Source organism: Diplotaxodon limnothrissa, linkage group LG17 (assembly GCF_057381915.1).
Source record: "Diplotaxodon limnothrissa isolate DT_005_m linkage group LG17, D_limnothrissa_male_GT1.1, whole genome shotgun sequence".
In the NCBI taxonomy this organism is placed as follows: Eukaryota; Metazoa; Chordata; class Actinopteri; order Cichliformes; family Cichlidae; genus Diplotaxodon; species Diplotaxodon limnothrissa.
The window spans coordinates 11,357,566-11,501,744 of record NC_140612.1 but is presented as its reverse complement, the minus strand read 5'-3'; the positions used below and the strand labels follow the sequence as shown (position 1 = coordinate 11,501,744).

The 144,179-nt window shown below is 40.3% G+C and overlaps 4 protein-coding genes across 4 annotated transcripts; 2 read left to right on the top strand and 2 right to left on the bottom strand.

Annotated features, from left to right (window-relative positions):
* The first annotated feature begins 50,228 nt into the window (after positions 1–50,228).
* Positions 50,229–70,003, top strand: LOC146614664 (serine/threonine-protein kinase 32A-like). Its single transcript, XM_085376633.1, has 5 exons — positions 50,229–50,288; positions 52,735–52,929; positions 63,717–63,851; positions 68,882–68,989; positions 69,554–70,003. Exons 1-5 carry the CDS (start codon positions 50,229–50,231, stop codon positions 69,989–69,991), a joined length of 936 nt encoding a protein of 311 aa, XP_085232759.1. The 3' UTR covers positions 69,992–70,003.
* Positions 70,004–70,147: 144 nt separating this feature from the next.
* Positions 70,148–85,281, bottom strand: LOC146614661 (uncharacterized). The gene is made up of 13 exons (XM_085376035.1): positions 85,223–85,281; positions 84,831–84,868; positions 84,445–84,529; positions 84,255–84,345; positions 84,026–84,114; positions 83,818–83,945; positions 83,672–83,723; positions 82,735–82,832; positions 82,497–82,633; positions 82,348–82,413; positions 82,114–82,160; positions 81,800–81,948; positions 70,148–70,538 (listed from the first exon to the last, which is right to left on the bottom strand). The coding sequence occupies exons 2-13, from the start codon at positions 84,853–84,855 to the stop codon at positions 70,216–70,218; spliced, it is 1,290 nt and encodes a 429-aa protein (XP_085232161.1). The 5' UTR covers positions 84,856–84,868; positions 85,223–85,281; the 3' UTR covers positions 70,148–70,215.
* Positions 73,032–77,478, top strand: LOC146614663 (uncharacterized). The gene is made up of 9 exons (XM_085376584.1): positions 73,032–73,054; positions 73,147–73,331; positions 73,821–74,015; positions 74,509–74,595; positions 75,290–75,543; positions 75,622–75,747; positions 76,645–76,785; positions 77,239–77,350; positions 77,474–77,478. Exons 1-9 carry the CDS (start codon positions 73,032–73,034, stop codon positions 77,476–77,478), a joined length of 1,128 nt encoding a protein of 375 aa, XP_085232710.1.
* LOC146614662 (uncharacterized) lies at positions 78,106–80,899 on the bottom strand. The gene is made up of 6 exons (XM_085376583.1): positions 80,865–80,899; positions 79,832–79,965; positions 79,395–79,542; positions 79,031–79,279; positions 78,661–78,931; positions 78,106–78,306 (listed from the first exon to the last, which is right to left on the bottom strand). Exons 1-6 carry the CDS (start codon positions 80,882–80,884, stop codon positions 78,106–78,108), a joined length of 1,023 nt encoding a protein of 340 aa, XP_085232709.1. The 5' UTR covers positions 80,885–80,899.
* Positions 85,282–144,179: the final 58,898 nt, after the last annotated feature.

Here is a 144,179-nt window from a genome sequence, read left to right as displayed (position 1 = left end):
TTTAGGGGACAGTTTTCTTCATCTTTCAGTTTGAGGGTATAATCAAACTGATAACTGAAGATTTTAGAAACTTTATTTTCATCTTGCCACACAGTGGAAATGCTGTAGACATGTTATGGCAATAATGTTTTATCTTTTAATGAGGCAGGTGTTTTGGCTGTAATTAAATGGCTGAACTAAGCCATTGTTTGCTGAAGCCCCAATCGTGATGCCTCAAGGCCATTATTATGGCCTTTGTTATCTTTGTGTTTTGAAATAGATTGTGATAAGTGATATGGGTTGAAGAATGATTGTAACAGATGTGCTATGGAGCCGATGGTCCTAAACTCATAAACTGATGATCATAAAATATAGAGGTAGACAAATTAACCCCATTGGTTGGTGAAGTCCATTGTTGAGCGTAAAGAGGAGCATTTTCGCTTGTCCTTTGAAACTGGACATGCTGATGACTGATAATCCAAGAGACAGAGCAGACTTGGTGTGTTGTGATGTACTTGGTAGGATCTTTCTAAAAGCATGCCTTCCTTTTTTGACCTTTTAACTCAAATATTTTATACAAAAAGACTTAAGAGTAGGGAAAGAGTGAATAAAATCTGTTTACAGAGGCCACAGATTAATGGAGCTTAGGCCCACTTTAGTTTGATTTAGAAAATAAATTTACAACACGCAAGACATAACCAGCAATGCCTTTTAATCCTACGCTGCAGCCTTCCAAGGCATTCAGCCATAGCTGACTGCATCGACCTGCCATAGTTACATTTCTTGGGGGATGCACATCAGATTACATGAAAGGATAGGGCACAGAGTTTAAAAAAAAAAAGGATTTCCTGTTATGTCATAAATTATGACAGATTTCCTACAGAAGTCTAACTCGGGCCTTTCTCATAGCCTTCTAGTTAGCCAGACTGGCTTTTAGTTTTACAACAGAGAAGAAGCGAAAAGAGACTACAACATCTCAATTGTGCCTCAGACCTACATTCTCAGCAAAAAACTAAAAAGAAAAAAGAAAAAAAAGAAACCAATGCAGAAGGGTCTTAACCCTGCATTTTATTTGGCTGCCAGAAGACTCTGGTCCTATAGAAATCTGTGGAAAAATGGTTTTCTGACTTGACCTCTGTAAACATTTTCTTGACAAGTTTATGGGCTCAGACACTTATGCTGTGTCATAAAAAATTGAAAAATTAAGTTTATTTTGTAAGCCTCGGTCATATGTTTCAAAATGGATATTTATCCATAGTATCCTAATTAATTAATTACCTCTGGTTTTTCTGGTTTCAAAAGGAATGCAGTTGTACAGTCTTCAGGAAAACACCCCTCTGCTCCTTTTCATTTTGACCTCAGTAAACTCTTTATTGATGAGTAATGTGTCTCAATCTCTAGTTTGAAGTCTTATTTCAGGACATTCATTTCATTGAGTAGGATTTAGGGTATGCCTGCCTTGGTGTCTTGGGAAGTCACCACAATATGAAGATGCAATATTTCTCAGCAAAACACCAAAGAAAACTTTCTACTGGACCCTGAACAATGAGACTTTAGCAACCAATGAGTGATGTCACTTTGACCACATCCATCTTTTACTATCATTTTATGACATTAACATTAAATACGATTATTTTTGTGGAATGGCATGTAATGGGAAATCATTTATATTTGGACTAAATTCTCAAGGAGTCTGTATATATTTTTTTCTACCTGTAGTGCAGCAGTTATGCATTTCATTAAAGCTGCAATCCAATTACAAAAACAATACCTCATGTAAAAAGTGGAAGTCACATAAAGAAATCTGACAAAGAACAGGAAATCAAATACGATGTATCTGAGACGGGAATGTGCAGTTGTTGGGGGTTTTTTTTTCCGCAAGTTTTCTCTTTGTTTAGATCCATCTGGGTGACAAGGTGCACATTTGATTATCAAGGCAAAGAAAATCATGGTTTCTTCTTGCTTTATTCTGATCCATTTATCATCCTTACAATGTTTGAGAAATCAAGAATGATTCCAAGAATCCAGTGAATTGGTGACAGATGTAGTTTAAAAACCAAAAAAGACCTCTCAACAACCCAAAGCTTAGTTCTTCCATTTTTCCCACATCCGCTTGAATGCAACATCACTCCCTTCTCTCATTTCGCTCCCCCTCCTTCACAACCCACCACCCTGCTCCCGCTCTGTGGGCGGAAAAAAGGGGGATTTAACTCGGTAAGAGCATGGTGGCCAGTGGTTGTCTGGTAACAGCTGGATTTGCCTCCATTGTGCTCTTTGTTTAACTCTGCCTGCAATGGTCCTCCCTGGACAGCGCCCTTCTCATTCCAACTGTAAATTAAAAAGGCATCTTTTGCCCCGTCTGCTACATTAGTAATGCATTATGCACACATGATTACCAACTAAATTTAGCATGCTTTTCACATCTAGACTAAGAACAAAACACACACACACATTCGCACGAAAACAAAACAACATGTGCTCCCCTGCAGATTACAGCACAGACTTCCTGCCTCCACTTCATGAGTCTGAAACCCTACCTGCCTCATTAATGACCTAAAGACAATGCAAGACCCTTCATCAACCCTCAGTCCTGTTTACACTCATCCACCTCAAAGGACCAGTGTGTTTCCTGATAAGGGATGAAAGCAAGCTCGCCTCTCTCCCTCTCTCAGTGGAAGTGGACCAGATGGAATTATAGCTCGTGCGAAAAGCAGCTCACCACCGCTCACCAGAGGGAGAGCGGCCTCTCGCAAGCACTGTAAATATTGTAAGGTACACTGCAGCACAGGAGCACCGGTGACTGAATAATTAATAGGAGCTGTGTCTTTGACAGAAATATTTTGGAGGCCGTTAGCTCTGCTACCTGGCCAGTGAGAACATATTTGTCAAACGAAAGCAATGTCGAGGTGGTGATTGATTTCCGGTGGCTGCCAGGTTAGAGGCAGCGTGCCTTCGTACATTAATATCATGTGGCATCTATCACAGGTCACTTCCTCAACTCATCTAGTCTTGGCTGCCCTGCAGAGACTAGCGTTTCAAAATGTAAATCGTCGTCATTAATTGCCAGGTACCCCCGGGGCGTCTTGGAATGCCTGCTCGGGTGTGTTCCACGCAGATATACACTCACCCAAATGCATGCTTTTATGGTGTTTTTACATTTCTTAGAAATGTCTCGTAGTCATTTCTTTATAAACCATTCATATCCGTCCCATTCACAATATATATATATATATATATATATATTAAAAAGCAGATAACGAGACAAACCATTTTTAACTTATCAATTAATTAATTACATACAAAAAAAAACAAAAAAAACCCCACTGCTATAAAACAACAACAACAACAAAAGTGAAGCCAACTTTCTTTTCTGTGCAAAAACCCCAAGTTCAAACACAAACGACCAAACATTTTACTAGCGGCCTGGGAACCCTTTCACATTTGAATAATTTCTCATTTCTATGCTTTGAGTCATGGTCAGTTCGCCATAATGGCTAGTTCTGGAAGGAAATGCTAAATGACATGGAGAATAATGCAGCTATATCTACCTTTTCCCTCTGCGAGTTTACTCATTTGATGAATCAATTGGTTTTTTTTTTCTTTGTTCTAAAGCGTTTTTAAGTGCGTTTGCCTCGTGCTGCCCCGTACTTTACATTCTGTCTCTCTTTTTTTCCCCCTTTTCTGTCTGACACTGCTGGGAGAAGAACGGGTTGGTTATCTTGAAGCGACGCCTTTGACGAAATGCAGTCTCAGATGAAATGCGAGCTGTTATTGCTTCTCTTAAAGAGTGCAGTCGCAATATCCTGTGGCAGAGCCTCAAGTACAGGCAGGGCTGTCAGGGAATATTTTCGCCTTGAGTCAGACTCAAGTCTCTTGTTCACAGTACAGATCCTGGGGGTCAGCTCTGTTACAGAAGAGGGCACATTACAAAGACTGAATTGCTTCGATTTCATATTATCTCAGAAAGTTTGAAATTACACTATTAAAATGTGACTTTTTTCATTTAAATCATTAGGACAAAGTGACTAAAATATCTGCTTCCATTGCACATGAAATCCATAAATGTTAATTTTAGTTTAAATCGAGTAAATTCTTTATACAAATCCCACATATGGCACAAAGAGGAGGAAAAAGGGGGAAAAAGAATTCCTGAAATGTCGCAACAGATGCATTTGGCCACATTGATGACAAAGGCAAAATGTGTAATGTCTATCACATCCATATGAAAATTCACAGAGTGAATTAGAAATGCATGGGAGGCACACAGCTGGCATGCAGTCTGAATAGTAGCATGCCTGTCAGACTGGATTGTCTGGATTCTTGCAGGCTGGCGACAAAAGAGCAGTGCTTACTGCCAATATAGAGAAATAAATTAATGAGAGCCAGCGTGCATGGCTATCAATGACAAATCTTTTATCAGTTTGTGTACAGGTAATTTATTTTAATTCAGTGTATAAATCCACTGCCTGCACAAATGTGCACATAAGATGCTTGGCTTCTTGGCTCAAGAAACCCAGGGCTGTCTGACCGTCAGAGCCAGATATAGATGCGGTCAGACAGTCTGAGATCCAGCCAAAGTGTACAAATAAACCATCTACGCAAGAGGAGCTGGAGGCAAGAGCAGGAAGCCATGAATAGACAGTTACAAGGCAAACATGACATTTATTTTATGGCGGGAGAATATTACGAAGGGATCTCATAATTACCAGCCTTTACAGTGAAATATAACAACCACAGAAAAATGACAAATGGATGTGGAAGGCTAGAATTTTTAATATATGTGTTTGCTAAACTTGGTTACACAATACAATACAAAAATAACACTATAATTGTACTCACAAAAACTGGACCACTGACATCTTGGATGGATTGTAGTATAGATATTACACAGGAAGATGGCAAGTACTGTGCAAAAGGCTGAGGTGTGCCAAATTATGCAGGCAACACACAAATCAGTGGCAGCGGGAGTGATGAATGCAAATTTAAAAGATCGGTCCAGCAGCGAGTGCCTATTTGTTAAACACGGCAGAGGCTCTGTCATGTTGTGGGGCTGCATTTTAATAATAATAATGGATACTTTATTGATCCCCATGGGGAAATTACTTGTTTTTCTCTGCATTTGACCCATTCACTCAGTGAAGCAGTGGGCAGCCCACTAAGCAGGCGCCCAGGGAGCAGTGTGTAGGGACGGTACCTTGCTCAGGGGTACCTCAGGGTAGCCGTTAAGTGGATTCGAACCGCCGACCTTCCGATAATGGGGCGACCACTTTACCTACCGAGCTATCCCTGCCCATATATATATATATATATATATATATATATATATATATATATATATATATATATATATATATATATATATATATATATATATATATATATATATATATATATATATATATATATATATATATATATATATATATATATATATATATATATATATATATATATATATATATATAGAGCAGCTGGATAGCGTAGTGGTTAGACTACACACCTTTGGAACAAGCAAGTTCGATTCCTGCCTGGGGCGTCTGTATCCAGTAAGGGTCCTAAGGCTAGACCCCCTATGCTAAGCAAGCCTACCGCAGACATGAGCGAGACAGATAAATATGAAGGCATGCCGGCTCGGACGTCGCCCGGATCAACAAGGTCCGCGTTAGGTGTTGAGGAACCAGGGCACCCTGACGAAAAGTGGGCTACTGGAACAAGAAGGCATCGGTGGGCAAGAGACGAAAACAGGGCGTTGTTGGAATGCTACTACGCAAGTAACCCTGGCGGAAGGGGCTACATGAATAGGCTGAGGGACCTATGGATTCTTCGATACCCAACATCCACAATGACGGCGAAACAACTAGTAGCTCAGTGTTCCAACATTCGAAAGAAGGGACTGCTCTCACAGCTAGAGATTGACAAGGTACAACACAAATGCTACGGCAAGGAGGAGTCAGGACGCCAGGTCAGGGGGGCGATATCATCACCCCCACCCGAGATTGGGTACATAGCCCCAAGTGCGATAGGAGAAGGATCGTTAAGTGCGAGAGGAACTGACCTGAAAGATAGGATCATGGCCAAGCTTGAAACCTGGATCCCCCGTAGCCGGTTACCAAGATTACGTGAAGTACCCTCAGAAGGTCTGCTAGATGATGTTAATGCAGCACTACGGACGATACCTACAACCACGATTACCGACACTAACAAGCTGATCTACAATACGGCAGCAGTGATCAGTGAGATGCTTGGCTACAAGTTGAACAGCCACAAGGGGCAGTACCCTCCATGGAGAAGGAGGCTAGAGGGCAAGATCAAAGTAGCACGGAGGGAGGTTAGCCAACTAACGGAGTTGCAGAAAGGTGCGACAAAGAAGGTGCATAAGAAATACAGCAAGCTGTCCATACCTGAGGCCTTAGAAACTGCCAAGCAAAGACTCACAGCCTTGGCCAGTCGCTTGAGAAGGTACACCAGAGAGATAGAAGGCAGGAGAATAAACCAGCTGTTCTCCACAGAACCAGCAAAGGTGTACTCTCAGTGGCAAGGGAACAATAAGAGAACAGCACCACCAAGGCTGGAGACCGAGCAATACTGGAAGAGCATATGGGAGAAGGACGCAACCCATAACGGCAATGCTCAGTGGCTAGTGGATCTGAGGGCAGACCACAGCAACCTCCCCGAACAGGGTCCAGTAACCATCACAGTGGCAGATATCCAAGAAAGGGTCTCCAGTATGAAGAGTTGGACAGCACCAGGGCCCGACATGGTTCACGCCTACTGGCTAAAGAAGCTGACTGCACTCCACGAGCGTCTAGCAGCACAAATGAACCAGCTGCTAGTTAACGAGAGACACCCGGAATGGCTAACCGAAGGTCGGACGGTCCTGATCCCCAAGGACCCCAAGAAGGGACCGGTCCCCTCCAACTACCGACCAATAACCTGCCTCAGTACTACATGGAAGCTCCTGTCAGGCATCATATCGGCTAAGATGAACAGGCACATGGGTCAATACATGAGCGGGACACAGAAAGGAATTGGCAAGAATACCAGAGGCGCAAAACACCAGCTACTGGTAGACAGAACAGTCAGCCGAGACTGCAAGACCAGACTGACCAACCTGTGCACTGCCTGGATTGATTACAAGAAGGCCTATGACTCAATGCCCCACAGCTGGATACTGGAATGCCTAGAATTGTACAAGATCAATGGGACCCTAAGAGCCTTCATCAGGAACTCAATGGGGATGTGGCGTACAACACTAGAGGCCAACTCCAAGCCCATAGCACAAGTCACCATCAAGTGTGGGATCTACCAAGGAGATGCTCTGTCCCCACTGCTGTTCTGCATAGGCCTGAACCCCCTCAGTGAGATCATTAACAAGACTGGCTACGGATACCGACTACGGAACGGAGCAGTTGTCAGCCACCTCCTGTACATGGATGACATCAAGCTGTATGCCAAGAGTGAACGAGACATCGATTCACTGATCCACACTACCAGGCTATACAGCAATGACATTGGAATGTCGTTCGGACTGGAGAAGTGTAGTCGGATGGTAACAAAGAGAGGGAAGGTAGTCAGAACTGAGGGGATTGAACTACCAGAAGGCAACATTGCAGACATAGAGGACAGTTACAAGTACCTGGGGATCCCGCAGGCGAATGGGAACCATGAAGAGGCCGCTAGAAAAGCTGCAACCGCCAAGTACCTGCAGAGGGTCAGGCAAGTCCTGAGGAGTCAGCTGAATGGTAAGAACAAGATCCGGGCCATCAACACCTATGCCCTGCCCGTGATCAGGTACCCTGCTGGGGTAATAGGCTGGCCAAAGGAGGAGATAGAAGCCACTGACATAAAGACAAGAAAGCTCCTTACCATGCATGGAGGGTTTCACCCCAAGTCCAGCACCCTGAGGCTGTACGCTAAGCGGAAGGAAGGGGGCCGGGGACTGGTGAGTGTCAGCACCACAGTCCAGGATGAGACAACGAACATCCAAGAATACATTGGGAAGATGGCCCCAACTGACCGAGTGCTCAGTGAATACCTCAGGCAGCAGAAACCCAAGAAAGAGGAGGGAGACGAGGAACCATCATGGAAGGACAGGCCCCTGCACGGTATGTACCACCGGCAGATAGAGGGGGTGGCTGATATCCAGAAATCCTACCAGTGGCTGGACAAAGCTGGACTGAAAGACAGCACAGAGGCACTAATCATGGCAGCACAAGAACAAGCTCTGAGCACAAGATCCATAGAGGCTGGGGTCTATCACACCAGGCAAGACCCCAGGTGCAGGCTGTGTAAAGATGCCCCAGAGACAATCCAGCACATAACAGCAGGGTGCAAGATGCTAGCAGGCAAGGCATACATGGAACGCCATAACCAAGTGGCCGGCATAGTGTACAGGAACATCTGTGCCGAGTATAACCTGGAAGTCCCGAGGTCAAAATGGGAGATGCCCCCAAGGGTGGTGGAGAATGACCGAGCTAAGATCCTGTGGGACTTCCAGATACAGACGGACAAAATGGTGGTGGCTAACCAACCGGACATAGTGGTGGTAGATAAACAGAAGAAGACGGCCGTAGTGATCGATGTAGCGGTTCCGAATGACAGCAATATCAGGAAGAAGGAACACGAGAAGCTGGAGAAATACCAAGGGCTCAGAGAAGAGCTCGAGAGGATGTGGAGGGTGAAGGTAACGGTGGTCCCCGTGGTAATCGGAGCACTAGGTGCGGTGACTCCCAAGCTAGGCGAGTGGCTCCAGCAGATCCCGGGAACAACATCGGAGATCTCTGTCCAGAAGAGCGCAGTCCTGGGAACAGCTAAGATACTGCGCAGGACCCTCAAGCTCCCAGGCCTCTGGTAGAGGACCCGAGCTTGAAGGATAAACCGCCCGCAGGGGCGTGCTGGGTGTTTTTTTTTTTTTTATATATATATATATATATGGATGCTGATAAGATGTGTTTGGTTTCCTCCAAACGTAGCACTGTGCATTATGACCAAACATCTCTATCCAAATTATATTGATCCAGAAGTCATGTAATTTATTTAGATGCAACATTGCAAACCTGAGCTGTGATGCTTTGTTCTCTTTAGACAGAAGAGGCTTTCTCTTGGCAACCCTTCCAAACAAACCATACGTGTTCAGTCTTTTTTTAAAATCGTACTGTCATGAACTTTATGCTAACCGAGGCCTCCAGAATCTGAGATGTATGTCTTGGGTTTTTCACAAGTCCACTGAGCAAAAGAAACCAAATCCAGCTTGGATTTGCTGGGATGTCCACTCCTGCATTGTGTTAACATATAGCTGAATGTTCTCTATCAAAACAGTGCCACAACATGCTGTTGCCAATACCGTTAACACCAAACTGTATGCATACTACTTACTATCACTGAACTGAAACCACAACATGGAAGCAAAAATTAACCACTATTCAAATGAAACCAACAGCATTTGCAAGGTTGACAGATTTCAATATGAGAATGTTAAAATGTGAAGTCAGTGATGCAGAACAAAGGCTAGAACAAAGATTGTGATTACCGTTTCACTAGGTAGTCCTTGTTACGAAATCAGTTTCACCCCGGTTCTTTTTATTCCTCGAGGCATCAGAGACGGCACCGGAACTCAGTAGTCATTTTCACAAAACCTTTATTCATCTTCATTTAAGCATGCATCATCTAGAAGGGGAGACGTGCAAGGCCGGTGTCCCTCTGCAGATCTTCCACTCCTTTGTTTGTTACAGTTAGCTTTATAGAAGCGACCCCATCATAAAACCCCCATGGTGTACTGCAAACTCTGTGTTTGTGTGTGTATGCTCGAGCACGTGAGTGCCTATGTGTGCGCGTACCCATATGTCTATGTAAGTGCACGTAAGTGAATGTGTGCGCGTACCTGTGTGTATGTGCACGTGAGTGAGTGTGCATGTAGGTGTGGGTGTGTCATAACAGTCAAAGCACTGTGTGTGTGTCTCTGTGTACGTGACTTCCTGCCAGTCATAAAAGTAGTCTCCACTCAACATTAACTTCTCTTTGTCTTACTTTCACAGTTCAAAGTGGGGGAGGGCCTCCTAGAAATCTACTCCTAAATTCATGACGCACTCAGGCCTTTATTGCATCCAAGGCAGTGTCAGTGTCTCTACAATAACTCTACATCCTACCTAGCACATTTCTAAACTCTCAAATAAGCTACGCATATCTTCATCCTCCATGATTAAAAGAAAAAAAAAAGATGATTAAATATTTCAAAAGGTGTGAGAGCTTTTCATCATACTCAGTATTATGCAAGAAAGCTATAGTGTATAACAAATCATTCAGTTTTTTCTGTAAGAAAACCTGGTTTGGCTTACAGATCTCAACACTATAGAAGCAGTGACAGAGAACAGAACAAACAGAACCAAAGATGATATCCAAAGAAGAGCTTTGGATACTGAAGCCTGGAGAACTGTTGCTGAAGACTGCTGAAAGAAATGACACAAAACCTTGCCTAAGAGAGTTCTGAATAGGTTGAATCCAGGGGCGATTTTAGGCCATTTTCAAAACACCCCCAAAGATTTCTTACTTTTTTGACAATATTTGCTGTTTGTGTGACACACTACTAAAAATATAAAAAGCATATGGTACTTGGTTGAGACGTAACATTTTCACAACAAAAGTATAGGTACCCCCCCATAATGGTTTGTTCCAGCTCCTCTCCCCTACTCTGGCTCTAGAGCCGTTGCTGCTTGAGCGATGGTGGCTCAGCGGAGCGGAGGTTTAAGTGCGTGGCTTAAAACAGGGCATATTAGCTGCATTTAACCTTGAGTTACTCTTTATATAGTTAGGTAGTTATCAGACCATGTTTCTTTTTAGCTGAAAAACATTACACCCAGGTAACCTGCAGTGTTAAAAATGTGTTTTCCGACGATGTTTGCTACCCTACAATCCATCCTGCTCTGTAGTAAAATCAGCGACATTTCACCGTCCTGTTGCTCCCATAGAAATGTATACAGCCTATTTAAAATCTAAAACTTAAAATTGTCCGTAGCCTACTGTTGTTACCACTGTCCTGTTTTAAATGGATACTAACTAACTAACTGACTGAATGCCCATTAACCTTATAACTCCTGTTGTGTGTGTTTGTGTACAGAGAGACAGCCAGGTTCATAATGGATATAAGGAAGTTTTTTCAAAAAAAGCAGCGACATTCAGGTAAAAGTGTAAAATCAAATGATCCGTGAATCAAGAATAATGTTGGATCAGTGTTTCAATGTGTATCTTTTATTAGATGTTCATGTGGTTTGGTTGTTTGCCTTTTGGTTGAAAGTAGACTGAGAGAGGACTTTTTGTTAGTGATCTTAATAGTATTTTTTTCACATTAATGTAATTTTTCATCTAATTGAATATAATCTATTTGTGTATGATTGTTAGTCCAAAGAGGCAGAGAGGAAAGAGGGAACGTAAGGAGAAAGTACAAGGTCAGGAAGAACCAGGTAAGAAAACAGACAGGGAATACAGAGAGCGCAGAATTATTAGGCAAGTTGTATTTTTGAGGAATTATTTTATTATTGAACAACAACCATGTTCTCAATGAATCCAAAAAACTCATTAATACCAAAGCTGAATGTTTTTGGAAGTAGTTTTTAGTTTGTTTTTAGTTTTAGCTATTTTAGGGGGATATCTGTGTGTGCAGGTGACTATTACTGTACATAATTATTAGGCAACTTAACAAAAAACAAATATATACCCATTTCAATTATTTATTTTTACCAGTGAAACCAATATAACATCTCCACATTCACAAATATACATTTCTGACATTCAAAAACAAAACAAAAACAAATCAGCGACCAATATAGCCACCTTTCTTTGCAAGAACACTCAAAAGCCTGCCATCCATGGATTCTGTCAGTGTTTTGATCTGTTCACCATCAACATTGCGTGCAGCAGCAACCACAGCCTCCCAGACACTGTTCAGAGAGGTGTACTGTTTTCCCTCCTTGTAAATCTCACATTTGATGATGGACCACAGGTTCTCAATGGGGTTCAGATCAGGTGAACAAGGTGGCCATGTCATTAGTTTTTCTTCTTTTATACCCTTTCTTGCCAGCCACGCTGTGGAGTACTTGGACGCGTGTGATGGAGCATTGTCCTGCATGAAAATCATGTTTTTCTTGAAGGATGCAGACTTCTTCCTGTACCACTGCTTGAAGGTGTCTTCCAGAAACTGGCAGTAGGACTGGGAGTTGAGCTTGACTCCATCCTCAACCCAAAAAGGCCACACAAGCTCATCTTTGATGATACCAGCCCAAACCAGTACTCCACCTCCACCTTGCTGGGCAGTTATTTTGCGCCTTGGTTTTTCCACATGCTTCTTGCGACCCTGTTGACTATTTTGAATGAAACGCTTGATTGTTCGATGATCACGCTTCAGAAGCTTTGCAATTTTGAGACTGCTGCATCCCTCTGCAAGATATCTCACTATTTTTGACTTTTCTGAGCCTGTCAAGTCCTTCTTTTGACCCGTTTTGCCAAAGGAAAGGACGTTGCCTAATAATTATGCACACCTGATATAGGGTGTTGATGTCATTAGACCACACCCCTTCTCATTACAGAGATGCACATCACCTAATATGCTTAATTGGTAGTAGGCTTTCGAGCCTATACAGCTTGGAGTAAGACAACATGCATGAAGAGGATGATGTGGACAAAATACTCATTTGCCTAATAATTCTGCACTCCCTGTAGTGACAGGCAAAACAGAAACTATTAAACTGACAAAGAGAAAAAAACAAATTTTACTCACACAATCTGGAAGTTGTGTTCTCCCTATATTAAAGCTGCTATACAGAATCTGCAAAACGAACTGGGTTGAAACATTTTTGACCCTCTTTAACAACATTCCAACATAACATTATAATTGATTGGGGAGATTAAAATTAATGATATATTTTTGTGGTTCAGCCACAACTCTACTAAAACCTCAGCCAGTAATAGGTAGGCCAACTTTTGGACCGTCCAGTTGTCTGTATGACTGCCGCAGTACGTACATCACATCAGAAAGTGCCAAACAGCCCTGGTTGAGTGAGGACCTGTAAAGAGAAGCAGATGCTCTGTTTATATTCTAAAAATGTTTTAAGCTTGTTTCAAAATTCTATACTGCAGCTTTAAATGTTTTCCAAAAGCACACATATACTTATCATTGTTTCTCAAACTTTTTACAGTGTGTACCACCTGATAAAAATGTCAAGCTCTCCTAAGTACCACTATGAAAGCATGAAAGTCATAAATCTTACAACACAAAATTAGCATTATTAAATTAGTAAAATTAACATCTGCAGTAAAGATTTTTTCATGCATGGTATACATTCTACCACAGGCAAAGTTGCCTCCATTTTTTTATATATATATTTTTTATATTTTGTAATAATTTATTTGTAATAATTTATTCTGTTTTGGGAGTGTTTTTTTATGCATCTGTATTATATTATACATACACATTAAAAGTGAATCTCTGTCCAAAAAAATGCACTCAGTTTACTTTTCACTCACTATAAGCATCATTCATAATTCCCCCCCAGTAATTAAGGAACTATATGTATTTTTTAAAATTCCAATCCATTCTTCTTTTGCAGCATTTAAATAACCTTGATCAGATTTGATGGTTTTGTTACAGACTTTTCTTTCACAAATGTGGGGGGTTAAATTGTTAAAATGCACAAAACAGTGATGTCATGTTTTGTGACGAGGGAACAGGGAGACTTGATGAATTTAAGAATCTTATGATTTAATAAAGAAATTTGCAGACTTGCACAGAGATGGTCAAATTATGATGACTGATAATGGAGACGAAGACAACAGATGACGAGGACAGGGAGGATGCAGTCTAAGCGGTTAGCAAGTTCTCTGAGTAACTCAGAAACGGACTTGTTTCCTGCAGCCATGCCCTTCACAAGAATTGATACACCTGTAACGTTATTCGCGCCCAGTGTTTTGCATTTGTCGGTGCCTTAAGTTTATTTTGAGCTGCATACTGCCGCCAGCTGCATAGGAGACGCATTGCACCATTAAACCTAAATCGACAATTCATGTGCTATTACTTATGTCTGAGTAAAGGAGCAACCAATCACACAACTGGCTCCGCCCTGTCTCTCTTGATTGACAGACAAAGTCATTCTGCTGAAAAGTCGCATTATGAAATAAATAGACCATTGGGAAAAACGGGATTTTGAAATAAAGACTGACTTTGAAAAAAAGACATTTTGGAATATAAACGGCTGGAAATAAATAAAATGCCTCAGGAATAATCTCTGTTATTGTGAAAAATAATGACCATGAAATAATATTTCACAATAATAAGTAAATTTATATAGCAGAATGCAATATATTTCACAATAATGAGCATTTTTTTCAAAATGTGTTCCATGATTTCACAATATCATTCTCACATTACATATCTGTGTCTTATTTATTCACATAGTTATTTATTTCATCTTGACCTATTTATTTATTTAATTTTGAACACTTTGGAGTTCCATACGCCTAGGCTACACTGTCGAGCGCAGATCCACTGAGCGCTCAACACAGACAGCATCGTCAGAAGGAAGAGCGCAGGGCAAGCTAGCGAGACAGAAGTTAAGCTCTCCTTGCAACATGGCAAATTGAACCTCCCCGACCCTCATTCAGATGTGGCGTTTGGAATTATTTTGGTTTTCATGTGATGTATGACCCTGAAGGTAAGCGCGTCATGGACTAAAGTAAAACAGTATGTTGGATGTGCCACGCAATGCTCAATTACATGGGTGGGAACTAGTGTGTTAGCGCAGTTAGCTCGTTAACGTGTTGGCCGTCTAGCCCCATGCACGGGGCGATCAGGGGTAGCTCGTTAACGGAGATTTGCCGTGTTGTGGCGTTAACGTCATTTCAACGAGATTAACCTGAAAGCACTAGTGGGAACACAACGAATATGACTGCACATTTACATCATTCTAGTGCAAAAACAACAAGCATGCATGCTACAAACTTTAGCCGAGTCATTTAGACAGCCGTTAGCACATGAGTCTCCTTATGGGGACCTGATATGTTTAATATGCTGCTGAGAATATAGCCCAGAAGAAGCGTATAGTATAGCTTTTATTTTGGAAAGAGCCATTTCTCTGTAATAAACTCTCTTTTCCAAAGATGAGTGATTCCTCAATCAGATACAGGGCTCGCAATATCGCTAGCCCGACGTCCAGGGGCTAGCGATTTTTCCAGTCAGGCTACCAAAATCTATCTCTGCCCTGCCCGTCGGGCTATTGTAGGAAGGAAAAATATATGTCAATGCTTTTGCATTCTTTCGGAAATGTAGCTGGGTAATTATGTTATTGGCATCGGTGAGCCACTGTCAATATGTGACATATTGAAATCGCGTTTGAATTTGTGCTTGTTTTTTGCTTTCACTTTGCAATCGCTCGGACAGCACTGATTGGTGCGTGATGATAATTTGCGCACCAATTCCTCTGACATCGTCTTATTAATCATTAGCTTACTACACAAACATGACAAGTGAAATCTCCCGCAGCAAGCTTAAACATGTGAGAGGTTGATCGCGCAGAGAATCGCTGAGCGTTATGTGAGTGCGTGTGTAAAAGCAGCAGGATATATATTTCAGTTCTGCTGAGCCAAATAAGACAGGTCAGGGTGAAGAAGTGACAGCCAAAGAAAAGCTTACCACAAAACGGAAAAGTTATGACAAATCAGACTATAAGGCAAAAAGAAAGTGCAGCTTTATGGTTTCATGGACAAAATAATTTCTGTGGCTGCAATATGATGAGCTATATAACCAGGGCTGCACATAAGTGGTCCACAGGTGCGCATTCGCTGTCAAAATAAAAAACACACACAAGGGTTAGGGTTAAATTTAAAAACTGTACTTTTGAGTTAAAATATATATTTACAATTTTAATAAATGACAAATTAAAAAGGCATGAACATTTTTTTGTATCGAAAAAATATCGAACCGTGACACCAAAGTATCGAACCGAACCGAACCGTGAATTTTGTGTATCGTTGCACCCCTAATAAACAGTTAACTATATATAAAGAGATGCTTGACTGGTCCCTATTAGTGAGTGATTATCTAATCCATCATTTTTTATTATGCAGTATACAATTATCTAATTAGTTTAATATTAACATACTTTAATGTGATATAGAGCGTAGGAGTTAGGCAGTGAGGTAGAGTGGTTAGAGTGGCTGTCCATCAACTGTACTGAAGGCTCTGTGTGGGCCTCCAGACATGCTGCATAAAATGGCCTGAGCCATGAGACTGAGTATAAACCAGCTGCTGTATAATGATCTCTAACACTGATGTAAAAAAACGTAATTGAGACTGTGAAAAAAAAGTCACATATCACCATCTGTATGCTCATTTTGAACAGCATTTGTTTCTGTAAATATTAGAAAATTTTTCAGTGTAGATTGGTGCTACAGTGTTAGTGGTTTGTCGATTTGGTTAAAAAAAAAGTAATGAAAGAACATTAAAAATATCAAAAATGACTAAAAGATAAGTCAAAACTGAACACAGAGCTTGTGGTGCTGTGATAAATTAGACAAAAAACTATAAATGTACATTTTCACGAGGAAGTGAGAGGTTTTTCTATCTTAGCACCAATTCAGAAAGCTGGAGCAAAGAACCTATCCATCCATCCATCCATCCATCCATTCGCTTCCGCTTATCCTTTTCAGGGTTGCGAGGGGCGCTGGAGCCTATCCCAGCTGTCATAGGGCGAGAGGCAGGGTACAGCCTGGACAGGTCGCCAGTCTGTCGCAGGGCCAACTCACAGAGACAGACAACCATTCGCACTCACATTCACTCCTGCATTTACACAATTGAGATTGATAAATTAACCTATCCCCACTAGCAAACAACCTAGTTATGTCCAACAACTTAAATAGTTTTGTATACTGTTTTTCTTATTTAAAGTTTGGCAGAACAACACTTGACTGCAATTTCATTCACTGAAATTCAAAGAGACACGAGTCAAAAACTTAAAAACGAATCATAAGAAGGAGCAGTCCAAGAGCGTAAACCTCCGCCAAGGCAACTCACTCTCAGGGAAGAGTACTGCACATATGTACATGTATATAGTTATTTTGCTTTCTTTGTTCTTTTTAAATGTACTTCAAGTTTGCAGTGCAGGAAAACTCAAACAAGTGAAGCATGACAGATGTTTACTTTGATTCAACAAACATGTAGGAGTAGGCAATGAATAGCTATTGAATTGTAAATAACTGGATGTCTAAGGAGCTGGAAAGAAAAGCATCTGGACTTCTTTAAGTTTCCTTGAGGACGTTTCTCCTCTCATCTGAGAAGGTTCTTCGATTATAAGAGCAAATTGGTAGAGAGTCCCAAACCCTATTGGGAATGTCCCTAAAAGGGTCGTTGATGTGCTATTAATCATCTGCCTAATCTCATGAGCCAAGGTGTAAAAACCGGTGTGGGTTACTATCAGCCAAGGTTTTGGATGAGCCCATTGTGGGACCTTGCCCCGCTTCATCATGTGATTCACTGAGGTCAAATGGCCCAGGATGTGAGTGGGCATTAAGGCGTTGTATGATGCCAATACAAAAAGTAGTAGAATTGTAAGCATCATTTTAAAAATATGTGATGGCCCTCTGCCTTGGCCAGGTGTTGCTATTTTTCTGTTTGTCCCTTTGTGTTGTCTTGCAGGTTCCTAGTAGGCGGGGCTAATCAGTGCAACTGATTAATCAGTTGTTTTCACCATACAACACTATGCATCCTTAGCATTCAATCACACATCCAACTACTGACACACTAATAACACTAATGAAGGTTTTTTAACTTGTTTTTTAATAAACTTGTAAATTTTGGTTTTAGTGGCATCTTCCCCATTGTTTTTCATGGCCCCCGAGCCAGACTTTGACAAACTAAAGAGATTTTATGAAGTTTGATCTCATTTGAAATTAAAGAAGAGGTCCAACGTACTGAGATATTTAGAATCCCCGTGTATTATTCTTGGTATGCCTATATGTTGTCAATACAAACGATGGCAGTAAGAAACATAGTTTTAAATAACTCTATATAGCATTATTTGACCCTCAGATCTATTGAGCTTGAAGGAGAGATCAGAGGTCAAATGTGACATGATATTTGAAATCTTTATACAGTACTTTGTATGTGTTGACAATACACACCACACTTGTAAAAATCATAGTTTTTAAGTAATAAGGCTTTTTGTTCATTTTTGACCAATAAATCATTAAGTCGATCTTGAGGCTAGTTCATATGATGACATTTTTTCACAATTCACAAAATGTATAAACTAAGGAGTGTGAAGTCCCAGTAGAAAATAGTTCTTTTAATGTGTCAATCATGAAGCCACTCAAGCAGATTGCAAGAATGAAAATGTGGTGTTGGAAAAAACATTCGTCCTTAAAAAATATTGTCATTAAAAAAGGAATACAAATTTACTTGTAATAAATCTTGCAGTAAAGATAATAGTATAACAAAAAGAAGGGGACATGCATTTGAGTGTTCTGCATGTGACAAGTTCTTGGTGTGCAGCTGTGTAGTGAATAAAATCTGCATTCAAACTTTAGCATATAGGAAAGTTCAATTAGGGGTCCAATGAAAGACAGCAAGGGAGTTAAAAACAGTCAGGGCCAATAAAAAAAGAAAAAACAAAAGCCTGGGTCAATCATGTATATGTGTATTGGCATTTAGCTCACCATGAAAAGTATTATCACTGGCTGTTTATCACAAAACTACCAACTTCATAATGATGTCAGAACTGTGGGAAGTCACGCTACCAGCTGTTCATAACATTAAAGGTTTTACGAGGGAGAGTGGGTGTGCTCTGATTAAAGCGCACCTGTTCTGCACAATACCCTCTTCTGCTACGGATTCCTGCTGTTTTATATACACGGATTTAAGATGGTGGATAAACTGCTGACAGGAAGTATATTTAAAGCGACTTGACAACCAAGTTTAATGGAACTGCCAGCTAAACCAGACTCTAATATTTCCCGTAGCTGTAATATAACAGGGTATTGCTGTCAGACATACAGTAAGATAAAGAACATTTTAAACTGAAACTTCTGGGGCATGGTGCACACAAAATTGTGGCAGAATTCAGTTGAGATGCTAGGCAGGTAAGAGAACTATCTATTGCCATTTTATTGAGGTCACTACAACTTTACTCAAATGTTTATGTTACCAAAAGGCGCTCAGCTGACAGAGCTGGGCTGATGAGGGGAGATAGCCCTCATATAGATCTTCATGGATGGTAGCATCAAGCAAGATGGACTGAACACGTGTATATTTCTGATAGTGTAAGTGCAACTGGAGGTAACTCTTTGTGCTCTCACCTTTCTCATTTCAATCTACCTTTTCTAGAGGTATTCTAAAATTCCACTGTAAATTGTGAGCATATTTTAGGAGTGGAACCCAAAAAACAGAAGAATTAAATGAAAATTCTTATACAGTACACATAATTGGGGGGTGTCTTTGGTCTTTATGTGGCGATCGAGAAGTCTTTCCAGTGCCAGACTCCTGCTAAAGTAAAAAAACAGAAAAAACAGCCGAGGACACTGAAACAATAGTGTCCAAAGAGGAAGTCCGAAAAGGTGCACCACTGTCAGCCCTAAGATGAGAAACTTACTAGTATTACTGAAAAAAAATCTGTCACTTGCATAAATTGCAGAAATTAGACTGTGATGCTCAGACAGGATGCAGGCAGATTTTAATGAATGTGGATATATTATGCTAACCCTTTAAATTGATCTATAATCACATTGTGCATAAATTGTCTGGCTGACTAATAAAATATGTTCCAGAACAAAGCCTATAGCTGTTCAAGTAATATTTTGTGTTATTTTTATAAGGACATAAGTTAAAATTCAAAGTCACTGGGTCAAGAGTTAAAAGTTTCTTTGTTTGCTAGGCAACCATGATTAAGACAAAAGGTGCCAAGGTCCGGGGGCCACAAAACAAGCCCATATCATTACGCTTCCACCACTGTGCTTGACAGATGCTATGAGGTGTGGATGCTGATAAGATGCGTTTGGTTTCCTCCAAACGTGGCACTGTGCATTTTGGTCAAACATCTCTATCCGAATTATATTGATCCAGAAGTCATGCAATTTATTTAGATGCAATATTGCAAACCTGAGCTGTGATGCTCTCTTTAGACAGAAGAGGCTTTCTCCTGGCAACCCTTCCAAACAAGCCATACGTGTTCAGTCTATTTTTAAATTGTACTGTCATGAACTTTATGCTAACCGAGGCCTTCAGAATCTGAGATGTATTTTTTCACTCTGATTTTCAGGGTGTCTCGTTGATCATATTCAATTCCAGCAAATGATGTGGCATCCTTTTATTCCTAACACATTACCCAGTCTATATCAGTATAGATGTCCAGCATGATTTTTTTCCCCCCATTGAAATCTGATGGGCTTTTAAAGTGGCCCTTAAATTTTTTTGAGCAGTGTATGTTACAATGACAGAAAATAAAGAAACGCATTAGTTGGTTTTCAGAGAGCTTTCTGAAAGCTGTTGATGACGCCGAATGTGATGACGTACAGTCTCCTGCCTGGCCTTGAAGTCGCCCTACTCATACAAGGCTGGATATATGGCTATGGCATGTGCCAGTCTGATTTACCACATATTGTTTTCAATATCAAGTACCAGACAGAGAATCTCATTTCACTAACAGGTTCACTTCACAACATGACTCTACAGCACCATGCGTTCGTCTATATGCAGCAGGATACTTATTGTTTCAGTTTAACTGCATCTCCGGGCTGATTGCGAAAGGCGATTGTATTTGCTTTGCTCATTGCTTGTTCTGTAAAATTAACATCCCTGGAGTTTGTTCAAAGGACACACGGGCTGTTCTTTTCTTGTGGAGGATACATGATAACTGTTAATCATAAGATGCAGCCACCAAACTGTTTGTGAGACTAGCCTGAGGTTAATTCACGCTATCACCTCAATGCTTTGTTTCTGATATCTTGTCCGGCACTTCCCCTTTCTCCCTGTTCCTCATCCTTCAGAGGAAACATGATAAAGTCTTCATTTGGTTAGTACTTCATCATGGCCTCCAAAGCAGCATAAGGAGACTCGGCTCTTTGCTGAGCCCAGTTGGAAGCCAATGACAGAAGTTTATGTGAGAGTTATTTGAGAGTCAGATTAACTTCTTCCCCAGAGCATTTATCAATAAACATCAGATTGCTTTACTCGGGTGACAAAGATCCCTTTGATATTTAATTGGCTGGGGTCCAGACATGGTGCACGCTGCTTGTTTTAAATACTTGTAAATAAAAATTTCCAGTAGTTGCCAAACTAAACTCACAAGGGGAGGACGATGAATTGATACAGTATGTGGGTTGTGTGGTCTGTTTTGAATATGCTGTGACACAGTCTGTGTGGCTCTCTTTCAACATTCTTCATTTGAATCTTTTTGCTAATGCGTGAGAGCAGGAGTTGGTGTGCCTGTGTTTGGCCTCAGAGTGTGCATCTGTGTGTGTGTGTGTTGGTGGTGGGATGGGTAAAACGCAGAGGTCAGCTATCACTTTGAAACATGCTGGTCCTTATCTCTGTCACAAGGCCTAATAGAGTAATGAATCAACATAAAGCCTGGGTCTCTCATGAATGGACCGCTGCTTCCTGCAGTAACACTCGTGCTTTACTTCAACTACACTTACTGCCTCTGTAAGCATCTTTTGCCCTCCTCCGTTGTTTATGGGCGGTTTTCAGAAGTGCCTGACTTGTGACTACAGAGGTGTATTCACACATGAGCAAGTCCTACCACCTCGTCCTACACTCAGCTGCTATGAAATAACCACAGCCATGGTATAAACGGGGTGGAGGGGCTTTGTGAAGGGAAGGAAATTGGGCACAAAAAAGAAAGCAGCATATCTGCGATCACCTTCTGATCTTGTCTCATGACCGGTGCCAAATCACTGACTGCATTCATTACGAGCTGTGGGAGCTATCAGGAGGGAGAAAGCATAATTCAAAGCATAAGGAGTAACAGAAGAAAAGCATTTTAAAAAATGAGATGCCAGGTTTCTACAAAGAATGGATGAAGTTTGTTCGATGCGTTCAATTGGCAGAAAGAAAATGACTTGTGTGAGACTTATTAGGTGTTCAAAGCCTCCAATAGCTGCTATTTAGCAAGCAGCACAAAGAAATAGACATTTTTTTTTCACTGTCACTTTTAGTGAATATGTGTCTCACAGTTTCATTCATTAGCTCATTTATTATGATTGTTGACTCAAAGTAGGCAATTTCTTCCATTACTGAGAGCTGCAGCAAACCTAGCATTGATTATTCACAAAGCGTATAACGTTTTATACAAAGATCTGTAAAAGCTTGTTTGTCTAACACAATATTGGAAACTTCTAAAAACAGCTTGTTCCTATACCTATACATCAGACATGAATTTTACACCAGCACTGAATGTGTAGAGGCTTTTCTTCCATACCACTTTCACAATAAGGCTGCAGTGTTGGCAGGCTGTATTTGGAAAAATTCAATTTTTGAATTTGGGTATTTGCATTCCTTTTCCAGTCACGTTCAGTATTTAAAAAGCAAATGGACTGTAAAGAGAAACCAAAATCTGGGTTTCCCGAAATAGACTGTTTCCAAGCTGACACCATCATGTGTGCAGTTGTTTCAGGATACTACAGGTCATCCAAACCACTGACACACTCTGGCATGCTAGTGCTTGATCAGAACTGCAGGCTTGTCATCCCTTTTAATTTTCTGGGATAAAGGAAATCGCTCTTGAATAACTTTGCATCACAGTAAAGGGAAACAAGCAGCAGAAACCTGCAGATGGTAATGTTTGGCCTCTGTGTTCACACTCTGACTTTTTCTGAAAAAACAAAAACAAAACACACACATGAGCAAAATTGGCACAAATATAATGATAGTCCGCTACCCTAGCATCTAATCACTAGCATTACTGCCAAATGACCATACAAACTTAGGACAGTATTCACTACATTTCTTACCATTTTTATCTTAATACTAGTATATGATTGTGTTCAGTATAACAAACAGAGAAAATAGAAAGGAGCCTTTACAGAAGCCGAGAGATGTCACCAGAAATCAAGAGAATAAGTCATTATATTATAAGTTGATTATTATACAACAATTTTAAGTGACATTGTAAGTGCTGAAACTCATCTAAGCATAATATTCAATGGAGCCCTGACTGAACCTTCAACCTTAAGCTTGCTGCACATGTGGTCATATTGACTGCATGTTAAATAGCCCGTATAATGAATGGACTTCAATCATGACCCATGGCCATGATGGCAGTGAAGACTTAAGATTGTGCCGTGTTCTTATTAGTCAAGATTAACTAGAGTGAAAAGGTAAATGTCTATAAGACACAAAGGAGGTCACTGGGGAACGTAGGTTTCATATATGATATGTTATTCATTCTTTAACCCTTTAAGACCTACCACAGAACCAAGTCTGCCAGAGCTTATATTATATTTTTACATGCTGTAGTGCCATTTTTGGGAGCATTTCAAGTTGCTATACATCAATACAACTGTTATAGCCCATATTTTAATAATATATATGCATTAAGTCCATAGTAACTACATTAATTGCAAAAAGGGCAATAAACAACAAAAAAATTGAAAATAGTTTTTGGTTTTTTTTACATATATTTCTACTTGAAGAAATTTAAGAGGCTTATCCCTCAAAACTTTAAATACAAAAAAGTTGGAAAAAATAGTTTACAACAACAGGAAATTTATTTTGAGTGTCTTCATAGTTTTATTTTTGAGATACAGCAATTTTTATATACAGCAGGAAAAACGAAAAACAATCGTATGATGCAAATTTGCAAAGAAAACAGCAGGTGCAACAAAATAAACTATTTTAAGCAGTGTAATTCGAGTTTTAAGCATCCCAGAAACTATTCAGGAATGTATAAAGTCAAACATGACTTATCAAAACACCAATATAGGCTTTTAAGGCCTACAAGTAAAAAACTACATTTTCCGCGAAAATGACGTCACTTCCGGTTTTGGGCAGGAAATGGCGGACATGTGATCGTTCGTGCTGACGTCTGTTTCAATGTGGGAAGAGTTATGAACAGCTGATCGGATCGGCAAAGCCTGTTTCTGGAATATTATGTTTTTGTTGCTGCAAGCGCTTTTTATGCAATTTTTGCAAAGCTATATGTGGAAGGAAACCGTGACCTAGGACAAGCTGATGGCATGAGATGTAAGGACAACTCGTCTGGTTTCATATGCAAAAAAAATTATTGCGCTAGCTTACACAGTTCGGTTCTACAGGGATTTAAAAATATTTACGCAAAACGGAGCGTGCTGCTCTGACCGGCTTTAAAGGGTTAAATACTTCCCTTTCGTATGAATCTACTAAACCATAATCTAATTTCTATATCACATTCCATTACTACCTATACTGCTCCTTTCTTAGGAAGGTATTTTCAGCCTGCACGCATATGTTTCATTCTTGCACTCCCATCATATTAGATGTCATTGCATATGCTGAGCAAGTCCTTGCTCATTCAGTCTGCATGATGATGCTTTTATGATACAGGCTTGTAAACCTTGGCACAAATTGGCCATATACCAGCCTTCAAAGGGAATACATTAATCAATTTCCATTGGCTTTGAAATGCTGGTTCTACGTTTGAATTCTGTGGGTGCTCATAGACTGAACTTTTTTTCTTAAATATCAAAAGAAATGGTTGTCCTCAAAAAGAACATACACTCTAATGCCATTCTCTTTCTTCTTTCCCTTTTATCCCCATTGTGTATCTTTTATTTTACCGCAGTTGAATAAGGTCAGCATTTTTTACTAGTTCTGAACTGTACCGTAGATGTCATAATATATGAACATACTGTATCATCTTCAAATATATTGCAGTTTATTGCATGGAGGTTATTATACATAGTGTTTGCACAGACATGCTTGAGGCCCCAGGCCAGCAAGGGACCCTTGAGGGCTGGCAAACTTGACAGTGCGCAACGTTTAACAGTCCGAGAGGTTGACCTCTCTAATGTGGCCCCACCTGACCCAACACGCCCATCCATCCATCCATCCATCCATCTTCATCCGCTTTATCCAGGTCCGGGTCGCGGGGGCAGAAGCCTAAGCAGAGAAGCCCAGACCTCCCTCTCCCCAGCGAACTTCCTCCAGCTTATCCGGGGGAACACCAAGGCGTTCCCAGGCCAGCCGAAAGATATAATCTCTCCAGCGTGTCCTGGGTCTGCCCCGGGGCCTCCTCCAAGTGGGACATGCCCGGAACACCAACCCCAGGAGGCACCCAGGAGGCATCCTTGTCAGATGCCCGAACCACCTCAGCTGGCTCCTTTCGACAACACGCCCATTGCAAGTGTTTTTTAGTTTTGATGTTTTATTTACTCAAAATAAAGGGGCCGTTATCCTTCTATGACTAAAAAAGGGACAAGATGAGAGGGAAAAAAGCAAGATAGTAGAGACTGGAGCAGATAAAAACAACCTCCAATGCTAAATAAAGTAACTTCCACAAGCATTACATTATTTTTTTTGTTCCACGTTGACCTTTAGCACTACCTAGCTAAGCTAGCAGAGCAACAAGGTATGTTCATCTCTGCTGGATGTCATGTGACTATATTGAATACAGGAGGTGCAGAATTATTAGGCAAGTTGTATTTTTGAGGAATAATTTTATTATTTGCTTAGACTGCTGCCCCCGCGACCCGGTCCCGGATAAAGCGGATGAAGATGGATGGATGGATGGATGGATGGATGGAATTTTATTATTGAACAACAACCATGTTCTCAATGAACCCAAAAAACTCATTAATATCAAAGCTGAATGTTTTTGGAAGTAGTTTTTAGTTTGTTTTTAGTTTTAGCTATTTTAGGGGGATATCTGTGTGTGCAGGTGACTATTACTGTGCATAATTATTAGGCAACTTAACAAAAAACAAATATATACCCATTTCAATTATTTATTTTTACCAGTGAAACCAATATAATATCTCCACATTCACAAATATACATTTCTGACATTCAAAAACAAAACAAAAACAAATCAGCGACCAATATAGCCACCTTTCTTTGCAAGGACACTCAAAAGCCTGCCATCCATGGTGTTTTGATCTGTTCACCATCAACATTGCGTGCAGCAGCAACCACAGCCTCCCAGACACTGTTCAGAGAGGTGTACTGTTTTCCCTCCTTGTAAATCTCACATTTGATGATGGACCACAGGTTCTCAATGGGGTTCAGATCAGGTGAACAAGGTGGCCATGTCATTAGTTTTTCTTCTTTTATACCCTTTCTTGCCAGCCACGCTGTGGAGTACTTGGACGCGTGTGATGGAGCATTGTCCTGCATGAAAATCATGTTTTTCTTGAAGGATGCAGACTTCTTCCTGTACCACTGCTTGAAGGTGTCTTCCAGAAACTGGCAGTAGGACTGGGAGTTGAGCTTGACTCCATCCTCAACCCGAAAAGGCCCCACAAGCTCATCTTTGATGATACCAGCCCAAACCAGTACTCCACCTCCACCTTGCTGGCGTCTGAGTCGGACTGGAGCTCTCTGCCCTTTACCAATCCAGCCACGGGCCCATCCATCTGGCCCATCAAGACTCACTCTCATTTCATCAGTCCATAAAACCTTAGAAAAATCAGTCTTGAGATATTTCTTGGCCCAGTCTTGACGTTTCAGCTTGTGTGTCTTGTTCAGTGGTGGTCGTCTTTCAGCCTTTCTTACCTTGGCCATGTCTCTGAGTATTGCACACCTTGTGCTTTTGGGCACTCCAGTGATGTTGCAGCTCTGAAATATGGCCAAACTGGTGGCAAGTGGCATCTTGGCAGCTGCACGCTTGACTTTTCTCAGTTCATGGGCAGTTATTTTGCGCCTTGGTTTTTCCACACGCTTCTTGCGACCCTGTTGACTATTTTGAATGAAACGCTTGATTGTTCGATGATCACGCTTCAGAAGCTTTGCAATTTTGAGACTGCTGCATCCCTCTGCAAGATATCTCACTATTTTTGACTTTTCTGAGTCTGTCAAGTCCTTCTTTTGACCCATTTTGCCAAAGGAAAGGACGTTGCCTAATAATTATGCACACCTGATATAGGGTGTTGATGTCATTAGACCACACCCCTTCTCATTACAGAGATGCACATCACCTAATATGCTTAATTGGTAGTAGGCTTTCGAGCCTATACAGCTTGGAGTAAGACAACATGCATGAAGAGGATGATGTGGACAAAATACTCATTTGCCTAATAATTCTGCACTCCCTGTATGTGTGGCCAGGAGTCAGAAGACTTATTTGTGAATCTAACATAGTAAAAAGAACAAATAACCTAATTGTTCTGAATTCAGAGTTTTGGCATTTGTCACCTTTGGTATTCAAAAAGAAAGTGGGGTGTAAAGACAAATAGATAAAAACGGCATCCTCCCAAAAAACAAACTCTCAGGTGTGCAGCTGTTACAGGTCTTCTAAGCCACTGAAAAATTCTCGGTCCTGCCATGCTGGTGCTTAAAGGAATCTGCTTTAGAATACCTTTGCATCATCGTAAATGAAAGCAACCATCAGAAACCTGCAAAGCATAAAGTTTGAAGTGGGGTTCGGGGAAATAATCCCATGGGGTTTTATACTTTTACTTTTGATGCTGTATAGCCTTTCCCACTCAGTACTAAGTTGTGGAAATGTAGGTGGATCTGCCACTACTGGCCTGGCTCAAACATCTCAAGATGGTAGAGAGTGGAAAAGATAAAAAGGACGAGTACTTATTGTATGTTTTACACACATTTGACTTGTCTGCCAGTGCAGGCTCAAGCAGATAAGTTTAATCATATCTCCTGGAACTATTACAATACATATCAAATGAAAAACACTTTGTTCAATTAACTGACTCAAACTTAAAGATTTGTTACTAGAGTGACTTTTATATTCTGATGGTGGTCAAATTTCACTCGCTTTCATTCGGCTTGCTTGATAACAGTGTCAACAAAGAAGTTATACGAGGTGATTTTCATTATCCTCTCAAATGTTAGATAAAAAGACTAATAGCTGTCACATTATTATTCACTAGCACCTCCTGAGTATAGGACAAAGGCTAATGGCTGAATAGTTGATACTCTCTCAGAGCATGACAACATAATTTACTTCTTGACTGCAATGTCTCTAAAATAAAGTCTTAAGATTTCTTAATAAAATATTTGTGCTTGCAGCCTCAAACTTTAGTCCATTTGTTAGGGCAAACAAGGCGATTGGTGTGTGTCTAGAGTTGGCAATTGTCTCTGGAAGCAGGATTACCTCTGATAACAGAACCACTGATGGGGTGGGTGCTCTCATGGGCATGTCCACGTCACATTTCTAATAGCTTTAGCTCATCAAACAGAAAGGCAAGCAGTTCTTTCTGGTTGTTTGCACATAATCAGCTATTCTTTGATTAGAGGCTAGTATATTAGACAAGTTGCTGGTGGGTCTGCATTAGGGATGGGAATCAAGAACTGGTTCCTAGTAGTCCAATTCCTCGGAATCATTAGTCTGTCTGCCTATCGATCCCAATTATCAGCTCTTGGACTCTTGTTACGATCAGCTGTTTTCAGTTTGCTGAGGCTGCAACCTCTATTTCTACCTGTTCATGTTTCTACAGAAGAATCACTGTGATGATTGCTTAAAGTGTCTTTGTGCTGGTTTTAATCTGTGATTTGTGCTCAACCTAAATACTAAGGGAAAGATCACAAGGATAGGGATTTGTGTTGGTGTGTGGGGCTGTAGCCTATAGGTTTATATTGTCAGTTGGTAATTATGAGATTTTACAGAGTAACATGAAAGTAATGTAACAAGTAATGTAACAAGTAATATAACAAATGTCTTTCTCCTCTGTGTAATTAAGTAATTTACTACATTACTTTTAAGGAAAGTGTTCTGTGTAATATGGTAATAACTTTTAGACTTTTTATGAGTAACGACCATAACAATGATTAAAACAAAGAGGGGAAATACCTCCAACATCCACAAACATTTGACCATTTACTGTGCATGAATGTAATGTCTTTGATATGCTGCTTAGAGATGGTGGTGACCAGAGATGGGCATTGCAAGAAATTAATTTTCTCTCACAAACCACAATGTGACCATGAGCGACTTAAGAGCCTTTTAATAACTCATTTAGCATTATATAGATGAAAAGTTTGATGATGTAGAATTAATTAAAACAGGCAAGTTGAACAGCTGAAGGCTTTTAAATTAGCATCTAAGAAATCTCTTGTCTTTGATCAAATATACTATGTTTAACAAGCTTTTTCCTAGGACATCATCTTAATTTTTTGATAAAGTTTGATGCCCCACTGTTGATATTCAGTTGACCACATCCGAAAGTGCTTAATTCTTTTTTTATTTATCTGCAATTTTAGAAAATAAACATGTTTTTTATATTAAGTTGTAGACCTATATCCCTTTGGTGCCACGGTGGCACAGTGGTTAGAGCTGTTATCAGGCCAGTGTAGCCCAGATGGAAAAAATCATATTTATTCTCTTTATATTAACTGTCCACATCAACAATACGTCATATTTCCTATGACCATTGAATGCACCTCTCAGTTCACCCCACGTGAGGGCACCTAGCTCAGCGACCAATCAGAGCCTACCCAGGCCGCATTGACCCTGTCAGCCAGGAAGTGAGGTGAAGGTGCATGGTGCTCCCGGGTTTTTTTTTTCTCATCTCAGCAAGAGGAGTGGAGGCATCTGCTAGTCAAACCGAGAAATCCACAGACAAAAGAGAGGAAAAACTCAGGATTGAGATGAAGGAAAGCCAGCCTACTTACCTGCTGGAAGTCCGGAGTCGAGTGGCTGGATGAAGGAGAGAAGCAACGTCGGCTAACCACTCACCTTTCATCCGGAGAGCTGCTGCAATTCCAACGCCAGTGTGTGTTGGGCTTTTGTGAAACAGAGCAACGGTCAGGTTTTTTGGAGAGGACGGAAAAGTCCAAGGACCAGGACGATATTCTGCTTGTGATAGATGGCGAGCCAACCACTTTGAGGACGATCTACCCCAAAGAAGATACACACCACACACTCATACATTCCAGTTACACTCACAAGGACCTTTGAAGTTGGCTATCGCCAGCTTAACTCTGAATTCTTAAAGGGCCCGAACGAGTACTTTTATTTTGTTTGAGTGTGCACACTATTTATTTTATTTTATACTTTATCTGTACAAATTGGACAAATACCTGTTATACCTTGTAACAATACAAGAGTGGCTACTCAAAAGTTAACATTGTGTTCAGGTCATTATTGCTGCTCAATACTTTAGCTCCATACGAATTTGGTGTCTTCTGATTCTGGCCAGGGTCTTATTACGAGCCCAAGTAATTATTGCGCTGTAATTCACCTTTATACCTTAAAGTTGGTTACAGAAGTGGCGAGCCAGCCAGGAGCCATTTGATTTGAGCATCAATATTGAGGCAATGACCAGCATGGATTTCATACAAAAGTCTGGTGTCAAAATACCTAATGCGGTTGTTGTCACTGGGATAACACAGGTATCTGAGAAAGATGAACAGGTCACTGACTTTCTGAAACAGTATGTTAAAATCACAAGAGTCCTTTTTGTTGATGATTCACTGTCCAACTTCTACCAAAACCTGATCGTAGAATACTCTAGCAGTTCAGCCTTAGAAGGTTTAGAACCTCGTTTGCCATACACATACACAGCACAAGCTGATCCCAGCGTTGTCTATGAAATTAAAACACTCAGTAGCATGTACACTACCACGGTTGGGAGTAATGTTACAAAGACCTACTTGGCTGAACTCAAGGAACTAGCCAAGCTGAGTGGCAAAGACTACGGTGAGGTGCTGAAGGAGATGATGTGTCAGATTGGGGAGGATGTTGAAGCCATGCGACCTACCACTGAAGAACCTTCTCCCACGTATGTCGAGACCACTGTTGTATCTCCGCCCGCTCCTAAAGAGCGACAGTGTCACACCTCACATTCAGATGTTACACCAAGTGATACTGGTGCCACTGATGATGTTCCCCTCACTAATGGAAGGAGAGCAGCGTCCCTTTCAGTAAGTGACTTGAACCCACCTGACATTCAGAAGGTTGTGGTAGAGCATATCGTACGAAGGCAAGATGTTGTTCCACACATCCAGTCCCAGGTGAGACTCCGTTCCTTCTCCGGTAAGGTTCCCAGACCTAACAACGAAACTGATTATGACACATGGCGCACACAAATTGAACTGCTCCAAAATGATCCCAGCATGTCCCCCCTGCAAATATCCAGAAAGATCCATGAGAGCCTGCTCCCACCAGCAGCTGATATAGTTAAGAGTTTGCGGCCTGAGTCACCACCTGTTACTTATTTGCAGCTTCTAGATTCAGCCTTTGGCACTGTAGAAGATGGCGAGGAACTTTTCGCTCAATTCCTGAACACCCTTCAAGATCCAGGTGAGAAGTCATCCACTTACCTTCACCGGCTACAGCTAGCATTAAACAGAGCCACGAAGAGGGGGGGGAGTCGCATGTGAAGAAGTGGACAAACATCTACTTAAACAGTTCTGCAGGGGATGTTGGGACAACGACCTACTCAGCACCTTGCACCCCAGCCCACCCCAATTCTCAGACCTGTTTTTAATGATTCGCTCTGAGGAAAATCGACAGCAAGCAAAAACTAGTCGTATGAGAAAACACATTAGCACCACAAAGCAGAGAACTCAGTTACAGTTCCAGAGTGCACATGTTTGTGAACCAGAGGAGAAACATGAGAGTAGCATTGCTGCTATTGAGGATCTGCGAAAGCAGGTGGCGAGTCTGCAAAGTAAACTAACTACATTCATGTCACAGAAAAAGACAAAGTTTGCAAACAGTAAGGGATCTACAACGAAGCCGCATAGTAAGATGTCAAAGCCACACGATGTAGATGGACGTATGCAAAGACAGACTTCAAAGAGGCAAAGGGGCAGACCCAAGCCCTGGTATTGTTTCAACTGTGGTGATGATGGACATATCGCTCCATGCTGTGTTGACCCTGCTAACCCCAACCTAGTAGCAGAAAAAAGAAGCAGTTGGAGGAGAAACAACGCCAGTGGGAAGCGCGAGATTGTACAGATTCACCTTTAAACATCTAACAGTTCCTGTTGTGGGACAAACAGGAGCTGAGGAGAGTCAACAACGTCCCTCAGACGTAAACAATGGCGACAAAATCACAGCTGAGGTTAACAAAGTAAGTACCCCAGCAAAGACTGTCAAAGCACAAACATGTTCTGGCTTAAACCATTCAGAGCAGAACCAATCTTTCCAACTCCCTAAACACTTGATTGGTGCCAGAAGTACAGCTCAAGTGACTGTGAGAGGTGAAGAAGTCAACTGTCTTCTTGACTCAGGCTCCCAAGTTACCACTGTTCCTGAGTCATTCTACCAGCAGCACCTTTCAGAGCAAAAGATCAAGCCACTACATGACCTCTTAGAAGTGGAAGGTGCTAATGGACAGCTAGTGCCTTACTTTGGCTATATAGAAATGACCATAACTTTTCCAAAGGACCTTACAGGTGTTCCAGTAGATGTAAACACACTTGCTTTAATCGTCCCTGACACTTCGCAATCCCTTATGCTCATAGGCACAAACACCCTAGATGTACTGTTCGACATCTACTCAAAGACTGACTTAGCCAATCGTCAACCCCTCCCACATGGCTACAAAGTAGTCTTCAAAATCATTGAGTTGAGACGGAAGCAGACAAGTGACACCCATCAGGGGGTAGTGAAGCTACTTGGCAAGATGCCTCAAGTCATTCCAGCTGGTTCAACTGTTGTGGTGGAGGGAGTCGCCCTTGGCAAGGGCCTTCAGGATGAAAAATCAGTTGTCATTGAGTACCCGTCATCGTCCCCCTTGCCCGGTGGCCTGCTACTTAAAGCCGGTCTGGTTGACTTTCCCCAGCGGCGGCCCCACAAGTTGCCAGTTGTTATAAGCAACGAGTCTGACCACGACATTGTCATCCCTGCCAAGTGTACTATTGCAGAGGTTAGTGCTTATCAGACCATCCTATTAAAGGAACACAACAAGACCAAACAGTCAGAACCACCCCAGAGAACTCCAGAGACTCCGTCTTTCCAAGAGCCCACCATAACCTTCAATTTTGGTGACTCCCCAGTTCCATTGGAATGGAAACAGCGCATCACTCAGCAGCTCAGCGGCATGCCTGAGGTGTTTGCACAGCACGACCTGGATTTTGGCCGGACGGACCAGGTGCGACATCATATAAAACTTTCGGATGACACGCCTTTCAAACTACGTGCCCGGCCAATCCACCCACAGGACATTGAGGCTGTCCGGAAGCACATTCAGGAACTCCTTGATGCAGGAGATATTAGAGAGTCAGAGTCCCCATTTGCGTCACCCATAGTGGCAGTCCGGAAAAAGAACGGCCAAGTCCGGTTGTGCATCGATTATAGGCGTCTAAACCTCCAGACTATAAAAGATGCGTACAGCCTTCCGAAGCTAGAGGACACGTTCTCAGCCCTCAATGGTTCACAGTGGTTCTCTGTTCTTGATCTAAAATCAGGGTACTACCAGATCGAGGTCGAAGAAGCAGACAAACCGAAGACGGCCTTTGTGTGCCCTCTCGGCTTCTGGGAGTTCAACAGAATGCCTCAGGGTGTAACGAACGCCTCCAGCACGTTCCAGCGGTTAATGGAGCGGTGCATGGGGGATACAGTGGGGCAAAAAAGTATTTAGTCAGCCACCGATTGTGCAAGTTCCCCCACTTAAAATGATGACAGAGGTCAGTAATTTGCACCAGAGGTACACTTCAACTGTGAGAGACAGAATGTGAAAAAAAAATCCATGAATTCACATGGTAGGATTTGTAAAGAATTTATTCGTAAAGTAGGGTGGAAAATAAGTATTTGGTCACCTCAAACAAGGAAAATCTCTGGCTCTCACAGACCTGTAACGTCTTCTGTAAGAAGCTTTTCTGTCCCCCACTCGTTACCTGTATGAATGGCACCTGTTTGAACTCATCATCTGTATAAAAGACACCTGTCCACAGCCTCAAACAGACTCCAAACTCCGCCATGGCCAAGACCAAAGAGCTTTCGAAGGACACCAGGAAAAGTATTGTAGACCTGCACCAGACTGGGAAGAGTGAATCTACAATAGGCAAGCAGCTTGGTGTGAAAAAATCAACTGTGGGAGCAATCATCAGAAAATGGAAGACATACAAGACCACTGATAATCTCCCTCGATCTGGGGCTCCATGCAAGATCTCATCCCGTGGGGTCAAAATGATCATGAGAACGGTGAGCAAAGATCCCAGAACCACACAGGGGGACCTGGTGAATGACCTGCAGAGAGCTGGGACCAAAGTAACAAAGGTCACCATCAGTAACACACTACAACGGCAGGGAATCAAATCCCGCAGTGCCAGACGTGTTCCGCTGCTGAAGCCAGTGCATGTCCAGGCCCGTCTGAAGTTTGCCAGAGAGCACATGGATGATACAGCAGAGTATTGGGAGAATGTCATGTGGTCAGATGAAACCAAAGTAGAACTTTTTGGTATAAACTCAACTCGTCGTGTTTGGAGGAAGAAGAATACTGAGTTGCATCCCAAGAACACCATACCTACTGTGAAGCATGGGGGTGGAAACATCATGCTATGGGGCTGTTTTTCTGCCAAGGGGACAGGACGACTGATCCGTGTTAAGGACAGAATGAATGGGGCCATGTATCGTGAGATTTTGAGCCAAAACCTCCTTCCATCAGTGAGAACTTTGAAGATGAAACGAGGCTGGGTCTTCCAACATGACAATGATCCAAAACACACCGCCCGGGCAACAAAGGAGTGGCTCCGTAAGAAGCATTTGAAAGTCCTGGAGTGGCCTAGCCAGTCTCCAGACCTCAACCCCATAGAAAATCTGTGGCGGGAGTTGAAAGTTCGTGTTGCTCGGCGACAGCCCCAAAACATCACTGCTCTCGAGAAGATCTGCATGGAGGAATGGGCCAAAATACCAGCTACTGTGTGTGCAAACCTGGTAAAGACCTATAGTAAACGTTTGACCTCTGTTATTGCCAACAAAGGTTATGTTACAAAGTATTGAGTTGTATTTTTGTTATTGACCAAATACTTATTTTCCACCCTGATTTACGAATAAATTCTTTACAAATCCTACCATGTGGATTCATGGATTTTTTTTTCACATTCTGTCTCTCACAGTTGAAGTGTACCTCTGGTGCAAATTACTGACCTCTGTCATCATTTTAGGTGGGGGAACTTGCACAATCGGTGGCTGACTAAATACTTTTTTGCCCCACTGTATGCATTTGAAGGATGCATTGGTCTTTCTTGATGACGTGATAGTATTCTCCCGAACCCTTGAGGAACACGAAGAAAGACTCATGAAAGTGCTCACTCGTCTAAAAGAGTTTGGGTTAAAGCTGTCACCAGAGAAATGTGTCTTCTTCCAGACTTCAGTCCGTTACCTGGGACATGTGGTCTCCAGAAATGGAGTTCGGACTGACCCTGAGAAGATTTCGGCTCTTAAAACATGGCCTGTCCCACAGACTCTGCGAGAGTTAAAGTCATTTCTTGGTTTTGCTGGGTATTATAGAAGGTTCGTTAAGGGGTATTCCAGCATTGTGAAACCTCTCCACAACTTAACTTCGGGGTACCCACCTAGCCACAAGAAATCAAAAGTAAACGCAAGACAAAGTGCACATCAGTACCATGACCCAAAAGACCCTTTCGGAGGTCGCTGGACGCCAGCTTGCCAGGAAGCCTTCGAGTCAGTCATCCAAAGTCTCACCACTGCCCCTCTACTTGCCTTCGCTGACCCCCAGAAACCCTATATACTGCACACCGACGCCAGTACCACCGGGCTTGGTGCTGTATTGTATCAGGAGCAAGAGGGACAACTTAGAGTCATAGGCTATGCAAGTAGAGGGCTGTCACGGAGCGAAAATCGCCATCCAGCGCACAAGTTGGAGTTTCTGGCGCTCAAGTGGTCAGTTACAGAAAAGTTCAGCGACTATCTCTACGGCAACCACTTCACCGTTGTAACGGATAGTAATCCGCTGACTTACATTTTGACTTCAGCAAAACTTGACGCAACTAGCTATAGGTGGCTAGCAGCACTGTCCACATTCTCTTTCAAACTCCTCTATCGTCCAGGGAAGCAGAATGGAGATGCGGATGGATTATCACGCAGACCACACGGAGGGCTAGCGGACGATCTGAAATCACAAAAAGAGATTGAACGCATACAACAGTTCACTCAAGATCACCTTTTTGATCCAGATAACATCAATGCCGTAAATCAGTCTGTGGTGAAAGCAATCTGTGAGAGGCAGTTCACCTGCAGCGTCAGTCCTGACAATGAAAGAGAGGCAGATGCAGATTGTGTTGCCTTGGTGGAGGTGCTTGCTATGTCTCCTAGTGCTGTACCTGATAGCTATGGGCAAGAGGAACAGTTTGGAGGTCTGCCAACCATTCCCCATCTAACTGAGACAGAGCTGGCAGATGAGCAAAGAGCAGATCAGTGTATAAAGCATGTTATTTCTCAGATCGAATATGGGGACACACCACCTCCAACCATGCGCACACACCTCCCTGAGCTTCCACTGCTCCTCCGAGAGCTTAACCGTCTTGAGCTCCGCAACAATGTCTTGTACCGGCGATGCCAAGAGGGGTCCCAGAAAACCTACCAGCTTATACTTCCAGCTGAGCTTCACAACACAGTTCTCACCAGCCTGCATGACCATATGGGTCACATGGGAGTCGATCGTACACTGGACCTTGTAAGGACAAGATTTTATTGGCCAAGGATGGCTTTGGACGTGGAAAGGAAAGTGAAGACGTGTGGCAGGTGCGTGCAGAGGAAGGCACGGCCTGAAAGAGCGGCCCCCTTGGTTAACATTAATACGACACGACCTCTTGAACTCTTGTACATGGACTTCTTGTCCCTGGAAGCTGACAAGAGTGGAACCAAGGATATATTGGTGATCACGGACCACTTCACTAAGTTTGCAGTTGCTATCCCAACACCTAATCAAAAGGCCCACACAGTGGCAAGGTGTCTGTGGGAGAACTTTATGGTACACTATGGCATCCCAGAAAAATTGCATAGTGACCAGGGTCCAGATTTCGAGTCCCGCACAATCAAGGAACTCTGTCAGGTGGCTGGTATCCACAAGGTGAGGACAACCCCATACCATCCTAGGGGCAATCCTGTGGAACGATTTAATCGTACCTTGCTTGATATGTTGGGAACTCTCCGTGATCAAGATAAGTCCTGTTGGCGTGACCATGTAAGACCCCTGGTTCACGCTTATAACTGCACCAGGAATGAAGTGACTGGTTTTGTCATGGTCCTGGGCCATGTGGGCCCAGTATTCTTAGTTCCTTGTATTTTTGTATTTCGTTCCTTATTTAGGCCATGTTTCCTGAGTTGCCCTGTTGTGTTGTTCCCTAAGTGTTTTCCCTTCGTGACTCTTACCCCCTGTGTGCCCCTCTGTGTATTTATGAGCCCTCGTCTCTCTTTGTGTTTTATTCTATGTTTTCCCCAGCCCGTTATGTCTGTGTTCTCCCCGTGCTCTCTCTCCTCCTGTCTGAACCTCTGTACTTCCTGTTTTACTTTGCCCGTCTCCCGTTAGTGTTGCGTTCACTCCTGCCGTGTCTTGTTATGATTATCAGTGTCACCTGTGTTCCCCGTGTGCTCCCACTTCCCTCGTTAACCCTCTGTGTATTTATGTCTGCGTCTTCCTCAGTTCTGTGTCGCGTTCTCCCTCATGCTGCGTGGATTTCCCTGTGTCTCTCTCCGAGTATTAGTTTATTGTTCCCAGTTTAAGTTTTGTATTTTCCTGTCATCTTGTCAGCAATAAAGCTGCCTTTTGAGTTCATCCCTTGAGTCCGTGAGTTTTGCGATTGGGTCCTCATCCTGCCTGCCACGCAGCGAGCCATGACAGAAGAACGCGACCACGACATGGACCCAGCGACTCACAACCCCTCCGCTGAGCTCCGGGAGGATTTGATCTATACGGTGGAGTACCACTGTCAGGAGTGGGAGGCGCTGCCAGGAGACGAACACCGGGAGGTCGTAGCCGTCCGTCTACAGCGGATGGTGTCCGGACTCCCGTGGCTGTTCGGCGCGCTGCGCCCCCATATCCGGGACTTTCTCGTTTCCACCGTAGGCGTCCGCCCGGAGCTGCCTCTCCAGTGTGAGGGGTCGGAGGACGTTCAGCCCGGTCTGCTGGAGGATTCGCGGCCCGGCTCATCTCCTCCCCCCTCTCGGCGAAAACGGCGTTCACGCCGCCGTTGCGCCAGTACTGCTGAGCGGGCTGCACCTGTGGGAGAGAGTGACTGTGCGTCACATACTCCGCCCAAGTTTTCGGGACCCGAACTTCATGACCTATGCACTACTGTGAGTGGCTCCGTTTTCCCCGCCGTTGTGTTACCTGACTCGGATAATTCCGCCGCTTTTTGTTTGGACTCCAGAGACGCTGTACAGCGAGGCACCTCAGTGTCAGATTATTCAGCCGTAGCTCTCACCAGTGATCTTTGTGTTTCTGAGCCGTCAGATTCTTGTAATGCTCGCAGTATTTCCTTTGTTTCAGCCGGTATGAATGCTTCCCCTGTTGAGTTAGCTGAACCTAAGACTGTTATTTCACACCAGACTCCCCTACATACTGCTACCAGCATTGTAGCCCCGCAGAACTGTTTTGCTCAGCCTTTGGATTCTGAAGTTTTCCAGTCTGAGCCCAGCCACACACCATCAGTATCATCAGCTCTACATGTAACAGTGCATGCTGAGAAACTCATACACCCTGAAACCGTATGTTCTATAGCTAATGCTCCTCCTAGTGACTGTTTCATGTTCCAGCCTAGTTTGTCTTTAGACATTCCTGATATTTCTCAGCCAACTCCTCAACCAGCCATTGCTTTCGCAGCTCTTCAGAGAGTTACTGAGAACAAGACCTGTGTTGCTGAGCCAGCCAACTTAACATCTACGCTTAGCGTTCTGCCTGAGCCAGGTGACACAGAGACTAGTAGCCATTCCTCTGCTATGAACAGTTTAATCTTTAAACCAGCTCTTGTATCTGTGACTCCCAGTGTTGCTCCTTCAGTTTCTCAGGCTGTGGTTTTTCCTGTGCCACAACTTGAAAGTGCTAACTCGGACGCTACCTGTGTAAACTCACCTCCTCTCGTGCCTGCTAAGCAGGAAACTGCTTCTGTTTTTCCTCGTGGACTCCTCGAGACTGTGTATTCAATGCCTGCTAAGGTTAAGAGCCGCAAGGTTTCATCTGCCATACAGAGACTGGCAAAAGATCTTAGTTTGAGCACTGCAGAACTGTTTGCACAGGTTAAATTTTCTATTCCACACTCATGTCAGTTTAACTCTTTGCGCCATGCTTTTTGTCCAGGTTTCATGGACTCTGTGTGCACTACGTCTCGGACTACATCCTGTACGTCTGTATGTAGTGTTGTCTCACATCCAGATTATCCTGACGCTGCTTGTGTGAGTTCTCCTGTACCTGTGGCTGTACCTAAACTCACTCTTTCCAAAACTGCTAATTATGACACGGACAACTTAAGTACAGCAGAGTTGCTAGAACCAGCCCACCATAAGTCTCTGTTTACTGAAACTGTGTTTGGCTCCACCAACTTGGTTCACCCAGTGACTGTTACTGTTTCTGTGCTTCGCTCTCCGCCTCCAGTTCCTGTAACCAGGGCAGCGCGGGCCCGGCTTTCCCTTGCTCCCGTATCAGTTCCTCGGGAGAGGGTGGCTGAGGTCCAGCTGGTCCCTGCTTCTGTCCCCAGCTTGGCAGAGGCGCTGTTCATCCCGGCACCCGTACCTGCCCCTCGGGTGGGGTTGATGGACGCCCAGCCTATGCCTGCGCCAGTTCCGGTTCCCTGGGTGAGGTCTACTGTAACCCTGCCGACTCCTGCACCCGTCTCAGTCCCTCGGGTGGGAGCAGCAGAGGCCCAGCTAGCTCCTGCACCTACACTGGCCCCCAGGGTAAAGGCAGCCAGAGCCCAGCTCGTCCCTGCACCCGTATCTGTTTCTCGGGTGGGGATGACTGGTGTTCGGCCAGGCCCAGCACCCGTTCCTGTTCCTCGGAGGAGAGCAGCCAGGAGTCAGTCACCTGTTCAGTCATCAGTTCAACTACCTGCTGTTCCACCATCACTACAACCACCACTACAACTTGCACTTCTGTCCTCAGCACAGTCATTAGCTCAGTTATCAGCCCAGTTCCCTGTTTGGTCACCAGCTCAGTTAGTAGCTCAGCAACCTGTTCAGTTACTGCCAACCTCAGCTGGAAGCCTTTGTGAGCTTTCTCCGCCAGCTGTGGACTGCATGGTACTGACAAACGTTGGACAGACTGTTTGCCCTGCACAGCCCCAGCCGTTGCATCCTAAGCCGACTGCGTGCCCTGTGCAGCTACAGTTAGCGTTCCCTCAGCCAGAAGTCTCTGCACCTGCTGGCTCTGCATCTGTCTCCGCTGGGGGTTCAGGAGGACCCCTCCAGCAGCTCCTCGTCTCCGCTGGCGGCTCTGCCCAGCCCGGCCAGCACCTCCTCGTCTCCGCTGGCGGCTCTGCCCAGCCCGGCCAGCACCTCCTCGTCTCCGCTGGGGGTTCAGGAGAACCTCTCCAGCCGCTCCTCGTCTCCGCTGGGGGTTCAGGAGAACCTCTCCAGCCGCTCCTCGTCTCCGCTGGGGGTTCAGGGGAACCTCTCCAGCCGCTCCTCGTCTCTGCTGGCGGCTCAGGTCAGCCCGGCCAGCACCTCCTCGTCTCCGCTGGAGGGCCCGGGGAGCCCGTCCAGCCACCATCTACTTCTGCGTCGCCTGGTCCGGCCCCGTCGTCGCCTGGTCCGGCCCCGTCGTCGCCTGGTCTGGCCCCGGCTTCGCCTGGTCCAGCTCCAGCATCTGCTTCTGCTCCGCCTGGTCCTGCTTCGGCCTGTGCTTCGCCCAGTTCGGCCTCAGCCTCAGCTCCTGCTTCGCCGTCGCCTGGTCCAGCCTCAGCCTCTGCAGCAACGCCTGGTCCGGCCCCCGCATCGCCACAGTCTGGTCCTGCCTCGTCTGGTCCTGCCTCATCTGGTCCTGTGCCCACCGGGCCATGGCCAGCACGTCTCTCTTTGTGTTTTATTCTATGTTTTCCCCAGCCCGTTATGTCTGTGTTCTCCCCATGCTCTCTCTCCTCCTGTCTGAACCTCTGTACTTCCTGTTTTACTTTGCCCGTCTCCCGTTAGTGTTGCGTTCACTCCTGCCGTGTCTTGTTATGATTATCAGTGTCACCTGTGTTCCCCGTGTGCTCCCACTTCCCTCGTTAACCCTCTGTGTATTTATGTCTGCGTCTTCCTCAGTTCTGTGTCGCGTTCTCCCTCATGCTGCGTGGATTTCCCTGTGTCTCTCTCCAAGTATTAGTTTATTGTTCCCAGTTTAAGTTTTGTATTTTCCTGTCATCTTGTCAGCAATAAAGCTGCCTTTTGAGTTCATCCCTTGAGTCCGTGAGTTTTGCGATTGGGTCCTCATCCTGCCTGCCACGCAGCGAGCCATGACAGGTTTCACCCTGTACGAACTGATGTTCGGACGCCAACCTCAGTTGCCAGTTGACCTTGCATTCAACCTGCCAGTGCAAGAGGAACAACACTCATCTCACTCTGAATATGTGCAAAAACTCAAGTCACGTCTCAAAGAAAGCTACAAGTTAGCTATGGACAAGGCTGCAAAGATAGCTCACAAGAACAAAATGAGGTTTGACAGACATGTAACTGCCTCAGACTTGGAAGCTGGAGATCGGGTATTGGTCAGGAATGTCCGTATCCGGGGCAAACATAAGATTTCAGACAAGTGGGAACACACTGTGCATGTAGTGGTGAGAAGGGCAGGCAACCTCCCAGTATATACGGTTAAGCCTGAAAACAAAGATGGTCCCCTAAGGACACTACACCGGGATCTGTTGCTACCATGTGGCTACCTACCTGTGGAGGAAAGCAGTGAGCATGTACAGAAGCCAGTGTCACGCAGGCCAAGAACCCGTGCAAATCCAGCGCTAGAGGAAGAGAACTCCTCAGACGAAGAAGATGATTTGCTCATTCCTGTTTGGTTGAGTTCCCCTGTCCACACAGTGAGTGAGAGTCCTGTCAATGTTCCTGATATTGACAACCCACCTGTTTTTGACAGCCAATCTGATTTTAGCAACATACCTGATATGCCTAACAGTACTACAGATGATACTGAGTACTTATCTGCCAATGGAGTCACACCGACCGAACAAGTGGATGAAATAACCTTAACTGAAAATGACTCACCTGTTGATGACCCAGACGTCCAAGAAAGGCAACTTCCATTTCAGGAGGCTGGCACCAGAGGTGCGAATCCTGAGGAGAGAATGGAGGAGATAGTCCCAGTGGATACAAGGGAAAACATGGATACAAATGATTCTGTAAGGAGAACTGAGAGAAACCGTCGTCCGCCACGACGGCTTCACTATACGGAGCTAGGCAATCCTCTGATCACTGCAGCAAAATCATTCTTGCAAGGACTGTCTTCAGCTTGGGCCAATGTCATCAGTGATGGTGAAGAGCCTGTTTCGCCCTCTTCCTTGACCCGTCAAATAATCATCATTTAACTGTCTACCATGCACAGGGACGTGCATGAGTTCAGGAGGGGAGGGTGTAGCCCAGATGGAAAAAATCATATTTATTCTCTTTATATTAACTGTCCACATCAACAAAACGTCATATTTCCTATGACCATTGAATGCACCTCTCAGTTCACCCCACGTGAGGGCACCTAGCTCAGCGACCAATCAGAGCCTATCCAGGCCACATTGACCCTGTCAGCCAGGAAGTGAGGTGAAGGTGCATGGTGCTCCCGGGTTTTTTTTTCTCATCTCAGCAAGAGGAGTGGAGGCATCTGCTAGTAAAACCGAGAAATCCACGGACAAAAGAGAGGAAAAACTCAGGATTGAGATGAAGGAAAGCCAGCCTACTTACCTGCTGGAAGTCCGGAGTCGAGTGGCTGGATGAAGGAGAGAAGCAACGTCGGCTAACCACTCACCTTTCATCCGGAGAGCTGCTGCAATTCCAACGCCAGTGTGTGTTGGGCTTTTGTGAAACAGAGCAATGGTCAGGTTTTTTGGAGAGGACGGAAAAGTCCAAGGACCAGGACGATATTCTGCTTGTGATAGATGGCGAGCCAACCACTTTGAGGACGATCTACCCCAAAGAAGATACACACCACACACTCATACATTCCAGTTACACTCACAAGGACCTTTGAAGTTGGCTATCGCCAGCTTAACTCTGAATTCTTAAAGGGCCCGAACAAGTACTTTTATTTTGTTTGAGTGTGCACACTATTTATTTTATTTTATACTTTATCTGTACAAATTGGACAAATACCTGTTATACCTTGTAACAATACAAGAGTGGCTACTCAAAAGTTAACATTGTGTTCAGGTCATTATTGCTGCTCAATACTTTAGCTCCATACGAATTTGGTGTCTTCTGATTCTGGCCAGGGTCTTATTACGAGCCCAAGTAATTATTGCGCTGTAATTCACCTTTATACCTTAAAGTTGGTTACACCAGGGTCTGTTTTTGCATGGCTTCTCTCTGGGTACTCTGGCTTCCTCCAATAGTCCAAAGACATGCAGTTAGTGGGGATAGGTTAATTGGAAACTCTAATTACCCATAGGTGTGAATGTGAGTGTGAATGTCTGTGTCTACATGTCAACCCTGCGACAGACTGGCAACCTGTCCAGGGTGTACCCTGCCTCTCGCCCTGCGACAGATGGGATAGGCGACAGCTGGCCCGGCGACCCTGAAAAGGATAAGCGGCAGATGATGGATGGATGTTCCTGAGCTGATTAAAATTATTTATTTCGAAGTATGGTAAATGTTTACATGATAACTATAGAAGTAATATGCTTTATAGTTCTTCAGAAGAGTGCAGAGAGTTGAAGGTGTCCAGGACGAGGCTGTCAGAACATTTTCTTTAATGTGTTCTAATTGTTTTGTTGAAGAGTGGAGGAAGACTAGATAACGACTGTAAAAAGAGCATATTATATATTATATACCTATCATATTATATGTTATATTCCAGTGTCTTCCTATGGATGCGTTTTCAACAATGGATGTGGATGTACGAAATAGTTTTAACTGCAGAACTAAAATGTTGCTTTCACATCCCACAAATGAAATATTAACCAACTTTTGATCTAGTATGTTGTTTACTTTGGATTGCAGCTCTGATAACCAATCTCATATTTCCTGCTAGCTGACAAAAGAAGGTGATTAAAATCAAACATTATTTCTTTATGAAATTGCTATGTGTGACAAACGGTGTGTTTTCAGCCAAGCCATCACACATCACTCTTCACCATTTCTGGTCTATTTACATATTTTGGTTTTTGACACGCAGGATTTAACTAAATGGTTGATGTCCGCTAACCTCTTGATGCCAGAACTTACTTTCCTTCTGTGATGTGAGAATTATGACGATTCCTGAATTTGAGTATGTCTCTCTCCCTTTTTCTTTTCTTTTTTTTTTGATTCCAACTCAGACGAGGCATGCAGTTTGGCATGCACATGCGTTGGCATCTTTCTGTGGAGCAGACACGTATAAATCCTTTTATACGCAATGCTGCCAAACTACCCTGTAGGCAGGCTTTGCATTTGAAATGTACAATTAGTTATCCCTGTTTGGTTTGAATGCAACATTTCTGAAACAACAAGCCTGGGGGCAACACCAGGAGAATGGCAGCAGCGACCTCATACATTGCACCTTGTTGTTGTTGTTGTCCTTGTTTATCTCGTTCTTTGTCTTGCTCTCCACTTTCATTCTTATTTCTCTCTGTCTTGTGTCCTGAGGTGAACTGAATCGTCATCTAGAGTGCGGATGAGGTTAGGTCTTTATGTGGGCTTCATTCACCGCAATGTGTTTTGGCAGGAGCATAAAAATACTGCCTGAGTTTCTCGGTCAGGGTTGAGGAAGTAGATGGGATAAACTGAGGTGCTTCATCTAATCAGCAGTGCCAGCAGCGTGCAGTAAAGCCAGCTGCTGGCCACAGGCAGGTGGGGCCAGAAATCTGCTTGTACTACCTGCTTCTAGCACTGACCCCTAGTGTGCCCCCATGCTGTGCCTAATCTACAAAGGCATTAATACAGGCAGAGTTGGCTCACAACAAGGCTGTTAGTAAGATTAAAAAGCCTTCCCTAAGTGTTCTGTTGGCAAATGGAGAGCTTTTTTCGTGTATTCCCCACGAAGGATTAAAGTGAAGATCAACATGCTAAAAGACTATGTTTAAAGAAATGCAATTTTAGCCTTGTGTTTTTGTTCTATTTTTTTATTTCTGACTTTCCATTTCCTACATCCTCCTACAAGGCCTGAATGATTCTGGAACAGCTTAATAGCAGTGAATGATGCATGGAAAGTACCATGTTTGACAATATATTTCTGCCAAAAGACAGTATTTTACATCAAGGCTAAAAGAGGCTTGGTGGTAAGGTCTAACAGAGCCACCTACACATTTTTAAAAAGAAACACAAACACCATTGTTTGTGAGAAACTAAAGCTTAGCTGATGAATTAAAAGAAATTGTATGAATGGGCCTAAGCATCCTATGACTTCATCCAAGCCTAAAATAACACAAGGCTTTGAAAATTATGCCTCACCTCTTTTTAATAATAATAAATAATAATAAATTTTATTTATAAAGCGCCTTTTAAGACACCCAAGGACACTTTACAGAGTTCCACAGCCTGGGAGCACAGCAGCTAAAAGCTCTGCTTCCCATGGTGGTGAGGCAGAAGGAAGGCACAGCAAGCTGGATAGAAGAAGAAGATCGAAGTGAGTGGGCAGAAAAGGTAGTGCTTAACAGATCATAAAAGGTAAGAAGGTGCGAGGTTATGAATGGCCTTGAAGGTGAGCAGAAGAAGTTTGTATATTATCCGGAATTTCACAGGGAGCCAGTGAAGTTCCTGAAGAACAGGGGTGATGTGCTGGTAGGAGGGGATTCTGGTGATAATGCGGGCAGCAGAGTTCTGAACCAGTTGAAGCTTATGGAGGGATTTTTGGGGGAGACCATGTAAGAGAGAGTTGCAGTAGTCAATACGAGACTGTGGAAAAGAATGAACGTAGACTAGGTGGAAAGAGAAGGACGTAATCTGTTAAAGTTACGTAGATAGAAATAGGCAGAACAGGGAGAGATTATTGATGTGAGATTTATATGTGAGATTTATAGGAAAGTGAACTGTCTGGGATGACACCAAACTGAGGAGAAGGGAAAACTGTGGAGTTATCGATAGTGAGTGAGAAATGGTTTGCCTGCAAAAGGTTGGATTTGGTGCCAGTAAGGAGGATTTCAGTTTTATCCTCATTGAGCTTTAGAAAATTGGAGCTAAACCAGGATTTTAATTCGGACAGACATTCTGTAAGGGAAGAAGGTGGGAGGGAGGAATCCAAAAGTTTCTGAACTCTGGCCTGCAAAAGCAAAAAAGATCACATTATGTAAATCTGAATCAGCTGGGCTATTCTTAATAGTGGGATGCAAGGAATTGTGCATTAAAAGATTTTGTTCACACCAACAAAACTGGAAGTAGAATTTGTTTATGTAGTCCTTACGAGAACAAAAGTCACATGACTATTCACAATATAACATAAAAAGATAGAAAGGCGTGCATACAGCAATTAAAAGTGCTTTAAATGAAATAAAAATAATAAAATCAAGCTTGCACAGGTGTCCACAGATATTAAGTCTAGTGGAGGCAAGCTAAACAAATTAGGTGGCGCTTTCTAGAAAGTGAAATCTCCCCTGCTCTTTAGGTACCACCAGCAACCTTTGATCAGCAGCCCTCAGAGACCTGCCTGTTATACATGGATATAAAAGTTCACTAATACAGAGAGCCATCTGACCACTCAGAGCCTGGAAGGCGATTATCAAACTCTAAATTTAACCTTAAATTTAAGGAGGAGCCACTGTAAAGAGAAAAGAATCAGTGTCACATGACACCTTTTAGAGGACCATGTGAGAAGCCTTGCAGCATTCTGGCCCATTTGTTGGCAATCCAGGGACGATTTACTGCACATTAATAATAAATTGTACTAAACGAGTCATGATGAAATAAAAACATGATGATCAACTTATATCACGTTGACCCTAAACCCACCCTGTTCTCCAGATTCTGCTCCCTGCAATTTTGTGCTTTTGCCTAAAAATAATAACAATAAATGATCGTAATACCTTTGTTGTCATTGTGCATGTGCAGCAAAACTCGATGCAGTGGCTTTCTATCCTCAGTGGGTAAGTGGGACTTTCACAGAGGGGTGGGAGCAGCTTAAAAGAAACGACCTTCTGATCTAGTGGCTTAGTGGCGAGGGTTTCCAAACATTTCTATTCCCTTATTTCCTGTCTGTTACAAAGATGAATGTTCATATTAAACATGGCCACAGTTCAAATAAAGTCAGTATGTTACTAACGTGTTATATGAAAACTCAGGCTTTAGAATTAATCTGTATATTATCAGTGAGGGCAGATATGACAATCATGGGCACACACAGCTCTGACTCTGCTAGAAAAGCCCCGCCCACTTACTTACATTTCAAGTTTACCAGCTGACAATAAAGTTACACATTTACAGATCATACGCTAACACAAACATCTGCGGGGTGTCAGGATTTAAAAATGGACAGATTCTGCTGCACAAATATGAAAGCTATTTTCACCTGCTCATACATTAACTGCTAATGTGTTCATATTTTTATACCCCTGTAGAGTAGAGCATCTAAATAGCACCGTCTAAAGATTACTGTGCAATTTTTGCCATCTATTACATCCTAACACTACACTTCCTTCATCTTAAGTGACCTCAAATGGCTATAAAGTTTCATATTCTTTTTCATTCTCAGTTCAAAGTACCATTGTTTTGTGCCTCACTGTACACACACACACACACACACACACACACACACACACACACACACACACACACACAGTCATATACACAGAGTAGAAGTAGAGAGAGTAACCACTCATGCTTAACCGGATAGACTCCATGCTTTCTGCTCACATTTCCTCAAGGATACTTAGCGTATTCATGGCCTCTTATCCCCACAGAAACACCCATCAGGAAGGAAATGAAGCTAACTGGAGGGGTAGAGTAAAGGAAAAGAAACAAGGACTATTTCCTTTATTTCTTATCAACAGGCGACATTGGGCAGAGTCGATGAGCAAATTCTAAACTGTTTTGCTTTTAGCAGCAGTGGAGCTCTTCGGCGCAGGTTCCAGTGTGTTTGGCTGACTTAGCAGCAGATATTAAACATTATTGAATCTTTCCAAAGACGTGGACTGGAGGGTTTTGAAATTTGATACAGCTGATGAAAGCGGTGCTGAAAAATTGGGGATGGGAGGAAGGCGGAGGGTGTGCGGGGTGCCGCTTCAAATGTTTCAAATCTCCGGGCTGAAATGAATCTGGTTTTTATCAGGTCACTGAAGCATTTCCATGGCAATCAGAAAAATAAAAAAAGGCCTTGAACTGAAATCAAAAGCATCAAAGAGGATCACAGAGCCTCACCGAGAGCAGGACCTAAAAAATAAAATAAAATCATATAGCTAATATCCATGTGTGAAATGATCTCCTGAACAAAACAGAACTTACATTTCACTTATAGCTCAATATCTCTTTTAAATATTTGTGTGCGTGTGTGTGTGTGCGTGCATGTGTGTGTGTGTGTGTAATTGGTCCAGAGTTGAAAGGAAAACCAGTTCACAAGCTAGTACATACGTTGGTTTAATGAATAAGATGTGATGAAAGGCAAGAGAGTATTTTTCAAAAGCATACATATTTTAATTGGGGGTTTCAGAAGTAGCTTTCATTTCTTCTACTGATTCAGGTTTCTTTCATTAGGGCAGCATAAAGATGTCCCACTAGGTGTGCAGTGTTGACATCACTGGTGCAGGTTTGGTTTGAGCACTGACGAGAACACGGTAACCACAGGTGTCTTTGGGTCCTGAGGTGTCACTTCCCTTTTTTCAAAAGTTTGGTGTATTTGATTGCTTCAGTTTGTACTTTTAAACACACAACCAATTAAAAATATTGACACTGCTGATGTCAGTGTCATTACACACAACAACAAAAAACAAAAACAAGTGGGCCATCTGCAGCCAACCACACCCCACGTTTCCAAGGGAAACATGAAAGTAAATAGTTGAGATTATGGATCTGTTGAGAATGATATGGTCAAGTCATCAAGTAGTTACTTCCTGTAATTACATGTGAAAAAAAAATTAAAAAAAATAAATATAACTGAAAATAATGTAAACATTTGTTTGATTTTAAAAGACTTTTATATGCCAAACACCAATTTACTGATGTCAATCCCATGTTTTTCTCGTGCAATATGATTAAAAGTATGAAGTAGTCATGTTCTGTGAGAAGAATGTGAAAACTTTACCCTGTAAAATAAAACCATTAGGTCTCAGTAGATTACATATAGCAAGATTGCAGACCATTATTCTGTTTTCTTATCGCTCCTCATTCAAGGTCATAATCTTGACATTGGCTGGTGATTGCGATAAACTGTTAACCAGTGAGAGTGTGGTTCCACTATCAGACCTGCACCTCTCTCGTAACATTTGCAAACAACCAAGGCGATAATCCTTTGTCCAAAAGTGTTGAGTCACACACCCAAAGCCAAGTTTTCCAAGCTTTCCAAGGCCTTTGAACACAGCCTGGTTCAAACTAGTCACACAAGATGAAGGTTTTCATTATTTACACCCTGCATAGCCAGCAGACATGAATTAAACAAAGTCAAGTTTAAATCAATACTGCAGACATCCATTTTCATGAATAGAAAAATAAGGAATAATATTAATTTCCTATATAATTTGTATCAAAAATAGCTTTGTGAATCAATGCCATTTGGCTTCCATTACGATCTTCTTAAGCAGCCTTTCAGTGCTGCCATTTCTCCATTCATTGAAACAGCACAGCTGATAAAGGTGCACAGTGGAGCAGCAGTAATGACAGAAAATGATTCATTTTTCATCAGTGTAAGTGCAGGCTCTTTTTTCAAAAAAGGGCTTGAGGAAAACATTTAGCAGTTGCTCGTGAAGTGTGAATTCAGTTCCAAGTAGACGGAATTGGTTATGCCAGGAATCTTCCTTGAACATTAATTTATGTTCCTGCAAAATGTGTTCTAATTCTACCGAAAGGCATTAGTGTGTAATTACAGCATCTCGGGCAAACGGGAGACGTTTGGATTGTGAAGGGAAAATGGATTGTTTGGAAGAGAGATTCAGTGATTCAGGCAGACTTCACCTCGTGTCCAAAGAGGTAGGTGCTGGTGCTGTGTTACTCAACCTTGAATGGAGAGTGGTTTTCTGCTGTTGCATAAGCATGTGACACATTCAGAATTACCACATACTGAACTGCAGTCAATACCTTTTTTTTCCTTTAATTTTTAAACTACATAAATCAAAACCTTTAACTCATATAAAAATAGTGGTAACTCTGTACTTTGTAGATAAATATAAAGATTAAACACAAAAGTAGTACAAAACAACTTGAAGTAGGAGCAGTTAATTTGGAGTGTCGATATATACGAGAACATTGCCTAATTCACAGAGCTGGTTATACTACATGCTAAAGTTCATTTAACAGGTTCACAGTAAACACAAAGCTCTCTGGTTTCTTCCCTTCTGCCATTTAATGACAGGTTTCAAAGGCTTGCCGTCTTGATTGCATGTTACAACAATGGCATGGACCAAAACAAACAAGCTCACAAATGCTGGGTACGACAAAGGAGTAACCACATCAAGTTGTTAATGAAAAACACATCAAACAGGAAATGTTATGGTTCATCTCCAATTTCACAGCTCACACGGAATTGAGGAGCTTCGTTAGGAACATACTGCTACGTATGCCACAACAAAGTAAAGTAGAAAAAACTGAAAATAGCCCCTTTTGTGAACAAATGCACAGTGTTTTGCTAGCTTGGAAAATCTTATTTAAGGGGAAATCATTCATCAGCAGGGAGATAAAGGTATACTCTTTGACATATTCAAAGACACAAAGCTCAGTGGCAGAGGAAGCCTTGGCATTTTACATATACCGCACTGTAAAAGTAATAGTTCTGTATTAAACGTGATTTTATGTTATGATTATGCTATATTTTATTACAAAAACATAAGAGAAAATATAACCTATGCCCCCCTTTGACTTTTGGACCACTTTCAGAAGACAAAGTTTACTTCTTCTAAAAAGAACTGTATGTGAAAACATGCTCATACAGCCATCTTAAAGATGTTTTGTAGACGTTTTACATTTGTCTGAATGGAGCATGATACGGCATGAGTACAGACAGTATGATTGACATCATCAGGTGGTTTTAGATTCCATATTCTGTAATATATAATAATGGTGGGCTGCTTACTAATAGGCTAATGCTAACAAAGTCTCATTTCATACTATCCCAAACTCAAACAAACACTGTGTTACAAACTGTCTGAATTCTTTCGTCTTTAATTTTAAAAAAATTTTTTGTCTGTCCCATTTGGATCTTTAGCCATCAGAATTGTTGTCTGAAGGCCAAGAAAGATGCCAAGCGGATTTACTTTACCAATTGGATCATCATGGCCTTGCCATATTGGTCCATTTGATTGACCTTTATTATAATTATGTATTTATTTGATTTGATTTTCGGTTGTTACAGACGGAACAGACATGACTGGGGGAAAGGACAGGGAGAAAGAATGAAAGAAGGAGAGGGAGAGAAAGAAAAATAGAGGGGAGAAGAGATGGTGAGAAAGGGGGGAAGAAAAAAATAAAAACAAACAAAACACCTGGATCACCTGTATGGAGATAAGAAAAAACAGAAGAGAAAACAAATAAAAAAGAGCAACATAATAAATACAGCACCATCACAATAAACTAGCTAACAGTAGATAACAGTAGATACTAAATATTACATGTTATTGTGAAGTACGCTTTGAGGTAGCAGCCAAGAAAGGTGTAGTTTGTGTCTGTGAACAGCTGTGTGGATCAGCACGCTTGTATTCAAAAGGTTTCTCCATGTAATGATCTGCTAGGGAGTGTGGGCAGCCATAGCTCCGTCCCCCACAGGGATTAAATGATCAGCGTTGTTGCTCTACCAGGTGAAACAATTAAGTTTAACATCCAGACTAGAAGTTAGAATGGTTAGAAGGTTAGAAGTTAGAAAGGAGTTAGATCACTAGCTTCCATCTAAAGATGATATCATACATAAATGACATAACATAAATGAAGGCAGGAAAGTAAACAGCAGCAATTTGGGCATTTTAAATACTGGAATCTGTGGGAGCTTACTCACCTTTGTACTGCACTTTTGGCACTTCTGTGTTAGCTTTCTTTTTTCAGTCCTGGAGGTTGCTGCTTGGGCATTGTTATTTTTTACCGAGTGTAGAAACAGTAATACATGTTCCTGTAAGAGGAACTTTTTTGATATGTTAATATACAAGAAGAATTAGAAATGTTAGCATTTGTTACTTTGACTAGATATAATCACATGTAACTTTGCATCAACTGCAGCATGTATTTGGTCAGCAGGAAAGATTTTTGTCTAAACAATTCTTGCATTGTATAGTTAAGAGAAAAATAAATGTTAACTGGTTAGGAATTTCATTTCTGTCTCTGCAGTCCAGCTGATAACATGTATAGATATGTAAAGAGAATGAGTAAAAGTTGAGGTCACCTTTGCTTAAAATGCATACTCTCCCTATTCCACCCCATTGGGTTCTGACAGATTGACACATGGGAGTATATGTGTGTCAAGCTGTGCCAAGGGGCTGAGGCGGAGGTGTTGATCAGTGAACTGAAGCTCTGTGACTCATCTCTGATGATGACTAGCTTCGCTGAACAGCTTACAGTCATTCTGTCCAAACATCAGGAGAGGGCTATCATCAGGGTTGAGTCCTCATCTAATCCCCCAAGCTGTGAGGTTAGTGGATATGTTTTTTTTTTTTTTGTTGCATACTTGACACAAACTCAGATGTATCTTGTGCTATATGAGTCCCATATGTTTGTCTATGTAAGGTATTGTAGGAAGATTTTGCCCACTCCATTCACCACAATCAGTAAGACACCAGCCATCTTTGCACCACCAGGGTGCCTGTGAATCATCATGTGAGGGCATTTTGTTATGGACATGTGAAGTGCCAGAATAAAAAAAATAATAACAGAATAATTCATCCTATTTTGGATCTTTGATTCGGGTTTTAATTTCATAACGATCAACCTTTCCATTACATTGTTTATATATTAATTTTTACATTAAACATGTATATTATTGATAAATAATTTTTTCTTCTTTCATTTTTTTCTCTGAAATTAAAGCATAGTACAGATAAGCAATTGGAGTTAACTGTAGAATCAATTTATAGACCAACATTTCTTCTAAACGTTTGACTCATCAAAGTCAACAACTGAACACACTCATTGCATTCTTTCTACAATAGAAATCAAATATTCTTCAGAAAGTTCTTCCCATATCTGTTGCAGAAGTTCCCATAAATGTGTAGGTCGCTTTACTTTCACTCTTCTGTCCGGGTTTAAGTCTGGAGACTGTGCTGGCCACTCCATGTTTTCAAGCTTACCATCTTGTTCTTTTTTCTTGAGGTAGTTTTGGCATAGTTTGGACTTATGTTTGGGTCATTATTTTGCTGTAGGATGAACCCCTGACCAACCAGGTGCATACCAGAGGGTAGTGCATGGCGCTGCAGAATGCTGTGGTAGCCGTTTTGGTTCAGGGTGCCTCTCACTCTGTACCAGTCACTGATCCTGGATCCAGCAAAACAGCCTCAGACCATCACACTTCCTCCTCCATGACTGACAGTTGAGGCCATACATTGTGGAACCATCCTTTCGCCTACAAAGATCCTGTATGATGAACTGAAGATTTCAAATTTAGATTCATCAGTCCATAATACCTTCTTCCAGTTTTCAGTGGTCCAGTGGCAGTGTTTCATGGCCTCTTTGTCTTATTCTGACGTCTGGCTTTCTTGCTGCAACTCATCCTGTCAGACGTCTCTTCCATTGTTAATTGCCTTTTCCTTCAGAACTTGTCTCACAGAATTGAGAAAACACAAATAGGAAATAGATGAAAGCTTGCAGATTATGCGCAAAGATTAGACACCTCCTATCATGCTGTATACATGCATGGAAATCTGTAATCAATTCAACCAACCACAGAGTTTCCCCTTGAAATTCAAAACATGACTTAAATGAGATGAAATGATGTACAAGACTTATTTGATGTTAAATCTTTGTGCTAACCTCTTAATCATAGGTGTCTAAAAGATCAAAATTGTCTCCAATAAAAGTGTATGACATGAAAGTGAGTTGATCATATTGTGACCAGTTCTGGACAAAATAAATTAAAATCAGGTTTAAAGTGGAAATGAAACACTAAATGTATAAAGGCAAATTTAAACCATGGAGCCTTGCTCTCAAAAATACTGTCTGTGAAGGTGGATTTAAAAAATAAGTGCTTAAAGACAAAGTTTTAAAAACATGTTTAGGGCCATCTTCTGTCAGTACAGAATGTTAGGTCACCAGGTGGGTTGGTTGGTTGCGGCGAATAGAATGACATTAGTTTATGTTAGCTAACTAGTAGTAGAACCGATAACTCAGGGGAAAATAAATACACTAAAACTAAAAGTCAGTCTGTGTGTCACGTTTGTGCTGCCGCTGGCTGTAACATTGAGTTTTATGTTTAAGTTACATTTCATGTTATGCTAGAGCTGAAGTCTACTCTATGATATGTTGTATTTGGTTGTGTGTGTGAGTGAGAGAAAGAGCGAGTGAAAGGAATGATTGATGAGAACGGTAAATCACACAAGCTCTCAATGGTCTGATGCATAAATGAAGAAAAAAAAACAAGCACTGGGAGCTTGCACAATAGTAATATTAATTAATGGTGGTTAACAAAATAATGACCTTCTTCCAGTAACACAATATATCACAGCCACATCAAGATGTATTTTTAGCTAACTACAGATAATAGAAAACTAGCTTGCTAACTGATAGGCAGTTTCGATAGTTAGCTTTACAGGTTTTTCTTTGATGTTAACATTATTAATATAACTTTCCAACTGGTAGCTAGTTTGTCCACCGCTAGCACTTGCTCCACTTTTGTATACAGTTGTGGTGAGGTAAACAGCACTCCACAGTAATATACAGTGGGGCAAAAAAGTATTTAGTCAGCCACCGATTGTGCAAGTTCCCCCACTTAAAATGATGACAGAGGTCAGTAATTTGCACCAGAGGTACACTTCAACTGTGAGAGACAGAATGTGAAAAAAAAATCCATGAATCCACATGGTAGGATTTGTAAAGAATTTATACGTAAATCTTTTTTTGGCCCACCATTTCCCTACACTTTCCCTGCATTTTGTCTTATCCAATTTGACACTCTGACATTTTTTTTTGCTGTTTAATAAAGTCACTTTCCCCACAGAGGGAGGGGCTTAAAGATGTGCCTGGGAAATTAAAAAAAACCCAAAACAAACAGTAGTGCGCCCTCAACATGGACTTTATATGGTGGATGGATGTTAAATGTGGGTAATACCTCTAGTTGCAGAAAGACTTCAGGTTTATAGAATTTCTTTTCTTTCTTTTTTTTTTGGTTTTTCGCTCAGCTGCCTGATTCAAGTCACAGGAAATTAATTTTATAAATCATGATCTTCATTACAGTAAAAAAGAAAAAAAAATAGGGCATGCTTTGCCATTTGTTTGACAAGTTTCTCGGTTAGAGAAACTGAGGGATACTTGTCATGTCTAGTTTAAAAATAATAAAAGACAATTACAGCAGAAACTGTCACCACAAGGGTTCATAATGTGGAATAATATAGGGTTCAGAGAACCAGTGGGTGACATCAGTGGATGGCTACATCATTTAAATAGAGTTTTTACATTTTTATTTATTTTTTTCTAAAATCAGAACTTTGGATAATTCATATCAAGATCATTCTGAAGGCTGACAAGGTAGTTTTATGTCAAAACCACCACGGGCTTTTTTCACTAGAAAGTAAACATTTTTTTTGTTAGTGTCAACTCACAGTTATTTTTTTTTAAATCTGCTTTAACAAATTTATAGGGGCAAAAGTAATGAAACACAAATACCATAAAGTGATGCTATTCCAGAAGTTCCTTAATCCTGCATTTCTTCTAATGGCCAGCAAGGGGCAACTCTTCTGGTTTTTAACCCTTTAAGACCTACCATAGAACCAAGTCCGCCAGAGCTTATATTATATTTTTACATGCTGTGGAGCCATTTTTGGGAGCATTTCAAGTTGCTATACATCAATACAACCATTATAGCCCAGATTTTAATAATATGTATTCATTAAGTGCATAGTAATTACATAAATTGCAAAAAAGTGCAATAAACTACAAAAAAATTGAAAATCGTTTTTGATTTTTTAACATATATTTGTAGTTAGAGAAATTTAAGAGTCTTATCCCTCAAAACTGTAAATACAAAAAAGTTGCACAAAATAGTTTCCCACCACAGGAAATTTATTTTGAGTGTCTTCATAGTTTTATTTTTGAAATACACCAATTTTTATACACTGCAGGAAAAATGAAAATAAATATTATACTGCAAATTTGCAAAAAAGCAGCATATGCATCAAAATAAACTATTTCCAGCAGTGCAATATGAGTCCTAAGAATCCCAGAAACGACACAGAAAGTCATAAAGTCAAAGATAACTTTTAAAAAGAGCAGTATAGGCCCTGAGGCCCTGATCGCAAAAAAGACTACATTTCCGCGAAAATGACGTCACTTCCGGTTTCGGGCAGGTAATGGCGGAAATGCAAAAGTTCGCGCTGACGTCTATTCCAATGTAGGAAGTGTTTTGAACAGCTGATCAGATCGGTAAAGTGTGTTTCTGGAATATTATGTTTTTGTTCCTGCAAGCGCTTTTTATGCAGTTTTTGCAAAGCTTTATGTGGAAGGAAACCGTGACCTAGGACAAGCTGATGGCATCAGATGTAAGTACAACTCCTCCGGTTTCATATGCAAAAAAAATTTTTGCGCTAGCTTACGTGGTTGCAGTGCTACTGGGATTTAAAAATAGTTACGCATAACAGAGCGTTCCCGCTCCGATCGGCTCTAAAGGGTTAAAAGTCATCAATGTGTATGCAACTCTGAGAAAACAGCCCCCAGCTCCTTGGATCAATGACCTTAGTAAACACTTTGAGGATGACTCTGGGCTCTCTAGTTTAAAATCTTGCTGAGTAAAAAGTGATTGCGATTATTGAAGTCATAAAGGAGGATATAGCAGAGTGTACTCACTGGATAAAGAATAATTGTTAGCGGTATCCTGAGTATCACAGTTAGCCCTACCCATTAGGCATCATGTCCAATATCAAAATACCAAAACAGCGACGGAAAAAAGCTCATCTCAAGGTGTTATAGCATAACTTCATTTAATTTAAAAAATATAGCGTGTAACACTGGCATTCTCTTCTATTCATTCCTATACAGAAGTAAGTCTTTAAAATTAAAGTTCTAAGTCTTTGATCATTTTGACATAATTAATGTATTAATCAAAAGAGAAAACAAGCAAACCCATTGTTCACTATGGAACAACTTAGCGACCCCTAAGAACACCAGGTTTTTTTTATTTAAAAATGCTGCCACTAAGGTTTTATCATATATTATCAAGAAAGTTCACGTTAAGCTCCATGTATTTCCATCCTACTGCACCATAATAACATGAAAGCTAGCTGATGATGAAGGTGTGATTTTTTTTATTTTTTTTTATGGGACAGTTATTCTATAGCCTCATGCTGTGCCAAGTACAAATTAATTCCTTGCAACTCTATTAGTCAGTGTGAGACTAAGCCTCCTGCCAAGTGCCTGCATAGTTAAGTTCAGTTTTGAGTTTCATTTGACAGACTTTGGTATTGTGGCTCTCTGGAGTGAAGATTTTGTAGGCCCTTCATTTTAAAGTGGATTAGAACTCATAGAAGTCAAGCCCATGTATGTATGACATTTTTAGTATACTGTGTTTTTAGTGATTAATGTCTTTTGTTACATTACCCTGTGTGTCTAACACTGAATACATAATCATTTGTATAGAGCTACTGTTGGAATACTGCATAAACTGCTTCTGTATCGCAGTGCAATGGAAGTGTTATTGTGACAGGGCTTGGTTTGTTGTTGACACAACAAACCAAGCCAGCAGCAACTTCAAGGCAATTGTTGGGCAATTTAACAACTTTGAGATGCTAAAAGGCAACCTGAGTTCAAAAACACTTGAGTTCCACAAAAGATTGATATCAAACTGATCACTTGACCCATATTATGTTACTTGCTCTTTAAGTGAATCAACAAATGGCAAAATGAAAAGCCGAACAACAAAAATGCTGTTTTTTTTTTTCAGTCCTAGCTTACATGTGTGTTTATTTCATATTTTCAGTTGTTTCCCACCATGGCTAAATAAATCGGTTTCAGTAATGCACTGATATACAAGAATGGACATAAGGAGCTTCTTTCAAAGAAAAAACTCTGGTAGATGTTGTTTTATATATTATGCTTTGTATGTTGTTCAGTATATTTCTATGCAAAACAAGAGGAATTTCAATACACAGCAGTATATTCACAGTTTAAACCAGATATTTACATACACTTTATGGAAAACAAAAGAACATCTTTTTACTGTACAACATCAATTTAGAGCAAACTTGTTTTGTTTTGGATAAATAAACAGAGGTGTGGACTCGAGTCACATGACTTGGACTCGAGTCAGACTCGAGTCATTAATTTTATGACTTTAGACTTGACTTGAAAAAATGTTCTAAGACTTGTGACTTGACTTGGACTTTTACACCAATGACTTGGGACTTGAATTGGACTTGAACCGGTTTACTTGAAAAGACTTGATATTTCACCCCAAATATAAAATTTAACATGCATATTATATAGAGATTGAAAATGTGAAGTCATTCAGGGGTAAAACCGCAAAGGATTCTGGGAACTCATGGCAAGAGGTACTAGCGCACGCAGGCTTTCAATTGAAATCAGTCACACAGCGATAAAAAGAAACACAAAAATGTCAAGAAGCTGTTGTATTATTAACTGCAATAGCCGGTCGCATGACAGCCACGGGAAGCCGACGGGTAAAGAGATCGGTTGTTATTGGATTACGTCGTTGAAGAGAAATTGTTCGAGCCATGTTTCCGAAGTAACAAAGAGGCGACGGATGGCCTGGATTGCAGCCATTCTAAGACCAAATATAACGTCCCAGAACACTCCAGCTCACAGGTTAGTCTGCTCCAAGCATTCCCACAAAGGTCAGTCTGCTGTTGTAGTTAATGCGTCATTTTCATAACATAATTGGTGATATAGGTTACAAGCAAGTCTGGCGCTGAACAGAAATTGTCGCGCTATGCTCCTTTGTTTATTGTGCATAAATAGTGAATTGTCCTGACACAATATTGTGTTTCGCTTCTGTTATTATGGTACATTGACAAGAACATATACTTTTATTCACAGGATAAAACAGTTGTTTTGTATCACTAATTGCCCAGTACGATTACAGCATACAGTATTATTGTCACTGCTACATTTCTGTGATGCTACCAGAAATTATTTCCACTGCTAATTAATTACCGTTGAGCTCAAAGGTTATATTAATAAACGGTTAACGAATGTGTATTTATGACGACGATTTGTGAGACTGGTAAACTTATGATACGTACGATGGTCTTTCGTTCTACACGGTGCATTTCAAGGTCCTGCACCCATCCGGCGGTAAACTGTACCTGGGCTTGTTGCAGTGACCTGAAGTTACTAAACTTCATGAGTGTGTGCACTCACTCCAAGAACCGTATGATTATAAATATGCATATAAATATGCTACGATGAGATAGCTGACTTCATCTAACTAGCAAATGTTGTCCAGGCTACGTTGGTGATGCAGTTTTTTTTAATATCTATGATATTTTTGTCATGCGATTTTAAAGCCGGTCCTACAACCGCATCCAAGAATAACATGCAGCTTATCTCAGAACTGTCGGTGAAAATTATTCTAGGAGCTAAGTTTAATTGAGCTGCATTTTAAAGAGGTGCAATTTCACAATTTGTGTATATTTTCTGAGTTCACTATTTTGTCATGTGTTGAGAAAAACACAGATTTAAAAATTACATGGTCTAATATTTACATTTAGTATAACTGCAACATTCTTTTTTCTTTTTTTTTTTTTTTAAAGACTCGAAAGGACTTGAAATTCAAAATTTCAGACTTGTGACTTTACTCGGACTTTTACACCAGTGACTTGAGACTCGACTCTGACTTGCCTGACATTACTTGAGACTTGACTTGAGACTTGAGGATAAAGACTTGAGACTTACTTGAGACTTGCAAAACAATGACTTGGTCCCACCTCTGTAAATAAATATTGAAATATCTTTTGAATTAGTTAAACGTCAGAATAACGAGAGACAGAGCTGTCTATTTTATCATTATCATCAAATTTAGGAGTACATGTACACTAAGTTTATTGTTAAATAATAAGAAAACTCCAGACGATTCCATTCTGAGCTGAAGAAGCTTCTGATAGGTTAATAGAGTCCATGTGAGTAAATTGGTGGCACACCTGTGGATGCATATAAGGCAAAACACAGAGCCTGTTTCTTTGACATGGGAAAATCAAGAGATGTCAACCAAAACACCAGGAAAAGAATTGTGGAGCTCCATAAGTGTGGCAAAATTTCGAATACAATTTGGGTCCATTTGCAATTAAGAAATACAGACAGTTTCTCTCTTTACTCTTAAATTTAACAAATATGTTTTTTATATTTATCAATCTAAAAAAAATAAACATTTAGTCTGATTTGATGTTACAATTAAAAAGTGTTTGTGTTTTGATCTGAAGAGTATGTAAATATCTGGCTTCAACTGTATATTTGATGATTGTCAGCACAAAGAGGGAGAGAGGGGAGCAGAGAGGGAGATGGAGAATGAAGATAGAACAGAGATGGAACAAGAGCAGGTGAGACACACATGTTAGTCAAATGGTTGTTTACCAAAAGTATCACTGTATCATAGGTACTCATGTATCTCGTACCTAGTGTTTCTTTTTAGGTTTGTTATTTTTCAAATTCTATATTTATTAAGTTATGCAGACTTGTTTGCACAACAAGGCTAAATAATTATATAAACTTTTCTCAATCTAAATAGTGGACTTTGGTAGAATTAAAAAATAAGTGTAGTGCAGGTCTATGATTCTGGTTCTGTCTTGGTTAAGTCCTAAGTCAGGGGTGTCAAACTCAAATACACAGTAGGCCAAAATTCAAAACTGGAACAAGGTCGCGGGCTAACATTAATATTTATTGAAAAAAAATCTTCCTCCAGATTTAAGAATGAATCTCTTGTTATGGACTCAAACATGTTTTGCTGAAAAACTGAATATGGAACAAGCAAAGCTTAATACTAAACAATATATATATTAGCTGTATAATACCAGTAGGCCAGCTCTAATAATAATTTGGTATGGCTTCGCAGGCCAAATGTAATTAGGCTGCAGGCCTAATTTGGCCCGTGAGCCAGAGGTTGACACCTATGTCCTAAGTAGTCCTGATTTTGTAGTCCTGTTATAATTCCGGATCAGTTCTGGGTCTGGTTGAATTGGGGTTTAGTCCTCATGTCTTGATACAGACCTGATTTGTTCTGCCTTGCTGCTTAATTAAAAAACTAGTTTAAGGTGACCTGCATATGTGATATATATCTTTCCCTATATGAAGTCATTCTTTCTTGAACAAAACTCAAAACAGAGCCTATTACTCTGGCACACAGCTCAGTGGACATTTAGATGAGAAAATATATATTTGACACATAATAAAATAAAAATAAATAAAATAAATGCTCCCTTTAGAAATCTTTTTTTTTTTTTTTGCTTTTTTTTTGCTCTATAATATAGTCGTTTAGAGAAACAAATTAAGTTTAAGTGAAAATGTACATTTTTTGCACTCTCTGGTCAACTGACTCAGTGACTCAAATGACTCAAAAAACCGATTCACTTTGGTGAGTGACTCATTCAAACTCGATTCAGTAAAAAGAATCAAATTTACCATCACTACAACTGATGCGAAACCCCTTCCACAGGCAAATGACATAAGAAAGATTCCAGCATCAGTCAGTTTCACTCCAGTTAGGGAGTTTGGAACTGCATTTTAATACATTTTCCCCTTTACAGTGGCCAAATGGGAACAACCTCTCAGTCTCCTCGGCAACCCAGTGAAGGATCGTTTAAAACTAGACTGGAACAAACCCATTATTTGATTAATGTCATAACAGAATGTGTTAACAAAACTGAACTATCACTGTTAGAGTCACACTATAGTAACCTTGAAAACCAACAAACATTAGCTACCTAGCGAACTTTAATTAATATGTTCTAATTTTTGCCCTGACAGTGAAGACTTTCTTTTCTTCTCCCACCCAGAGTGGAGGATTATTGATCCATTAAGCGTGAAAAACTATGCAACTGACTTCACTTTGTGCATGTTACACATGGCTATTTTTGTAAGGGAAAGATCTAGCAGGTACTTTGCTGGTTACATGGTTGAAGTACTGTATCAGGGGCAGGAAATGGATTGCAAGTTCCTGAAACAAACAGTCTAGTCTGTTCACATATCTTTTTAAATGTGAACTAAATATTTATGGGTTTAAACCGTTGGGGAATTGATAGGTCATCTGCTCATAAATCTTCAGAAGTGGAAACTTCTGAAGGTGTGTCTCTGGACACCTGGTCCACCACTAAAAGATCCTCATCCTCGCTGGCTATCTGCCTGGTTCCTCATGATTGTCATCTTCACCACTGGCTCTCTGCCCAGCGGGCTGTGGTCATCAACAGGGAACCATGTATAGCTTTTAGCCTCCAGAGGTGTCCCGCCTCCCCAACTTGGCTCTGGGCCATCCACCATTGAGCATTTAATAGTTCTTTCATCTGCAAGTCCATTAGGATCTGCTTGGCTCAAGGTGATGTCAAATTTGTCATCAGATGGGGAGCACCTAGCTGACATCCTTGTGTCTTACAAAGAAATAGCTATATACATACACCCTTTAGACGGACTTTAAGGAAGTACAAAAGGAAGGATTACTTAGCCATTGTGTCTCCAGCTCTCTGTGTCCTTGTCTGCAACAGATTATAGTAGCCACATAGGTTGGCTTAGTTAGAAAGCCGTTCAACCACACTGGCCTAAGATCCTTAGTTTTTAGTCTCTCTTTCCAAGATTTCGGACTCCTTCTGAAGCTTTGTTGCCATTTTCTAGGTTGTCCTTTACAAAATATATTTGTGATACTTTACAAACAGACATAATCCTGGAGAACAAATATATTTCTCTGGAAACACAATTTAGACTTTGGCTGAAACATAATTTTCAGGAGATATGACTGAGCGTTACTGTTATATTATGACCAGTGGCATTTTAAATTATAAATATATTACAGAGGCTTATGTGCACAAGCCATCAAAATATCTTTAGTGTTACATGTATAATCCTGTTTTGATGCAGAATTCAGTTGAAATCAGGCAAGAATGGGACTTTCTTTTATAATGCGTTCTTGTGAATTGATTGTGTATCGCATACATTTGATTTGGGTTCCAGTTCTTACTTCTGCAAGACAAAAGTCGTCCGCTGGCCTGGATTTAGAAAAGCATAGCAAAAACAATCTGCACCTCCTGCTTCAGATGCAATTTGTGTTTGTGTATTCAGAGGCTGCGGCGAGAGGCAGGACCTCGGCTCTTCCAGGGCACCCTGCAGGCTTGGCTGCTGGCATCAGCGAGGGAGTGCGGCCACTGCTGGGATGACGTGAACGCCAAACCGGAGTACATCACAGCTCGACTGGAGGTATGCGAGTCAGACCTTCTCAGGAGGGTTTCACTTTTCTCTCTTCTTTATAATCGACTCTTTTTCTCTCTCTCTCTTAGCTCCTTGTCTCAGAGTGGGAGGGATTTGAAGCACAAAGGGAGGAGCTTGTCGTTTGGTTGGCTGATATGGATGTCCACCTGAGTGAGGTTGACCAGCTGACAGGAAACACGTGGAAAAACTGAAACAACTGCAGGTGTGAGGTTGTTTTTATATAACATATATGTGATAATATATAAACGTCAGAGACATTGTCCTAAACTGGACTAATAAAGAACCATGAGTACAACATGAAACTTACCTTACATAACATGAAGCTGAAGTCCATTGATCATTTTAATAAAAAAAATTGTTGTTGAAATATTTTTACTGAACATGCAAATATCTTCTGATGAAAATGTGTTGATTTATTGGTCTGTTATGAAGCTATTGCTATTTCTAATGTGTTTTATCACTTTCTGATTTTTTATTAATTAAACAATACATGCATTAATTGTGTTATCTTAGTATAGTTTATATATATATATATCTATTTATAGTCTAGTAAAAATGTTTAATTATTACTGTTTAAATGACTAATATGTGACATGTATTAGTTGTGATGTTGTGCTGAGGGTTAAAATGCCTTTTTGTCTTTTGGTATACTACGAAATGGCAATAAACCATTAAAATATCTCTATGTGCTTGTATTTATTTTACCCTACTCAAATTCAATTTAGGATACATTTTATTTTGAAAGATTTAAAATGGTGCTTTAAAGAACCACTCAAAAAAGGTTCTTTAAAATGTTTTTTTATAGAATGACCTTTTAAAAAATGGTTTTTCAAAGAACCATTTTTAAAAAGGTTTTTTCTTTGAAAAAGGTGCCCCAAAGAACCATTTCTTGATGGTTCTTTGTGGCACCAAAAAAGGTTCTTCTATGGCATCAGTCTAAAGAATCACTTTTGGTTCCAGTTGGCACCTTTATTTTTCTGAGTGCAAGTTGATTATTTCTGTTTTTTGGGCATGTCTTGTTGGATATAATGATTTTTCATGAAATGAATCTGTCAAGGGCAACGGGTTATTATTCACAGAATTGGTGCAGAAATCAGGTGTCTTTTCAGAGAAAAGCTTTGTAACCAGAGAGTGTAACTCCCTGTCACTGACATGACCTAAAGTGATAGTTGCAGGGATTTCCTCTCACCTTCCTCATACTTCTAAGAGGTAGATTGACTGTTCTGACAGGTGGTGGTTTCTTTTTTTTCATTTGAGGATTTTGTCTCACGGAGAGCTGGAAATTGACAATCTTGTTGAGTAGTTGCACTAACGTTTGTGGTGAAGTTGTCAGTCTTCCTCTCAAGAATAAAGACCACGTGTAGCCACTTGAGCTGAACAAAATAGACTGCAGAGGCCAGTGACAAGGGGCTGAGGCTTTGTACTCTCTGAGAATCTACATGTTGACTTGATTTCTTTGAGATCCAAGCTGCTGCAGCGTGAAAGGGACAATGTCACCCATGTGGACCAAGTATGGCACTCAATTTCCCTCAAAGGATATCAAGAAAGATTTATCGAAGAACATCCATTTAAACGACATCCCACATAGAGAGGACAATGGGACAGTTTAGTAATTTATCTCCATGTGAGTTCTGCAGACAGTGAACCATGCACAACAGTTGCCGCATTTAGAGTCAAACAGTAGGTCATAGGTGTTAGCAGTGCAGTTTCTTTAGACAAAGCTCTCACGCAGTGAATTTGAATGGAGGGTGGAAGTTCCCTGGACCACGTATTGTACATGATTCACTGCATGTGGTGAGCACGCTACATACAGCTAGTGTTCTGCTAAAATAACCACTTGTGCTGCTATAATCACAGCGATGGATCACACATATCCCATTATGCAAACAAAGGCATTACCTAAACTAATTTGCACACTTATTAGCAAATTGCATCTGTCATATGAAAACACTGTAACTCCAGTTATATTGACTTTCATGTTTGATGATTTTTCAGAGGTATAGGTTTTATAGATTTTATATGCATTACAACTTAAAACTAATCTATTCAGATGGGCAATGTTTGATCTGTTCATTGTGACTGTTTTTCAATACCTCTATAAAGACTTCATGACTCTTGTCTCAAAAAATTGCTATATGAACAAATTTTACTTTATTAGTCACTTGTATTCCAAAACATATCAGAATATCCGAGCCAGTCCAAAACGAGTATATAACGACATATACTTAAATAAACTCCAATTCCAAAAAAGGAGGGATTCTCTAAATATATTAATACTAAGAACACAATGATTTGCAAATCTCGAACATATTTCATTTATGAGACATATGAACTCATTGAGACATTGAACTATTAGTTACTATTACTTTGATAGTGGTGTATCAAATGACGTCTCAAAAAAACTGAAATTCATTTTGAAAAACATGGGCGCCATCTCCTCTGGACTACAGAGGAAAGGGAATATCCAACTTATTATCAGTTCTCAGTTCAAAAGCCTGCATCTCTGATGGTATAGGGGTGCATAAGTGCCTATCACATAAATCACGATCATATAAACAATATACAGAGAGTCAATTAGAAAGAGGAAAACAAATAAAGAAATGTTATACAAAATTAAGCAAAATATACTCCAATTTCCCTCCATCTATACTTAGTTTAGATATTGAAAGGAGTGGGAATGTCATGATCATGTCTTAGAGAGGACCCAAATTCAGAGTGGAGCATGTAGCAAGGTTACATGACAATACAAAAATGAAAGGCAAAAGGAGACTAAACCTTTACTAACATGAAACTACACTGGGCAAAACCAGCACTAAGAACATGGACTATAGGTGTCCATGGAGGAAGAAGAACTGATGTTCTGGCACAAGGGAGACTGGGACCATACATGCACATCAGGATGATCAGGAAAGAGCACAGGAGGGACAAATCAGATGCAGGCTTGACACAAAGACCGGGATTATCAAACATGGAAACACACAACAGACTGGGGAGACAAAGGTTGAAAAACAGAATAACATGGGAACAGGTAAGGGAGACAGAACACAGAGATACAGGAGAAGAGGGAGCGAGAGAGAGAAAGAGAGGGCAAGAAACATGGAGAGTATTAAATATTGCTTCCACAGTGTCACTACACACACAGAAACCCAATTTTCCACACAAAGTTACAAAAACTGCTCAAATTGTAACCTTGTTCTCTCACTCAATGAACCATCAATGAACCCAGGAAAACTGTTTTCATCGACTCCTTCAGTTTCAACCCCATTTTGAATCTTTACAGATGTGTTATTTAAAAAACAACATTAAAAAAAACAACAGTCAACTCATTCAACAAATGCATCAAATCATTATCCGATCAGTATCATGCAGCAGTATCGTATCAATATTACTACAACTCCATCCCAATGACTTTTTAATCTCACCTTTCTGTCTCAATGAATCCAGCTTTTCTTCTCCTGGATCAGTGATTTTTTCCCACTAAATCTGGTCCAACAGTTACGAGAAACCATCCATATTATAATCCTCGTGTTTGTTACGATGAAATACTCGGATTAGTTGTTTTGGTATAGACCCACTTCTAATTACACTGACAAGTATGTCCTCCATCCTTTTAATAATATTTATATTATTGTTGAATGGTTTCTTATAATATTTCTTCTTCATAGATGTTATTATATAAATGAAATCATTTTTATATCTTATTTCAGCATCTTCAGGTTTTTGCCTATGAAATCTGTGTATAATGCATTTTTCTTTTTACATATATTTTGAAGACCAGTCCATGTATTTATGTTTTCTGCTATATTGGTGTATTGGGCAATTTATATTACACAATAATGTAAATATTTTAAGCAATTCTTCATATGCACCTCTGGCATCTTGTTTCTGATATCATATTTCTCCACAGTTCTGTTTCATTTGTTGACTCCTCTAATCTTACTCATCTCTATCCATTTTTTCTGCCCAGTTTATTGATTTTTATAGTTCCTATCATATACTGTAAAAAGTGGAATATATCAATAATGAAGTCCACATACTGTAATATTTTCTGTTTTCTCAATTTCTTCCCCAATCAGACAGCACTGTTGGTCTATTCTTAGATCACAGTAACAGATGTGAGTGTTACAAAGCCACAAAGTTGTGCCTAAGGTTAGTTATACACACTCTTCAAGTCTGTGACCAATTTCTAACCGTAAGAACCCTGTGCATTCTGCTGGATGCTTTTTTTGAGCGAAGCGTCCTTGAGAGTACATTTTAGGACATCGTCAGGTATCAGACAAAAAATTGTCAGGTGTCAGTTGTCAAAAAAAAAATTGTCAGGTATCAGAAAAAAAATTGTCAGGTGTCAGAAAAAAAATTGTCAGGTGTCAGTTGTCAAAAAAAAAAAGTCAGGTATCAGAAAAAAAATTGTCAGGTGTCAGTTGTCAAAAAAAAAAAAGTCAGGTATCAGAAAAAAAATTGTCAGGTGTCAGAAAAAAAGTTGTCAGGTGTCAGAACACAAGGTACCAGAGAGAAAATCTTCCTGCAGGTGGCGCTGTTGTCATGTCCCACCCGAATTGATTTCCAAATACGTCATCAACGTGTGACCGTGGGAGAGCGTAAGGTCATTGACCTCACCGGAGTTTTACCGTGGTTCAGGCTCCTAACGACACAAGGTAAGTTTAACTTTTTCTCCCTTTTGTTCATATTTTTGCCACAGTTGTGTTATATTAAGTTGCAGTTATGTTGTGAAAGTTACATATCAGAGACGGAAAGCCAGTTTTGTACGAAACCAAATCAGTACTATTTTTGTCTGGCTAATTCATTCTAGCTAGCGACAGTGGTGAAACGTGATTCAAATTTAAACTGTTCAGTAATTGTTTTGTATACATTTCAGCAAATGGACAAGCTGAAAGCTTACGAGCAGTTGCATTTGAATACTAATCCTATTTGAAGTAATACATTTCCAGTGGTAGACATGTTAGATTGTCACACCTGGCTATGCATTGTTTTATTAATATTATATATTGTCTTGATAGCTTGAAGGGGATGATGCCGGTTTCATATCACTGGACTTATCCATGGCAGTAGAGTACATCCATGCACAGAGAATCATTCACCAGGATATAAAGCCAGCAAATGTCATGGTAAGCCATATTGTATTTTTCTTTTTCTCCACTTTGTTTTTGAAGATCAAAATAAAAATAGTATATTATTTATTTAACTTTATTCTCTTCAGTCTATTAAACACTACATTTGAACAATGAGAAACTTTTCTGGCATATTCATATAAAGGATTTTTTTTTTAAAGTAAGAAGCCTTACATTGTTTCTTTAATAGTCCAATTTTTCTTTAATATGTTGGTTCTTGCACACCTACAAAATTCCCAAACATGTTGTAAGTTTAGGCTTTACAAACTGAAAGTTTCTATTATTTTATTAGTCTGTACCACTTGCTTAAGTGGAATGGGGATTAAAAAATGCACAGGACTATAAAACCGGGTTGGATCATTAACCAATCTGTTAATTTTAATGTTGGGTATAATAAACAATCTCAGAATAAATCTGCAGTGATTGGGTGATCTGGGTGCTAAAAGCTTTGAGGGTTTTTTTTTTTCCCCAATTATGAGCTGTGGTCTTTGGAATGACATTTTTGATAACATTTGTGAAATTTTAGACAACCTGGTAAGTTCTCATATGTATACCTTATAGGTTCACCACCCTTCTAAGAAGGCAGTCCTGACAGACTGGGGCATGGCAAACATAAGAGACACTGTGATGCTTCGTCAAGGGAGTAAGTTCACTGCCCAGGCTACTGGTCCAGCTGGTGGCACATATCTTTACATGGCCCCTGAATGCATACTGATGTTTGAAGAGGCCTCGTTCCAGACAGACATGTGGTCCCTCGGAGCCACATATCTGGAGATCCTGACGGGTTCCGCTCCGTGGATGGTTAAAAAACAAAGAGAACTGGCTGCACTAATGGCCACCAAAACCCCACCACATGCCCTATCACATCTCAGTGACAAAAACAGTTTTCTTGGTGGTTTGGTGAGCTATGACCCAGACTCAAGGCCTTCCGCATCTGATGTTGTTAAGTTTCTCAAGTCAGGCCTTGATCTTACGAGCCGATATGGCTACAAGTGGTAATGTTGCTACAGTCTGCAGTTCAAAAGTCTTTCAATGTGAATTATGTTCTACATTATTGTTAACAAAAGTTGTGGTAAATGAAACACTGAATCATTATGAAAGATGGCACCTTGTCAATTGTATTTCAACATTTTATTGTACATTTTGTTGGTCAGACAGTTTTCAAATTACCTGTTGATTTTAAACAAGGATAAATAAATGTTAACAAACACTGTTGTATGATTTTATTGGTCATTGGAAATGTTTACTGGTGCACCTTCCATCCTCTCTCTCTTCAGAAAGATGTATATGTCATTTGCCTCGGCAAACGTAGAAAGTGTAGGAACTGCATTTCTGTTCATGGCAGTTGTGAGCTCTTGGACTAGCATGAGGTATGCAGCAAGGCAACCATCAGGTGTGCAGGGAAACTGGCTGTTTTCTAAAATGTTCTGGCACATGTCTCTGAATTCCTGGTTTGCTACCAGTGAAGGCTCTTCCCTCTCACAGATTAATTGCTTGGCATAGTCTAAAAGGTCTGGGTCAACAATGTGCAGCACATTGCCATATCCTGCGAATGAAAGACAATATTGAAAAGATGTTCACTTTGAATGTTAAAAATAAATGAATAATGACAAAGCTGTTCTAGAACCTGTATAAGAAGCAGTCAGTGTTTACAGATGTTATTACAGAAACTTAAAGATGGAAATATCACTCAAACATTTAGATACATTTTTAGTTAAAGGTGTCAATATGAAGCCATTTTAGTATTGACAGTAGAAATTCAGAAATCTCTTATTGTACTACAAGTAGGCTTCTTCGGAAGACACAAAAGAGAAAGCACATTATAACAGTTTTACGCTCATTACACTGGCTTCCAGTATATTTTAGAAAATTAATTTTAAAATTTTAGTAATGACTTTCAATGCTCCGAATCGTGAAGCTCCTGCCTTAATTTCTGATCTTATAGAACCCCACGCTCCCTCTACCAGCCTGTGATCATCTAATCAATGGCTGTTAGTAGTCCCACCAGAAGACCAGAGGCAAGAGATCTTCCAAAGCGGTGGCTCCCAGGAATGCTCTGCCTCCATCATTACGTTTCCTTGATTGCATTTATTCTGTATGTTCGATTGTGCTGTTTTATGTTTATCTGTTTTATATTATTGTGAAGCCACTTTGTGGTTTTTTATGGAACGCCAGGACTGCCATAATGAATTAATTAAATACACCATTAAATAATTAATTTAAAGTGTCAATAATTAATTAAAATTGGAATTAATTAATTAAATAAATAGTTATGACACATGTAATTAATTAATTATTGACACATTTAATTAATTATTTATGTATTTCACATTTTAATTAATTATTGACACATTTAATTAATTAATTATTGACACATTTAATTAATCATTTATGTTTTTCACATTTTAATTAATTATTGACACATTTAATTAATTATTGACACATTTAATTAATTATTGACACATTTAATTAATTATTTAATGATATATTTATTTATTTCATTTTGGCAGTTCTGGCGCCTGGCTGTCATCATGAAATAATTTTATCTGTCAGCCTCACTCATCAAACTCAGGGGGCGGGGTTAACGCTCTCCCTGTGGCTTGTCTGACATCTGATTGGTTAAACTGTAAAGCAAGTCCAGACAGATCGATCCCTGATAATAGATTGATGTACTCCCAGTAAATCTCACTCCGATCCTTTAGGTGGTGATATTCATTTTTAACTTTGCTTGGATGCGCTATGCAGTTGGAAGCAAGAAGTTGCCGCCATAAAAATCAAGACACTTGACAATACTTGTGTACCTCAATTGATACATTGCACGACGTGTACGAGAAATGTCAAAAAGCTGTCCGGAGCTGCTGAGAGAAGCAGCGAATTTAATTGAAGAAGCCACGTGTTATACTAATTGATGACTTAGCACACAGTTAAATCTTAGCAATCAATATGAGCATCTAAATTTCAGTGGGCGGGGGTTGTGCACCTAGGTTTATGTGTGGTAGTTAGCTAATTATGCTTTGTGTGTGACTCACTTTCGTTGTGTGTGGATGGGGCATGAAACTAGATAGTCAGTAAAACGCCCTTATTTTGCAGCACCATGCCTGGTGCTGATGTGTAGCGTTAGTGACGTTTAAAATGATGCTAAGCTGAAAGTTCAGACTGTTGTAGCTGACTGGTGGTCTGTTCCGCTGGGATATTTTCTTTGTGTTGCAGCCGAGCTAGCAAGGCTCTTTGCTCCGTATAATGGTGGGAGTAGAAGAAATATGATAAGACGGTCAGCACAGAGCCTAGTACCTAGAAGAAGCTACACACATACGTTCTGTTGCTTGGCTGATCACAAGGCTAACAAAGTTCCAAGCATTCAGCTTAAAGCAGACCTTTTCAGGTAAGTCTGATAGTAGAAATTTACCAGAGCCCAGTTTTGATTGTGGTTCACTGTAGGTTTTTTTGTTTGTTTGTTTTTTGTTTTTATAATTTTTAGCGTGAATGTGATAAATATTTTGTCATTTTAATTTAAATTGGACTTAAATTTCAACTGTGTGATTGTTATTTTGTGGCTATTAGATAGTACTGGCTTGTTTTCAAATATGTGGGTGTTTGATTGAATGGATATTATCTGTTTATTCTTTTAAATACAGGGAATGACAATGATCCCGAGACTGTAAGAACTAAACTGATGGAAGTGTTTCCAAAGCTCCAAGAAGGGGGAGGATTTGAGTTTCTAAAAATTACAGGATCTACTCGTAGTCGAAATCTTGCATTGCTTCAATGTCCCAGCACTGGATATACCATTGGGTATCTGAAAGACCCATCTGCAATGATTGGGCAGGCTACAATCTACATCCGTCCACTTCAACAGGACTTGCACTTTGATTGTGTACATAAATCTATATTGTCATCATTGTCATCAAATAAATAGCATTGTGGAATTTAAATTTATAAATGGATGTTTTTTATCTTTTAGGAGAGCTCAGGTCATGCCTCTGGTCCACTCATCTCCTGTATTACTTGTCAGAAGGAATTTTCCTTTTCTGAAATAAAAATGCACAGAGACAGCTGTGCTGGGTATGTACTAACAAAGACATATGTGTACTACATATTCATTTTACATTAGGAAAATGAGAGAGTATGACTATGTCAATTTTGTTAACTTCAAGGACATCCACGCAGGAATCACATAGAGAACGAGAGGGAGGCCATGTTGAAGAAAATGATAGAGAGCCAGCCACAGTCAGTGAAAGTGTGCCAGTTAGGCCTGAAACATCAGAAACCTCAGCTCAAAGTGCAGTAGTACCAGTAGTAACTGGTACTGAGGAGTTTGTTCACAAAGAACCTGACAATGGTCTGTGTAAACACATAGAGGTGCTATAAGTTTGCAAACAACTTACATTCATTCAGTAAAAAAAATATTACCTTTAATAAAATTACTTTAAAATAAGTAGTACTGCATGTAATCAACAATGTAATTCATGACTATTAATGTTAAAATACTTTCTTGGGTTCTTAATGTTGTTTGGAAAGCCTGAAAGTGATGCTAGGGTAACTGAAACCAGGAATCAAACCTCATTCTGTGCAGAAATGGAATATTTAGAATATTTCTGGTAATATGTATTAGAAGATTGATTGGGTGAATGCGACTGTAGCATAAAGGCCTTTTAGTGTTTGTGGTAAAACACTATATAGGTACTAGGCCATTTGCCTTTTGGTGCTGCACTGAATGACATTTTTCAGGTGTTCTTCATCTTTGACTGTAAAGGAATGCATATCTGCATGTAACATGTTAAGAAGGTTTTTTCTATGTGTAATTTTTTCATTTATTTTTGCGGTCTAGATTGGGTGGTGATTAAAGATCCAGCTCATGCTGCCAAAGTTTTCAGAGAAAATCTACTTCGGGAACATGCATCTGGGACACCACTTCAGCTGAGGATGGATGTGAGGGACTCTGAGGAGGACAGAGACCGGGCACTTCTCTCATTCTATAAACGGCAACAAGAATGGGCATGTCCACTTCATTGTACCCTTGATGGTTAGTAATAGAAATCTATTGTGTTAAATAAATTAAATTAGTTAAATGTCTTTCAATGGAGTTGTCTTAGTGGCTTACTGATTTCATGTGGCTGAAATGCATCATACGATGAGCTCCGTTGGCCAATCATGCTAACTACAATGACAGTTATAGTGTTTTTACTCTATCACACAGAATTAGCCCTGTTACTGTGAAAAACTGAATTGAATATTAAAAAAATTTAATTTGTTACAGGTTAATAAGTTGGTTGTGAATGGGCCCAGTGGTCCTAAATAATATACCTTACCACTATTAATATAAATGTGTATTGTACAATACTCCTCTTTTTTTGTTTTCTGGCAGGGTCAGGATTCTAGGATTCCAACCAAAATAATATTGCTTTCTCTTTAAAAAAAAACAAAACAATGTTTTTAATTAAATAGGTTTGGCAATAATACTCAGCCATTTTTTTTTTTTTTTTTTGTACAGTGTAATCATCTGTATTTTATTTCAGGTGATGCTGCTGTTGGACAAGGGGTGATGCGGTACTTTGTGACAACAATAATATCCAAACTCCAGTTTGGATTCAGAGTAGATCTTGGTAAGTGTACCACTATTTTCATATGCTTTTGTTGTGGAATTTTTCCATTAAAGAAAGCCTGCAGACGAGCGGTGAGCGGTAGCTAACATTCTTTAATCCAAACACACAAAGAACAGACAACCAAGCTTGGTGGAGCCTGCATGTCCGCGGGACAGACGGTCAGCAGAGTCTCTCTGAGCCCAGCATGGCTCTCAGTTAAATACCTTTTTCAGGAACAAAAAGCAGTACACAGCTGTTTCACACCTTAAGGTTCACACTCCCTTGCTACCTCCCAGAGTCCTCGAAGAGACAAGACTCTTCCTGTGGAGTTGTCTGCTTCCCTAACTTCCTTACTAGACCCCCATCATTTGTCTTGCTGTATGAGTGTGAGACTTGTTAAAATCCAGTGGCACCAAGGCATTATACGATAAAATAATGTGATTAATAATAAGTAAAATAAATTCTATATACACGGTATTTCACCACTTTTAAATGTATTTTACTCTTATGTGGTGTTTGTGTCTGGATTTTTTTTTTTTTTTTTTTTTTTTTTTTTAGAAATTAACTAAAGGATAATATTGGTATATATTATCATAATTACCTCACTCTCCTTGCTTTAAAGCTTGTGATAATTTTGAAAATCCAGTTTTACATAAAGCACTGGCAAATTTAAAAAAGTAAAATAAAGAAAACTCTGCTTTCTTGGTACTTCTAGGAGGAATGGGTCGAACACTGCTATTTGAGGGTGAACCGGACCATCTGGTCCCAGCAACATCAGAGGTACTTATCGAGAGCAGCCTCTTCCGGGTTGCAGGAAGGATGTTGGCCCACACCTTTTTGCATGATGGTCCCCGTGTCACAGGATTAAGTCCTGCAATAATTCACGTGCTGTTCAATGGTGACCCGGAATTGGCAACAATTGTTATAGAAGACTGTCCTGATCTGCACATCAGGAGTATCATACAAATGGTATGTAAAATTAAAAAAATTATTGAATTACAATCAGTGTGTGGACTACCACAATAACTTGTTTAATCTTAATTTTAGCTTGAACTCGAAGAACTTACTCAGGAACAGCAAGACACAGTCTCTGATCTTTCCCTGTCTTGGGATCTCCCAGCAGTAAATAAAACAAATAGGAGATGGCTGCATAACAAACTTCTAGTGCATGCGGTAGGTTCTTGCTGGTTAAGTATCAAAGACATTGTTGTAGTTGTTGAAATTAATAAGCAGACGGATTTGTATAGAGTAGCTTTTTATTCTACACTGGCAGGCAATGGTCATGTTTCCTTTTTTTCCCCCCTTTTTATTAGTGCCGAAATTAGTTTTGTAAATATTGGGTTTTTAAGCACTAAAATTTACCATTCTCCCAGTCAAGTTGAAATTCTTCTTCTTTATTTTTTTTTTTCTTAAATCATGCACATATTTTTTCATAACCAAAAGCTGACCTTGTCCTTCATACCTGGAAGTGTTGGCACTCACACCCTAATTCCACAAATGCGCGCACACAAGATGAAACTTCAAATACAGAAATCCCTTTACAAAATATCTTCAGGCTGTAGTATACTGACAGCAGTTAAAAAATTTACTGTATGTTTGTGTTTTTAAAATTCCCTTCTTAAAATAAACACATTCCAAATCACTACTTGATTTAGAAAGGGAATCCTCCCACTCACCCATCAGTTGTGCCTTCAGCAGAACAGTTATCTCAAGTCTGCATTACCACGTTTTGCACTTAAATAGGCATTAAAGACACATTGTAGTTAATGAAAAAAGTTACCTTAGCAATTTTTTTTATTTATTTATTTTTTTAATGCAGAATGTGGTTTGATGTTGGGAAAATAACAAAGCCCCCATAAAATATGTGTGTGTGAATTGAAGAGTATATTACTGTAAACTGTGCAAATTTATTATATTTGTCTTTGGTGTATACAGTCTACTACAGTGTAAATAGATATGGCAAAGCACGTCAGTGTGTCTTCATGTAAATTTCCTCTACCGTGCCAACTTGTGTAGAATTCAGGAGGATATTTGTTCTTATACTATGGCTTGTGTCTCTCTGCCTGGAAGGTTATTGGGAGAACCATGCGCCAACTCAAACAGCTGAGAAAGGGAATCAAGGATGTCATGGTATGGCCCCTGCTAACGAGTAGGCCAGATGTTGTCCCGCTTCTTTTCCCACGAATGGCAGAAATGCAGTTCACACCACAGGTAAACCAGTTCTTTCTCATCACTGATAAGAGCGGTCCCCAACCTTTTTTGCACCATGGAATGGTTTATGTCCGACAGTATTTTTAGAGACCAGCCTTAAATCTGTAGTGGATTAATACAAGAAAATAAAACCAGTACCGCTAACAAAAAAAGATGTATTCATAGCACACGGGTAAAGAACCAAGGATACCGAGTTAACGATAAAAACCCTGAAAACCATAAATTTCACACCTGAGCATCAACTCTCACAGCCCTGTACCTCATGACTCACCGACCGTTCCGTGGCCCAGGGGTTGGGGACCAGTGATTTATGAGACCTTATTTATAAATGTATTTGATGAACTTTCCATGATATAATATACTGAAGTTGGTGTTTCCTATTAATAAAAATGGTAAAATATATTCTTTTCACCAGTACTTTAGACTAAGTTGTCCTCTTCCATGTTCTATCAGATGGTAATAGACAAAATCACATGGCCAGCTCAGGATAGTGATGAAGATGAGGAATTTGATGTTGAGTCCATGTGCCGCATCACTGGATTTCTACGGATCTTCATTGAAACTGGTATAGGCACCTTTTTTTTTCCTTTTTTTAAATAAAGCTATTGCTCATATTGCAAATGCTTGATAATAAGCATTTAAAGTTATAATGTATGAAATTCATAATTTCACTGTATATTCTCTGCAGCATGATGAACAATTAACTAAATGTTTTCTTAACTCCATTTCTGACTTTCTAGCTTCATCAAGTAGACTGGCCCAACTGATGAAATTCTGGGTTGGCTGGGAGATGCTTCCTCCTGAACTCAATGTGGAGATCTCTGGTGGCACCTTTCCGACAGCGTCTACTTGTTTTGAAACGCTAAAGCTGCCAGCTCATTTCCAGACATACCAAGACTTCGAGGAAGCACTTATTTCTGCAATAAATAGTGCACACACAGGTTTTGGACTGGTTTAAGATTTTTCAGGCTGAAATTTCGCCATAGTTCAAACAGAAAGCAACCAAAGGCGAATGAAACACATGTTTAATGGTTCACATTTTTCTAAAAAGCAATTTTACATTTTGATATAAAATGGGAGAGACAGCAGTTCTGCATCCCAAGCTGTCATGTCTTTTTTTTTTTTTTTTTTTTTTTTCCCCACAATTACAATAAAACAAATTATAATTTTGTTAACCAAAAAATTATGTGACAAATGTCATGATGGGGGAAAAACTTGAAAGAAAGAAAGGAACTTGTAAGATTATGTGAGGGAAGCAAATTGTTTTACATTGCATGTCTGTTTGTTTTAGCATGCTAAATAAAAAGCTTGGATTGTATATCAGTCTCCTATGGTTCTTGACAGAATTTGGACGGTCTCCAAGTAAGATCCGATTGCATCTGTCAATGAAACTCCTGGAACTGGCAAAGTAGCAAGCTCTTCATCTGATAGCTCACGGCCCAGCTGAATGTCAGGTACTGATGTAGCGCCTCCATGGTTAGTGTGAGGCCCGTTCCAGTCAATCCCGTAGTCTTCAGAAACCTGAACGTGGAATAATCTTTAGTGTTGTAGTTACAACTACTTTAATAATGCTTTAGGTCATTGCACAACCTATTTGGGACTTTTTTTTGGTCCGCATGTTGGTGAGTATTTAAATAATATGTTAACAATCAAATACTATAAAACAGTACAATTGTGCATAGGCTAGAAAAATGTACATGCGACAAAGAAATCTTAGCTCAAAACGTTGGAGAGCTTAGGTTTGAATCGCTGACTATCACCTTTTAGCACATGGGTTTTCTCCCCTAGTCAAAAACTAAACAGTATGTAGCAGGGTTTTTTTTTTTTTGTTTTTTGTTTTTTTTTAACTTTGTTAAAAGGCGGTTGTTCTCTAACCTCTGAAGGATCCTCCACGGGGCCTTGGTCTCTGTATCTTATCCAGAGTTGCTGTGGTGACTGATTCCATTCAGTTCTAAGACCATGACTGTTCCATGCATCTTGGAAAGAGTCTAGGTTGCTCTGTATGTGTGGACGGAAAACTCGGTGCAAGGCGTACAGATGGATTTCACTGTCTGGATTAAGTGTTCCCTGATGTTCCAGTGAAGTGAACAGCTGATAGAAAAGGTCTAGGGCATGCTCGTAGACATCTCTCCACATCCTCTCTATTCTGTGATTAAAATAAAATTGAAAATTTTTATGTGATGTAATTTTCATAAAGCATTACACTGGTAGAGTCTATAACACAGCAACAAAACATGTTATTTACCGCTGATTGTGGACACTTCGGCCTGTGATGTGAGAGTTCCTGTTGGTGCCTCTGCTCCTGATCATGAATTCAGCTACATCGGCATTCTCCCCACCTTTATCAGACCGAACCCTTGATGGCAGTCCGTACTGCTCAACAGCAGCAATAAAGCTCTCCAAGACTGTTCTAGCTCTGTTGTTGCCAGCCACTGTCAAGTAGACAATTAGTCGACTGAATCCATCCGTGCCACCATGGACAACAAATCTCCATCTGTGAGACAATATGTAAAACACACACACAAAAAAAACCAACAACCTTTTTGTAGAACAATTATTTAAAATATCTATAATATGGTTAATGATTCCTATGTCAATACCACTGATACCTTATTAGCTTATGGTTGCCGTCAATGTGCCATAAGGAGTTTGGACCTGGAACAGAATACTGCCGTCGTCTTAATACATGCAGCCGTAGACGTCTGATGTTCACTCCTTCTGCATCGACTCTGCGTAAAGACTCCCGCAGTCTTGAGACTGAGAGGTGGGCAAAAATAACCACAAACTAACTGGCCACTTCATTAGAAATACCTATATTAACCACCTGACCAATATTGTAAAAATATCTACCAGTAGAATTTCAAATATTCATCAGTTAGTGATACTGTCATGGTCACTTTTGAGGAAAGAGTGTCAGTATAATAAACTGCATAACAAATCATGGTGCTTAGGAAAGGATACATACACAATCATGAGCTTAACTTTAGCTTGGCTCACTAACAGATCACTTATTCATAAATTTCAATAACAGGCTTATTATACTCACCAGGGACACGCACACCTCTTGCATTCAGAAATCCATGCATTAGCTTGTAGCCGGTGTTTGGATGGCTTCTGTGGACTTCATTTACAATACGATCCAACTCCTCATCAGTAACAGATGAATAGAGGTCTGTCTTTCTACACAGATGAAAAACACTGAGTAATGTTGGAGTTTACGAAATATTATCTTAGACTGGTCGACAATCAGGTCTATAAGTGATGACCTGATGAATCCTGCTTCCACGCTCAAACTGCTCTGTGTTTTTTAAGGCTGTTGTGCTTTTAACACGTTTTAATGCTTTGCATCTTGGTCTATCTAATCTCAACAAGCCCCTAAAAACAGTTAGTGATCACTGTCGGCCTCTCTAGGGTTTCATTACCACTGTTGATTTTAAAAACCAGTTTTTAAAACCTGGGTGTAACTGCAGCCCAGCCCATGCAGCAGTATATTAATGACTAACCTATATTAATGACTGGGTGGATTATCTCGATTGTTCTCCTGACTGAAGTTTTGTCCATTTACAGCAGGGGTCTCGAAGTCCGGGCCTTGAGGGCCGATGTCGTGCAGGTTTAAATGTGTCCTTGACCAAAACACAGCTGATTTAAATGGCTAAATTACCTCCTCAACATGTCTTGAAGTTCTTCAGAGGCCTGGTAATGACCTAATTATTTGATACAGGTCACTGTGTCTATGCTGTGTAGCTAGCGATCACATAGCACATCATTATATACCAACTAGCCCAACTTCATTAACCCCACAAAACGTTTATTTTCCTGTCTTCATTTATGTGAAGTGATAGCAGAGCTGTACATCTTAATTTGATTTAGAAAATCTCTTGGTGTGAACATGCAATATTATACTTAGATGGAAACTAGCTAGCTAACTTCCTGCTAACTTCTAACTTCGTTAAATTGCATAAATTCTGTTTTCATGGATGCCTGGATGTTAAACTTAATTGTTGCACCTGGTAAAGGAGCAACGCTGATAATTTTATTACAGAATTTAGACAGTTTTTCAATTCTCAGTGAGTAAATACCTTAAGCCGTTTTGTTCCATACGCCTCCTGATTGTCCTTTCAGACACTCCGAACCTCGTCGCAATTTCACTCGCTGTCAATCCACAGAGAACATGATGCTCGAAAACGTCAATCGGTATATCAAAAGCGGGGCGTCCCGTTCCGTGAGTTTGCCGCTGTTCCGCGATGCTTTGCTGGAGTACTTCATGTAAGTTTGCAGTCACTCTACCATCAATGTCTTGGTTGGAGAGTGCGGAAATAAGTCCAAGAATTTCAATAAATTCCTCAGTTTTATTTGTCACATGCTCCGGCTGAGCAATTCCTGCTTCAACATTATCTGCTAGGTCTAAAATATCTCTTACCAACTCGAGAGCGATTTCACGAAAATCCCCCATGACGGTAGCGATGTTTTGCATGGAGCCACTCCAGACCAAAGCAATGGTTTTGACTCGATCAGCGTTAACCCCGCCCCCTGAGTTTGATGGGTGAGGCTGACAGATAAAATTATTTCATGATGAGAGCCAGGCGCCAAGACTGCCAAAATGAAATAAATAAATATATCATTAAATAATTAATTAAATGTGTCAATAATTAATTAAATGTGTCAATAATTAATTAAATGTGTCAATAATTAATGAAATGTGTCAATAATTAATTAAAATGTGAAAAACATAAATAATTAATTAAATGTGTCAATAATTAATTAATTAAATGTGTCAATAATTAATTAATTACATGTGTCATAACTATTTATTTAATTAATTAATTCCAATTTTAATTAATTATTGACACATTTAATTAATTATTTAATGGTGTATTTAATTAATTCATTATGGCAGTCCTGGCGTTCCATAGTTTTTATCCTGTGAAGAGTGCTATATCAAAGTAAAAGTAAACTAATGAAAGTTAAAAAACAAACAAAAAAATAAAACCCCACAGGCTTTCAAATGACATACCAGGAGGTGGTGAGGTAAACAGAAGGTCGGGTTTCCCAAATGGACCAGGTGCATTGCGTTGCTTGCGGATGTCATGGGTGTTCCAAACTGTTTGCTCCGTTTTTAAGTCTCTTTGAAGCAGTGGCAAGTGTGAGTACTGCAAGCAGTTGCTATGAAAAAGGAGAATTAAAAAATTAATATGTTCATCTGCTTCTTTGAGGTAGAATAAGTAAAAGCTAAATTTTAATCAGTACTCAAAAAACAAAGGCATTCCTAGACCACATACTTTCATACTGCTGCTTGATTATTTTTCATGTCTAAAAATATTGACTTACATGTGCACAGGATTGTCCAGTTCAAGGATCCCAGACTCCATCATGGCCTACGCATGTTGTTTTGAAAAAGACATAAGTTGTGAAGGTGAGAATTTCATTAGTGAAAAGGTACAGATGTACATAAACACAGATTCTGGCCTTGTGTTTTCAGATAAACTAATCCATCGTATGTTTAACGAAATTTGGATGGCTACTCTTTGTTAATAGGTTTTACAGGTGAAAGATTTGCTTTACCTCAAATGTTGTCAGCCATTTCTTAATCCATGTCCGCTTTAAAATACTGTTGAAACATTCAGCTCTCTAAACAACAGAAACATGACATTATCAGTTTTGTTGTCAGGTTGTTACTTTAGAAATAGTCATTTACCAGCTTAAAGACATACCTGGTTGTGCACTGATGTCCCCATTCTGAAGCACCTCCATGCCTGATTCCCAAGATCTCGCATGTGAAATGCCATCTGCATTTGACCCACAACAAGGTTCTCCTTTCCTCTGTCCCCCCGAATCATTTGAGGACAGCCTAAAGACACAAACTGAAGATAATTAGTGAATGATGAAAAAATAAATTTATTAACAAAATGTAATCTTTTTTAACCCCCCATTTTTTAGTATATTGCATACCACCCTGTTCTTGAACAGCCTCAAAGAAGTATCTGGCCACAAAGTTTTGCTTGCGGTTGGATGTGCCCACCTTTAGCCATAGAACCTTCCTGGAAAATCTGAAAAGAAAGAAACAGAAAAGTGGCCACTTGTACATATGATTTAATCATGTTTTGGCACTATGTTTGGTTTTTGTTACATTCCCCAAGAGTATGCTGGTTTTCCATTGTATTATGTCTAGGCGTTGTTTCTGGTTCCTCCGGCCATTTTGACTGCCATAGTTGTGTAGGCTTACATGCCTTTGGAATTGAATGTGACTCTTGACTGTGTTCAGACTGACGCGAGGGGAGAGCTGCCTTTTGTTTTGTAATCCCTTGTATTCTCCTGTTTATGTGTTGGTTAGGTAGGTTATCGTAAATTGTACATTTTATTTTCTTTGGAGTTAAATTCTGTTTACTTTATATCAGGGATGTTTTGTTTGTTGTGTTGGTCTTGGCCCTCCCTGAAATTAACTGCCAGTCTGAAATGGAACTTTAAGACTAGCAGGAAATAAGCCTTTTAAAAACCGCCATCTTGAATCCTCCTTCACTATTCATACTTTATCTTGGTCCCTTAGACCAGGCTTGGCCAAATCCAGACCTCGAGGGCCAGTGTCCTGCATGTTTTAGATATCACCCTGGGTAAACACACTTGAATAAAATGATTAGTTCATTACCAGGCCTCTGGAGAACTACAAAACATGTTGTGAGGGTAATTTAGCCATTTGAATCAGCTGTGGATCAAGGACACATCTAAAACCTGCAGGACACCGGCCCTCGAGGCCTGGACTTGCCCATCCCTGCCCTAGACTACTCAGGAGAGATAACACCTCAGTTTACCGCACATCCTTATCTTGAAGCAACTTTGTACTATCACTGAATATAATAAATTAAGTAGCGAATGCCATATTCAAACCTACCCATCAATCCCCAAATGTATCCACATTCCAAAGAACTTCAGTTTATCATTGCCTATATGAAACAACAAATAATAATTACAATTTGTTTCAACAGAAGTACCATCAAAACATGTTTGGAAGGTTAATTGAAAAGATAAAATAAATACCATCAATGTGCCGTGTGTCATTTGGACCACGGCTGATGTAATTCCGACAGGGAATTTTCTTCTTTCCAGGAGATCTCCTCTGAAGACCACTTGCATCCATATACCTCATTATATTCGCAACATCGTCTCTACAGTAACAATAGATTTTACTCTGAGCTCAACAGTAAAACAAGAGAACACTTGATCATATACACACTATTTAACCAACCTGTAACAAGGCCGCACTCCTCTGACATCCCTTACCCGCTTTACCATTGCCCTGATTCCTTGTTCAGGAGACCACTGTTTCATCTCACTCTAAAAAACAAACAAACAGACAATTGAATGTTTTTTTTTTTTAAATCACTACAGAAAATAACATTTATTGTTTCTACAATAGCTCATGACACAGACTTCAGGAAAATATATATTTTTTGCACTGATGTTTTAACGCTTACCTCCACAGCTTTGTGGATTTCAGTAAAAGGTCGTTGGGGGCATCTTCGCTTCAACCCTAGAAGTTTTAAAACTCGTCTCAGATGCCTCTCACTGTTAAAAGACAACACAGACTTACATTATATTAAATGCAAACTGCATGTTTTGTCATTTTAGAGAGTTGTCACGGAAACTGTTGAAATGCAGACTTACCTTATTTTATGCCCATATGAATTCAGTGCACAGCTGATTTCCTTTTGTTTTAAGCCTTTGTTGAACAATGTTATTATCATCATATCTTGAAAGGTTAAGTGTAACAACAACAGTCTAATTGATCACCCACCTCTTACACTGAACATAAGTAATTAACCAGTAAAGTACTAAATCTTTTTATGTGGCAATTACACTAAAAGCATCGTCTATTCAGTGCCCACAAATAAAACATGTGTAGCAAAAAATACACTTCTTTGATATGAAAGAGGTGAACAGTAGTTAATAAATAAGTTGTACTTTAGTCATTTATTTTTAATGCTCTTTTTTTAATAAAAAAAAAAAAAGTATTTTTGGTACAGTCATGGGAACCAGCCAGAGTCGGATACTCCTTTCATCATCGTCAGATGACATATTGCAGCAAAGTCTAAAAACAGCAACAGAAAAAAACATATCGGGATCAAAAAATATCCCGACAGTAGCAATATAGAAAAGAGAAATAAAGAAAAAGAGGACAGAAAGGATGCAGGCTGCTCGTGAGCTTTCAGCTTGTCCATTTGCTGAAATGTATACAAAACAATTACTGAACAGTTTAAATTTGAATCACGTTTCACCACTGTCGCTAGCTAGAATGAATTAGCCAGACAAAAATAGTACTGATTTGGTTTCGTACAAAACTGGCTTTCCGTCTCTGATATGTAACTTTCACAACATAACTGCAACTTAATATAACACAACTGTGGCAAAAATATGAACAAAAGGGAGAAAAAGTTAAACTTACCTTGTGTCGTTAGGAGCCTGAACCACGGTAAAACTCCGGTGAGGTCAATGACCTTACGCTCTCCCACGGTCACACGTTGATGACATATTTGGAAATCAGTTCGGGTGGGACATGACAACAGCGCCACCTGCAGGAAGATTTTCTCTCTGGTACCTTGTGTTCTGATACCTGACAATTTTTTTTTTGACAACTGACACCTGACAATTTTTTTTCTGACACCTGACAACTTTTTTGTCTGACACCTGACAATTTTTTTTCTGACACCTGACAACTTTTTTGTCTGACACCTGACAATTTTTTTTCTGATACCTGACATTTTTTTTTCTGACACCTGACAATTTTTTTTCTGACACCTGACAATTTTTTTTCTGATACCTGACTTTTTTTTTTTGACAACTGACACCTGACAATTTTTTTTCTGACACCTGACATTTTTTTTCTGACACCTGACAATTTTTTTGTCTGACACCTGACAATTTTTTTTCTGACACCTGACAATTTTTTTTCTGACACCTGACAATTTTTTTGTCTGACACCTGACAATTTTTTTTCTGATACCTGACAATTTTTTTTCTGATACCTGACATTTTTTTTTCTGACACCTGACAATTTTTTTTCTGATACCTGACTTTTTTTTTTTTTTTGACAACTGACACCTGACAATTTTTTTTCTGATACCTGACTTTTTTTTTTTTTGGACAACTGACACCTGACAATTTTTTTTCTGATACCTGACAATTTTTTTTTCTGACACCTGACAATTTTTTTTCTGATACCTGACTTTTTTTTTTTTGACAACTGACACCTGACAATTTTTTTTCTGACACCTGACAATTTTTTTTTTGACAACTGACACCTGACAATTTTTTGTCTGATACCTGACAATTTTTTTTTTGACAACTGACACCTGACAATTTTTTTTCTGATACCTGACGATGTCCTAAAATGTACACCGAGAGGACAGAGTCATTTTACTAATTATCATGAAAATGCATTAGACATGAAAAAATACAATATTTTGTTTGTATAATAAGACAAAGACAATTGTCATATTAATATTAAAATAATCTATTATTTCGGATTGTGTATTTTGCGTGTTTTATGTTACTCTTGTTTTTACATTTCAAAGGCGGCCTTGAGGGTTCAAATGCACTGCAACTTAAGAAAAGACCAACAAAAGGACGCAAAAAACAACAGAAGCCTATTTAGTCCTTTACCAATTGTATATCTGCATTAGCTGATGCACTGTAAAAACACTTCTGTTGTGTTTTGTGCACTTTTGCAGCTGTTTTTTGTTTGCCGGTGTTTTCTTAAGTTGTGGTGTATTTGAACTCTCTGGGCCATCGTATCAAGCAAGTTTTATTGTATTTAAAATGGGCTACTAAAAAAGTAGCTTTGCCTCCATGTAATAAGGAAAAATCTCTCTGCCAGTAAACTGAATGTAATGTAATGATAAAGTCAATAGGTTGTTTCAGCATCTAATCAGATAATCTACTCAGGGTATCCAGTTTATTGCAAGTCCGGCAGTGCAGAGCTACACACAGACACATACAAAATTAGGTAGTAGAATTATAGTAGGTGGATACTTCCAAGTACTGACTCTACCCCCCTCGAACTTACCTAATTTTCCTGGCAGAAACCCTGCTACTATGAAGGATACCTTCACTGCAGGTATGGATTTTCTGTTGCTGTTGCTGGCTTACTGTGTTTGCAATGTAACACACCACATGGAAGATGAATAAAATCTAAATTTTAGGTTAGACACAGACCATTTCATATCTGGAAGCCAAAAAAAATAATAATGTTTTAGAAGCAGGGAGTATTGCTGACAGTGAGCTCTTTCATATCTTTTCTTTTCCTCTCATTGTGGTGAAAAATAATATTCTCATGCTGGCCTAGAAAATTATTTCACACATAACTCCAAATGCAATTTCTTTTCTGATTTCTGAATCTTAAGCAGTCTGTTAGATTTGTAAACCCGATGCATCCCACATCCAGGCATTTATTCCATCTTTTGCCAGTTCATTTAGCTGTGTGAGCCACACAGGCTTCACGGCTGCATCTGTCTCCATCTAGACCACCATATGCAGCTTTCTGTCATCTAAAAGGTGTGTTAGATTCTGAGGAAAGACAGCTGTGGGAGTGACTTTTTTTTTTGGGCAGCCGTGAGTAAAATGTCCTTCACTACTCGCTCTACTACATGCATCTGGTCACACTGGGAAAGAAAATAGACAGGACTTCTCTAGAGGAAGATAAAGTGATGTTCCCGGAGTCAAAGCATGTTTATGTGTGACTGACAGTGTGTGATACCATATTAATCCTAAACTATAATCAGTACTGGCACATAATGTGTTAAAATAGAGTTAAAATTCATTGCTGATGCTCCAGAATCGACGTGAATATGACCTTGAAATCTTTAGGAGTCAGCTGGCTGGTGCTGCCATTCCTCGATTTTCTTAAATGCTTTTGTGCATTTGCTTTAACTGCTTTATTATTTCACCTAGCGTTTAGGACATCCTTTTTATTACTATTTTTACTTTAACTATTTGAATGTGTTTTTGCCTTTTATAAATGGAGCTGCTTTATAAGAATTTGCCTCAACTATACCAATTTACAGCAGTGGTACCGGTCCGTGAGTCGTTTGGTACTGGGCCGCGAGAGTTGAGGCTCGGGTATGAAATTTATGGTTTTCAGGGTTTTTATTTATCATTATTTTTTTTTAATCATTTTTATTGCTAACTCGGATTCCCTCAGTCTTTTCCTGTGTGTTATAAATAAATCTTCTTTTTTTTTTGGTACCAGTACTGGTTTTATTTTGTTGTATTTATCCGCGACACCTTAAAGGCTGGTCAATGAAAAAGTTGTCGGACATAAACCGGTCCATAGCACAAAAAAAAGGTTGGGGACCGCTGATTTAGAGCACTGCATGTAAAAAGCACAAAGGCATATGCTTCCAACTAGGGATGGAGGGGAAAAATCAGATGTAATTTGTTGTTAGAAAGAAACACACACACAAATAAATATTACTCAGCTGGAGGACAAAAAGAGAAATGTCTCTGATAAACTCATGATACCTAAAAAAAATAGGGAGAGATGGGTTCTTATAGTCATGTTAAAAAGAGAACTTTCTTATGCAGTCCCGTGAAAAACAGACTTGAATTACATCCTTAATGTACTTTAAGGCTAGAGTTATGAGAGAAAGCAGCAGCCAGCAGGTGCTACTCAGATGCACTTGCTAACATGTACATTCATTATTCTTTGGAGTGTGGGAGGAGCCATATACACAGGGAGGACAGGCAAACTGCAAACAGTCTCCAGCCGAGTCCGACCAACAGATTTGAGACTACTACTAACACTGAGCTGCAGCTTCATGTACATAAAGAAAGTAATAATGATAACAGCTATATTGAAGATTCTCTGACAAAATAAAATAATGTGTATCTGTTTATTAATTTTACTGTTACTCAGAAATGCTTTCACAAAAAAGATCCAGTGATCGAAATCACAGCAGAACACCAGTTTGAAATTCTGCTAAAGAAAAGAAAAGTACAGTGTGAGCAAATGTTCTTATCAGCGCTCAGCCAATTCTAGTTAGAAAGAATAAAATGAAATGGAAATTCATGCCTACAGGAAACAAGAGTTGTAACAGAGAGTAACAACCGTAATAACTTTATGAATTTTCCACACATTTTACTTCAACTGTTAATGGAAGATTGGTTAAGAGCTTTTCTTTGAACGGAAAAAATAAAAGCAAGTTCACTGAGTCATGGAGAGGTGAATCTTAGGGCAGCCTGAGTGTTTTCAGCTTGGAGAGGAGATTAAATTCCCTTCTGCCAATATTAAAGGCTCATCTGAGGTTTTGGAGCGATTGGCACATAGACTGTTGGATTTCATCATGACAGTCTGGTGGAAATAAGGTTACAGCCTCCGTATTGTCTTCTTTCAGCTGTGGCTATCTTATTGCATCTTTGGCTGACACATGGAGCGTCAGTCTGCTCAATGCCTGCGTGTCTCAGGACCAAGGGAAAAAAAGTTTTGAGTACAAGCTGTTAAAAAGTTGCTGCTTGTTTGTAGTGAAAGTGCACATTATTTGAAATGTAAGATCCTTTATATGTCTTTTAAAATAATACAATATGGAACCCAAGAAGAACCGAAGAATTACAGACTTTCGCCAGACAGCTTAAAGTTACACAGCATAAAAGAAGTTCCACTCTTGAATTAACTGTTAAATATCTAGATTGTACACAAGGTGCGCCACTCCAATAACTGTAAAACACTAGTATTATGACAAATACACAACTGAAGAGTTTATTCAGATACCTCTCCAGTGAGTCTCTTTCTGCAGACAGACTCTGATTCGAACGTCTTTGTCAGGGAGCGGCTGTGTGTAGGCAGGCGAGGACCCAAATGCTGGACTCAAAACACACGGGGTTAAACACAAAAACACGGGTTGAGAGACCCAGGATCCTGACAGTCTTAGCCTGGAAGTGAATTTTATGGCTTCCTTGTTTTGTTTGGCAGCCTTGGGGAGGCTGCACCTGCTCAGAACCAACCTACCTAACTGTAATGGAGGACCAGTACAAGCAGAAGCTTTACTGGAGATCTATAGAATTATAAACATGCACCTGTACGCAATGTAGCACTGCAATGTTGCCAAGTGCAGTCCACGACAGTGGTTCTGGAGTCTTTCACACTAAGAAAGCTTTGTTGCAGAGGCAGCTCACTTACACAAAGTTCTGCTGTAACACCTGCCTGGCCAGCATACCAGTGGGGAAACACAAGGATTGGACTGTTCGAGAGACAAATAAATAGATCAATTTGTGGGCTACTTATTTTTTATTATGCAATGTATTTTATGGTAAACTAGATAGAAATGGATTTCATTTTATTTAAATGTCACATGACAATACTGGACAGTTCAAGGACTTGGTAAAATGAGTAGTTTGTCATATTCTGTTGGAGTTTATAAAAATGGACAAGCAGGACTGATTATATCAGCTTATATACATGTAGAAAGAGCAGTAAACCTCAGGAGCCACACAGGTCAGGCAATCACAGTGAGGAAGTTGTTTGCCCTCACTGCAGCATTCTAACATGATTAGCATTTACAATAAAGTAATCATAATGTATACAATTTCAAGGAAGAATCATGGACTGGTTCATTAGAAGGCTAGATGTTGTAGAGCGTTGTATGGAGAAAAAAGAAGAAACGTGTCCTAAAGCTGATATATTTCTGGATATGGTTTCTTTAATTTTATTTTCAGAGTCAACAAAATCAGAAAATAAGGTCAGGGTCAAAATCCCAGCCAACCTAGATACTCGTGTCCCCCAAGGCCTAATATATTGTTGTGAAGACAATCCATACTGATTTTACTGAATTGACCTTGAGCTTGTCCCGATTTTCACCAAACTTAAATTAGCTTGAGTTGCTATCGGTATCTACCATCACTCAAAATTTGAAAATGATATCTCGAAAACTGTGGATGCTAGGCTGCTAACAAACAGACAGACAGATATGGGGAGACAATGACATATTCCCTTCCTTCGTGGGGATAACAGCAAGGACAGGAATGCATGGCTAACTTACCACGATGATTTTGCATATTGCCACATTTATTTTAATTAATGTTGAATCCCTGGTAACAGCTGGATGATGAAAAAATTGCAAAAGTATGTTTATGTGCTAATATAGAAGTTTTGAATAAATACACAGATGGAGCTTGCTGTTTCCATGGGGCCTTACAATATAGGCATATTTTTAAAATCAAGTAATATATGAGTAGTCATTTTCCACTTAATTATCCTATTAGTTGTTAGAAGTTGTGGCAGGTTACCTCTGAACAAAATTCATTTTGTTCTTGGAAACTGGCATGAAGATGTTGGCACTCATAGTCAAAAAGGTTAGTCTACATTGTCTTGAAAGTGTTTGACATGATGCACCCTGCAGGCAGTCTTTATTTGCTCACAAGTTATAAACTCTGTTGTAATAACTGTGGACATAATTGTGTTTGCTCTTGGATATTTGTGAAAGAAACTGGGCTGCAGGGTGTACTGACGCCTGGCTGGGTGAAGAAATAGTGGGGTAACTTCAAGCAAAAGTAGGTTGGTAAGACAATTTTCACAATAGCAAGTCTTAGAGACACTTATTTTAATGTTTAATATTTATTCTTTTATGTTTTGTAGCACTTAAGCTGTCCCCAGTTAGGGATTAGTTCTCAGGGTGGTGAGGCAACAGCAGCACCATGGAAATGCCATGGATGAGGCAATAGGTGGCAGGCCATCCATAACACCTCGTGTCCTTATTGCCTCATCCTGCAGGGATGCTGCTGTATCCTCAGCAGCCTCAACCACTGGCAGAAGGCATAAGAGGGGAACGAGAAGGAAAAAAGAGACGGAGGATAGACGTCCTCGGGCACAAGGGAGTCTGAGGAGACCGAAAGAGAAAGAATTGACACTGTTAATGATAATGTTTTGTTTATGATTATATAATTTCAATCTTCCAATCATCGCTGTGACTGCCATTATGTAGAATGCAGGGTCAGGATATTTTGCCCACGGCAGTAATAGCACTTCAAATTGACAATAAACTCCAGCAACCAGTACAGGTTTATGTAAGAAGTAATTTCATATTATAGTCAAAAATGATACTTTGCATTAACATAAATATCATGTATTCTACAGAACTGTATTTAGACATACTTTTCTGTCCTTACACAAATTATACTCAGACTATATATTCAATTATATTACTATAACTTTAAACGTTACCATATGGAACAACAACAAATTCTGCCATTAATGTTAAACTGTCATTATGGGCTTCCAAGAAAACGAAACGCCAGGTGTTCATCATCCCGAACACGTGTTTCCTTTTTCTCTCCCTGCACCTGCTCTGGGTTCTGCATGGGCTCACAGTCCAAGTTATCTCATAAAATACTGATTAAGCTGTTTAATGTAAGCTCAGCTGTTCTGGCCATCATGACCAACAACAATATCTGCAAATAGCCTGTGATCAAAGATGGCATACATAATTTATAGGTGTTTTTTCTCTGATTGAATCAACTGCCACACTGAATTTTTGTTTTTACACCAGTGATTTCTTAAGTTGCAGTGCATTTGAACTCTCAGGTCCACTGTACGTTTTCCAATGTCATTATGTTTCATCCTATCACTGTATGACATTCTATAGGGTTTCAGTCCTAGTGGGTGTGGGGCTAATGTCACGCTGGACAAAAAGTGGTGCACCGTCATCCAATATTAGCAGCTATTATAAAAAAAAAACAATACAAAAAAAAACTGAATAGGCTTTAAAAAGTTTCTTTGCACCACTGTTCTTCGATTGTGCAGGTGCAACTACTAAGCTGATAACTCTATATAGGACTAGCCTTGTATTTTCCCTCTAAATCCCTTAGACACCAGCCCAATTTTGGCAGCTGCACAAAGTCTAAGAATGAGAATTTTTTCCTGCTGAACAGGAGTCTGGGTTGAATTGTTTCTTTGGTGAGACCTGGACACACGGGTGTATTATTCTGAATAGAGATCCTGTTACACCAGGGGATCACATGCTTGGCAGGATGGCCAGCATGAAAAGACTCTTGGTTGTTTGTGAGCAGAAAGCCCCTAGCAACAGCATTCCCCTAGAGAAGAAACTGGCAGGGCACTGCAAAACAGTCAGGCCACTACGTCCTGATAGTGCTTATATGATCTATAGAATTATAAACATGCACCTGTACGGATGTGGATAACAAAACACTTCAACAACCCCGGTTTCAAAAAAGGTAGTTGCTGTGTAAAATGTACATAAAACACAATCCAGTGGTTTGCAAAAACCCAGAAAGCACATCGATTTTTTAAACTGATGTTTAACTATTTCATAAAATGAATTAATATTAGCCCGTTTTGAGTTTGATGGTAGCAACTTGTCTCAAAAAATCTACTTCTGTTCAATATTAGAAGGTAAGTATTTGGTCACCTCAAACAAGGAAAATCTCTGGCTCTCACAGACCTGTAACGTCTTCTGTAAGAAGCTTTTCTGTCCCCCACTCGTTACCTGTATGAATGGCACCTGTTTGAACTCATCATCTGTATAAAAGACACCTGTCCACAGCCTCAAACAGTCAGACTCCAAACTCCGCCATGGCCAAGACCAAAGAGCTTTCGAAGGACACCAGGAAAAGTATTGTAGACCTGCACCAGACTGGGAAGAGTGAATCTACAATAGGCAAGCAGCTTGGTGTGAAAAAATCAACTGTGGGAGCAATCATCAGAAAATGGAAGACATACAAGACCACTGATAATCTCCCTCGATCTGGGGCTCCACGCAAGATCTCATCCCGTGGGGTCAAAATGATCATGAGAACGGTGAGCAAAGATCCCAGAACCACACGGGGGGACCTGGTGAATGACCTGCAGAGAGCTGGGACCAAAGTAACAAAGGTCACCATCAGTAACACACTACAACGGCAGGGAATCAAATCCCGCAGTGCCAGACGTGTTCCGCTGCTGAAGCCAGTGCATGTCCAGGCCCGTCTGAAGTTTGCCAGAGAGCACATGGATGATACAGCAGAGGATTGGGAGAATGTCATGTGGTCAGATGAAACCAAAGTAGAACTTTTTGGTATAAACTCAACTCGTCGTGTTTGGAGGAAGAAGAATACTGAGTTGCATCCCAAGAACACCATACCTACTGTGAAGCATGGGGGTGGAAACATCATGCTATGGGGCTGTTTTTCTGCCAAGGGGACAGGACGACTGATCCGTGTTAAGGACAGAATGAATGGGGCCATGTATCGTGAGATTTTGAGCCAAAACCTCCTTCCATCAGTGAGAACTTTGAAGATGAAACGAGGCTGGGTCTTCCAACATGACAATGATCCACAACACACCGCCCGGGCAACAAAGGAGTGGCTCCGTAAGAAGCATTTGAAAGTCCTGGAGTGGCCTAGCCAGTCTCCAGACCTCAACCCCATAGAAAATCTGTGGCGGGAGTTGAAAGTCCGTGTTGCTCGGCGACAGCCCCAAAACATCACTGCTCTCGAGAAGATCTGCATGGAGGAATGGGCCAAAATACCAGCTACTGTGTGTGCAAACCTGGTAAAGACCTATAGTAAACGTTTGACCTCTGTTATTGCCAACAAAGGTTATGTTACAAAGTATTGAGTTGTATTTTTGTTATTGACCAAATACTTATTTTCCACCCTGATTTACGAATAAATTCTTTACAAATCCTACCATGTGGATTCATGGATTTTTTTTTCACATTCTGTCTCTCACAGTTGAAGTGTACCTCTGGTGCAAATTACTGACCTCTGTCATCATTTTAGGTGGGGGAACTTGCACAATCGGTGGCTGACTAAATACTTTTTTGCCCCACTGTATGCATCAAAATAGATGAAGAGCAATGCTTAGAACAGTTTAAAAAGTCTTTTTTGTCGTCAAGAAACTGAGATGATATTTTTGTCAGTCAAGCTGATGATTGTCCAACTACCAGATCCATGTACTGCTAGATAACTTTAGAGCTCACGTATGTAAGCCTTTAGACTTTTATAATACAAATGAAAAACCTGAACAACACAAGTAATTTGGTAATATTTAGCTATACTTGGTGACTTTTTTGACTGACATAAATATGGCAGCACTGAAATCCAGATTTGTAAAAATACACTCCCTCCCATTTGAAGCAAAACTGACATATTTCCACGCTGCCTTCTTTCCCATGTAAACAGACTATGGGTGAAACGACTGTCACTTTCAGAGAGTCTTTAATAGTTGATATAACTGTGATCATGATCATGAACACACTTTCACGACAAGACTGCACTTGTATCTTGTATATTTGCCAAACTAACAGAAAAAATAGAAACTTGAGGAAACCAAACCAGGAAAATGTTAAAAAAAAGAAAAAGCTGTTAAGGAAAACATGAACAAATAAGCTAAAGCACAGAAAAAGAGGGAAGGCGCATAGACTAAAAAACCTCAGGGAAAGAAGGGTAATAAAAAGTTAATGTTGGTATTCTGAACACAGAAAATGTTTTTAGCATGTACATTTTAATCAGAGTAATTTCATCAAAGCTAATAATTCTCATCATAAGCGCTGATCATAAAAGTATGGTGAGTTTTAGGTTATTACTTCTGATTGCCCAGGCACACAATTGACATTTTTTAAGAAATACAAACCTGCAACATGCACAGCTCTTTGCTATTAAATTTATGGAAATGGGTGCATGATCTAGTGTCCTTGTACAATACAAATATTAGTTTTAAAAATACTCCAGTAAAAGTTGAATTACTGGTTCAATGTATTTACTCAAGTGAAAAAAGTACAGGCTCTGAAATGTATTCAAAACAATTAAGTAAATAGTAGCTCTCTGGAGGATGTTTCTACCAGCTGGTTTTGTGCAAAGCTAACTAAGCCTTGTGCTACAATAATGTATCAATATAAAAATATAAGAAGATGGGAATACAAACTTAATTCTAATAGTACTCAACTTGAATCTGAAGAAAAATCTCAATTTTCTGTTGCCTATGTTGGAGTGTGACTGCCTCGAAACAGGAAAATGAGTACAGTCAGGGGTTAAAGTGGGAGTCAGCAGGTGGGGGAACCCTAAAATCAGTAGTAGTAGCACAGCATGGAGAAGAATCACAAACATTCCAACTGAGAACTCAGTTAGATTTCCTCAGTGTACAGGGTGTGATCAGCTGATCTGGGCTACTGGGCTGGATGTACACAACTGAATTCCCCAAGATGTTGTCCTGATTTCCATCCTCTACACTGACAGTATACTGACTTTATCTAGATGTTATAAAGTTGGTATGAAGGTAGAATTCAGTCAATTAATCTCAGCATCATCAGCATCATATCAAAGGGCAGCAACAATGAGTTTTATGTTAACAAACCAAGGATTCACTCTCTGTCTCTTTAGTAGTAAGTTCGCTGTTTGAGTAGCTGCACTGAAACAGGAAAATCCAACTGTTAGTTGTAATATGGTTTTGTAAAGCACTTTATGAATGAGGACTGTTTGAGCCAGGTGACAGGTGGTTCACCGGGCCGACAGAAACATGTTTTTCCTTCTCTGGCTCCCTTCCCTGGCAGTGTACCGAGTGGTGCAATCAAATAATGTGATCAGCGCTATTAAATGAAATAGAATAACATTTCTCTTCGCAAGCTAATCCAACAGCCCACTACATGCACATCACACCACAAATATAACTAAGTTCGGGAATCTCATCAGCACATCTGCAGGGAAAGTAGGTTAATGTGTGTGAAGGAAAAAACAGCAGAGGCTCCAAGAAAGAGATGCCAAACTTTTTGGAGATCTTTGTTTTTTCCTCACATCATCTCACTGACTGGATTACTTCATATTAGAAATGACCCAGCCTGGTCAGTAAAATGGGAGTGTGGACTGCAGCTTGTCAGTCTGGTGGCTCAAACAGGCTCTCTTCAACACAGTCCTCATTTATAAAGTACTTTGCAAACCCGAACATTATGGCTAACAGCTGGATTTTCCTGTCTAAGTGCAGCTAGCTTACTGCTAAAGAGAGAGCAAATGACAGTATATCCTCGGTTTGTTTACATGGAACTCATTGTTGCAGCCAGGGCTCACACAAATGTGACTGATTTTTAATTTTAGTTTTGTTATCGATTCTTATTGTCACTAGTTCAGCTTACATGAGTGTATGTTAGGTCAGCTGCAACCAAACAACCACATGACGTCACATTCAGTATTGACAGAAGACGATGCTAAACATTTTTTAAAACTTTATTTCTTGAATTTGCATTTATATTGTATTTACAAAATACCACGGTTTTTGACTTGGTCCTATCATTTTATTTTGTTGCATTTATCTGCGACACCTTAAAGGCCGGTCTGTGAAAATATTGTCTGACATTAAACCGGTCCGTGCCGCAAAAAAGGTTGGCGACCACTGGCCTAATTTAAAACTGTGTGAAAGCTTTCATCAATCTATACCCCAACAAGTTAAAGATGAGTTTTGCTGATTGCAAAATTTTTTATTCATTCAAGTTTTTCATAGATATAACATTAGATAATATAAAATAATATATATCATTAGACGATATGCTACAATAACAGTGTTGTTATAATCTCTATATATGTCATCTAGCTTTAACATACATACACCTGGCAAATATTCATTTTTATTTATTGAGAGTCTGTCTCCTTCATTCAACATATTTATGTACCCACCACTGCATCTGCACTCAGCTCAGAATGAATACGAACCTCTGATGATAAATGTCATTTAGCATTGAGCGTGTGTCACTGTGTGGATACAAAGCAGTTTCTTCCCATGTTGTTTTCCTAGAAAGTAAAATATCTATTTTTGAATTAGTCAAACTTAATGAAATGAAACACTGTAAATAATTTACTGTGAACAGCAAAGATGTAAGGCAGTGACGATAGGATTGACTAAAATTAATATGATCAAGTTTGACCTGACACAACCGACATAGATCAGCATTGAGTAAATGAACTCTTTATAGTAAAGACGCAACTTCGGCATCATCTCAGACCACTGACAGCTTCACTGCCTGTTCTCTTTACGGCACGATCAGAGGAATATTTATGACTTTTCTTCCTTACCCCTATCAAAATGAACAACTACAAAGTGAAACTGACTTACCTCGGGGTATCTAAACCTTCTCCAGAGACTTAATCTTTCATCTCTTAAATGATGAATCACTTGGACAAAGATGTTGTCACTTATATGCTAAATGTTTGCATACAAAATGACTGATGATGTTAAAATTTATACGCTCACAAAAACACTGCCAGAAAATCCCAGAGGGATCGTGTTGTAGTTGAGTCTATGTCACTTTTCACCGCTGTTGCTGTGCTGCTATAGCCATCCACAGCGTTTCCTTCACAGGCACAGACACTTGTGAGACAGGTAGCTGATGCAGGAAGAAACTAGAAATTGAAAAATGTAAAATCCTTATTTTCAAAACTTGTACTCATAATCCCTGACTTCAAGTAAACCCATATGGAAAAGATATATATAAATCTTATAAAGTTTGTATCTGTCTTGTGTGAAACTTGTATGAAAAGCATACAAGAGTGAAAACAGATATAAGATCCCTTGAAAAAATTATATAAATGAAACTTGTATGTTTTGGATACTTACTAAAACGATATATGAAAGTAATGAGAAAGTGGCCACTTTCATGAGTAAATCATATAAGTTTTTACTATTTCTTTTCCATATGGGAAAATTCATTTCAAGTTAATAAAGTTGACTTTAGCTGGAGGAGACAAATATATTGCACTGAAAACACAGAATACATAATATAATAATATTATTATATAGAAACATGTTTTTCTATCGATGTAGTGCTTTGATTTATATGTAAGATAAGGTGACAGGTAGGTTAAATACTTGCAACCACTGCCTCTGAAATACGTAAGCGAATGCAGCACGTGCAATAACAAGCACTATAAATACAATCCAATACTGTCAAACAAATTTCTGCATTTTCTTTTCGCGTGATCTGGGTCGACTAAAAGTCACCGTGAGCAATTACTGTAAAAACAACAATCTCTGAAGTAAAGAAAAGAGGAATTCAAAAGGAAAACTCCACAGCAAATTATGTTATCTGTCCGCTGACATAGAAACCGGTCGATGCCGAATGAATCGCGGATCACTGAGCCTGCGTGCGCTTGACTGGTCTTTCCGTGTAGAGTAGGACTTGAGCCAGACAGATGCTTCCAGGTGGAAGCGGACCAGAGGCCAGCGCAGTGTTTCTGGAGCACTGCCACCAAAAGCTCCACCTGAATCAAACTGCATGCTCCAACTACACGGTGCCTCACACAGAAAGACTGCTCTCCAGGACTCCCTGACCACATGGATCAATAATTAACTCAAAATGCCAGAGCATAACTGCAGTGTGTGAAGGCTGGCGATTTATGCATTGTGAACAATCTGATTGGTTCCCATGTGTCAGGAAAGATAAATGGATAGCAGAAAAGTAACTGTATTCTGTCTGAATAGTAATTGCCACACTTGGCTGCTTATCCGCATGTATCACTACCACTGGCATGTCTCCAAGGCTTTCTTTTAAATGCTTACTATGAATCTTTATTTGCAAAAATTAATACAGCTAGTGGCTAAGGTGCACACTCTATCTGTATTCATTTAAAAATTTTGTATTTATTTATCCATTTATTGTTTTACTTTTAGATCGTATGGCGTCATTAATAGTACTATACTTAAGTTGAATTTGAACCATCCACTCATCTGTTTTCATGACCACTTATTCTACTCAGTGGAATGGAGCCTGAGTAAAACAGCTGCGATTAGGGTCGGGCACACCCCGGACAGGTTGCCAGGGCCAACACAGTAAGAAAAACACAAATGTACAGGGCTGCTATTACTTTGGAAAAACAGACAGAAAGGAGGGTTAGTGAAGTTGGGCTACTTTACCGATTCTCAGCTGTTCAGTTACCTGGTGGCTAGATATGAAGTTGTGGTTAGGCTAATATAAACAGAGCAGGGAAGATGGTGGTTAAATTGTTTTCAGCAAACGTTCATGTTAAGGGTCTCTGACGGGCAGAGACAAATGCCTTCCTTTGGCAGAAGAATGGACCAAACTTCAGCCAAAAGATTGTCTGAGATGAGCTAACCACAACACAAGGCTAATCATTAATCCTCTTTAAAATACCTGCTACGAAGTCATGATCCTAAGCTCAAGTTGGCCTGAGTTCAAACATTTGGGGTCTGCATCACCTGAGCCCATGTGCTGTAGCTTAAAGACTTGCTCCACATCAAAAATGCCAATAAAATGTCCAGGAGTCATTATCTGTTGTGCTAAGTGAAGAATTGTGCTATACTATGACAAACTGTATGATATATGTAAATAAATACCACTAGCAGCTACCACTAAATACAACCATAGTGTTATAGATAGTCACACAAGTCTGAGTAGTATAATTTTCCTGTATGGAGCAGCGATTGTAGCTGTTTATAATGTGTTTTTAATTAAACCTTTGAGCTTTTAGCTTTGTTTTGGTCTCCACTTACTTTCAAGAGGAGTTTCTGTCTCTTCAGCTTCCACTACTCCATGAGGGTTCAATGACGTTACCAGAGCTGGACTGAAAATCATGCAAAAAAAAAAAAAGTAGCAGCAAAACAAGGCAATTATTTTTTCTGTTTGTCACAACAAGCCAAAGCTTTTTATATTACAAACACTGAGGTTACAAATCTAAAAATATTGATTAGTACAGCTTTGAAATGGAAAATATGAGATAAGCTCAGAGAACAAAAGAGAATTCAGTGTCCTGTAAAAAGCAGGGCTGTGAACGTCACCATCTCACAGCAGAGAGGATTAAGCTAGGTAATTACTGCAGCTGGCTAATTAACTGAACTGTGAAATACTGGAACGCAGCTTTGCCATTTACTTAATTGTCTTAGAACAAAATGGTGTCAGTCTTAGCATCATCTTTTTCACTGAGCACTTGAAAGTTGTTTACCATTTTAAAAACCGCTGCCCATTGTCCTTAGTCTTTGACAAGAGATAATAATAATTTGCTCCAGAATGACACACAGCGAGGACGGAGCGTTATTTTTCTATTCATCCTCACTGACTTCTAAACCTTTTTTTTAAGTGCAAAGAGCAAGGATGCTGTGAGCAGGGAAACAGCATCCTCTCTGTGACGGCATCACTGCGGTTTATGTCAGCGGCATTTTATAATCTGTCTGCTCCAGTTTTGTGATCTCTCATCCTGTCTGGTTGCAGCTGTGAGTGACTGAGGAGAGATCAGGGTCCACATCAAGCCTCTGTTTTGCATGTCTCCCCTACTATGTTTAAGGGTGTGATGATGGGCATTAATAACCTGTTATTAAGCCCTTCCATCCCATGATTCATCCACTCAATAAGCACTTAGCAGAGAATTGCTGTCCTGTGCTCAACTTTTAACTAACGCTGCGTCTGGTTTTGTCGTCCTGCCGCTTTATTCCTATTCATGTTCTTCGGCTTTTTCTTTCTCCTCCTGGTTCCCCTGAGGTTTAGCCCATACTCCCTACCTCTACACGGACTCCTTCACCTTTGCCTCAAACACAAATAAACAGTTGCACTCAAATCCCACTTAAGATTCTGAGCCCAGGAAACCGCTTATTTTCCAGAGAACTGGATCAAATAAGGCCAAGGGCTGCTTGCAGGGAAGGGTCACCCTCAGTTTCAATGCACGGCCTTGAAAACACAACAATTTAAGCGTACTGCATTATTGTGCATGCTAGTATAAGCTGTCCTGACACGTGCTGCAAAAAAAAGAGGGGGAAAAAAAAGAAAAAACCCCAAAAGCAAAACAAAATATCAAGCACACGAGGAGCCAGCGTGCCCTTCGTTTCAAGACCGTATTTTATGAAAAACATCTACAAACTCCTATGGCGTTCTATATAGCCTCTGGAGATGTAGCTTCCATTCACTGACTACTTCTCTCGTTGCTAAAGAAGTATAATAATTGTCCTCTGTTCACTATAATTAGATAGGGAAATGTGCATGTAAGCCTTCTTATTCCTGATGGTTAGTTACCGTCTATTTAATCAAACTCAGACTCTAATTCACCTTTGATGAGTTCTTATGAGTCTAATGCAAAAGCAAATTAAACATGTTCATTCCTTACTTCAATTCCCTATAATGCAATTAGACTCTTTTTACTGAGGATGGTGATATGTCATTAACTTCAGACAGTATGGTGGGCATCAGTTAAGTGCGTGTCTGCAGTCTCACACTGTGGATGCAAACACATTTTTTTTGTGTGACATAAATGAAACTTGATTTGAGCTTTTTTACTCAGGCCTCGGCTTGAGCACTGATTCCTTGTTGAGGTTCAGGGCTGAATACAAAGTTGACAGAATGACTTCAATATGTACGCTTCATTATAGCATTCAGTTACTACGGAGCCCCGCAAGGGACATGGGAGAAAAAAAAATTAAGACAGACTTTTGCGAGATCTTGCAAAACAAACTCGTGAGATCTTGCAAAACTTTTAGTCACATTCTTCGGAGGCTGCCAGCTCGAAGCCGACCGGGAGGTCGAGGCACGATGTGCCGGGAGAGCGGTGTTCCTCCCGGCTGTAGTAGTTTGGCGAGATCTCGCAAAAGTTCATCGTAATTTTTCTCCCATGTCCCTTGCGGGACATTGTGTTTGTTTGGCTAAATATCTTGTCAAATATTATAATCATACATTGAGAGATGAATGGGAAACGAGAAAGGCTGTAGAAGGAAGTTATTGTTGGTTAAAAACATAATCAGCTCCAATCTGCCAACTTGGAACAATGTGGCCACGTTTTTATCAGGGTCAAATTTCCACCAATTGGTAGCAAAATCTCTCTATGACCATAACTGAGTAGTTTACAGCAAAAGTCATAGAAAACCAAGTGAGATGAAGGTAAAGTGATGAATAAATTACTACAAAACTCTATAAAAAAAACTTATCAGAAGGGTATCAGAAGGCAGTTGAGGATATTTTGTGGGCACTCTAAGACATCAGATTTGTTCAAAGCAAGTGGTATTTAGTTTTTTTTTCTGTACTTGTTTTCTTTCTTTTTTATTTAATTTTTACGTATTTTCATTTTTCTTCCTTTATGAATAAAGCCTCAGTCACACAGGTGAGTGAGGCTTAGAGACTGGTGACCATTTGGTTGGGACCAGTGCTTCTGTCTGGTGCGTGGTTGCCTGAGGTTGGTGGCAGTTGTTGTGAAATTGACTGCTAAAGCCCCATTCAATCAACCCTAGAGATCAGTTGCGAGCAGTTTATATGAAAGGTGCTTACCTGTCCGCAAACTCTCTGGAAGATGTGACTGTTTCCTTTCAAAGTAAAAGTTGCATATTTTGAAATGTGTTGATGTCAGCAATAAGGCAAAACTATTACTTTGAGGGCGAACAGTCTCCATTTCAGATTTGCATCCTGCTTTTCCATGTACAGCTCAGAGAGACAATGTGAGCATTCATGCTACTGGCAACCACTGCAATCTGCTAGTGATCAAAGCAGTGACAAGGAAGTTTCTGCTACAGCATAATCTTTGCAACCAGTTTTACCTGGAGACAGCCAGCAACAACTCAGCAACAAGAGGCATTTTCCCTAGCAACTGGAGGTTGCAAGGGTATGTGTGGGTCTCGAGGCTCATTTCAGGTCCTAATACTTCAGAAGCTTCTAACAGCAGAGGCTGTTTATCGGCTTGCAAGCTAATTTAGATCTAACATCTTATCTGTGGGGATACTGGCTGTTTGGGGTTAATTAAAAACGTGTACATTCAAAGATGAACCCTTTTGATGTCGTCATCCATTTGCATCTTTCAAAGATTATTTTGAATCACAAAGTCTGAGCTAGTCTACAGTGTGAGACTAGTACGGATGCAGTTACTGTTAATTTCCGACAAGTACCAAATGTTCCTGAGCAAAAGCATATATAAATTTAGCCACTTGTCATTATTTAAGCACAAAGCACTGAATAGCACTTTTAAGGCACCACAAAAGCAACACATTTTAAAACCCTTCCTATCAGTGTAGGAAACATTGTATATGGTACACAAACAGTGTACAGACCTAGTTCTCTACTAGTACCAGTGGCCCTCAGACTGGTATTATTAATAGGATTGACTTTGTTGTTTCTTGATAGCATGTGAGACGCTGCACCTCCATCTGGCTAGAAGAAAATCATCAAAGCTTAATCAACCAGATGTAAATGGCCTTTATTTGTATAGCGCTTTACTAGTCCCTAAGGACCCCAAAGCGCTTTACACATCCAGTCATCCACCCATTCACACACACATTCACACACTGGTGATGGCAAGCTACCTTGTAGCCACAGCCACCCTGGGGCGCACTGACAGAGGCGAGGCTGCCGGACACTGGCGCCACTGGGCCCTCTGACCACCACCAGTAGGCAACGGGTGAAGTGTCTTGCCCAAGGACACACTGACCGAGACTGATGTGCATGAAACGGTACAATAAAATATGGGGCCCTCTTGTATTGACTCAGTAGGGGACAGTACTGGTCTACATAAAGGTTTAGAAAGTGGTTTCTGCTGGGATAAACTATTAATTAAATTAATTATTTTGTTTTTGATTGTAACCACTCAATATCCATATTATGACTATCATAAAACATACTACTGCTAATACTAATACATATACTACTTTTGCAGTATCTGCAATATCTAAGAGTTAATGTTTTTGCACAGTGACACTGTTAATCCTCTGACTCTACCTGTCACATTAACAGCAGGTTAAAATAATCAAATTAAAATAGCACTGAATAGCATTCAGTTGTCAAAAACTCTTGGATTGCCTCCAAGATCTCCCTAACACAATGCAATTTTACTTTGATGCACTCTGATGATTCCATTGCACCACCATCATGTTAAAAATGACAATCTGGACAAATGATGATGCTTTCAGCCTCAGCCACACTAGTAGCATTAATATGCTGACATGCTGACTTCATTAACCAGTGATTGTTAAACTGTGTGTTAAAGGCAGACACTAAACTTAGTCCAATGAATGATTTCATGTAGGCCAATTAATCAGGGAGCCTACTTGAAATGACTGATTTAACAGTGGGAGGTAGGAGTGTTACGTTTTGGAACTAGTAACTGAACAAAGGTTGTGTTTCTGTTCCATAAGAGGATAAACTCCACTGACTTTAGTGATTTCCAGCAACAATGTCCATTTGGTATTTGTCATTAAGTATTTGGATTGCTAAGATTATGATTGAAGCAGACATGAAATCCAACTTGTATAAAGGCTAATTTACACTATGGAGCCTGCTCTCAAAAACTGACATAGATGTAACACTGTCTGTGAAACCTGATTGAACAAATAAGTGCTTAAAGTTACAAGTTTAGTGCCATCTTGTGTAAGTAAAGAATGTTACATCAATAGAATGGCTGGTTGGTTACAGCTAATAGACATTATTTAATGTTAACCAACTAATAAGAGAACCGATAACTCAGGCGAAAATAAGGACACTAAAAGTGAAAGTCAGTTTAAGGGGGATCACTTTTGGGCTTTTCCTGACTGCAACAATTAGTTTTATGTTAAGAAACCAAGATGGTGTCCACGTTCACTCTTCTTTCACATTAAGTGGTTCTTTGTTGTTTGGGTAGTTGCACTGGCACTGGAAAATTCACCTGTTAGACATCAATGGTCAATGTATGTGATGAAGGAGAACCCCCGAAAACTGCGAGTAAGAGATGCCTCACTTTTTGGAGACTTGTTTTCTCCCCATGTTATCTCACTGACTTGACTACTTCATATTAGAAGTGAAGAAAAGCAAAGCCCAAATGTAAGTAAAGGAGACTTTAAACTTATAGTCAGAGCTGGATCAGGTGACCCTGAACCCACCCTCAGCTATGAAGCAATAGGTCTGGCCTACTATGGGGTTCCCTGCCTCGACAGATGGCTGCCCATCCATGAGCCTGGTTCTTTCTCTTAAAAGGGAGTTTTCCTTCCCACTGTTGCCAAGTGCTTGCTCATAGGAGGTTTGATTTTTTTTTTTTTTTTTTTTTTGGAGGGGGGGGGGGGGGGGGTTCTGTGTTGCAGAGTCTTACCTTACATTATAAAGTGCATTGAATTGACTGTTATTGTAATTTGGTGCTACATTAAAAACTTGAATTGAATTGGAATATTACCCAAAAGTCCATCTTAAGTTAACCTGTGTCTATACTGCATAACTCGCACAACTCTCAGGTCCAAATTAAAATATTTATTTCATTCATAAGTTTAAACATACTGTCAGCTGTGCTTTGGGTTTGCTGATGACCAACTACTATTACCATGATAACATAGCTAAATGCCATTAGCACAGCCTTCCAGATCTGCTAATACAACTTTATATACCTCAGTGTTTGCTGGTTTCCATACAGAGATTTGTGAGATACCTTTTAGGGGCTGACGGAGAACTTAAGTGCTTCTTGAAAAACAATACAAGCCTGTGTTGAGCAGTAACGACTATTCCTTCACATTGTATTACGTTTCAATTTGTTACACACTGTTTTCAATTTTCTCCTCACAGATTGGCATTGTTGATAACCAGCAAAGTCAGCTTCAGCATTCAGTTGACTTTGATATTTTAGCAGTGTGTGAATGATTTAGTTTTATTCTATATTGCCAAGGGAAACATTACTGTAATTGCAGCTTAGAAGTTTTCATTTCACATTATTACTTCTTTTCACAGCTGTCCCTATTAGTAGTTCAGCTAAGTTTACCACTTTGTCCTTTTTTTTTTATCCAACTAGGCCATTACAGGCATACATCAGCACTTCTGGTTGATTTCCTCACTTTATTGCCCGCTTCTTCAATTGGCCCCATGGGAAATCTCTTTCTGCACTGTATTAAGTAAGACCTCATGCTTCAGGAGTGTAGTCCTATTCTTGCTGACTCATAAAGATGATATAGTGGCTGTGCTGACATCAGCTGAATATAATTCTATTAGAGTGCCCATTTGTTGTTGGATTTCACTGCAGCTACATTCAGTTGTCTAAATGACCCTTCATTTATTTTAGTGCCCTGCTGGGAAAGAGGGCAGCACCTTAGCACTCAGGACGATACTCTGGAAGCCGAGCCATCAGAGCTCAACCTGCGGATCGAGCTGATGCATTTCATCCTCTCCTCTCGTCTCACTTTTGCCTCCACTCCGTTGCTAATGCATGAGACGTTCTCTCATTCTGCGGCTACAAATGGAGCCCTTCGCTGCTGTTGCCGCTGCTTTTAAAATGGATTAGGAGGGAGTATCTTTCTGAGTTTATTTTGTCACAGTTCTGGGATAAACATTACAGCATACACCATCTATGTAATTTTAGTGTAATGCTGTATGTTCAGGCATAGTATGTGAATAATTCATGGCCTAAACAGAGCTTCAGCCTTGTGTTTTTCACCCCCACAGCTACAGAAAACACATTATCTGATGTGAGTTTTAAAGAAAGCAGTGGAAGGATAGAATGCTAGATTTTCATTGTGTTTTACACTCAGCTGGATGCCTTGTCATTGATAGCACCCACATATTTTCACGTCTTCTCCTCTCCTTTTGATAGCATACCATTTATAGACAGTGTACCCTTTTGACTTTTACAGTATGTAGCTTTTACCAAAAAAAAGGGAAAATAAAGAACGTGCCTCTCCGGCAAACTCTGCCAGTCTCTTTCTTTATCAGTTTCTCAGTAGCTTTCTGTTCTTCTGTCATTGCTTTCCCCTGCTGTCTGAGTCGTGAGCAGTAACAGGTGGCCACTGACAGGAAGTGGGTTGTTTTCGTGCTTAAAGTAACCCTTCATTCTTCTGAATCTCCCAATGCAAAATGCTCCCTACAGTGATATGACATGTCTGCAGGCCTAATAGTTCCTGTTGCTTTTCTCAAAGCAATAAAGTCAGCAAATGTGCAGCTGTTCACCTTCAATTTTAACAGTATTGCTCTTAGCCTCTTTGAGAGAACAAGTCCCACTTCCCATCTTTTGTGTCCTTTTTTGAGTTCTGAGGGCACATTGTCCTTCCACAAAAGACCACCTGCCTCTCAGACATGTCCACTTTGATTACAGTTTTCAACAATGTCACCACTTATGCTGATAAAAGATGTTTGAAGTAATCTAGCAGCATGGGACTAATGGCTATGTTGGTCTGTCTTTAATTAGTAGAGTTCCCTATTTTGAATCCAAAATTCAAAGTTACTCCGCACTAATCCAAAGTTAGCCACTTAACATCCATCACTTTATTTTAGTGTTCAGCATCTGAATATATACATATATATTAGGGGTGCAACGATACACAAAATTCACGGTTCGGTTCGATACTTTAGTGTCACGGTTCGATGTTTTTTTAATACAAAAAAATGTTCATCCCTTTTTAATTTGTCATTTATTAAAATTATAAATATATATTTTAACTCAAAAGTACAGTTTTTAAATTTAATGTTGCTGAAACAACAAAGTAATAAAAAAAGAAATATATCTGATCGAGAAATCACTCATCTTTGGAAAAGAGAGTTTTTTACAGAGAAATGGCTCTTTCCAAAATAAAAGCTATACTACACGCTTCTTCTGGGCTATATTCTCAGCAGCATATTAAACATATCAGGTCCCCATAAGGAGAATCATGTGCTAACGGCTGTCTAAATGACTCGGGTAAAGTTTGTAGCATGCGTGGTGGTTGTTTTTGTCTGCTTCCACTTGTCTTTGCACTAGGATGATGTTGGTGTAAATGTGCAGTCATATTCGTTGTGTTCCCACTAGTGCTGTCAGCGTTAATCTGAAATGACGTTAACGCCACAACACGGCAAATCTCCGTTAACGAGCTACCGTGGATCGCCCCGTGCATGGGGCTGGACGGCGTGAACATGTTAACGAGCAAACTGCGCTAACACACTAGCTCCCACCCATGTAATTGAGCATTGCGTGGCACGACATACTGTTTTGTCCATGATGCGCTTACCCTCAGGGTCATACGTTACATGAAAACCAAAATTGTTCCAAACGTCAGATCTGAATTGTGTTGCAACACAGCTTAACTTCTGTCTCGCTAGCTTGCCCTGCGCTCAGTGAATCTGCGTTTGACGACTCCGCCTAGGCTGCACTGTCAACCACAGATCCACTGAGCGCTCAACACAGACAGCGCATATATATATATATATATATATATATATATATATATATATATATATATATATATATATATATATATATACATACATACACACACATTCTACTGTCAAGTGTGCATCATATAGGAAATAGTCAGAGAGGACAAAAAGGGAAAACTTAAATATGAATAAAACTTCAGGCATAAATAATTTAGCCCGTGAGTGGATTGACATTCATTTTCCTAGATACATAAATGATCCACAGAGCATCCATCATATGCTGTCTGATTTTGCATCCAGAAACATGTAGTTGACAGTTGTTGTTAAGTATAATTAAGTATTTCAACAGCCTTAAAATGGCCTGCCATAAAATTCTGTATGCCCCCCTCAGGTTGAATCAGGTTGGCTTCTCATCTTTCTTCTGACTTTGACAATTAATGAGATTATTATCCCCAGCAGATCTTAGTTACTGTATTAGCTAACATGGAAACATACCAAAGCCTAGCTGAAAGCAGCACTTTTAGCAATTCTGAGGATGTTTACATGCTGACATTCAGCTCCACTTCTGAGTGTGCAGCATACTGAAGTCTGGGCTGAGTTGGGCCAACACAAAAAGGTATTTCGAGCTAGAAACAGTGATGTGTTCGACACCCTGTTACGGTACCGAAGTGAATGACAAAGCCTAATTCTGAAATTATTTGGAATCATTTGACAGCATCGGTGAAAAAAATGTTTGTAGCCACTTCACTAAATGTCTGATTTCTGTCTTTTTAGAATAACAAGGATTTTGGTATACCCACCAAACAAGAGAAACTCGATTTCAAAGTCTGCTGCCAACAAAGACTTCACAAAAGATTGGCGTAACATCACTCATTCATTAATTAAGCCCTTTCATGAAGCTTCCAGCTGAGCATTTTTGCTCTGTGTTTTGAAATCAGAAGTTCGAAAGGGGATTTAAGGATCCTTGGTGAAATCAAGGACACTGATTTCACTGCTTATACCCTCACCATATAGTGGATTATGGTCCTTCTCCATTAGTACATCCATGGCACAGCTCTGCTTTTGCATGTAAAAAGACTGAATGCACCAGAAAATAGTAATCAGTGGTCATTTCGGATGACTTTAACTGTGACTGCACTTCCATAATTAAGCACAAGGCTACTGAGACAAACATTGCCCTCCTAAGAGTTTGTTGTGCTCCATTTGTTGTAAGCATTCAAATTGTACTATTAAAATTCATGCGTGGATCAGATTTGTAGTCCGTCTCTGTACTGAGTGTGTGATGGCAAGGCCATTCTCATTAGGTGAAGCTCAGGCACAGTTTAACATCTTTTTTGTTTTATCCCCTAAAGGCAACTTTATGTGCTAGTCACAGCAAGGACATTTGTTTACGGACACACATGGTTATTGTTATGCCCAGCTGGGAACATTGCATTCTCAAGGATATTAAAACTGCAGATACTTTCAAAGCAGACCCAGAGGAACATGCATCCTTGATTCTGTGTAGATTGCTGTAATGAAAGAAAATATTAAATAGGTGGTAATGCTGCTCTCACTCTCTGGTTTACACTTCACCTACACTGTATGGGCTATGTCTTTAAACTTCACACATAATTTTTTAATGATCTTTTTTCATCATACGAGTTGTAATCAACAGCCTGACATAAAGCCTTCTGCTTGAATGGTGGGTTTATATAAAAAAGTACACACTATGTGATTACCTAAGATTAGAAAACAATTACTCAAACGTCATATACCCTAATGCGTTAGCAAACTAACCACGCTGACACCGTGCAGCCCTCGCACGTGGCGAGCCGCGTTAACTCGCTAACGGAGATTCGCCGTTAAAGTGTTTCAACTTATTCGCATTGTCAGGGTGTCAGTTGGTGCCATTTTTTTCAAATGGCATCTCTGTCCTGGCTCAGTTGTACACTAGGTGTCCTTTGGTGGCAGCGCTTCATGCCAAAGGATTTTTGGATTTGTGAAGTGGTAATGTCACACCAAACTCACAGATTTTTCTGTTCCCTGCAACCACAGTGTTTTAGCCCCTAAAAATGTAACCACAAGTGTGACTTTAATGAATAATCTTGTTAACAAACCTTCCACACACAATACCCCTTAACGGCAAAGTGGAAAAAAAGTTTGCTTGCCATTTTATTAACACATTTTGTGTTAAAAAAAAATATATAATTTTGGAATAAGGCTGTAACATGTCAAAATGTTAAAAAAAAGAAAAGTGAAGCACCATATGCAGCTGGTGAGCCTTTATTTGTTATTTATTTGTTTTGGGGTTTTTTTTTAGGGACAATGCACATTAATCTCCATTACTGTAAATGTAATAGTGTTAGCTTTTGAACTTGTTAAAGTAGCCCTTTAAAACAATACAACGCTAACGAACACTCTAAGCCACTGCAGGGAAAGGCGAACAAACAGGGTGAAAAAGCTTGAGAACTTAACATGCAAAGCAGCACACACAAAATACAGACAATTAATATGATACACCAGACAGTGCAGGCAGTTAAAGATGCCAACAAAGGTAAAGCCAAAAGGGACATCATTAAATAAAAAAGCACATTTAAAAGCCAGCCTGCTCGGTCCACAAGATTTCCTGCTTTTCTCACCTTCATGCAAATGTCGTAACTGATTTTGCTGCTTTCTTCACACTTCATGGGTTTGGCTTTTGTTTCATTACTTCGCCTCTCTTCCTTTAGTGTGCTGTTTCGCATTTGGGAGCATATGAGCATGTTGTACTAATTAGCAACAACAAACAATTTTTTGGAAAATATTTGGTATCTTAAATCAGTTGATTTAGGTTGGAACATTTTTTTTATATGCTGCTTGCAACAATTGTTAAGAAATTTTACACTTCAGCGATAGTTCCCCAGGCTTTGTGAAGTTTCTCTTTGAACATTGGTGGCCTTTTCACTCATTTTCACTCCAGTCCTTGTGCCTGACCATTTTAGGAGGAGTATACATTTTTGTTAAGACACTTAACACTGACCTTTGAACCTTTCAAGCATGAAAAAAGGCATCTACCTTAAGGGTTTTACCGGTGTTGTATCTACACACAGTAGACAACTTATCAAACAAACAATTTTAAATTGCATCTTTAGGCACTTTGTTTCTAGTAGCCTGTTAAAAAACACATCATTTGTTCCCATTTGTTTCTTTTGTTAAATGTCAAAGATAACACAGTTTGACAGAAATAAAACATGTTCGTTCTTGCACCAACAACGTGCTATTAACTGAAACTCAGCAATGTATGTAGTGTGTCTTTGACAAGAAATGACAGCAAAATGAACAAATGGAGGAAAAAAGTAAATCTACAGCACATAAACATTGTCTGAATTCATGTCCTTAAGAAATAGGAAAAAAATCCGGCAAAAACCTGACACAGAACCTGAGAGATGCATCTGGCATCATCGGAAATGGTCTCAGTGGCTATCAATAAGCCATTTATAAGGAAGTGAAATGGGGAGACAAGACTTAGGTATGCTAAATTAGAAGAAATAGAAGAACTGGGGTGTAAATGTGTGGCAATGGATCTCTCATTGTTTGTGAACTACATATCAGTCAGCTGTGTTGGGGAGTTTTTCTCAAAATTGATGGAGTTGTCAACCCAGAAAACAGAATTTGATCCATAATTCAATCCCATCAGGAACGTCTATGATTGGCAGTGGTTTTATTTTTCAGCATGACAATTATCCCAAACACATTGTCATTGAACTACAAAAATTCCTATAATTCCTGGATAGAAAAACACACAATTGAACACTATTTACACTAAACACACATTTTACACTAAAGCAGTCTTAGCAGAGAACTAAGAGAACTATTCCTGAAGATTACTTAAATAAATTACAAGACAGAGTTATGATAGTGTTAAAGAGTAAAGGTGGTCATATCAAATATTAACTTTCAAGGCTTTTAAAGTTGTGCAAACTGTTTTTGCCTAATAGACCATATTTCCATGTATCTTTACACATTTCACTACCCTATTTCAGTTTTCAGTTTCAGGTTTCAGTTTCAGTTTTCAGTTTTATTTGTCATATGCAAGTTAGCACAGTGTCAACATTGCAATGAAATGTGTTTGACGAGCAGCAGTCACTCAGCAGCATGATACAGTAGGAGAAAATATAATAAAATAAAATAATAAAAAAAATAGTAAGGAGCAAAATATTAGAGAGACATGGTAAAAGAGAAAAGATGACTAAATATATATGTATCTATAAATATAAATATATGTACACTAGTGATTAAATAAGAAAATCTTGAAAAAGAAATATGACGGGAGGGCAGATGGGATATTGCACAGGAATGAGCAGCAGAAAATTACAGTATTGCACTTTAAAATATAAATATCAATAACAATAAAGTGAAGTGACCAGTGCAGATTAAACAGAGTACTTGTGAAGCTGCAGGGTAGCTTCTGAGTGCTGTGTTGTGTGTGTTTAAGTGTTGTGGTTGAGGTGTCGTATAGCTTGATGGTAAAAACTGTTTTTAAGTCTTGTAGTCCGAGAAGACAGGCTCCTGTAACGTCTGCCAGATGGTAACAAGGAGAACGGCTGATGTGCTGGTTGGCTGTGGTCCTTGATGATGCTGTGTGCTTTATGGAGGCATCGCTGGAGATAAATGTCCGGAATGGCAGGAAGCCTCGTGCCAGTGATGTGCTCTGCTGCCTTCACCACCCTCTGTAGTGATTTACGGCTGCTGGCAGAGCAGCTTCCGTACCAAACTGTGATGCAGCTCGTCAGCAAGCTCTCAATTGCACACCTGTAAAAATTTGAGGTAATGTTGGCATTCATGCTAAACTTCCTCAGCCTCCTCAGGAAGTAAAGCCGCTGGCGAGCTTTCCTGATAGCAGTGTCTGTGTGAAGGGTCCAGGAGAAGTCCTCAGTGATGTTGACTCCAAGGAATTTGAAGCTGCTGACCCTTTCGACCTTGACACTGTTGATGTGGATGGGCTGGTGTTCTCTGACTGGTCGTTTCCGGTAGTCCACTATCATTTATCTAGTTTTGCTGATGTTGAGAGTCAGGTTATTTTCCAGGCACCACTTGTACAGTGCCATCACCTCCTCTCTATAGGCCGTCTCATCATTGTCTGTGATGAGGCCTATGATGGTTGTGTCATCCGCAAACTTGATGATGATGTTGGACTCTTGTTTAGCAACACAGTCGTGTGTGAACAGGGAATATAGGAGGGGGCTAAGCACACAACCCTGTGGCGTACCTGTGTTTAGGATGAGTGATGAGGAGGTGTGCTTACCAACTCTCACCACCTGGGGCCTGTTTGTGAGGAAGTTTAGAATCCATCTGCAGATCGGTGTTCCCAGCCCAAGGTCAACGAGCTTCGTGGCAAGTTTCGAGGGGATGATGGTGTTAAATGCCGAGCTGTAGTCGATGAAGAGCATCCTTGCATATGTATTCCCTTTCTCCAGGTGAGTGAGGGTGGTGTGCGTTGCCAGGGCGATGGCATCCTCTGTGGCTCTGTTTGTCCGATAGGCAAACTGAAGAGGGTCCAGTGTGTCAGGGAGGGAGGAGCAGATGTGACCTTTGACCAGCCGCTCCAGGCACTTCATGATGACGGATGTCAGTGCAACAGGACGGTATCATTCAGACAGGAGACCACTGATTTTTTGGGAACGGGAATGATGGTGGATGCTTTGAGGAACGTGGGGACCACTGACTGCCTCTGGGAGAGGTTGAAGATGTTGGTGAACACCTCTGCCAGCTCGTCTGCACACACTCTGAGTAGCCGGCCCGGGATGCCGTCTGGTCCTGGAGCTTTGTGAGGATTTACCTTTTTAAAGGTCCATCTCACAGCTTCTGTTTTCAGAGTTAAAGTTGCAGCCTCACTGTCCTTCTGAGGGTAGAGGATATGCTCTCTGTTGTCTGCGTCAAAACGAGCATAGAAGTTGTTAAGCTCGTCTGCAAGAGATGCAGTGGGCTGAACACTGACTGTGTTGACCTTCTTGTAGTCATTGATGCAGCGCAGTCCATTCCACAGTCGCCTGGTGTCAAAGCTGTGGTAGCTGGACTCCATTTTGTCCCTGTAGTCCTTTCTGGCCTTTTTTATGGACTTTCGGAGGTCGTACCTGGCTGCTTTATATGCATCAGCATCCCCGGAGTTAAGGGAAGAGGTCCGCACTTTTAGCTTGGCGCGAACGTCTTTTTTTACCCAGGGTTTCTGATTTGGATATATCCAATGACAGAGTCTGTGAGTTCATTGATGTTGCCATCAGCTGCATCCACTAGAAACATATAGAAATGAGGGGTAGCTCAAGACTTTTGCACAGTAGCCTACTGTAGAAAAGATCTTAAAGGCCTCTCAAAAGAGCTCTAATGTCACTGCATTCACACTTTACAATTTGACACCAAAATGTTACCTTTTGTTTACCAAACCAGGTGCAGACAGCCAAAATGCCAGCAGTTCTTTCTTCTGCTCTGCAGCCCACGTGTAAGCAATGGCTGTAAAGGTCATAAAAGCTCAATCTACTCTTCAGCAGGTTTCCTTTGCATCACTACATCTGTGCAATGTGGTCAATAAATTGGAATGACAGCCTGGATCATTTGTTACCATCTGCGGGTTCCCACAACTCCGTTGTTTTATCCCCTTGAGTTTCTCTGTCATACCCGTCTTCATCCGGACACACTACGCAAATATTGATTCCAGCCTTCGTTAGCTCAGCTGGCAGCCGACAGCACTGATGTTACCCAGAAAGCTTTTGACAGACAGTGACAAACAGTATGTGGTCGAGCTCAGCACTGGCTGAACCGAGCAACAGGGTTTTTTTTTTCTTTTTTCTTTTGCAATATGATATTAGAAAAAGATTTAAAAAAAGATTTATAAATAATGAAGACCAAGAGAAAAGAACATGGCATCAGCAGGGCATCAGTGAAGAGATAAGGACATGCCAGTTTTCATTCTGTTGTCTTATCTGCATTACCAGTCTATTATTTCCCTAACACAGTCTTTAACACCTCCCTGTCTTCTATTTTGGGTGTAATTTCCTCCCTGTATCTCTTTTGTAGACAGTACTTGAGGTAGAAGCGATGGATTCAGTGCTCCATAACATGCAGGCAGGAGTGGTGTCCTGTCTTTAAGCCTTGCCTTTTGGGTGTGCTGACGTGTCCGTCCAGGAGCGTTCGAACCTGGGCAAAAGCAAAGACGTCTGTGTCCGCTCAACTCGCCATCTACCCCAGTTCCCATGGCAACCTGAGGCAACGCATGCTCCTGTCTCCAGAGTAGCCGACAGGTTTCCATCAGTGCCAGAGGTGTGGTAAATGTGGTGTGGCTTCTCTCCGTCAATCCCTCGCCCATCCCTGCTTTTGCTGCATTTCTCCCCTAAAAAAACAGAGCGCTGCGAAAAAGACTAACCACAATTTGTCACTTTTGATTGTTAATGGTCATCCCCCCCCAAACTTTTATACAAGGTGACTCTGCTGACTGTACATCATTTCTGCATTTGTGCCATGCTTCTTTTCAACCCCCCTCCCCCCCTTTTTTGCCTCAGTTCAAAACATTTTTCTCTTTTTCTGCTGGTCGTGCACAAAGCAGTTTGTGACTATTAGTTTCCTCGTGGGGCTGCTCCAGGAGCAAAGTGCTTGCTGGTGTTTCTGTTAGCGTAAGCTCAATCCCCATTCTGACTTCATTCGTCAGAAACATGCACTCATACAAATGAGGATCGCACACAGACCTCCACCATTATTCTGTGATGGAAGCACCACGCGAAAGGAAATCAAGTTAATGTATCGTGACTGAACAACTCCAGCTTCTGTTTCTGTCGGTGGGTGTAATTAGTGTAACCCATCTCACCTGGGGTTGACACACCAATGAATTGATCACAAGCAAAAAACTATCATGCTCTATCCACAATCACCTCTGCACCATTATAACTGGGCTACAGTGCTCTACTAATCTCACGAGTATTTAGTCAAATACTTCACTGAGCGAGTTTTTCTTATTTACTCATTTTTTTTCACTCTCTATTTGCTTACACAACACTCTGATTTAATCATTAGTCATTATTAATCTCAGGCTCTCTTCCCCATCACCCCCAATCGGTCACAGCAGATGGCTGCCCCTCTCTAAGCCTAGTTCTGTTGGAGGTTTCTTCATTTTAAAAGGGAGTTTTTCGTTCCCACTGTCGCCAAGTGTTTGGGGGGGTTGTCTGATTGTTGGGGTTTTCTCTGTATTATTGTAGGGTCTCTACCTTACAATAACCGCTGCCCTATATTAATAAAACTCAATTGAATTAAGTTGCATTGAAATATTATACTCTTCATTCAAACCAGTTACTACAAAAACCTAATTTTAAAACCTATTATTCTGTAATATTAAAATTGGTTTTATGAATTAATGATTCAAATATATAACGCATTATGAGTGCTCTTTCTTTAGGTATTTGGAATTTATTCTAATGTCTGATTCTGATTCTGAACTCCGGGAGAGAGGAGCTCAGGGTTAGACCCAGTCCAAACCATGAGTTAATGGCAAAGTTGCAAGGAGAATGGCGGGTTTGGGATTGAATTGTGAGCCGGGCTTTAGGGAGGGCCACTGGTCAGGGTCTTTAGAAGGTTAAAAAATTTCTGACATGATGTACTCTGAAATATGTCATTACAAGTGTTGTCACTGGGTGGCTGTAGCTGTAGGATGTAGAGCAGGTCATCAGGAGGTTGGTGGTCCGAGCCTTGCCTCCCCTAATCTGCATGCCAAATTTCCTTGACCAAAATATTAACCCTAAGTTGCTCTATGAATGTGTGGGAATGGTAGTTAGTAAGCACTTAAAAGCATAGAAGACGGTGCTTGTGTGAATGGGTGAATGTGGCATGTAGTATAGCACTTTGAATACTCTTTGGAAAGACAGCTGAGTTTTTTGTCCCCATCATCAGCGCCATCCAGTCGAATTAAATTCGAAAGAAGGTAAATATCTCTACAACCAACATCTGCAAAACTAGCAAGTCACACCAGTACAATCCAGATAGAAAAATAGCACTAAAGGCCAGGAGACACATCGTTAAAATAGATTTGGGGAAGAAAGCATTCTTTATGCTTAGAGCTACAACAGGGTTTATGTTTTATTCTGATGTGCAATAGCTCTTACCATTATTTAGTAATACAGCTAAAGGATATTCATGTTGGACTTTCCAGAAAGCTCTCTCACTGAGCCATTTTGAATCATTTATTTTCTTTCATTTTTTCTTTCATTTTTTTTTAATCTTGACTTGACTTTGAAATCGATACTCTGTCCCTCAAAACAACTACACACATTGCCCCAAAGGTTCACTTCAAACTGTCCTCATAAAAGATTTTCAGCACACTGAGTGTAGTATAAAAGAAAATGGATTGGAGCACCGTCTGGGTCATCTTTGTCCGACTACAAAAACCACGCACAGGTGCTTTTAAGAAAGGGCAACAATTTTATGTGGATACAATAAAACGTCCATCATCTTTTGGAAATGGAAATCCTGCAACAATTCACACACAGGGAGGTCAGTGTTACCATTGAATAATAAGAAATAATCACAAGGAAACCTTTCCTGTCATTTCAGTTGAAGCTGACCAGCGCAGGTGGCAAAGAGCGGTGAAATTGTTTTATAATGTATGTTCTATTATTTTCCTAAATACAGTGTCAAAACTGCACAAATGTGTAAACTCTCTCTCTATATATATCATTTTTAATGATTCTTGGGAGACTAGAATACCGTATTAAATGCAGGCATTGTTCAAAAGATGAAGTGCAGCCGAAGAAGGAATGCTGATGATGTGTTTCTTTTGGATTATTACTTATTGGACTTATTTTTTTCTTTGTTTTTGGTTCCAAGCCTGCAAGCATAGTAGGTCTATCATTCTTTATGCTTTACAAACTATTATCAAGGGGATAGGGTGAGATTGCCAAGGAGGAGGCTGGAGATGTGATGAGTCGAGCTTTTTCTTTTTTCATATATATATATTTTCACTTTAAAGTTATTTATCACTGCCTGTGAATGAGAAATTCATGCTTTCCCTCCACATCAATCAACAGAATTATACAGCCTACTACAGCCTGAGGATTTGGTCTTGTGTCAGAGCTTTGATATTTAGAGCAAAGCAACTGTTTTCACATACTCTCTATAGCCATTCATTTGTATTATTCCCACTGTTAATGAGCAGTGGATACTGATACCTCAGGCAGCTTGTACCCTTACAAACATTAAATTGGTCATCTCATATAGGATGTTTGTATTTAAACTGTCCAACCTAATCCAGCACTGATGCTTATTCTGATTTACTGAGTGTCATGTATGTTGTCACTCATGTCTAATATGTTCTGTGTTTTATATGCACCTTTAACATTAATTCCAAAAAGTTGGGTCATTGTGTAAAATGATAAAAAAAAAATTAAGAAAGCAAACAAACAACCCCTCCCAATACAATAGAACATACAAAGCATATCAAATATTTAAATCTTACTATGTTCTCTTGTGGATTAACTGTGGATTTAGGTAATTTGTAGACTCTGTTTTGAGGTCGATATATTTTTAGCTATGGTCCTGCCTGAAGAAACAGAGTATATTTTGTGTTATATATATATATATATATATATATATATATATATATATATATATATATATATATATATATATACATTAGTGCTGTCAGTATTAATCTTGTTACAATGACCTTAACGCCATATCCGCATTAACACAGCAAATCTCCATTAGCTCGTTAACGCGGATCGCCCCGTGCGTGGGGCTGCAAAGCGTCAAGGCATTATCGCAGTTAGCACGTTAATGCATTAGCGCCGTTAGCTCGTTAACGCGTTAGCACGATTAGCTTATTAGCGCGGTTAGCTTATTAACGCATTAGTGCCATGCAGCCCCACGCACCAGGCGGTCCGCATTAGCTCGCTAATGGAGATTTGCCGCATTAATGCAGTTATGGCGTTAACGCCATTTTAACGCGATTAACGCTGACAACACTACTATTTTATATATGCGTGTATATAGGACCAAAAAACAACCTTATCAAAACCCCAAAATGTCTTAAATGATAACTTGTAACTAGAAGGTAAGGGTAAGTGACGGAAGTGACGGACAAGGTAAGCGACCCATGTTGTAGGTGACGTCAGACGCCGGAGATTTTGGCGGAGAAAAAACAAATGGTAGCATAGAGTTTAACAAAGGTTTTTCAAGCTTCAGTATTACCAAATATACTAATCAATTGTCATATAACTAACAACATCTGTTTTATCATCTCTAACACCCTGGAGGACAACGGGGAGAGTTTAGACGCTCTCCAAGATTACATCGACCGCTGTTTTCAAGATTTAGTAATGAATAAGGCCCAGAGTGCATCTTCCCCGGCCAAAATTGAGACGCCGTCATCGAAGAGATGTCGCCCGGCAGACTCCCCCGGTACAACATCGCCTGCCGGCAAAGACATTGCAGACATCCTGGAGTCAATCGACAAGCGATTGTCCAGTTTCGATGCGAGGCTGTCCCTGGTGGAGATTTTACACCGGGAATTTAAATCTCTGAGAGAATCCCTGGAATTCAGCCAGCAGCAGGTGGAAACGCTTGCCGCTGAAAATGCCACGCTACGGGAGTCGGTCAAATCTCTCACCGATAACGTGACCCAGCTAAACATTGAAAATAAAAAAATAAAAGAGTCCGTTATCGATCTACAAGCCCGTAGCATGAGAGATAATCTTGTGTTTTCTGGTATTCCAGAAACTGCCGGAGAGGACGCAGAGGCAACGGTGAAAAGCTTCATTAAAATCTACCTGAAGCTGCCGGAGGACACCGTAAAGAACATCAACTTCGATAGAGTACATCGCTTGGGGGGCGTGCGGTCGCGGACCGGGAGACCACGGCCTATTGTGGCCAAATTGGGTCAATTCAAACAGAAGGAACAGGTGAAGAGTCGCGGCAGAGAGCTGAAAGGAACGGACTTCAGCGTGAACGACCAGTTCCCCAAAGAGATCCTGGAACGACGCAAGGTCCTGTTCCCAGTTCGACGTAGCTTCATCCAGAAAGGCTCCCGTGCTGTCATCGCCGTGGACCGGCTCTACGTGGACGGACAGCTCTACCGCGACCCCGGCACCACACCGTGGTTATATTGACTGCACTCCAGATAAGAACCCGCTACACTCTTTTCTTATTCATTCACACTTTCTCTTTTAACATGGGTTTAACCTAATAATATCAATATGATGTCATAGCAGATATAACACCGTCACCCTCCGTCATTACTTTAATTGGAATGTTTCTGTTTCGTTTCCTTTTTGTTGTTGTTGCTCACAGTTCATGTGGTTTCTTTCTTTCTCTTGTCTTTCACTGCTGTGATCACCTACTTCCCCACTCACCTACAAACAACACCCTCTATTTCTCCATATTTTCACACCACGATCACGCAAACACATCAGCTCAACGGCAGCACATTCACAACAGCCTCACAGCACGCACAGACTTGCAGGACACATAAGCAAGCCACGCTTGTTCATATTAGTGAATATTCACACACATAGTCAGACTTATGGAGCCTCTCACCACACTTCTTTTTCTCTTTCTATTTACAAACAAGGGATGTTTCCACATTCTCTCCACCTGTCTAAACGAAACACCCAGCATACTTCATTAGACATACACACACAATTATGGGCATGCTGAGGTTTGTCACATGGAATGTAAATGGAGCTGGCTCCAGAGGAAAGAGGTTAAAGATATTTAACCAGCTTAAAAAACTACAGGCAGATGTTGTTTTATTACAAGAAACTCACAGACCTGTCACAGGTTTAAACGAACTTAAAACACCTGAGTTTCCTAACGTGTTTGCAGCCTGTTATAATTCTAGACAACGGGGAGTAGCAATTTTAATACATAAAAATGTTAATTTTACAGTACTCGATACAGTTATAGATCCAGAGGGTAGATTTCTAATTATTAAACTATCAATATTGAACAAAAAACTATGTATTGTAAGTATATACGGTCCAAATGTTGATGAACCCTCATTCTTCCACGGATTTTTTAGTGCACTCTCTGAACACCTTGATTGCACACTCATTCTTGGCGGTGACCTCAACCTTGGACTAAATGAAGACATGGATAGGCTCAACACAACAGGAACTCAGCGCAATTGGCAGTCCACAAATATAATCAAACAGTATATGAGCGACTTTGGTCTTTGCGATGCATGGCGCTCTCTTCACCCCACCAGTAAGGAATATACTTTTTTCTCGCATGTTCATCACTCTTACTCTCGTCTGGATTATTTTTTGGTCAGCAGCTCACTGCTGTGTGACATTTCAGACACTGAGATTCATCCTATAGCTGTCAGCGATCATGCTCCTGTATCTTTAACACTAATGCACAAGAATAACACTACGCCAAGAAAAAACTGGAGATTTAATACATCACTGCTTAAAGATAAAGACTTTATTAAATATTTTAAAAAGGAATGGACTTCATATTTAGACTTTAATGACACTCCCGGAATATCTGCTTCTGTTCTATGGGAAGCAGGGAAAGCTGTGATGAGAGGTAAAATAATTTCTTTCTCATCACACAAAAAGAAAGAAGAAAACAAAAATATTCAGGAATTAGAAAAAAACATCAAATCACTAGAAGAAGCCTACGCGTGCGACCAAGATCAGGAAACATTGAACAAAATATGCAAAACAAAACTAGAATTAAATGAAATTATTAATAAAAAAACACAATTCCTTATACAAAGACTTCGCTTGCAGAATTTTGAACACAGTAACAAATCAGGTCAATTTCTAGCTAACCAGCTAAAAATAAATAAAGAAAAAACAACTATATGTGCTGCTAAAGATTTATCGGGGAACATAATATATGATCCTGGAAGAATAAACAACATTTTTAGGGATTTCTATGAAACTTTATACTCACCACAAATAAACCCATCTAAAAATGAAATTGATCTGTTTCTTGACAACGTAACTCTTCCAAAATTACTAGATAGTCAAGCAATGGAACTGGATTCGCCACTGACGCCAAGTGAACTCCAGGAAGCCCTGATAAGTATGCCCAATAATAAGGCTCCAGGTCCAGACAGCTTCCCTGCAGAATTCTACAAAGAATTCTGGATAATTTTGGCACCAGTATTCCATGGCATGTTGCAGGAAATCGAGGAAAATGGCAGACTACCACCAAATATGAATTCTGCCAACATTAGTCTCCTGCTAAAACCAGGCAAAGACCCTTTATTTCCCTCAAGCTATCGTCCAATTTCTCTTTTAAATGTAGACCTTAAAATAATCTGCAAAGCTCTCTCAAAGAGATTAGAGAAAATGACCCCCCTCTTAATTCATCCTGACCAAACTGGTTTCATAAAAGGTCGGCACTCCTCAACAAACACTCGTAGATTACTTAATTTAATAGACTACTCATACGATAAAAACATCGAAACCATAATATTATCTCTAGATGCAGAAAAAGCATTTGACAGAGTTAACTGGAAATTTTTATTCGCAACTTTACACAAATTTGGTTTTGGAAACTCTTTCATAAACTGGATAAGAATATTATACAATTCCCCAACAGCTCGTATCAGAACAAATGACCAGACATCCTCCAGCTTCTATCTCCTGAGGGGCACCAGACAGGGATGCCCACTCTCTCCTTCACTTTTTGCAATTTTTATCGAACCTCTAGCAGCAGCATTTAGACAGGCTACAACAATTAAGGGCATAAAATGTAAGAACATAGAACATAAAATCAGTCTCTATGCGGATGATGTGTTGCTTTTTCTGCAAAACACACAAACCAACCTCTCTGAGGTAATTACTTTAATAAACTGGTTTTCAAGAGTTTCAGATTATTCAATTAACTGGCCAAAATCTACAGTTCTCCCCATTAACTGCTCCTTCCATAACTCTTCCTCTGCCCCACTGCAATCCGGAAATATTAAATATTTAGGTATTAATGTCTCTCCTAAGCTTTCAGACTTAACTAAATTAAACCACATCCCACTTCTAAAGAAAGTAGAAGGCGATCTGACTAGATGGAAATCTTTACCCATATCACTCATGGGAAGGGTCGCCACTATAAAAATGATGATCTTGCCAAAAATAAATTACTTATTTTTGATGATCCCTAACAAACCATCACAAGATTGGTTCAGATCTCTGGATTCATATATTTCCAAATTCCTTTGGAAAGATAAACCCCCGCGTATCAGCTTAAAAACGCTACAAAGAACCAAGGATAGAGGAGGATTAGACCTGCCTAATTTTCACCAATACTTCTTAGCCAACAGGCTTCAGTTCATCTCAGAATGGTTAAAACATACCTTCTTAGTTGAGCCCTGGCTAGATGTTGAACAGGCACTATGCAAGGATCTAGAGATTTCAGACCTACCATTTATTAGCTCAAACATCAAAAGACATGAATGCTTTAAAAGTATCAACATCAGCTTTTCTCTGACAGCATGGTGGGAGTTTCTAAAAATAACGGAGTCTTCATTAATCCCATGCAAACGTACACCTATCTGGAATAACCCTGACATATTACAAAACAATAATATGATTAATTTCCCAGAATGGAGTTGTAAAGGAATTAAATACTTAGAACATATATTAGAGGGAACAGAATTTATTCCATTTGACAGACTAGTTGCACAATATGGGATCAACAAGACAAGATTTTTAGAATATCAACAAATTAAATCCATAGTAAAAAAGAAATTTAACCTCAGTCAAGTTGAATTACAAACACCACTAAGTGCGGCACATTTTCTTACTCTTAAATCCCCCAAATTATTATCTAAAATATACAGAACACTTTCTAAATTAGATGAATCAATATCCCTTCCTATTGCAAAATGGGAAGCAGATTTATCAGTCAGCTTAGACCAAAACTTCTGGTCTCAGATTTGCTTAAAAACCTTTAAATTAATTAAAAATCCCAGTCTGCAATTAATACAATACAAAATACTACATAGAGTGCACTATACAGGTCATCGGATGTTCAAGATGGGCTTTACATCTTCCAACAACTGCTCACACTGTCAAGGCAATACACCAGACAATTACATCCACGCTCTTTGGTTCTGTCCACCAGTGCAAAAGTTTTGGCGCGAGATATGTGAAGACTTATTAAAGTGTCTGAAATGTAACATTCCAACCTCCCCCTTAGTGTGTTTACTGGGCAGCTTAGATAATGTCACTTCAGAAAAGAATATAGCCCATATGATTTTCACTGCCCTATGCATAGCCAAGAAAACAGTCCTCATGAACTGGAAAAATAAAAATAATCTTAATTCTAACCAATATAGAAATTATCTATTAGATTACATTAGTCTTGATACAGCCTCTGCCACCACATCAGATCAATTGCTCTGGACTCCTTTTATCAGCTCCATCACCTAGTGGGGGTGGGGGGGTCATAATTTGGTCCCACCTTCACTGTTGTGATTGGTGTGGGGGTGGGGACAGGCTTAGGGCGTCGGGGGGTTCCCCGGAGGCATCTTCCTTGGGGGGCTCAACCCGGGGTAGCGGTCATGTCCGGTTGGGGGCTCTGTTGGCTCTCAGGTGACTGTTTCCTCGCGGCTGCGTGCAGCGGGGCTAGGGGAGGGTCTGTGCTGACGGACGTGGGTTACTGACCTGGTAGCCTGGCTGGCCCTGGGTGGGTCCGGGATGGGCGTGAGGTTCTGGGGGCGCTCCGTCTCTGGGCTGGGGCCCGGGCTGGGCCTCGGGGGCTTGGATCCTGGTTGGTGTGTTGCCGGGGTTGTGGGCGGGTGGGTGCATGGGGGCCCGGCCCTGGAGCAGGGTGCCGCCGGTGCGTCGAACCACCTGGGGGGCTCTTCAACTGGTGGGGGAGATGTTCATCTTGCAGGAGCTTTCCTCTCTTCAGGAACTCTCTCTGCAGGAGGGGGAGATACAGGAGAGGTGGAGGAAGATCTCAGCCTGGGCGTTTACTGACTTATGTAGTCTGGAAGATGAGTGGATGGTGGGGTGGGTGCAGTTTTCTCTGTGGTGGGGTTGGGTGGACTGTCCCGGGCTCTGTGGGGCCGGGAGGCGCTGCTGCACTGGGCCCCGGTCTGGATGGGCCTGGGCCCCCTTTCCCTGGCGGGTCGCGGAGTGTGGGAGTGCCTACTGGGGTCAGCGGGGGAGCTGGCCCCAGGGAGGGGTTACCTGCCCCTCCCTTCCTTCCCTCCCCATCTCCAGCTGCCTCTCTCTTCCCGCTCCACCACAACCACCCACACATGCAGGGCCTTGGAGTAGGGGTATGTCACCAGGGTGCAGAGGAGGCTACCCCCCCCCCCCCCTGTCCCCTTCTGGCTGCCTCTGCCTCAATTTTATCCCACAACTTAGACATTCACATTATTCACACCCTCATTACACATACATATAGGATCTTGGGGGTGGGCACAATCACGGAGTCCAAATTACCATCAGGGTGTACACCTCACCCCTGGCGTCGTTGCCCACCTCTCAATTTTAAATACACTTAGACATTGAGGGCTATCAGGAGGGACTATGCGCTTACCTGCTGCTCCTTGGCAGGTAGCTCCATGCCCTCCTGGGTTTTAATTGCACCTTAGAACACACATGCATCAACACTACACTGAAAAAAATGTTTTTTTGGCCCTGTAATTATTATTTCAATTAGCTATATAAATTTTACAAAAAATTACAAATTCAGTGCTATTACTTTAAAATAGCAGTTTTTCTTGTAGTGCATTACTTGAGGATTGTTTGTAATTATGTGTCCTCAGTTTTGTATGTAAATTGAATCATTCGATCCAAGTAATATTCACTAAACCAATTCATTGGCTTAATTAGTTGATATTTCCAAGTAAAATGTAATGGAGTGACATCAGTGAATATGGCCACCTTCTCTGCATTCGGAGCATGACGTCAAAGCCCCTCCCCACATTTGAGCGGTCTTTCTTCAGACATACCATGGTCCACATTTCGACGGTTGGCAGACTTGACGGAAACGGGAAGAAGTAGAACCATGAATGTAAGTTTTAAGCGGAACAAACTTTGTACGTTCCTGTTGGCTCACCTACTTAAGTCAGTTTCTCCGCACTGAAAGAAGCTGCGCTAGCAAATAGTGTATTTTCCTGCTAGACTTGCTGACTAACTTTCCTGGCAGGAGGTATGTCCAGAATTTCCCACAGCACTTTACAGCTTAGATGGCCACCTAAACAACACACGCCTGCTGCCTTAACTAACGTCTTTGTGAATAAAACGACCACGGTCCAGTTTAAAATAATTGCTGCACAGCTGCCATGAGGTGTATTTTGAAAAATAACAAAACAAAAAACGATATACGCACTCGATTTCACTCAAGTCTTCATATTGACCTGTTTTAAATTTGCCACCGAACTAACATATGTAAAAAAAAAAAAAATAATAATATCAGTGTGCATCCTTGAGTTAGTAGAAATTAGTTGAAAAGCATATAGATAACCTTTTTTCTTTTTTTTTCTTTTTTCTTTTTTCTTTACAGAACATAGGACCTTCTGACTGCTAATTTGAACTCCACAAGGTAAGATCAAATTAGTAACGATTAGGTTTAACTTGTCACATAATTTGTCTGTTTAAGGTGCCACAACATGAGATGGATGTGTAAGATATGTAGCTTTGAGTCAGAGAAGAGGTTGGGATTGTTAAAACACTACAGACTAAAGCATGGAAATGGTGGTCGCAGCCAGTCAGTCCCTTGTCTTCACACTGATTGCCCTTGCTCGTTTAAAACATTTAATGCCCTTAAGACCCATTTGTCTCGACACCATGTGAAGATGGTCACACAAAGTGGACCTCTTTCATTTACTTGTCTACTTTGCTGCTCTGTTTTTTTTAATTCAGAGAAGCAGTATTTTGAGCATCTTAACAACCACTTAAGGAAGTTTGAAGTAGTTGCATGTGTCTTCAAAGACTGCAACTTCAGTACAAATATTTATTCCACCTTTGCTACTGTAAACATACACGGCAGACCCAGTGGCATTTTGATGCTTTTATTAATCCCTACACGGTTGCTGTACATTCGCACTCAGAGCTGCAGCTCTCCCGCTTCCAGCTCAACATAACACCAACAACCCAACCACAGGACCCAGTACAATATTTAATTCGGCGGGGCGTGATTGCGGATGCCGTGCAGGTGCGTCCGCCTCCTCTGCACTGCACCGCAGGCCACGCCCCGCCACATACCCCCATCGCCCGACTGAGGCCGGGGAACCATCCGGCCGAACGTACTCCCCCCACCGCGAGCGGGAGAGGGGATCAGCCCGGACCGTCGGCGCCCCCGGGCCCTGGCCAAGCGACGGGGAGTTGTGAGTTCAGGTGGCCGCCTGCGAACCCAGCAGCGTCGGCGAAGCTGGTCCGGAGGTCGGCCGCGTGGCAGGTGGACGCGGCGCTGTTGGTACGGTCGTGCGCCCCAGCTCGCAGGCGGCTGGGCAGATGTCCGGCAGGCACCGGCCTCTGGTGGAGGTGAGGCCGCTCTGCTCACCCCGCTAACCTCGGGCTTCGGTGGCGCGGACTCCCTTAGCACGTGCACCACCGACTTATCCCGCGGCTTCTCCGCCCCTCCCGGTGGGAGCAGCTCACGCTGCACCTCCACCGCTGCCGGCTGGAGCAGCTCCCCTCGCTGCGCCTCCGGCGCTGCCTCTACCGGCTGGAGCAGCTCCTCGGGCGCCGCCTCTACTGTTGTCTCTCCCGGCTGGAGCGGCTCCTCGGGCGCCGCCTCCACTGTTGTCTCTCCCGGCTGGAGCGGCTCCTCGGGCGCCGCCTCCACCGCTGCCGGCTCCGCCGCCTTCTTCCGAGGCGCAGGAACGGGCACCGGGCCCTGCAGAGCCCCTGCGGCTCCCACGCGAGGTGTGGGGACAGGCGCTGTGGCAGGCTGCGTGCTAGTTGGTCGCAACCTGGGGGCCGGCACGGGCGCCTGCACGGACTGGATCTCCTCCACTCCAGCGCCATTGGGGAGCGCCGGTGGGGGTGGCGGTGGTGTCGGGCAGGACCGGATCAGCGCCGCCAGATTCTCCATCCTCTGCAGGTGGCGTTCGGTCTGGTCCTGCAGCTCTTCCCGCCTGCGGCGCCACACCGCCGCCTGCTCCTGCTGCGCGGCCGCCAGCTCGGCCACCATTCTCGCCAGGTCCTCCCTCTGCTGGCCCACTCCTGGATCTGCCGTGCCTCCCGTCCTGGGTTTCGGCACCACTGTAGAGTACACCCAGCACAGACGCACGCACACACAGGCAGGTATAGCCAACGTCCACGTTTATTGATATGTTTGTAGTTTGACAGCTGACTCAGTCGCACCGTCTGACAGCTGGAGCCCAGCTGATCTTTTTTGGCCGCTCCTCCTCGTCTCACTATAAACACAGCGGAGGAGACCATCATTAGTCCATAAACAATATCAGCTGTTCTTACCAGCCTCGCGGCGCCGCCCCGTTGAGCCTTCCGCTCCACTCCTCCCCTGCAGCTGCGCCCGGGGCCACGCCCCCGCCACAGCTACACATAGACACAGAAAACACCAGTCACACACCCTTGAGGATTTTAAAACTGAAGTATTAAAAAGCAAACCTAATGAACCCATGTTTGCTCAGGATGAGACCTATGTGGAAGAGAGCTTAGAGCTTTGGGATGGGGAACCACAGGAGTTGTCTCAAGATATAAAAGAGAAATTTGGCCATCTATTTTTAAAGTTAGAAAGCATGTTCAATGTCCCAAACAAATGCATTGATGAAATAGTAGATGAGCTTCAGTTTATATCCACCTCTGCATCTGGTCCACTTTTAAGAGATGTGGTGGTGTCCACCTTGAAAAGCCATAACTGTGATCTGGATCCAGCCATTATCTCAGATTTAGTGAAAAATCTTTGTGAGACACACCCTATAAGTACTGCCTTGGGGACAGGTGGCCCTTTCACAACTTATTACAAGAGAAGAGAATTTATGAAGAAGCATTTTTCAGTTGTTGAACCAGAAGAACACATACTTGATAAAAAAAAGGGCAAAACCTTCCAGTATGTCCCAATATTGCCCTCCTTGGTGCAGGTCCTAAGTAAGTCTTTTCAAGAAAACACATTTGAAGGTGAAAAAAAAACTGAAAATGACTTTAAGTACCAGACATTTCGTGATGGATCTCACTATCAAAACAACAAGTTTTTCTCTGTAGAGGAGAACAGAGTGAGTCTCATCCTGTACATTGATGACTTTGAGGTATGTAATCCTCTTGGGACATCTCGAAAAAAGCACAAAGTCACAGCTGTCTATTGGGTGTTGGGAAACATTCCGGTGCAATTACGTTCCACATTGACATCAATCTACCTTGCAATTCTGTGTAAGGCTGAAGACACCAAGCAGTTTGGATTCCAGCGAGTTTTAGAGCCACTGTTAACAGATATCCAAAGCTTGGAGAAAGATGGTCTTTTTGTTCCAGCGTTAGGGAAAGCCATTAAAGGGACTGTGGTCAGTGTGGTGGCAGATAATTTGGGGGCGCACTCTGTGGCAGGATTTGTCGAAAGCTTTGCAGGGTCATACATCTGCCGGTTTTGTGTTGGGGAGCGATCCAAGTTTCAGTCCAATGAAGTGAGATCTGGGTCTTTTCATCAAAGAACCAAAGATCAACATACACTGCATGTACAGACAGCTGTGTCTAGTCCAGATCACCCTCATTGTTATGGTGTAAAAAAACAGTGTGCATTGTCAGAAAAACTTGAGCATTTTCATGTTACATCTGGTTACCCTCCAGATGTTTTACATGATCTGCTGGAGGGTATTGTTCCAGTGGAACTGGCTTTGGCATTTGATAACTTGATCAAGAAAAAATATTTTTCTCTCATGGAACTGAATGATGCCATTTCCAATTTCCCATACAAGTGGAGTGATAAAACAAATCGCCCTCATCTCATTCCTGCTAACTTTTCGACTCGAAAATCAGTAGGGGGCAACGCACATGAAAATTGGTGCTTATTACGTCTTTTGCCTCTGATTATAGGTTTAAAAGTACCCCAACAAGAGCCTGTATGGCAGATGCTGATGACACTGAAAGACATTGTGGACCTTGTCATGTCTCGAGCCCATACTGAAGAAAGCATTTGCTATCTTGACAGCATCATTTCAGAACACCGAAGCAGATTCCTTGACGTTTTCCCCCAACATAAGCTCATTCCCAAGCACCATTTCCTTGAGCACTATCCTCAGCTCATTCGGGAATTTGGCCCCCTAGCTGCCCTCTGGACAATGAGATTCGAGGCCAAACACAGCTTTTTCAAGAAGGTGGTAAGACACACTGGTTGTTTCAGGAATATTTTGCTGTCTCTTGCAAATAAGCACCAGCTCATGGTTGCATATCATCAATCACATTCTGTCAAACCATCACTTGCGGTCACAAAAACAACAGAGGTCTCTTTAGATGTGCTTAAGGATGATCTAAAAGACCTGGTGAAATGCAGATTCCCTGCTGTTACAGCTGTGCATGTTGCCAATAATGTGTGCAGTTTAGGCACCAACTATGCAGTGGGAATGTTGTTGTGTTGTGGTTCCACTGCAGGACTGCCTGACTTTTCTGAAGTGTTACAGATAATGGTGATTTGTAACAAACTGACTTTTTTCGTGAGACAACAAAATACATGGTACAATGAACACCTGAGGAGTTATGAGCTGGAGAACACAGGGAGTGTGCAGTTACTTGAGCAAAGAGAGCTTAAAGATTTTTATCCTTTGGCTTCATACACCCTTGCAGGAAGACGTCTGACAACTTTAAAGCACCACATTTGCCTATCTTTTTGAAATGTGAGGAGAGAAGCTTGTGAATAAATGTCTGTATTTCTCTTCTGTTGTTGCAGCTTCTTCCTGTTGATATGGCACCCTCAGCGAAACTGCGGATAATTTTTGGGGAGGATGATGTCCACAAACTACTTTTACCTGCAGGCATCCCAAGCACACTTCAGGACCTCAATGATGTTCTTCGAGAGACATTTGATATTACAGGACCATTCACTGTTATGTACCAGGACATGGATTTCGATGGTCAGTTCTTCACTTTGACCTCGATTGAGGAAGTACAAGATAAAGCTAACCTCAAAGTAGTAAAAACTGAACCAGTAATCTTAAGTCTCACTACTGTGGACATGTCAGAAGTCGAATCTCCAGTTCCACTATCTACAGAAGCAAGCTCCTCCTCATCTGTATGCGACACAATCCTGTTGTCCTCCCCAGATGAGAGTGGACCATCCTACAGGTCTAAGCCATGGCCATTTAAGTTTGAAATACCAGACTTCTCTTATGATATAGACCTTGCACTGGAAGCAGGAAAGCAAGCTTATGAAAATGATGGCACACTTTTGAACAACCCAAGCGTAACTAGTAGCATTCTTGAGAAGCTTGCAGAGACTATATTTGGCTTCACAGCATATCCAACTGGTGTCCAGATTTTAGCTGTTGCTGAAGCCTTGGTAGCAAAATACCCATGCCTCAAAGAGCCAGGTTCTTTTAATGGCCTATATGGTTGGCAACAGAGGATAAAGTATAAAATGGGCAACTACAGGGCAAAGTTAAGAGGTCGCCAATTAGCCATTCCAGAGCTCGAGGTGAACACACTGAAGAGACGATGCTCCAGTGAAGAGGGTTCACTTAAAGGCTTTAAAAGGGCCAAAAAAGCTGAAGTCAACTATCTGCCACCACTGCCATTCGGTGAGACTGAGGAAACCTTAGAGATGGATAGACTAGATTTGCTGAAGGAAATGAAGAAGAAGAACAATGAGAGGGCAATTAATGAGAAAATGGAGAAGTCTTTCGCTATGAGAAGAAAAGAGGTTGTCAAGGATTGCCCCGCAATCCAAGACCTCTTAGAGAGGTGGCCTTCTCTGTTCTGTGAAAATCAGGTAAATCCAGTTCTTGTTCATGCAGCAACTAAGTGTATGTGAGATCTCATGAGTCATCTTTGACATGATTTTGTGTTTTATCTCTCATTTCAGATCAAAGAGGAGTTTAAGCGAATAACCACAATTCATCTGGAGCGAACGTTTTTGTCCAGATTGGACAGGTACACCACCAAACTCCTGGAGATATTTCGAAGGAAGGGCGGGACTGCAGGGACCAAAATAAAACCAATGTTGGACTCACTCAATAAGGTAAAATTTTAAATTATTTTAATTACATAATCTAATGGAAAAGATGAGGTCATACACACTGAGAATGTATCACTCTTATTTAAAGGACAAGTTGACAAGTTTGTTATTTTAAACTTAAAGCTTTGTTTTCAGATTGTTTATGATGAAATCGAACGATTTTGATTGAAATTTGGACACATGCTGCTGGCCGGAGCTTTTTTGGTTTCTGTGGTAGCACACCCCCACCTCCACAATGGCTTCATACAAAGACGTGAAACTCACCGAGTGGTCAGGGGTGTTCACTGATATGTTCACACACAAATCGTTGCAAAAATGCTTTCCAACAGGTGTTTTACCATTTGTTGTAAAACTGGACCTATTTTTTCAAACGCCTTACACCTGTACATTCTTCCGCCGAGAGCTTGAATAATAGAATGGAATAGCGGCGGACTAATACCGTACATCACAGCACATCTAATACAAGTCAATGGAGTTGGACAAAAACTACAATAAAAACCAGTTGGAAAGTATCTTTTGCAGCGATTTTTGTGTGAACATATCAGTGAACACTTCTGACCACTCGGTGAGTTTCACGTCTTTGTAAACGACAGTTTTATGCATTTTAGGAAGGATTGTTCCAGTGCACCTATGAAGCCATTGTGGAGGTGGGGATGTGCTACCACAGAAACCAAAAAAGCTCGGGCCAGCAGCATGTGTCCAAATTTCAATCAAAATCGTTCGATTTCATCATAAACTGAAAACAGGGCTTTAAGTGTAAAATACTGAACTTGTCCTTTATTCTGATCAGTGTCTGTGTTGGCTGAAACTGTTCTCCTGATCCTGACACTGTGGCCACAATTAACAATTTATGCACATGATTGTCTCTACAAGTGTATACAAACCTGTCATCTCTCCCTTAATATGCGCTCAAAAGCAGAGAAATTTACAGAATTTTCAAAGTGACCCTCTGAGTGCAGCGAGATCCCTTCCTGCTGCCCATAGACTCCAATACAATTATTTCCCAAAATATTACTCTTGTGTGTGGGAATTCCTGTCCTTGACTGGTTAATATTGTGATAGGAGGTACTGATACGTTGCAAAAAATTCATTTGCATGTCCAGTGATGAGGCAGAAAACTTTCCTCACTGGGCAGAGACAGTTTCTGGACCCACAGATTATGACATGCACTGGACTCTTGTCTTAACACACATCGTTGAGAAATTCATGTTAAGTTGTACACTTCACAACGTTAGAATGTAGCTGCAGGCTTACATTCTCCATGGGTAACTTTCTGTTTACATCTGTATGTGCTGTTATGTATGTATGTTACATATGTTATGTTGTGTATTTTCTGCAATAAATTTTCTTTTTGGGTTTAATAGCATCATGTCGATGGCAGAAGGGACATTATCATTCGTTGCTTAGTTGAGTATCTTGGAGAGAGTGGAGAGGAGCTGATCAAAGACCATCAGGTATCTGATGATCATAATGACTGTATTAAAATTGTCTAACCTTATAATCTGGTCTTCACTTGTGATGATATATTGAAGGTCAAAGATTCTCTACCTCTTTTTTATTTTTACATTTTTTTTCTCTTAACCTTTTCTTTTACTTGGAATCTATTCTAGTTATTTCTAATTGTGGTTTGTTTGTTTTCACAGGAGGACGTCAGCCAAGAAGCATTGAAAGAGGACTGCAGTAATCACATGATGAAGATCATCGTAATCCATCCCAATGTGGCACAGGAAAACCAAGATCCTGTGAACGTGTCGGTCATCATTGAGGGGACAGAAATTCTGGAGGACTGCGGAAGTGTGACAAACGCTTGCCTCCTGCTCATGGGTGTCATCTATGCTGTCAACTTAAGTTACCCACTGAAACTGAAATATACGTTTGAGGTATTTCAGAAGCTGTTTCTTGAGCTTGACATCCTTAAAATGTCACCAAAGGTCCAGTCTCTCCACAAGAAACTTTTAGTGTGAGTGTTCCAGTGTTATTTGTGCTTTTGTCCAGCACAATTAATTTGTTTGCATTTTGTCTGTTTTCTGACAGTAATTTCAAATGTTGCTCAGTTTTATACAAGTTCTTTCTGTCCTGAACGTTCTGAGAATGTCTGCAAAGGTAGTGATTGCAACTGTTAATGGACAGAGTTGATGTATGTGTTCTGAAAGTTGATTAGAAAAAAGGGGACAGTGCACACTGAGTTTTTGAATAGCATGTTGTTGTTTTTTTGTATATGTGTATATGCTCTGTTTTGAAATTTGCGATCAAGAAGTTCTATGGCCATGTTTTTTGTGGTTATAATGTTATGTAGATATTTTAAATATATCTATGCCATTTCAACTGTGAAATAAAAGTGTCTCTTAAGCTGCAAATATTTGTTTTAGAAAATATTGATTTATTATTTAATAGAATAATAAGAATATTTATTCAATTCGATTAATATTAACTAGTACATTCATAATAAATATTACTTAATAATTACATAGAATATAACAAAGAAAAGATGAGTAAGAAACACAAAGAAATATCAGCAATGTTCACTTGGGTTTTGTAATTGGATGCAATGGTATTCTGAGTAAAAGTTACAACCTGTAGATGAGTATTGCCAGTGCAATTTACTTGTGTATTTCACATAAAAAATAGATGGTTCTAGTAAGTAAATATTACTTAGAAATAGCCCGAGTAAAGATTACAAGCACTTTCTGTGTGGAAAAAGTTGCCTAGCTTTTTTTAAGTAAATGTCACTCCAAATTTTTTTCAGTGTACAATGAGCGGGTGGAGGGAGGTTTGGAGTCTTCTCCCAACCCCATTCTCTGCGGCCTGCTGGAGCGGGAGGGCTAGGTGGAGTTGGCCGTCCGACTGCGGTCTGGAGTGTGGGGCCTCCCTGCTGCTACGGAGTCGGGGTGGTCTGCCTCTCCCCACCGCAGGGAAAAGGGTAACACCACCTGGGTCTGGGTGCAGTTCCCCCCTCCAGGGGCAAGGGTACCTAGACCCGGTTTGTAGAGTACGCTTGGGGAGTGTGATCGTGTGTACAGCGTCTCTTTATGTCTGTCTCCACGTTGGTTGAGTGTGGAGTGAGTGCATATGAGAGCATGAGGGGGGGAATGGATGTTTGTGTCTGTGTGTGCCTGTATGTCTGTGTCTATATGTCAGGTTGGGTATCAGACGCCACCTCTCTGGGGACACCTCAGGCCCTCCAAGGTTTGGAGGCCTATCTCCACCTACCACCACTTCCCCTGCCGGTAGCGGACTCCCTCAGGTGTCGGTGCGTTGGTGGTTCCTTGTGTCTGGGGGTGGGCGTCCAGGTACACACCGGCTCACTCCTTGGCGGCCGCTTATCGGGGCCTGGAGCCTGGGGCTCGCTCGGGCCCCTTCGGGGGTGGGGTTCCCCCGGCCTCTCGGCCTGGGGCTCGGTCACTCAGGCACAGCTGGCGGCCGGCGGAGCTCACGGGCGCGTCACTGCAACTCCCCCTGGCTTCTGCTCCACGGCTGCTGAGTGAACCCTCATCTGGGACTCTCCTCAGCTCTTACTGGAACAGTGGCGCGGCTGCCCCTCTGTTGGTCTTCCATGGTTTCTTGTGTTCTGGGGGCCTCTGGATGTCTGGAGTTTTGATCTCCTCCATACCTGCTTCACACCATGGAGGACGGGGCTGTGGCCCCCCCACACTCCCTAGCAGATCGTTACATGGAGAAACCTTTGGAATACAAGCGCGCTGATCCACACAGGTATGCACACGGGTGTTCACTGCTCGTAGACCCAAATTACACCTTTCTTGGCTGCTACTTCGAAGCACATCTGTCCTGCGTGCTGCACAACAACATTGAATATTTAGTATTTACTGCTGTTTACACTTAGCTAGATTAATGCGATGGTGTTGTGTTTAGTATGTTGCTTTGTTTTTGTTTGTTTTTTTGTCTTTTTTTGCTTGTTTTCTATTCTTCTCTCAACAGGTGATCCAGGAGATTTTTATTTTTTTTCTCCCTCCCTTTCTCACTGTCCCTCTCCCCTTCTGTTTTTACTTTCCTTCCTCTTTCTTTCTCCCTTTCCTATCTCTCACTCATGTCTGTCCCGTCTGTAACATCTGAAAATAAAATATAATAAATAATAAAAACAAAGATCGACCAAATGGACCAATACGGCAATGCCACGATGATCCATTTGGCAAAGTAAATCCATTGGGTATCCTTGTTGGTCTTCAGACAACAATTCTGATGGCTAAAGAACCAAATGGGACAGGCGGCAAAAAAAAAAAAAAAAAAAAAAATTAAATGATAACTTGTTTCCAAAAAGAACGTAAAGCTTTTCCATGACACCAGTATAAGCCAGAACCTGTGCACTTGGCTTTTTTTTTAAGTAGCTTACTATAAAATACGTAAACTATCTGCGTTTGTGTCAGAAAAGAATGCAGTCTTACTTTTACAGCTGTAAAAAAATTAAAAATGGAGATATTCTAAGCTTCACATTGGAGATTAAAACCTTGCTCCAGAGATTGCCACAAATGAAAAATGAAATAAAGATAAATTCTGCTGTAGACAGAAAACACTGGTGAAAAGACTAAACTTCAGTTTTTATCTATTGCAAACAACAGCAGCTGTTGGATTTTTCCATTATCAGTTTATGACTTACACAGGTGCCTATGCTGAAAAAGTTCTTGCTTGTGCTGAATGAGTGCATATGTTACTTATTTAGTTATTTTATTTCCAGTGGGTTTGATGGTTTACTTTTCTGTCTGCATGTGCATTCATATACGGCACTTTTCTATCAGTGATATCAATTGTGTTCCCAGTTTTTGCTGCATTCCACTGAGATAGCATTTAACATCTTTTGCAGTTACACATTGATTTACTAAGATTTGCATGGGGGAAAATGCCAGTAACATCTATTGGAAGGCTAAAGTGTAATAGGTTAATACCCCTAACTAAACCAAATAAATGAAAAATGACAACGTCAAGATAGAAATTGACCAAGATGTCAATATTTCAATTTTGCAGATGGTCTTGGAAAAATCGGTCATTCATGGTTTTAAATAAATTGTAGTGAAGTGAAATGAGGAGCACAGCTAGACCATGCATGCACCAGCATTGAAATGAGTATTTTCAGTCAGAGAGTGGACCATCTGCCATTATGTGGGCTCCAGCTGCTTGAGACCCAAAATTCCCCTGTACTTACTCTTTCAGCGAATGACGTTGAGCTCTCGCCATGAGCCATTCTGAAAGACAACATAAAGACAGCGCAAAGTAAACATCGCTCCGGCTAGTCAATCAGCCTTTTCTCTCTGTCCAATCAATTGAGTGCTCGGCTTCAGAGAGGCCTGAAAATAGATTGAGATTCGCTTTGTGTAGCAACAGATGAAAGTGCACTTAACTACAGGGAGAAAATGGGCAGCATTTCCATCCTCGCCTCTACAAATGTACATCAAGAGGGGTATATTCAGTTTTGGTAACATTCAACCAGCCTAGTGTGCTTTTAGAGTCCATTCTCCCAGCATTCTTTTTCTTCTAACATCCTAGAGTTGCGCTTAGAAAATCACAGCCTAATTGTTTCCGCCTATCCAAATCGAAAGTTGCATTCAGGAACATTAAGGAAGCACTCCTACCCTCAGCTCATCCTGCTAAATATTCCTGTGATAGTTTATCTAACTTTGACATCAAATTAAGTACAAATCCTGCAAATAAAAGCTATTCTTTTTGAGATAAACTCAGACAAGGACATGATGTGACTGTCCCCATCTAAAATCTGCTTTCTAAGTCTAAAGTAATTAACCATTTGAAAAGCCTCCTGTAGTTTCCAAAAACATACAAACACAGTCCAGATTTGTACAAATTAAGCAAAAAGATTTTTTCTCAAGGAGTCATAATCAAACATTGGGTCCAGGCATAAATGAAACAGCAATTTTCACAAGGTTGAACAGAGTTTCAATTAATAGCTACCTAACTACATGAAATTTAAAGATCTCAGCACTGCAGTAAGTTTGAAAGTAAACAAATATGGAAAAGTAGCCCAGAGTAAGACAGCACATAATTTTCTTGGTTACAGTGGAATTAATGAGCATCCATTTGGGCTTCAGTTGAGTAGATGAAAACACTAAGAAATCATTTATAGCACATTTTTAAGAATTAAGGCTAGTATTACTTACTGGTACATTTCATTTCCCTACTGATTTATAATTCACCATCTGATTAATTTTTTTATACGTGTGTTGCTTTTGTGTTTCCTTTCTCAGATGGTCTGACTCAGCACATGGCCATGTGAATTGGTACCCAGAGAGCTAATTAAAGGCAGGACATCGTACAATGCAGGAGTGAATTATATATGAATAGCATTAAACTAAATAGCCATCTTTTAATGAATTAAATAAACCTCTTTTTAATTGATGTAAAGTTCCCATTTACTTTTTAGATTCTATTGTTTAATAATATATATTTATTGATTTCAACAATCATTGTGGTTTGGAGATAAAACATATTTTTTATCGAAATCTTCTTCCAGTCAATCCTTTCTTTGCAAGGGGTCACCACAGTGGCTGGATGTGCATGTTTGAGTACACAGGGTTTTGTATCTACTCTCTTCAACTGGAGATCTTTTGTCTGTCAGGTGAATATGTAAACCATGACACTATGGAGTCACATTAAAGTATTTTTAAGTAATGATAGTAATTTGCTCTGCATCAATATTGGTTAAATACCAGTTTAACAGTAGTTTTAAAACTAATGGGTCATCTCCAGAGTTTTAGTGTTATTTAAATTTTGATCCAAACTGACATTGAAATGTGGATTTAACATACTGTAGGTTCAGTTACTATTTTACTATCTGGGCAGCGTTGCACAGGTGATATCTGGGAATTTTAGGTGCAAGCGTAAAAATGTTTAAAGTAAATATTCAGTTAATAGTCACTGAAGAACAGCAGTTACAAGGGCCTGACTGACAAAGACAAGCACCATGTCTGTGAAGGTTCTTCAGAACTGAAGAAGCTTCTCTGAGAGGTGAAACGTCTTCAAGCAACTTAGAGAAGTCCAGATGCTTTTCTTTGCAAGCTCCTTTGACAAAGATGGGAAAGAAGTTAAAGGGAACCGGCGTATATGTGAATGAGCATCTCACCAAGAGAAATGCTGAAATTGCACGACAGGCAAGACTATTGAAGAAGGAAAGGCACATCCAAGATACCTGGACCAGGAACTGTAAGGTATTCATAAGACTTAATGGGACACCAGAACAAGCTAAAGTAATTGTTGTCAGAGACATTACAGATCTTGAGAGATTTAAACAAAAGAAATAGAGTTCAATGTAGAAAAGAATTGTGTTGCTGACTGTGATATGAACAATATCTGATAAGTGTGAGAAAAATAACTATGCATGTGAATGTGTGAACAAAAAAAGGCAAAAAATGGAATATTTTGGATCTCATGATTATAAATTTTACGAGTTGGACAATAGTATTGATCCAGATATCCACCTCTATCAGAATGTTGATATGACATGTGAATATTATAATGGGGAAGAGTTGGATCCCAAGATAAAAGGTTTTTCATTAATCCACTTTAACAGTCGGAGTCTTTACAGTAATTTTTCTAAAATCAAAGCGTATCTTGATCAATTCCAAAATAAGTTTGCAGTGGTAGCAATTTCAGAAACATGGTTGAATGACGACAAAGAATTGCAAGATGGACTAGAGGGCTATGAAATGTTTTGGCAAAATAGGAAGAATAGAAGAGGAGGAGGTGTTGCTATGTTTGTTTTTTCACATCTTAAATGTAAAGTTGTTAACAATATGACTGCTGTGATTAATAACTTGATGGAATGTTTAACCATTGAAATTCAGGTTGAAAGCTCGAAAAACATATTAGTTAGCTGCATTTATCGTACACCTGCATCCTGTATAGATCAATTTACTAAAGAAATTTCTGTAATATTGGAAAAACACAAGGAGAAGGTGACTTTTTTTTGTGGTGATTTTAACATCGATCTATTGAAGGCAAACGACCATAATAAGACTTCAGAATTTATTGATACAATGTTTAGTTTTGGATTCCATCCGTTGATTCTAAAGCCGAGCAGAATAACGATGGATAGTGCCACTTTGATCGACAATATTTTTGTCAATAAGATAAACAGCAAGATACATAGTGGACTGTTAGTCACAGATGTAAGTGATCACTTGCCTGTCTTTTCAGTGTTTGAAATGAACAATCAACTTCATTTTCAAGAGGAAAAGCAAATGGATTACAGTGGTAGAATAAAAACACCAGAACAAATTGCGGCTTTTAAAACAGACTTAGAAAATTATGACTGGCAAAAAGTTTATGTGGAAGACACTAATGATGCATACAATGCGTTTTTGGATATATTTTTGTCAATCTGTGACAGCCATTGTCCAATTAAAAAGTTTTCTAAAAATTATAAAAAGAAAAAAACATGGTTTACACAAGGTCTGGAAAGAGCCTGTAAAAAGAAAAATAGGTTATACAGGATTTTTTTGACACATAGAACAAAGGAAAATGAAGACAAATATAAGAAATATCGAAATAAATTAACATCTATTATGCGATACGAAAAGAAAATATATTATGAACAGCTGCTTCAAAAACATAAAAGTAATATTAAGGCTACTTGGAGTGTATTAAATAGGATAATAAAAAATCAACATAATACATGTTCTCCAACACGTATTGTAACAAGAGGTAATGTAGTGATTGAGAATACTGAGAGCATACTTAATGAATTTAATGATTACTTTGTTAATGTAGGTCCCAACTTGGCAAAAGAGATTTCTGTACCAGGAGGAAATGATGAAGTAGATTCTACTTCTTGTAAATGTAACTCAATGTTTCTTGGTGGAGTCTGTGAGAGTGACATTGTAGAAGTGGTGAGTAAATTCAAGAGTAAAAAATCCATGGATTGTGACGACCTTGACATGTCGCTAATTAAAGAAGTTCTTCATAGTGTCCTTCAGCCGTTAACATATATTTGTAACAAATCATTTCAAACTGAAATTTTTCCAGATAAAATGAAAATTGCCAAAGTGATCCCACTATATAAAACTGGTGATAAACAGATTGTGTCAAACTATAGACCGGTATCTTTACTGCCTCAGTTTTCAAAGATTCTTGAAAAACTATTTGCAAACAAACTAGATTCTTTTATTGATAAATATGATTTATTGAATGATCATCAGTATGGGTTCAGAAGAAATCGCTCAACATCTCTAGCTGTGATGGAATTTATTGAAAATATTGCAACGGCTGTGGATGAAAAACAGTTTGGAATAGGTGTGTTCATTGATTTACGTAAAGCCTTTGATACGATAGATCATTCTTTACTTTTACGGAAGTGTGAAAGGTATGGTTTAAGAGGTATTGTACAATTTTGGTTAAATAGTTACTTGAATAATAGGTTCCAATATGTGAGTATTAATAACATGAAATCTAAACTTAGAAAAGTAACTTGTGGAGTTCCGCAAGGATCTGTTTTGGGACCTAAGTTATTTTCACTTTATATAAATGATATTTGTACAGCCAGTGATACTTTAAAATATGTGATGTTTGCTGATGATACAAACTTATTTTGCTCTGGAAAAGACATAAAGAAATTACTGAAAACAGTGGAAACAGAACTCATGAATTTAAATAGATGGTTTGTAATTAATAAACTATCATTGAATGAAAGTAAAACAAAATTTATGTTATTTGGAGGTAGTAAAAGTAATATTAAAGTAAAATTGAATTTAAATAATGTTGAAATTGAAAGAGTATATGAGACAAAATTTTTAGGAGTAATTATTGATGATAAACTTTGTTGGAAGCCCCACATAGAACATGTGAAACGAAAATTATCCAAGTCTATTTCTATTCTTTATAAAACAAGAGATTTTTTGAATAAGAACTGCCTTTATTTATTGTATACTTCCCTTTGTTTGCCTTATATGACCTACTGTGCAGAAATTTGGGGGAACACATACAAAACATATTTGGATTCAATATTTAAATTGCAAAAAAGAGCTATTAGAATAATAAATAAAGTTGGATATAGGGAGTCCACCAACCAGTTTTTTGTAGGATCATCTATGTTAAAATTCATGGACATTATATATTCTAAAACTTTAGAAATGATATATCGTGTGATGAAAAAGAATGTTCCAATTTGTATTTTAAGTATGTTTCAACTAAGAGATGGAAAATATGATTTAAAGGGGTCTTATAAGTTTGAAATGCCTAAAGTGAGAACCAATGTTAAGTATAGATGTGTGTCAGTTTTGGGAGTGAAATTATGGAATGGACTTAATGATGAACTTTCTTTGTCATTCTTCAGGAAGATTTTAAAAATTAGTATTATACAAGGTTATAGAAATTTGGTTTGTTAAAAATTTTTTTGTGTTGATTTAATTTCTTGATTTATCATTGATTTCTTTTCAAACTGTTATACAACTTATGTATCAATACTATTTATTTTCTTGGTTAAGGATTTGATTATTTCTATGGAGGTAAGGGATAGGATAAGTATAAGCCATAAGGCTTCAGCCTATTCCTTTTTCGGTTTCTGTTTGAGTACTTTTATGCAAAATTATAATCTGTTGTTGTTGACTGAAATAAATTTCAATTCATTCATTCATTCAAAAAAAAAAGACAAGCACCGTTGTATGACAACTAAAGATTGCAGACAACAGACTTTCCGAGGGAACACCACCCACTACATATAAACAAATTATGAGCTAAGCTAGCTAACTAAGCTATAACTGCTAATGTCATTAGCTCTGCAGTGATTCATTGTATTTCTAAAGCATTAGGATATTGATGTCCAGTACACCATGAGAGGGCTTTTTTTACACCACAGATTTTAAAGATCTGAAAAGTGCCAATTAAAAGCTCTGTTGGTATTGCAGTTCAAATGCTTTAAGTAGTTTTATTTTTAAAAAGTACAAGCTGCACATTGAAAAGACAAGGGTTTCAACCAACCCAATGGAGACTTGGAGCCGGAAACACTTTTACTGGAGGGTTGATACGTCATCACTTCAGTGAATAGCTACCCTTTTTCATCTGGTAAATGCATGGAACACAAAATAGTCATTTGCCCAAGTGGTCGATGTGGAGGGTCATAAGTGGCACTTTTAAAACAGTCATCAGTGCACTGTTTGAATGGCAAACTGACAAAATGTCTGCTATCACTGAGGAATTATACCTCTGACGCGCTCTGACCGCGGCCCATTTCACTAGTTTGTTCCAAATACTGTTTTCTTAAGAAAAATATTGCTTGTGCTGAAAGTACAGGAACTGTGTTTATCTAAATTCTGACATGTTTCTGCATTAGCA

What these genes read in the sequence shown, in the direction of transcription:
- LOC146614663 (XM_085376584.1), top strand. Translation starts at nt 73,032, where the DNA reads ATGCACAGAGACAGCTGTGCTGG. An exon ending in TCACAAAGAACCTGACAATG is followed by an intron (nt 73,332 to 73,820) that starts GTCTGTGTAAAC and finishes TTTGCGGTCTAG; the next exon opens with ATTGGGTGGTGATTAAAGAT. An exon ending in ACAAACTTCTAGTGCATGCG is followed by an intron (nt 75,748 to 76,644) that starts GTAGGTTCTTGC and finishes TCTGCCTGGAAG; the next exon opens with GTTATTGGGAGAACCATGCG.
- LOC146614664 (XM_085376633.1), top strand. Translation starts at nt 50,229, where the DNA reads ATGGATTGTTTGGAAGAGAGATTCAGTGATTCAGGCAGACTTCACCTC. An exon ending in CTAATCCCCCAAGCTGTGAG is followed by an intron (nt 52,930 to 63,716) that starts GTTAGTGGATAT and finishes TTGTGTATTCAG; the next exon opens with AGGCTGCGGCGAGAGGCAGG. An exon ending in ACATCACAGCTCGACTGGAG is followed by an intron (nt 63,852 to 68,881) that starts GTATGCGAGTCA and finishes TTGTCTTGATAG; the next exon opens with CTTGAAGGGGATGATGCCGG.
- LOC146614661 (XM_085376035.1), bottom strand. Translation starts at nt 84,855, where the DNA reads ATGTCATCTGACGATGATGAAAGGA. An exon ending in TGACACACGGCACATTGATG is followed by an intron (nt 83,724 to 83,817) that starts GTATTTATTTTA and finishes TGTTTCATATAG; the next exon opens with GCAATGATAAACTGAAGTTC. An exon ending in ATACATTTGGGGATTGATGG is followed by an intron (nt 82,833 to 83,671) that starts GTAGGTTTGAAT and finishes CTTTCTTTTCAG; the next exon opens with ATTTTCCAGGAAGGTTCTAT.
- LOC146614662 (XM_085376583.1), bottom strand. Translation starts at nt 80,884, where the DNA reads ATGGAACAAAACGGCTTAAG. An exon ending in GGCAACCATAAGCTAATAAG is followed by an intron (nt 79,280 to 79,394) that starts GTATCAGTGGTA and finishes ATTGTCTCACAG; the next exon opens with ATGGAGATTTGTTGTCCATG. An exon ending in CGAAGTGTCCACAATCAGCG is followed by an intron (nt 78,932 to 79,030) that starts GTAAATAACATG and finishes TTTTAATCACAG; the next exon opens with AATAGAGAGGATGTGGAGAG.